Below are 144,179 nucleotides of genomic sequence, written 5' to 3'. Positions count from 1 at the left end.
GCTTCGTACATATTCTTCGGGCTAGAACATGTTGTAACGACTCCTCAATTAGACTTCGGCTTGCGGGGGAAATAAAGCTTGTAGGCGACTTCACTGGGGAATCTTCAAATTGAGCCTTAGGCTGGCTTACTGGAACACGATTCTCAGGCTGAATCTTCGAAATGAACCTCAGGCCGGATCACTGGAACACGATTCTCAGGCTGAATCTTCGAAATGACCCTCAGGCTGGATCACTGGAACACGATTCTCAGGCTGAATCTTCGAAATGACCCTCAGGCTGGATCACTGGAAAACGATTCTCAGGATGAATCTTCGAAATGACCCTCAGGCTGGATCACTGGAAAACGATTCTCAGGCTGAATCTTCAAAACGACCCTCAGGCTGGATCACTCACGCTTGATCCTCTGGCTGGATCTCATGACCTTGGTTGTAAAGTAATTCTTCAGTCTGCTTGGAAGAATCTGTTTATCAGCTTATGTGTATGCTTGATATGATATGCATGCAAATGCAAATGTTATGCATGGTGTAAAAAGAAATCTGCTTGGGGAAGCAAACTCCGGTAGGGAACAGATCGCTGTATCAATCCTTGAATGCTCTGTAGGGAATGATCTGTCTGCCGAGACCAATGAGCCACCAAAAATAAATTGGCTGCTTGAAAAGTTGACCTTGCGGGGGGAGTATCAACTATGGAAACTTTGTTCGGCGAGGCTCTGTGAGGAGAGTCTGTGGGGAAAACACTTCCTGGGGAAATGTCGTAGGAAACGACCTTTGCTGGGGATATGAACTTGCTAATCGCCCTCAAGTTGGGGATTAACAAATCTGTTAAAAATAATCTGCTGGGGAATGAGATGAACACTGGGAACACCACCCTCTCATCTGTTGGTTATGCAACCACTCCGCTGTTGCTAGGAAGATACAGTCTGACACTGTCAACTCCGCTAGGGATATATAGTCTGGATACTGTCAACTCTGCTGGGGAACATGCTCTGCTGAGGAGAGACTTTGTCAACCGCTTGGGGATGAGGATTCATGACTTGGCATCCGGTTCCTGTGACCTGCAACCAAAAATACACGTATGCCTCGGGGGAATTACTCGGTTTGAATTCACCGTCCGGGATTAAGCACATTCAAAGCAATTTTAAATGTTTTCCTGTGCAAATCATCTGCAAAAGCCACCTTATGTTCATATGCAATATGTTTTATCAAAAATTCGGACATTTTTGCAAACAAACTGATAAATGAAAAATAAAGAGGCTCTTTAACTGAATTATTCGACTCTTACTGGGGAGAAAATTTGTGCCAGGAATAGGCGAGGGTATTAGGAAGCTGATCCCTGAAAAGAGGTAATCGCTATAAAAAGAGAACTATCCTAATGGCAATGGGGATACGGGGTCCCACCGAGTTTCGACTCTACTATGGCTCGTATGTCCTCAAGACGCTCTGCTCATCTTGCTTTCTGAAGTGGATGATTAGTCGATCTTTAACCTTCGAAGATTGTCGGATTGAATGAAACGGTGATATAACACTGATGAACTCAGGTCACAGTCATTCGCTTATTCCCTAACGTTTGCCTGGATCGCCCCCTTTTCGGGTTTTCAATCCACCGGGATACCCATTTTTGCCTGAGCCGCCCTTTTGGGTTTTCGACTCACCGGGTGTACTCTTTTTTTATATCCCTAATTTTTGCCCGAACCTCTTTATTCTTTTTTTTTTGGTTCGTCGGGATGCCCTTTTTTTGCCTGGACTATTCTTTTTATCGTCCAGCGGGTCTATTTTATGCAAAGTAATTTTTTTTAACTGCGTCTGAGTTAATAGGGGACGGGAATCCTTCACCATCCATGGTTGTTAGCATCAAAGCTCCGCCATAGAAAATCCTTTTAACCACGTACGGACCCTCATAGTTCGGTGTCCATTTGCCCCTGTGATCTGTGTTGGGAGGAAGAAATCTTTTGAGTACCAATTCACCGACTTGATACCCCCGGGGGCGCACTTTCTGACCAAATGCTTTCTTCATTCGTCTCTGACCGAGATACGTCAATTCTGGGTACGTAGTTCCAGCATAGCACCTTAATCATCGAAGACAAGGTAAGCAAAGCATCAGCAAATTGGTTTTCTTCAAAATAAAGTCAACAATCTTCTCATGTAGTCTCTGTAAGGAGCCAGATGAGGCTGAGGTGTATACCATTTCCCGTTGGTTTGATTGATGACCAAAGCTGAATCCCCGTATACATCACGGGTTTTAATCTGTATATTGACGGCTTCCTCAAGTCTTAGGATACAAGCTTCGTATTCGGCTTCATTGTTGGTGCAGGGAAAAGTTATTCTGGCACCAAATGGCATATGAACCCCCTTCCGGTGTGATCAACACTACACCAACTCCGCGACCATTGACGTGGACCGCCCCATCAAACATCATAACCCATTTGGATTCAGGGTCAGGCCCCTCCTCCGGGAGTGGTTCCTCTCAATCTTTCGATTTGAGAAACATGATGTCCTCATCAGGAAAGTCAAACCTCATAGGTTGGTAATCATCAATCGGTTGCTCTGCAAGATAGTCTGACAAGACACTTCCCTTGATGGCTTTCTGTGAAGTGTATTGGATGTCATACTCTGTCAGTATCATTTGTCACCTAGTAACCTTTCCGGTAAGTGCTGGCTTTTCAAAAATATACTTGACTGGATCCATTTTTGATATCAATAGAGTCGTGTGAGTCAACATATACTGTCTTAGTCGGCGAGCAGCCCATGCCAAAGCGCGGCAAGTTTTCTCGAGCAATGAGTATCTTTGTTCAGAGTCGGTAAACTTTTGCTAAGGGAGTATATTGCATGCTCTTTTCGACCTGACTCGTCATGCTGACCGAGCACACAACCCATTGACCTTTCTAACACAGTCAAGTACATGATCAACGGTTTTTCCTCTCGGCCTGTAGACTTGCCCCGATCTTGATCTCTTTCTTGTCGTCTGCGGTACCGATGTTGACGGTCTCAATCACCTCCTGATAAGGTGTAATAGCTCGGTCCTCCTGTTTCAACAATCTGGCTAACCCTTCAGGCAATTCACAATCTTCCTCAACCCCTTCTTCGGCTTAATAGATAGGATTGTCGAAGTCATACTTGGCCATAGCAGTGTCGTTAGTAGTGAGATCCGGGTGGTCCGCTCTGCATGATGGAGGATCATGCTTTACCTTAGAATGAGAGATTTTTTTTTTGGAAAGAAAGAAAAAATGAAAAAAGAAACATTGCCATTTTTTTTGTAAAAGTAAAAAAACTGAAAGAAAGAGAACACAAAATTGTTTGCAAAAGCCGTCCTTTATTGATGATAAAAATAATTGCGAAATGTAACTAAATGGATGGCCCTACAAATGAGCCGTTACACCTTGGGCAAAGTGTAAGACTTTATTATGCATGTAATAAAGGAAAACAATAAAAATCACTCTTTCAATAGAGTAACCCGGACGGTTTTTTTCAGACGACCAATTGTCGAGCTTTTCTCCCGGGACACACGGGCGAATCCAGCTATCTAAGTCACAGTCGCTGTCAGCCTTGTCTTTATCTGCCGCATTGACGATGTGGGGAGAAACCAAACCCCCACTGGAGAGAGTACCGGTTTCATTCTTCTGAGATCCCGGAGCATACCCCAATCCAAACTTGTCTTCTTTGATGACTGGCTCCACAAATTTGCCCCAGCCTTGGGCATTACCAGTTTTAACCACTTCGATAGCTTGCTTGTATGAAGAGATAGAAGTCCCGACCTTCTCAAACTCAGGTGAAAAGACAGCTTCGGGCGCGACCTCATTGATGTTTATGGCTTCGAAGCCCTGACACAGCATCTCGTGCATCTTGCCGTCTATCTCTACATACTTAAATGTAGACAGGTGGCTAACAAAAATATCCTCTTCACCACAGACAGTGACGACCTGACCTTCTAGTTCATATTTGAGCTTCTGGTGGAGAGTAGAAGTAACAGCACCGGCAACATGAATCCAAGGTCGACCTAGCAGACAGCTATAGGCAGGCTGGATATCCATCACATAAAAGGTACTCTTGAATACCTGCGGTTCAATCTTAACTGGCAACTCAACTTCTCCAAAGACAACTCTCTTAGAGCCATCAAAAGCCCTCACAACTAAGTTACTTGGCCTCAGGATGGTGTCATCGCAATCCAACTTCGTTAAGGCTTTCTTTGGAAGAACATTCAGAGAAGAGCCTGTATCAACCAAAACATGGGAAAACATCACCCCTTTGCACTCCATTGTGATATGCAAGGCTTTGTTGTGATTCCTGCCCTCAGATGTCAGGTCATTATCGGTGAAACCTAGCCCCCGGCTAGCGTTTACATTGGTAACTACCGACTCCAGCTGGTTAACAGTTATCTCCGGTGGAACATAGGCCGTATTCAGTACTTTCAACAAGGCTGCTCTGTGTGCCTCAGAGCACAGCAATAGTGAGAGAATGGAGATCTTTGAGGGTGTCTGATTTAGCTGGTCGACTACCTTGTATTCACTTTTCTTGATAATCCTCATAAACTCATCCACTTCTTTCTCGAATGCGGTCTTAGGAGGATCTTCCTCAGTAGTAACCTCTTCGGCGGCCATCTGTTTCCCTTTAGCCTTGGCAGTTGCCTCGGCTTCAGTATTCGCGCGTAATGTTGATGGTGCAAATAGGCGTCCACTGCGAGTGAAGCCACCAACCCCTCCAACATTGTCTACAGCGGAGCTACCAATGTCAATGTCTTCTTCGTTAACTTTCTGCCCCTGGCAGTAGATATCAGCCCCATAGTGCCACAGGATAGCACTGTCTTTCTCATACGGAACGGGTCCTGGTATTGTGATGGTGATTGGACCAACCAAAGTCGGTTGAGGGCTGTCAGAGTAAATTGCAACTGGTGCTGAACTTTCGATGTTCACCGCTGCTGGTTCTGTACTTTCTAGGAAATATATTGTTGTCGGAGCGAGTCTCTCGGGAACATATATTTCTTCAGGAGTGAAATAAAACGTCACCGTTGATACATCATTCTTCATTGGACGGGCCTGATCGAACTGAAGACAACCTTCATCTATCAGTTGCTGAATACGCCTTTTCAAACTGTCACATCCGTTTTTGGTAGCTTGACAATTTCTGCATTCTTCCCCACAGCCCGGGAAAATCTGTCCTTTCAGAAGTCGGTCTTTAACCACCGATAGCGAAGTCTTCACCTTAGTCACATCAGAAACTAAATTCAAAGTTTCCCCACTATCAACAGCATTAATCCTCTGCCCGCCGTGAGCCGGCATGGGGTTCTGGATAACATTAGGCACCGGAGCAAAATTGATAGCCTGGGCATCTCTCAAATCTTGTACCTTTAACTAGAGAGCCTTGCAATTATTTGTAGTATGGCCAGGTGCGTTGGAGTGAAAATCACATCTGGCGTTGACATCATAACCTCTAGGCAAATTATTGGGATCGATTGGTGGGGCCAGAGTTCTCAACGTAACCAGATTCATGTTAATCAGCTTGGGAAGTAATACTGAATAAGGCATTGGGATTGGTTCGATGACCCGGTCCGTCTGCCTTGGACGTTGTTGATAGTGTCTCTGCTGACCCGGATTACCTCCTTGTTGTTGATTGTTGTACCTGGGTTGTTGTTGCGGATGATATTGCGGTTGAGGAACAGGTGTTGGAATAGTGACTGCGGCCACTTGATCTTGATAATAATTAGGGCGTCCTCTACCCCTGCCTCTGCCGGCATACACAACGCTTGCCTCGCCTTCTTTTCTTCGCTGACCGTTACCAGCAAACGGTCTCTTGGGACCTGATGAGTTGGAAGCACTATTGTCTTGAATTCGGCCCATCTTCAACAGACTCTCGATTCTTTCTCCAGCAATTACTATCTCTGCAAAGCTGATTGACGGGAAAGCAGCCAATCTCTCAATATAATTGCCTTGAAGAGTGTTCATGAACATGTCCTCCATCTCCCTTTCAGACATAGGGGGTTGGACGGACGCAGCAATCTGTCTCCAACGCTGAGCATACTCTCTAAAGGTTTCCTTGGCAGTCTGAGACATACCTTGCAACAAGGTCCGATTTGGAGCCATGTCCAAGTTGTATTGATATTGCTTGACAAAAGCCTCTGCCAAGTCTTTCCAGCTCTTGATGGTAGTACGAGACAAATGAGAATACCATTCACGAGAAGCTCCAGTTAGGTTGTCTTCAAAATAGTACATCCACAGCTTTTCATCTTCCGTGTGAGCTCCCAACCTTCCCAGATAAGATTGGAGATGAGTGCGTGGGCAAGAAGCCCCGTTGTATTTCTCAAAAGTAGGGGGTTTGAACTTGTGAGGAATCCTTACTCCCTGAACCAGACCAAGATTTGTGACATCAAAGCCTAAGGAATTTTGAGACTCCAAAGATTTGAGCTTCTCAGCAAGCTCATCCATACGGCGAGTGGTCTCGAGGGCCTCGTCGTGCAAAGAAAATTGATCATACTGATAATCTTCAGTAACGGGGCGCCCGTTAATCCGAATTCCTTGATTCACATTGCACCTTCCGCCAATACCATTTCCAACATTCCCTGTGTTGCCAACATTACCCGGGTTTCCATCAGCATTTGCGTTACCCGCGTTACCAGTGTTCACAGGGTTATCAGTGTTCCCAGGGTTACCAGGGTTTCGCTCAGCATTTGGTATCTCCATCTCCGGATCGGGTCTCGGTTGCTCAACCAATTCCCTCAGCTTTTCCTGGCCTTCTGCCATACCAGTCATCAATGTCATGAACTGATCCATCCTTTCACGCATATCAGCCAGCTCTTTCTGTACTTGGTCCATCGCTAGCTGTGGACGATTTTCCTTTGTCGGGTACCTATGGACTCGCTTGGGACCAATAACTGCCTGATACAGGGAACAAACATTAGACACTGCGGTGACACCTGCAAAACAGACAATGGTTAATATGCATGGTATGCGATGCACTGTTTGTTCAATTTTAAGGCATCCCTGTTTTGAAAGGGAATACCCTGCAAATGAATAAGCATGAGATGTTGGATGCAAATATGCAGATGATGTTATGTAATGCAAAGGCATGTCAATCAGAATTGATGGATCCGCTTGAACATTTGTCAGGTTGCACTGCCTGGAGAGAAATTCACTGAGGAATATAATACAAGACCAAAACTCTGCTCCAGAAAACCGGGTTGGTTGGAGGTTAAGGTTTCCTGAATTTAGCCCGCCCCTCACTGGTAGGTTCTAAGAACAGAAGTTCGTCAGCTTCAACCCTTCAGTCGCGAATAATACGTTTACCACTGAAGGTTTGGTATTATTACGGGACAAAAGACCTCCATTGACTCCCCTCAACAGGACATCCTAATAGCAAGTTCCCAGTCTCGGGATCCTCGGATTGAGCAGCGAGAATGCGCCCACCAGAGCTAACATAATCACGTCTTGGAGGAGAGGCTTCGACTGAGTTCTCGGGAAATGGTCACCAGAGTCGACGATTTCTAGAGGAACATCCTGTCGTTACGGAACACCCGTAAGACATAATATATCCAAAAGAAACCTCGTCTGGGTGTGGTTCTTCACGAACGACTTAACGTAGCAACACGCCACGCAAGCCTCATGATTATCCACTCTAAAACCTGTGTGTACACTCAAGCCTGGGTAATGGGCTTATCTCTCATAGAACACCCCATCCCAACAAACAAACAAACAGATCCAACAGATACAACAGATGCATGCAAGCAGATAAGCAAATAAAGGTACAAAAGCATGAACACCCAATAAACCAGAAATCACACAAGCTAGGAGGGACTCGCTTAGGGAAGATGGACCAGCAAGAGGTCAACTTCTTTCAATCCCCAGCAGAGTCGCCAGCTATCGCAACCTGAAAAATACAGTGTGCGGAAAAACAACCGGAGAAAGAAAATGACAGAAGAGTCGCCACCGTGCGTTATTCATCCCAAAGGAGGGAAAGGAAACGCTCGAAGTAAACCTGAAAAAGGAAAGGACAAGACGGGGTCTTGCAACCAAATCTTGGGTTCGGGAGTCGGTTATGCGAAGGGAAGATATTAGCACCCCTACACATCCGTAGTACTCTACGGGATCCACTTTTGTAGTTCTTGTATAAAGGGTGTGGGTTTATCTAATGTGTTATTTACTAAAAAAAAGGGGGTTAAATGAAAATGACTCGCGCGGATGTCGCATCCACTACATACGTATCTCATCTGAATATGAGAATCAGAGTCTTCGTAGCTCGGCTGACCTATGGGTTGGGGGGAATTGTGCTCGCTAAGACACCGCGTCTTATGCCTACGTATCTCATATGGCCTAAGAATCAGAGCAAAACGTAGTTCGGCTAACTATGGGGTTATGGATTGGGTTTTGGATGAACGACGTCACTACGCAATCTACCGGATGCTCGACCTTTGGAGACTTACTCGCCTGTAGTAGAAGGAGTTAACGTGTTGCTTTGGGTTTTAGGGTTTGGGATGCTCAAGGGCAAAAAGGCAGTCCTTGACGAAGGAACCGCGCTACCTGCAGGGATCCGAACACATACAAAATAAACATGTATAAAGTAAATGTGCCAACAAGGGGCTCAGAAGTAAATAAACAAAAGAAAACAAATGCCTCCTATCGAGGTCTTCCAGCTAAGAAAGCGATAAAATGCGGAAAAGAGGTAAAAGTACCACACGGATAAAGATCCGAAGTAACAGCAATTAAAGGAGTAAGAAACCCAGGGATCTCCCAAGCTAATGCCATCAAAGAAAGGTGAGTCAGTACAGGTAATCGGAATGAAACCTCCAGGGGGTATCCCACAAATAAAGTGGGAAACCACGCAAGTTATCCCTGCAAAAGTCATGTGAGCCCTCACAAAAACTCAACAAACAGGTTAGAGACAAAAAAAATAGGGTAATCAAGGGTTGCCCCCAAATCAAAATGTAACCACATGAATCATGCCATTAAAATTCACAAAAAAGACATGCATCAACAGGGTATCAAATTCACCCATAATACCTCATACATTTAGAGTATTCAAATTAAAGGCATAAAGATGATGGGTATAGGGCAAACCTAATAGGAGAGCTTGATTGAAATTGAGTTGCACCCGTGAGGTTTACAAAATAATCTTTAGGGTTTATGTGAGGCAGAGGTGATTCTGTGCAGTTGAGTTCCCTTAAGGGTTTGGAGGCTGCTCTGAACTCTGTTAGCTCTTCTCTCCAGGTTTTGTCAAGGGTTTTGTTTCAAGGAAACCTCAGAGTATTTTTGCTTCTCCTCCTTTTTCTCAAGTGAAGCCTTGGTATTTATAGACTGAATTTCATGGCTTTGTGGGCTCAAATGAGAGAGGTCCAAGTCTAAGTTTTTTCTATTTTATTTTATTTATTTTTTTATTATTATTTTTATTTATTTATTTATTTATTTCGTTTTTTTTCTTCGTTTTTTTTCGTTTTTTTTTTTCGTTTTTTTTTTTTATTATTTTTTTTAATTTTTTTTTAAGTTTCTTGGATCTAATTCTGATTGACATGATGAAATGCTAAATGAATGCATGAATGAGGAGGGCAAATTTTGGGGTGTTACACTTCCCATGCAAAAGGTAGGGGGAAACTTACAAAAGGTGAGCTGAAACAAATATTTCACTCGCAAAAGGCAAAGGATAAAACTTTCAAAATATGGCTACGACTCTGGGACTCACCAAACCCATGTCATGTGTTTCAAAGCAATCAAGAATGGAGTAGGTTCTTCTCCCTGTCTCTTATCTTGTACTCAAGCTGGAAAGTTTGTCAAGAATAACTTTCTCATGCAAAAAGTAACGAGGACTTACAAAAGGTAAGTGCAGAGACATGAATTCGTACAAAAGGCAACAAGCTCTTTTCCATGCAAAAGGTAGTGAAAAACTTGCAAAAGGAAAAAGGATACTCATAAAAGGTAAGCAACTGACGAAGGGTCACATATGTTTCCAAAAGGAAAAACAACAGGTTCGAATATTATTTGCTAGGTGAAACCTAGACTTTGAAAGTATTTTCCAGACGAGATTTAGGATTTGGCACGCTCTGTCACATGGGGACTTTGAAATAGGAACGAAAACCTCATAGCGTCCCTCAGGAACAATGACGGGGATGAAGTTCTTAAACAATGGTTACCAAAACCCCAAGACTCACCAAACCTACATCAAGTGTTTTAAAATAAAACGTAATGAAAAGTAAGAATGAAAATGGATCAATATGGACAATTAATCATAAATTTACCACAAGCTCATGATGAAAGAAAGTGACATATACAAGGCATAAATCCTTCAAATTGAAATAACATTTTAAATACAAGCTAATCAACAAATCAATGGGAAATTAAATGGAATTAATCCTAGGCTAAAAATCATCTAATCATGGATTATGGTTCAAATCATACTTTACCATATCCTAAACATGTCCATGGAAATTAGCTTAATCATATAAAAATAGACCACAAATCATCAATTATAGTAAACATGCAAAATGAGAAAATGTTCAATTAAAATGGATTAAAATTCAACAAAACTTATAAATGATAATTAACAAATAAGTGCCAAATTTTATCGCATTTCTCATCCATAATTGAAATACATGCACACAAAGATCAAAAAGACTTTTATTTGGTTGTAACGTGGTTAAGGTAAGGGTGAGATAAATCCTAAGGGGTACTAGGCTAAAATTCAAATATATAAAAGAGACTTGAAAGAAACTACGGGAGTTGAATTTAAAAAAGATTTCATTCACTTCAACAACTATATAGCAATTGTTTTCTCTTCTCCTTTTTTTTTCTTTTTCATAAGGAGTATGTTGACATCCTTCTATTTTTTCATTCATTTTTTTTTCTTTTCTATTTTATTTTTCTATTTTTCTTTTCTTTTTCTGCCAACTTCCGAACTATTACAAATATATTTATTCAACTCCACACAACTCCAAACAAGACTCTTCCAACCCTTTGAATAGCGTGATAACATTGTTTTTCACTTCTCGGCTTGTAATGAGTTTTAAACAAAAAAAAAGATAATAGGCTCAAGGGGGTTTCAAACAAGGGATGAAATTATTTCAGGGTTGGCTTTTTGGCTAACTCGCTAAAAAAATAAACAAAAACAAGTTGCCTTTATCATATCAATGTGTATAAGTAAACAAAAAGTTTCAACAAGAGTCAATTCAAGTTCTAGAGACTAATAAACATGAGTGTAATCACACAAGAAAGAAAGAGATGGATTTTTGTATGTTATCCATATAAGGCTCAAAATCTCACAAGGTTAATTGATCTACCACAAATGATATACAATTTAGAGTTTAGTCCTACCTATCATACTAAAAATGCACAACAAATTTTTCACATCACACCATAAGACTTTAGTCAAGACAACTAAGAAAAATACTCATAATTGTAACTCAAAAACCAAAGGAAAAATCATGCAATTTTTTTAAGAAAGCAAACAAAAATCAAAACAGAGAAAAACTGAAAACAAAACATAGAAAACAAAACAAATAAATGGTTCCTTCCCCCACACTTAAAATATACATTGTCCTCAATGAAACAACATAAATATAAAATAAAAGTGAGCGAAAGGAAAGAACACACCCGAGGAGTCAAGACGGATAAATGATTGCATAAGCAGCCTTTCCCAAAGAGAGCTCTTCTATAGTCTCTTCTTCCAAAGTCGGGTTCTCATGGAGTAACTTTGGGTAGTGTCCATTGATCTTGAAATTTTGATTAGTGCATTTGTCTTGTATTCCAGGATCAAAGAAGAATCTTCGATAGGTGAAAGTATCAAATGGACAAATGAAAGTGGTCTTCTTTTTATCCTCTGGTATAATATAGATCTCATTTTTCACAACATGCAAGATCAAGGGGTTAAACCGCCTTTGGGGCTGCCTCACTACTTTGGCTCCATCTTCAAGTAAGACCTGATTCATGCATATTGATGAGCTAATACCAAGAATCTCAGCCAAGGTCCATCCAATTGCCTTCTTATGTTCCTGCTCAAGTTGAACATTTGATGAACAATATAAATCTTCAGGAAATGGTTTAGGCTCTAAAGAAGGTGGTTTTTCAATGGACTGTATGTTTGGCGCAACCAGAATGTCAAGAGCTTCAGCTACATAAACAACTTCATTTACACTGTCACCATTAGAGCATTTTGGATTAACTACTGTTTGGGCATGTAGTTGGTTTGATCCTTGAGCTTGTTGCATGGCATTCATTGAAGTGGCAAGTTATCCAATTTGTGTTTGCAAAGTCTGAATACTATAATTTGTCCGCTGCTGAAATTAGAGACTATTTACAACCATTTGTTTGACAAGTTCCTCTAGTGAAGGTTCAGAAGGTGAAGAGGTGGTTACTTGTGGAGGGTTATATGGTGGTGGTGGTGGTGGTGGAATGGGTAGCATCAGTTGTTTCACTAAATAGGTAAGTTCATCAATTCTGGTTTCTAGAGATTTGTTGGAAGAAGAAACTTGAACCTCATTCACATCTTTTGCTTGGACCCTAAAATTATCCCTTGTTGTGAACTGTTGGAAGTTAAGTGACATCTTCTCAATCAAGGATTTGGCAGCAGCTGGAGTCTTATCAACAAGTGCTTCACCACTAGCAGCATCTAAAATATTTCTTTCCATTGGTAGCAATCCCTCATAAAGGTATTGTATTAGCAATTGTTCAAAAATCTGGTGGTGAGGACAACTCGACACTAACTGTTTGAATCTCTCCCAATATTCAGCCAATGATTCCATGTCAACCTGTCTAAGACCACATATTTCTTTTCTGATTGAAGAAGCTCTTGAAGTAGGGAAAAATCTTTCTAAGAAGATTTTCTTCATATTATTCCAACTTGTAATAGAATCTCAAGATAATATAACCAATCTTTTGCAGCACCTTGTAGTGAGAATGGAAATCCTCTAAGATTAACATGATCTTTAGTAATTCCTTGAGGCCTCAATGATGTAGAACACACAATTTGAAATTCTTTTAGATGCCTATGCGGATCCTCACCTGCAAAACCATTAAACCTTGGCAACAAGTGTATTAAACTATATTTCAATTTGAAAGGTACAACAACAACAGGAAATTCAATACATAAAGCATTATAATCAACATCAGGGGCAACGAGTTCTCTCGGAGTTTTTTGATCAGCCATGTTAAACTCAATATAAAAGAAAAAAAATCAACAAAAAATGAGAAAACACAACTAATTCAGCAATGCAGCAACAAATAGGAAAATATCGACAATGTCCCTATTAAGTAAAAACAATTGAAATACAAAAAAACTATTAAAATAAAATACAAAAAATACAAAAACACGAAAATTAATCTAATAACGTCAATTCAGAATTTTGAGAATTTTTACGGAATTTTCTGAAACTACCAAAACAGAAAATAAATCATAAAAAATAGAAAAATAGGGAATTTTGATTTTTGAGGGCGGCGTCCACTATTTAGTCTCTAAATAGAGGCTTTCGATCCTTGGTTTTTTCCTAATGAATCGACAAAGAATCGGAATAATCCGAGACGATTTTCTTAAAAACAGAATTTATTTTATCCTAAACCGCAAAAAGACCAGAACGCAAGAAAGTTAAGGCAAAACAAAATGCTAAAAAAACAACACATATGACTATAATAATGGTTATAATCTACAAAAGTCCCCGACAACGACGCCAATTTGATCCGCTATCGCACACGGGTCAAAAACGAGTTTAAAAGTGTAGTAAAACGGAAGCGACACTCGAATATCGTATCACAAGGACTCTTGAATGCTATAACCAAACGAATAGAAAGAAGGGGTTTTTAAGGTTCAAAACTTAAATCGAATATGATTAAAGGTAAAAGCAAAATTGATAAATAAGCTAATCTATTGTATCGATTTCCGACTTATCACCGATTCTTATAATTTTAATTCCCTAGCGGATTCAATCCCATTCGATTACAATACCCACTGACAAGCGCAAATTGGTATTATATGATGTATGTTCCTAATTTCTGAATTAAGCAAATGGATTTAAGTAGACGCGAATTAAGCAAACACGACTTAATTAAACATGATAACGAAAAAGCTACGCTAACGTGATTATAGTTAAGGATCATACAAACAATCAAATTTAATCAACTCTATCCTATAAGAAACAATCGAATTAAGTAAACGAAAGTAATCGAATTAAACAAACGAGTTTATAGAAAGAATTGAAAAGAAATTGAAATTAAATTGAAATTAATAAAAACCTCAAAGTGGAATTCGAATACAACAAATCAACTCTTTGGGAATTAACTCTCTATGAAATCTTCTAAGCAATATTGTATCATCAAAATTCAGAATTAAGATTTTTATAGTAGTGAAATACCTAATATAATAAAAGGTAAATTCGGGCCCTTATAGGATTCGACCCGAAAATAACAAAAACTGACCCAAACTAACTATTTTAATTAAGTCTGGAACTTCAACAAATTATTCGACCCTCCTTCACTTAGAATCATCTTTTAACTTCAACATGATACTTTTAGCTTACCCTCTCAGCTTTCCAACGCATATTAGAAATCATTAATCCGATCCTCGTAGCTCAAGTTGTGATTTGCATAGTAACAAGGTATGAAATAACTATTTATGCTGAAAATAAAGTACGAAAATAAAATAAAAGCAAAAATAAACTTAAATGTAAAAACAAACTAAAATAATAGAATAAACTATAAAAATTTCTAAGTAAAATTATAGAAGAATGTGCATCAAAATGCACTAATCACATATCTTTTTGTAAATTTTAAAGAATATGATTATTTAAATATATTTTTGTTTCAAAAATGATCATAAAAAATAAATGAAATTTCATAAACTGAAACAAAATAAGAGTAACGAACAAATGGACAAAAGGTTCAATTTTTATTGATATAATTGTAGTCCGCAAATGACGTTGTAGCGGGGTATTGGTTACCATTAGAGATATTGACTAAATCCAAGGTAAACCATACAAGTCAAGTCGCCACCACACTTCTATTTATCCAAAGGAATGGTTAGAAAGCGAACAAAAACCTAAAAGTTTTATCGAATCAAAAACTAGTAAAAATGTCAGAGATCTAGGTAAAGGGTTTGGTTATGCAATGGGAAGGTTTTAAGCACCCAAAACATCCTAGGCAATCCTAGGGAGCCCTTTTCACATTTGTTGTAAGGTTGTTATTTTGTGAAAATTTGTTTGTGCAAACATGATTGAAGAGATGAGAAAAGAATATACAAGTTATTTACATTTTGTGTTTGGATGGATAAACCCATTGCCTACGTACCATCTTAAAAAAGATTAGGATCAAAACCTCATAGTTCGGTGTAAAAATCTCAAAATGAATTGGTGAATTGATTGGTCCAAAAGCCTTAAGGTCTTTTGTTATCCAAGGGAGAAAACTCAACCTAAAAACCACAAATCCACCATGTGCGGATAGCTTCAACATGCTAGTGAGGGGTTAACCCTATAATAAGCATGGAAGACTCATTGTCCATCACTAAGGATATAGGTGAGTATTACATCTACCTCAAGGATAACTCAAACCTAATAGCTAAAGGTTATGAAAAGTTTTGATTAAGAAAGTGACCATTGAAACCACAAAAGTATTTGAATGAGTTATATTTACCAATGAAAAGTATTTACAAAATATGGTCAAAGTTGATTTAAAGTTCAATTCAAAATAAGTGTTATGAAAAGAAAATTTGAAAATCCAAAGCATAAGGCTTAGGTTTCTAATGTTTGAAGAGAAGTGTTAAATGTTTGCACAAAAGTTTTGGCTTGGGTTAGAGTGGAGGGAAGAAGAAGAATGGCTAAGTCCTAAGTAATACAAGAGATAAAGGATAAGAAACAAGACCATACATGGAGTTCCTCTCTTGAGATCATATTGATGATCCAAGTAGCTCCCATCCTTTGGAATATGCAAGCAAAATAATAGTAAGCTCAAGCAATCAACATAATCAAACAAGCTTCTTAGAAGATCCCCAAGGTCTCTTGTATCTTTCAACTTTGGATGAACATGGCAATGGTCCTTCAATTTGAGCTCTCATAGGATTCCCTAGCACAAGAGCACACACATCAAAGAGTTTTATGAAGCAAATCAAGAATGGACAAGAGTGAGTTTAGAGGTTTTGGTCCTTCTAATCCATCTTCAACATTAAGGTCCTCTTACTCCAATTTGCATAGGGAATATCCTAGAAACTAAGTCCATTTGTCCATTTCTTTGCATTTGGTCCACAACAATCAAAACAAAAACACAAGCACAATAATATATACACAATTATGTGCTCAAGTGAGCAAAGGGCAAATTGCATTAACATAAACATGTGCTCAAGTGAGCAAAGAGCAAAACAAATGAATAATATGTACAAGAATAGTAAATTGCATAAATGTAAAGTGAAAGAAGTAAATGTTAATAGTTAATAGTTAGTGTTAGTAGTTAGTGTTCCATAAGGCAAATTTAGCGCTATGTTAAGCAATCGGAATTGGACTTATGTAGAAGTCACAACTATCTGAGGTTGATCAATAATAATGTAGGCAACAACACAAGTTAGAGGTCTTGATTAGTGAATCAAACTCCAACAACTTGCCATGCCAAAAAAAAATGATCTTGTATTGATTTAGGTTCTTTGCATGATTTAGAAAGCAATCTATCCTTAATGCAAAGCCATTCACTTGATCTTGTATTGAGAGAGGTATGGATTTTAGAAAATGAAATGGAATTAAAAAATAAAATGGAAATTAAAATCAGAATTAAAAAAGATGGAAAAGCGTGAGCCATTGGATTTGAGCTCATTAATTGAGCTAGCAGATCCAAGAGTCCATAAACGCGCGCCCAATGTGTTCCTCAGTCAACTGAATCACATGGCGTATTAAAATAAGTCATAAGATTGGACAGCCATGATTAAATCTGGAAAAGGAAATCCACGGTCACAATTCAATCTGGAGACCAGACGGTGGCCAACGCCACCGTCTTCTCCGGCCAACCTCCGACCAAACCAGAATTTGCAGAAATTAAAACATCAACCAAAATGCACGATCTAGGTATCTTCCGAAAGGTGGAGTGATGTACATCACTCCTATGCCACTCAATTCCAATCTAGATCTCTAGATTGAGAGAAATCAGAGATGGAAGTTTTGTGGTGTTCAAGTGAACTCAATGATTTTCAAAAATTGAAAGCACAATGATGTTGCCTCTATGCGGAGGACTTCATATCACACAATAACAAGGCAAATGGAACAACATATGAGCTGATTCGAAGCAAAATGCAGTTGAGGAAAGCCTTTGAATTGTGAGGAATTGAGTCAAGCTCCTTGAGTTCTTTTGCAAACAGAAAGCTCTATGGAACAAGTAAAGAAGGTTTAGGAACTTATAGATCTAGAAAATCAATCAATGCAATTGAAATCCAGATCTGAAATTTTTGAAAGAAAGAGAAAAGTTCCTTTGGTGAGGGTGTGGATTCAATTCAGCAGAGGCTCAGGCGCCTTCAGGTTGAAGAAATGAAGCTCCAATGCAATGTATTTATAGGCAAGGCAATGCTGAATGTGTGATTTCAAATTTGCATGAATGGAAAGGGCCTCCATGCATGGGCCTTTACAGGCGCATGGAGGGCCCAATTACACTTGATTTTGAAAGCTGAGATCATAATTGAATGAAACGGACGTGCAAAATAGATGTAATCAGCTCATGCAATGTGTTTTCAATTGGTTTCCAAAAATGCACCTAATATTTCCTTTCTTCGAAAATGATGCTTCCAAACATAAAACATGGCCTTATGGGTAATGGTTGCAAAGCTTATTGCATAAGGAACAAATGTAATGTTGATCAAAACTTCATTTGGGCCTTGGAAATTAATGAAAATTGAGCTTGAAGTGTAAGGTGCAAAACATGCATATGTGAAATTTCCAAAATTGGCCAATGTTCAAGCCCTTCTGTCTCAATGATGCAAGCTCCAAATGACAAAACCTTCAACATAAAAGTTGTAGATATTTTCAAGGAAATAAATTTGGAAATAAATGTTGCATCATTTGGATTTTTGATGAAGAAGTTATGGGCACTTGAAGTTGGACTTTTTCACATTTCAATGCATTTGGTCCAAAGTGACCTATCATGTTTTGCATTATCACATGTATTTCTTTTGAGATTTTGCAATTTTTCTAAACATAACTTTTGAAGTAGACACATTAAGATTTCCAATTAATTAAGTCTCACCTCAAAATCATGAAAAATGAAAGAGTTATGTCCTTGGGAAGTTGACCTAAAATTAGGGTTTCAGTCAAAATGACCTATAATGTCTTGGAATGGATGATGACCTTACAAGCTTCAAATAAATTTTTGATGAACATGAAAGTTGTTAATATTGTCCTTAAGAATATTTTTCTCTAACGGTCATCTCCATTTGACCAACACATAAAAAGTTAGGTCTCAGTGCATTTCAAAATAGTCAGATGAATTGACTTATCAACTTCTCAAGTCCAAAACTCATATCTTGGTGAATTGATGATTGAGAACACTCAAATAAGTTCAAATATGCATGAAATGATTAATTAAAGAACTTCCCTTGATTGTATTTGACCATGGGCTAAGGTTGCTTCATGAGCAAGGCATAGTTGATGAACAGATGAATTAGGGTTTCCTTGGGAATAAACCTCAAACCCTTTGATTTGCTTTGATCAAAATGATGAATTAAGATACTTGGGAGGAATATTTGATGAATGATAGCTTTGGGAACCATTACCATGCTTGCTTACATCTTCTCTTGACCATATCATTGCACATAGGATCTCTTAGAAGCTTTTGACTTTGTGATTGCTCAAGCTACAAACAAGAGATGTTAGTGACATATTTTTGTGCTTTTGGTTAGTGAATAAAATGAGAAAAGCAATAATATACGATTCAAGCATGCTTGGTGATCTCAAACCACTTACAAGAGATCCCACCCAAAGGTAAGGAGCCAAGATGCTTATGATCCTTAAGGCAATGTAAATGCAATGTTATGATACCATGAGGGATCTTAGGGTCAAAATTGGGGTCTTACAGATGCCCCTATTTAAGGTCATTCTAGCCGGAGAAGTGAAGGTTAAAATCTTCGTCTCGACGAGGTAGAATGGGCTTAAATAATAACAAAGAGACGAATTTTGGTCCCTAAGAGACCTCGTGATGCAAATGTATGTATGCAAAAAGGAAATACTCTGTGGGGATATATGTCCACAAAAAGAAAAGGAATCTGAAGAAACTGACAATCTATATGAGTGATTCATTCCATGGGACGGAGACTCTGGGGATAAGGAAGGGAATAAAATGCGTGAGCAGGTCACGACTTAGAACTTACTGAGAGACACGAGAGGAATTCCACTGAACAGTGCATTTTGATGCACATTCTTCTATATTTATACTTATGCATTTCCATGTTTTAGTTTGGTTATTTTTCCCTTTTACTGTATTTTTATAATTTATCTTATTTTTGGTTTTATTTTATTTTCGTACTTTATTTTCAGCATAAATAGTTATTTGATACCTTGTCACTATTTAGATCATAACTTAGGCTATAGGAGTCGGATTGACACGTTCTAATATGCGTTAGAAAGATAAGAGAAAGAAATACAAGTTTCATGTTGAAGTAAAAAGCATATTCAGAATGAAGAAGGGTCGAATAATTCGTTGAAGTTTCAGACTTAATTAAAATAGTTAGTTTGGGCCAGTTTTTGTAATTTTTGGGCCGAATCCTTTAAGAGCCCGAATTCGCCTTTTATTATATTAGGTCTTTCACTACTATAGTAATCCTAGTTCTGAATTTTGATGAGACAATATTGCTTAGAAGATTTCATGCAGAGCTAATTCTCAAAGAGTTGATCTGTTGTATTCGAATTCCACTTTGAGGTTTTTATTAATTTCAATTTAATTTCAATTTAATTTTAATTTCTTTTCAATTCTTCCTATAAACTCGTTTGCTTAATTCGCTTACTTTCGTTTGTTTAATTCGATTGTTTCTTATAGGATATAGTTGATTAAATTTGATTGTTTGTATGGTCCTTAACTATAATCACGTTAGCGTAGCTTTTTCGTTATCGTGTTTGATTAAGTCGCGTTTGCTTAATTCGCGTCTGCTTAAATCCGTTTGCTTAATTTGGAAATTAGGAACATACATCATATAATACCAATTTGCGCTTGTCAGTGGGTATTGTAATCGAATGGGATTGAATCCGCTAGTGAATTGAAATTATAAGAATCGATGATAAGTCGGAAATCGATACAATAGATTAGCTTATTTATCAATTTTGTTTTTACCTTTAATTATCTTCGATTTAAGTTTTGAACCTTTAAAACCCCTTTTTTCCATTTGTTTGGTTATAACATTCAAGAGTCCTTGTGATACGATAATCGAGGTGTCGCTTCCCGTTTACTATATTTTATTACTCGTTTTTGACCCGTGTGCGACAGCATATCAAATTGGCGTTGTTGCCGGGGACTCTTGTAGATGTTAACCATTAGTATAGTCTAATCATTATTATAGTTTTAGGTGTTATGTTGTAGCATTTTTTTTTGCCCTAATTTTTTTGCGTTTTGGTCGTTTTGTGTTTTAGGATAAAAAAAATCAGTTTTTAAAAAATAATCGTCTTCGATTATTCCTATTTTTTGTCGATTAATTAGGAAAAAATCAAGGATTAAAAACCTCTTTTTAGAAACTAAATAGTGGAAACTGTTCTAAAAATCCAAAATTCCTTATTTTTCTATTTTTTATGATTTATTTTCTGTTTTGATTGTTTCAGAAAATTCCGCAAAAATTCTCAAAATTCTTAATTGACGGTATTAGATTAATTTTCATGTTTTTGTATTTTTTTCCTTTTATGTTAATAGTTTTTTTTTCGTATTTCAATTGTTTTTTTTAATAGGGACATTGTCGGTATATTTCTATTTGTTGCTGCATTGCTGAATTAGTTGTGTTTTCTCATTGTTTGTTGATTTTTTTTTCTTTTCTATTGAGTTTAACATGGTTGACCAAATAACTCTGAGAGAACTTGTTGCCCCTGATGTTGATTATAATGATTTGTGTATTGATAAGACTCCAGCTGCTGCCAAATCCTTGATTGAGAAGATGTCACTTAACTCCCAACAGTTCATAACAAGAGATAATTTTTTGGTCCAAGCAAAAGGTGTGAATGAGATTCAGGTTTCTTCTTCCAACAAAGCTCTAGAAACCAGAATCGATGAACTTACCTCTTTAGTGAAACAATTGATGCTACCCATTCCACCACCACCACCATATAACCCTCCACAAGTAACCACCTCTTCACCTTCTGAACCTTCACTTGAGGATCTTGTCAAGCAAATGGCTGTAAATAATCTTCAGTTTCAACAACGAACAGATTCTAGTATTCAGACTTTACAAACACAAATTGGACAGCTTTCCACTTCAATGAATGTAATGCAACAAGCTCAATGGTCAAACCAACTACATGCTCAAACAGTAGTTAATCCAAAAGGCTCTAATGTGAGTGAAATTTCCTTGAGATCCAAAAAAGTTGCAGAACCAGCCCCAGAAAAAAATAAAAACATTGTTAGTGTAACACTTGAAAATAAACCTGAACCTTCTATTGTTATTGAGGTTGAAAAAAAGTATGTATCACCAATCCCTTTCCCACAAGGAGTATTGAAAAATAAGAAGATTGACGAGGAAGAGCATTCTGTTTTTCAAATAGAGTTGGTTTCTGAAGTTGTTGATGAAGCTTATTCTAATTTGTTTTCAGCTGATTTTCCAACTTTATCTGATTTTGATGATATTTACTCATGTGATGATTGTACTAACACTAACCTTTATGTTGTTTATGTTGAGATTGATGTTGCCTTACAGGGTGACAGTGTAAATGAAGTTATTTATGTAGCTGAAGCTCTTGACATTCCGGCTGCCCCAAACATACCATCCATTGAACAACCACATTTTGTAGAGCCTAAACCACTTCCCGAGGATTCATATTATTCATCAAAGCTTCAACTTAAGCAGAAACATAAGAAGGGAATTGGATGGACCTTGGCTGACACTCGTGATATTAGCCATTCCATATGTATGCATATGATATCACTTAAATATGAAATAAAAGTAGTGAGGCAGCGCCATAATCCTTTGATTCTTGATATTATGAAAAAGGAGATCACTTTCACGTGCCCATTCAACACTTTTACTTATCAAAGATTCTTCTTTGATCCTGGAATACAAGGCAAGTGCACTAATCAAAATTTCAAGGTCAATGGACACTATCCAAAGCTACTACATGAGAACCTAACTTTGGAAGAAGAGATTGTAGAAGAACTCTCTTTGGGAAAGGCTGCTTATGCAATCACTTATCCGCCTTGACTCATCGGGTGTGTTCTTTCCTTTCTCTCACTCTTAATTTATATTTATGCTCTTTCATTGAGGACAATGTATGTTTTAAGTGTGGGGGAGGGAACCATTTATTTGTTTTATTTTCTTTGTTTTTTCTCTGTTTTGGTTTTGGCTTGCTTTCTTAAAAAAATAAAAAAAATGCATCTTCTTGAAAGTTTTAGGCTATAGACTAACTAATTTGAGATTAGTTTGCGGAGACTTGGGAAAAATTCACAAGATCGGTATCGTCTTAACACCGTAAGTCTCTTGCATATAGAAATTGATTCGAATTCTTATAATGTTTTAGCCTTAAATTCTCATTCTCTGACAGCTCTTGAGTAGTTTATTTCAGCAGTCAGCACCATCTCACACACACTCTACGCAGGGAAGCCGATGAATATAAGTGAGTGTTCCGAAAAAGAAAAAAAAAGAGAAAGAAAAGGGAATGCACCTTCTAAGTTTGGTGACCCTCACCCGGTCACTTAACCCAACGGATGTAGAACCTTCAAAAAAATTTGAAAATAAGACTCGTTATCAGTTGGTTCAGCGGTTTCTGGTGCTGAACTTGGTAGGGTGGATTACGGTCCGATCCCCCGCAACTACAACTGAGTAAGCAAAGGGTTATGCCACATAAGTACTAGAATCCCGTGCAAAAAGGATCAGAGTCACTAACCGGTTGCCTTGCTATGGGTGTGTGGAGATAACGGGCTTAATGTGATTGCGCCTGAATGAAAAAGAGCAAAAAGAAGGATGAGTAAGTTAGGCTTTAACATAATAACATGATTCGAGTTTATTTGTGTATTCAAGAGGTTTATGACTGCACAATTGTGGATTAGTGTTCCTACAATATCCTTAGTGTGCAAGATTAGTACCTATCGATGCAAACTTAACCGAAGAAGACTTGTAGCCTAGGATGAGTAATTAATTATGTGTTTGTGTTTTCTTTGTTTTATTTTAAATTTTGCTTGGAGTGCAAAAGTTCAAGTGTGGGGGAATTTGATCAGTGCATTTTGATGCACATTCTTCTATATTTATACTTATGCATTTCCATGTTTTAGTTTGGTTATTTTTCCCTTTTACTGTATTTTTATAATTTATCTTATTTTTGGCTTTATTTTATTTTCGTACTTTATTTTCAGCATAAATATTTATTTGATACCTTGTCACTATTTAGATCATAACTTGGGCTTTAGGAGTCAGATTGACACGTTCTAATATGCGTTAGAAAGATAAGAGAAAGAACTACAAGTTTCATATTGAAGTAAAAAGCATATTCAGAATGAAGAAGGGTCTAATAACTCGTTGAAGTTCCAGACTTAATTAAATAGTTAGTTTGGGCCAGTTTTTGTAATTTTTGGGCCGAATCCTATAAGAGCCCGAATTTGCCTTTTATTATATTAGGTCTTTCACTACTATAGTAATCCTAGTTCTGAATTTTGATGAGACAATATTGCTTAGAAGATTTCATGCAGAGCTAATTCTTAAAGAGTTGATCTGTTGTATTCGAATTCCACTTTGAGGTTTTTATTAATTTCAATTTCTTTTCAATTCTTCCTATAAACTCGTTTGCTTAATTCGATTACTTTCGTTTGCTTAATTCGATTGTTTCTTATAGGATATAGTTGATTAAATTTGATTTTTTGTATAGATCCTTAACTATAATCACGTTAGCGTAGCTTTTTCGTTATCGTGTTTGATTAAGTCGTGTTTGCTTAATTCGCGTCTGCTTAAATCCGTTTGCTTAATTTGGAAATTAGGAACATACATCATATAATACGAATTTGCGCCTGTCAGTGGGTATTGTAATTGAATGGGATTGAATCCGCTAGGGAATTGAAATTATAAGAATCGATGATAAGTCGGAAATCGATACAATAAATTAGCTTATTTATCAATTTTGTTTCTACCTTTAATTATCTTCGATTTAAGTTTTGAACCTTTAAAACCCCTTTTTTCCATTTGTTTGGTTATAACATTCAAGAGTCATTGTGATACGATACTCGAGGTGTCGCTTCCCGTTTACTATATTTTATTACTCGTTTTTGACCCGTGTGCGACAGCAGATCAAATTGGGGATATATGTCCACAAAAAGAAAAGGAATCTGAAGAAACTGACAATCCATATGAGTGATTCATTCCATGGGACGGAGACTCTGGGGATAAGAAAGGGAATAAAATGTGTGAGCAGGTCACGACTTAGAACTTACAGAGAGACACAAGAGAAATTCCACGGAAATAAATCAATGAAAGGACTCAAGCTGACTCAAAGATGCATGTATTGGGGAATATGCCAATACAGCGGAATTATCCACAAAGGATACTTTGGATGAAAATTCGGATTCAGATGGGGAAAATCCACTAAGGGACTCCACTAAGGAAACGTCCAAACAGGACTCCTCTGGGGAAACACCAAGGTGAGGTACTACCGGTTACTGGGTAATAAGCTCAAGGAGACATGTGATTGAAACACCGGTATGAGGGTGAAAGAACAACACGCTCGGGGAGAATGAATATCTAAGATCGGTATAAGGGTGAGAGATATCAAACATCCAAAATCATCTGAGGAAAACCTAAAAAGGTATATTTCAACTCAGGAAATCTGACTCCACAGGGGACAAAAGGTCATAATAGGGAGCAGAAGGGAAGGAACACCAGGGATACTGGTTACTGGGTATATAATAGGTGACCGACCAAGGCGTGAATTGGGGAATATTTCCAAGACACTCCTCATCCAAAAGAGGGCTAAAAAGCAGACTCGATTACAGGATGGGCATTCGATTCCACAAAAGGGATACGAATCTTACTCGATTGGGGAAGAACAAAAGACTTCGACCAAAGAGCGCATGAGATATATTACCTATTGACGTATCCGCGAAAAACAACCGGCGGGCTGAAACAAAAACAACACAGAGCCGCCACCGTGCGTTATTTATCCCAAAAGAGGGAAAGGAAACGCTCAGAGTAAACCTGGAAAAAGCATGGTCTCGCGACCAAAGAGAAAGGGTACGGGAGTCGGTTACGCAAGGGGAAGATATTAGCACCCCTCACGTCCGTCGTACTCGACGGGATCCACGCTCTAAAAGAAAGAAAAGGTTGCTAAACAAACATCACACACACACACCGAAGACAACACAGGTGGGAAAAGGGGGAAGAGGGCTCGCTAGGATATCGCATCCTATGCCTACGTATCTCGTCTGGAACGAGAATCAGAGCTGCCGTAGTTCGGCTCACGCACGCCAAACAAGACACACACAAACACAGGCAAACCTGGAACCCGAACGCCAATCGCTGGACTTACATCGGCTTCCGAACCAAACAAACACACTCAGGATACGGACAGCCAATCGCTGGGCTTACATCCATATCCTGACACACAAGAAGAAACAAACAACAAGTTGCTAAGGAGTCAGGCATTCGAGCCTAGCAACTGTCAAGCAAACACACACAAAAAGAAAAAAAAGTGCCCGGAGAGACCTCGCACGGTCTCCTGCCTACGTACCTCATCTGGTATGAGGATCAGGGCGACGTAGTTCCCCTGAACGGGAAAGAAATTCTAACCACATACAAAGGGAGACACACTACTAGGGAGCTGGACTCGAGCCTAGGTGTTATCATGCATCATTGCCCTATGTTATGGTTTCTATCTACTTGCACAACAGCAAGCTAATCCTAACCAGGAAAAGCAAAACACACATGCTCAATCAAAATAAAGCAAACATTCACAAGTAGCACACACTATATCCAGTCAAGTGAGGCTCAAACAAGGGTGGACTGCCGAGGCAAGTCAACTGTACAGGGTAGTGTTCGCTCTTAACCCTGACATTGAGAGTCAGGGTGAAGCAGATGAAAGGTGAGTGAAGATGAGACTTCACAGCTCTTATCCCTGGCCAGGGAGAGCTTCAGACAAAGGAGCGTGGGTTCAGGAAGTAGGAACCCTTCTACACTCAAGACTCGGACTCAACTGATCTTGGGTTAATGTCCCAATGCATCAACACAGTGGTGTGAGCAGAGGGACGACTCAACAGAATAGCGGGGGATGGATTGCACATCCCTTGGGTTCCGCCAATTGCCTCATAGAGGTCTTTACCTGCTTGGGGACAAAGTTTAAACAATCACAAACATCGCCTCTTAAGGAGGACTTCAGACAGTTGCCTGGCTAAATAACAAGCCAGGTCTTCCAGACTACATGGAGACAAGAGAGTCTACCTCAACTGGTTTATACAACCAAGCAGCAGCACAGCAAGTTCTTAAAGAACTAAAGCGACTATGGTACCTGAAATCAATCAAGTACAGTCAGTATACCAATCACACAGTCAAAACAGACAAGTTAAGAATCAACAGACAATACAATCAACCAATGCAATGTGCAGAGCACAATCAACTCAAGTGAGCCAAGCATCCTACAAAACACACAAGTTAGTTTACAACAAGCAACCAAACTCAATTTAATCAACTTGCATTTTTCTCCTTAAAGCATTTGCATCTCAACCTGAAACACAATTCAAAAGTGAGAAACAAGACCACTAGGACAAGCCTAGGGTCAAAAGGAGATGAAAAATCCAAAACAGCAAGTGAAAATTAATCAAAATCACAATCAAACAAATTAGAAACAAATCCCATTGGTCCCCTGCTCATATCATTCATCATCATCATTTCATGAAAGAAAAGGCACCAACCATGCAATTTGCAACCTCAAAGGACCAAACAGAATGATCACCATCAAATCAATATCAAAACAGCTCAATAAATTCCACAAATATTCAAGTCTAAACAGAACCCATTCAATGAGTAGCATATCAATTTTCATGCAATTTGGACAAGTGGAAGTAGGGAAATTAAATTCATAAAGTTCAGACAAGTTCAAGCAAGCCAACACAAGGCCTCAAAACAAGCATCAACTTCCAATAATCATAAAACAGAAATGAAATATGATAAATGAATGGGATCAAAACCACAATGACCTATAATGTGTCTACAATGCTCATACCAAATTTCACACTCATACAATCAATAACCAGAATTTCACAAATCAAATACAAACATGTGTCACAAAAAATCAACAAATGACCAAACAGGAGATAAAATCCCAATCAAATAGGAAATGCCATCAATAAACAGAAGGTGAATCCCAATGATGATTATAGAAGGTGAATCCAATCAAATTGCAAAACAGTTCCTCAATGATGATTATAGAAGGTGAATCCAACAAGCACGAGCAAGATTGATAAAGAAATCAATGAGAAATGATGAAAAAAGTGTGTGAAAATTTTGGAGAATTGAGAGGTTTTTGGAGGGAAAAGTAGTTAGATCCAGAGAAATGTGAATGTGATTATGATTTCTGTTATGATTAATGTTATATACCAATGCCTAATCCATCTCTTAATCACAATTAGCAAAAATCAAGTGTATTAGTGAAAATGCAATTTCAAGTGTTATGTCCAAAAGGTCCTTTTCCAAATTAAGCAATGTAACAGTGCAATGACAGTTCAAGCAAGTTCTAATTGTCATTTGTGAAGTGTTGGAATGAGCTTTGTGTGCAAAAACCTTGTATTTTGAAATTTCACCTATTTCCCCACCAATTTTCAAATAATCCACTTGAAAAATGACTTTTTGTCATGATTATTTTTGATGAAATTTGATGATGCATCATGAAAGTACATGTGAAATGGGGTTTGCTCAAAGAAAGATCATCCATTTTGGCCATTCCATGTGAAAGTTATGCCACTTTGAATTTAGGCATTTTTGGAAAATGATTGGACTACAACTTGCCAACCATACATGAGAAATTCATGTTCTTGGACTTCTTGGAAAGGTGAGAGCAATATCTACAACTTTCATGTTGGACAAAATTTCATTTGAAGCATTTTTGGACATGTAATTTTGAGATGAAAAACTTTCCATTTTTGGAAACTTTCATTACAAGTCACTTTCCATTTTTGGAAAGTTTTCTCCTGACTTTATTTTCTTCATTCTTGATGTTTGAAATGTCAAATGAAACTTGTTTCAACATGAATGAAGTGTATCTAACCCTCTCCCACCTCCAAATCCATCATTTCAGGCACAGTTGACCACAGTTGACTTTTCTGATTGATAGATGAATTTGGCTATGCACTGATCAAGTTGAGCCTCAAACTCCTGATGAAATGGCTCAATGATGAAACCCTAGCTTCCATAAGCTCCATACAATCATGTGATGATCCCCATATCCATTGTAGACCCCATATCCATGTCATGCCCTGATTGGCCCAATACAACTGATTAAACTGATTAGGGTTGACCAGAGGTCAAAACCCTAATCCCAAGGTGTCTGATCAATCTCTTGAATCTCTTGGATGATAACAAGACCATGATGATGACGATGTATCATAACAACCAAGATCAAGCTCAATCCCCTTGAGAAATCATGAAACCCTAATTTGAAACACACATCCTCAGATGATCAGTGATCAGTCCATAAACCCTCAGGCTTGAATCCCAACCTCTTATCTTCATTCCAAGACCTAGGAGGAGGACTTGCTCCATGTTACCACTTGATATGCAATTATGCAATGCCTAATGACCTAAGAAATGCAATGCAATATGTTAAGCTAGTCCCAAGAGAGGAGGGCAAATTTTGAGGTGTTACAGCAGCCCCTATTCAATCCACTATGAACCTGTCGATATGAATAGCCTCGGCTTTCAGATGATCAGGGTGAAGAGTGATTGAATACCAAGAACAGACGAACAATTTGCACTCTGATGGGAAAATAATTAACAGTGCCTGTCAGCATCGGCAAAGAAACAACCTCGAAAGAAAAATCCGTCGGGTACGGAGAAAGTCGGCCTGATCACCGAAACAGCAACGTCGACCTGGATACCAAAATAAATGGTAACGCAGGGATAAACATGGCCTGAACACCACACATCCGCTGGGGATTATTATTTCTTTTTTTTTTTTTACTTTTCTTGAACCCCGAAATTTCTTTTCTAACTGATAATCTTTTCCATTTTCTTGAACCCCAAAATTTTTCTTCGCACAAATGATCCTGGATCATTGCATTTGAACCCCGACATCTCATTTGCCAAAATAATGAACCCCATTCTCCATTTGAACCCCAGTCGCCTGACGATAACCTGTGATCGCCATTGTGAACCCCGTTCTCCAGAAAACACCTCGTGTCTCCTTTTCTCCATTTGAACCCCACTCTCCAGAAAATGTCTCGACATTTCCCTTTCTCCATTTGAACCCCGTTCTCCGCTTTCTTGTGATAACTCCGCTGGCAACGTCGGAAATAACACCCAACACCACTCTGAGGGCGACATATCAGAGGGTACACCTTCACAAAAGGAAGGTAACATGTGCATCTCTTCTTCAGAAGATACCCATAACGACTTCCATTGGCCTCAGCCAAAGTCTTAGGTGACACATGAACAGAAGATAATCCTGAGGACCTCATCCTGGATATAATCTTCAACTCCAATCTCCATTTGAACCCCGATCTCCAGAAAATGTCTCAACATTTCCCTTTCTCCAATTGAACCCCGATAGTCGCGCTGATCGCGTAACATTCCCATCTCTGTCCGACGGAAAAAATTCCTCCAGTATCGCACTACTGGGGAAGTACGGTCGATAAAAACACGGTGCCAAACTCCTCGGAGCAACACCTTCACCCTCAGGCAACCACTTCTCAAACGGTAACCACGGTCTGAGACTAGCTCATGCTTGCAATATGTTGCATGATTGATTTTTCTGCGTAATGTTCCATAATTATGGAAATGCTACGCGATTCTTTATGCAATATGCTATGCTATTTTTTCATGATGCATGTATAAAAAGCATCCCCCTCAAGGGACTCTTCTGAGGAGCTCGAGACACTCCGCTGAGGAACTTGCCATCGCTCCTATTCCGCCCTGCTGGGGAGTATCGCTGCTGCTGGGAATAGGCATCCCTTGCTGGGGAAAAACCTCCTTCGCACCCGATCCGCTTGGGAATTTGCTGGGGATAGAACCACCAATGCTCTGTGGGGATACACCAGTCTCGACTAGCTGGGGATATCAATCCCGACTCTGCTTGAGACACTACCGCACACAGATACTTCCACTGGGGAAATTGTCACCTTCAGGCCTGGCGACTGGGGAAGCATCAATCTCGAACCTGCTGGGGATAACCATCCCGACCCTGCTAGGGAGACCTTGAATCTGCTGTGGAATTAGTCCTCACGACTCTGCTTGGGGAGATGAGGCAATTCTGGTACTGAACACCCTCTGACTCGTCGAACCCTGGCATTCACCATCTAACTCCACTATCAGCTTTCCACTCTTGAGAACTCCCAGACTCGTCTGGACTTTTTCTGCTCCATCATCTTGTATTCCAAACGGCTCCGTACTCGACGGAAAGCGAACTCCTGGGACTTATACAGACTTTTCAATCTTCCGAATTTGAAGAGTCTTCTTGATTAATTCCAAGGATCGTCGTACGCCTCGTCGTCTTTTCACCGTTCTTCCATTCATCCGTCCCTGATTGGACTCCATGGGGATTTGTTTTGTCAAAAGCTTCCACATCACAACCTGCAAGTGAGTGAAAAAAAATACCTAACAGTTCCTGCAAAACAGATCGTTAGATAAAACCGTGCCCCAGGCGTGTCAAGATTTCAACACTTGGGTCACTCAACCTTCCGAATAAGATTTCAAGTTTTCAATCTTATAAGCATGCATTGGAAGGGACCTGTATGTCTTAAAATGCAAAGATTCGTTATCAAAATAATCGGATGTTTTTGCAATCAAAGCGGTAATGAAAAACAAAAACAAAATTATTTGACTGAATATGCATTTTATTGATTGGAAAAGTGTGGCTCAAATGAGCAATACAAAGGAAGCAATTCCTGAAAAGAGGTAATTGCGCACAAAAGGAAAAATCTATCCTAATGGCAATGTGAAATCGGTGATCTCATCGAGTTCCAACTCGGTTACACCCCATATGTCCTCAGACTCTCCGTGTTTTCTGCCTTCTGAACAAGACGTTTCCGACTGATCCCTACCGGGTATTATCCATGATGCTTTAACCAAAGCAAAAAACGATCATGCCAGACGCAGTTGTTCGTTTCAATCCCTCTTTTGCCTGGACCTCCCTTTCGGGTTTTCAGTCCACCGGGATACCCTTTTTTGCCCAAGTCGCCTTTTCAGGTTTTCGACTTGTCGGGTGTACATTTTTTCTTTTTATCCCTAATTTTTGCCCGAACCTTTTCTTTCTGTTTTTTGGTTCGCCGGGATGCCCTTTTTTGCCTGGACTATTTTGTTCTTTTCGTCCAGCGGGTCTCTTTATACGAAGTATTTTTTTACTGCGTCCGCATTCACAGGGGATGGAAAATCCTCGCCATCCATGGTCGTTAACAACAAGGCTCCGCCAGAGAAGACCTTCTTGACCACGAATGGACCTTCATAATTGGGTGTCCATTTGCCCCTTCGATCGTTTTGAGGAGGAAGGATCCTTTTCAGCACTATATCACCCACGTGATATACCCGAGGTCGTACCTTTCTGTCAAAAGCACGCTTCATCCTTTGCTGGTACAACTGCCCATGACAGATGGCCGCCAGCCTCTTTTCCTCAATCAAGCTCAACTCTTCGTACCGGGTCCTTACCCATTCAGCCTCTTGCAATTTTACATCCATCAGGACTCTCAAAGAGGGAATCTGAACCTCAACCGGTAGCACCGCTTCCATTCCATATACCAATGAGAAAGGCGTTGCCCCAGTAGATGTGCGCACCGACGTTCGATACCCATGCAATGCAAACGGCAACATCTCATGCCAGTCCTTGTAGGTCACCACCATCTTTTGCACAATCTTCTTAATATTCTTGTTGGCTGCTTCAACCGCCCCATTCATCTTCGGACGATAGGGAGAAGAATTGTGATGTTCAATCTTGAATTCCCGGCACAATTCTGCCATCATCTTGTTATTCAAATTAGAACCATTATCAGTAATGATTCTCTCGGGAACCCCGTATCTGCAAATGATGTCTCTCTTGAGAAATCTGGCAACGACCTACTTCGTCACGTTCGTATAAGAGGCTGCTTCTACCCACTTGGTGAAGTAATCAATAGCCACTAATATGAACCTGTGCCCATTCGAAGCCGTAGGCTCAATCTTCCCAATCATATCAATGCCCCACATAGCAAACGGCCATGGAGACGACATTAAACTCAACGGGTTAGGAGGCACGTGCACCTTGTCAGCATAAATCTGGCATTTATGACACTTCCGCACGAAATTGAAACATTGGGCCTCCATTGTCATCCAATAATAACCTGCCCTCAGCAGCTTCTTCACCATTGCATTCCCACTAGCATGGGTACCAAACGATCCTTCGTGAACCTCTTTCATCAATTGGCTTGCTTCTTTGTCATCGACACATCTGAGCAAGACCCAATCAAAATTCCTCTTATACAAAACCCCATCCTTATTCAGGTAGAACACCATGGCCAACCTCCGCAGAGTCTTTCGGTCTTTCCTAGATGCTCCCTCAGGATACTCTTGAGTCTCTAGATAGCGCTTGATATCGTAATACCACGGCTTCTCATCATCAGGCACTGTGTCAACAGCAAACACATAAGCCGGTCTATCCAGACGACCTACCTCAACACTGGGGAACTGATTCCACCATTGCACCTTAATCAAGGCAGCCAGAGTAGCCAAAGCATCTGCCAAAGGATTCTCTTCTCTAGGCACATGACGCATCTTCACCTTGGTGAAAAACGTCAACAATCTCCTCGTATAATCCCGGTATGGAACTAAATGAGATTGATGCGTATACCATTTTCCGTTAACTTGATTTACAACCAGAGCTGAATCTCCATATATGACAAGGTTCTTGATCCGCAAATCAATCGCCTCTTCAATCCCCAAGATACAAGCTTCGTATTCAGCCACGTTGTTGGTGCACTCAAATGTTAGCCGAGCAGCAAAAGGAATATGGGATCCTTTCGGCGTAACCAAAACAGCACCAACACCGCTACCATTCACGTTAACGGCCCCATCAAACATCAGAATCCATTCGGATTCAGGGCCAGGCCCCTCCTCCGGGATTGGTTCCTCACAATCTTTCAATTTGAGAAACATGATGTCCTCATCAGGGAATTCAAACTTCATCGGTTGATAATCCTCAATGGGTTGCTGGGCGAGGTAATCAGACAATACACTCCCCTTGATTGCTTTCTGAGAAGTATATTGTATATCATATTCAGTCAAAATCATTTGCCACCTCGCAACCCGTCCGGTCAATGCTGGCTTCTCAAAAATGTACTTGATTGGATCCATCTTGGAAATCAATAAAGTGGTATGAACCAGCATATACTGCCTTAGTCGGCGAGCAGCCCAGACCAAAGCACAGCAAGTTTTCTCGAGTAGTGAATATCTTGTTTCACAGTCGGTAAACTTTTTGCTAAGGTAGTATATGGCATGCTCTTTTCGACCAGACTCGTCATGCTGCCCCAATACACACCCCATAGACCCCTCGAGGACTGTTAGGTACAGAATTAACGGTCTTCCCTCCACAGGAGGCATCAGAATCGGAGGCTCTTGCAAATACTCTCTTATTTTTTCAAATGCCGCTTGGCAATCATTATTTCACCTGACCGTTTGATCTTTTCTCAACAACTTAAAAATCGGTTCACACGTGGCTGTTAGGTGGGATATGAACCGTGAAATGTAGTTCAATCTACCTAAGAAACCACGAACCTCCTTCTCTGTTCTCGGTTCAGGCATTTCTCTTATTGCTTTTACTTTCGCAGGATCAACCTCTATTCCTTTCTCGCTTACAATGAACCCCAGCAATTTACCGGACCGCACTCCGAACGTGCACTTGTTCGGATTCAACCTCAGTCTGAACTGTCTCAGCCGGTCGAACAACTTGGCCAGATCTACCAAATGCCCCTCTTCTATTTGGGACTTTGCTATCATGTCATCAACATAGCATTCAATTTCATGATGAATCATATCATGAAACAAAGTCACCATGGCCCTCTGATAAGTAGCACCGGCGTTCTTGAGACCGAATGGCATCACCTTGTAACAAAAGGTACCCCATGGTGTAATGAACGTTGTTTTCTCCATATCATCTAGCGACATTTTGATTTGATTATAGCCAGAAAAGCCATCCATGAAGGAAAACACCGAGAATTGAGCCGTATTGTCTACCAACACATCAATGTGAGGTAATGGAAAATCATCCTTCGGACTAGCTCTGTTCAGATCTCGGTAGTCCACACACATTCTCACCTTCCCATCTTTCTTCGGGACTGGCACAATGTTCGCGACCCAAGGCGGATAATTAGTGACAACAAGGAAACCAGCATCCCACTGCTTTTGCACTTCCTCTTTAATTTTCATCGCCATGTCAGGTCGAGTTCTGCGCAACTTCTGCTTCACTGGAGGACAATCTGCTCTCAACGGTAGCTTGTGCACAACGATATCGGTATCCAACCCTGGCATATCTTGATAAGACCAGGCAAAGATGTCGACATACTCTCTCAACAGCGCCACCATTCTGCTCTTGACACTTTCCTCCAAAGCAGCCCCGATTTTCACCTCTTTCTTGACCTCGTCGGTACCCAAATTCACAATCTCAATATGCTCTTCATGCGGCTGAATCACCTTCTCCTCTTGTTTTAACAACCTGGCTAATTCCCCTGGCAGTTCACAATCTTCTTCGCCTTCTTCTTCGGCTTGATAGATCGGATTGTCGAAGTCATACAAGGGTGTAACAGGATTGTTATCAATGAGATCCGGAGAGATATCGCATCTGCATGAATGTGGATTCATGCATTGCTTAGAACCGGAACGAGACAAATTGAAAAAGAAAAATGAAAACATTGCCATTTTTATTTTGTTTTTATCTTTAAACTGCAAAAATAAATGAAAAACAAGGAACACCGCTTTTAACTGAAAAACATCCTTTTATTAATGATGCGAACTTGCAAAATTAAACATGAGGTGGCCCTTACAATGAACCATTACGTGTCGGGCAACACGTATGGCTTTCATGCATATAAAATCAAAACAGGAAAAATATTACTCTTCCAGCAGAGTGACCCTGATGATCTTTTCAGCCTTCCAGTTCTGGATTCCCATCCCTGGTGCGCACGGCTTTATCCATTGGTCAATTTCGCAGTCACTATCAGCTTCCTCACTCATCATGCAGATATGATCCGGATCCAGCATTCCGGCACTAGTGAAGGTTACCGACGGACGACGTCCTCTGCCTTGTCCCGAGCCTCTGTTCGGCTGATACCCCACTCCGAAGCGGTCTTTCTTTGCAGAGACATCCATCATCCTGCCCCAACCAGGAGCCTCTCCATTCTTCACCACCTCGGCGGCCTGTTTGTACGAAGCAATGGACGGTTTCTCCTCCTCTTTGGCAAACAGAGCATTCTCTACCTTAACGGTTTCAAATGCTTGACCGGGCGTCTCCCATATTTCGCCGTCCATTTCAACGTACTTGAATGAGGACAAGTGGCTGACAAAGATGTCCTCTTCTCCGCACACAGTGACAACCTGTCCCTCCCAGATATATTTCAGCTTTTGGTGCAAAGTCGAGGTTACTGCCCCAGCAGCATGAATCCACGGGCGACCCAACAGGCAACTGTATGCCGACTGAATATCCATGACGTAGAAAGTCGACTTGAACACCTCTGGGCCTATCTTCACCGGCAGCTCAACTTCTCCGAATACGGCCCGCTTTGACCTATCAAATGCCCGCACTATCAGATCAGTCGGAGTCAGAATCAGCCCGTCACAATTCAACTTTGCCAGAGCCTTCTTCGGCAATACATTCAATGAGGAGCCGGTATCAACCAGCACATGCGAAAGCACGACTCCTTTACATTCCATCGCGATGTGTAATGCCCGGTTATGATTTCTCCCATCCACAGTCAGATCCATGTCTGTAAAGCCTAACCCATGGCTGGCATGCACATTAGACACGACCGTCTCCAACTGGTTGATTGTAATCTCTTGAGGAACATAGGCTTTCTTCAAAATTTTCAACAAAGCCTCTCTATGCCCCTCAGAGCTTAACAGCAACGACATAATCGATATTTTGGAGGGAGTCTGCTGCAGATGGTCCACAAGCTTGTACTCAGACTTCTTGATGATCCTCAAGAATTCCTCTGCATCATCATCAAGTTTTTCTCCCGACCCCACAGGCGCCGGTGTCACTACTGGAGTACTATCACCAACCACTGCCTTCCCTTTCGCCCTGGCTAAAGCCTCGACCTTTTCTTTTTTCTCTTTTTCTCCTTCTCCTCCCCTCAAGGCATCCGGTGCAAACAGTCTGCCACTGCGAGTGAAACCACTGGTACCGGCATTATCCACCTTTGACACGGTGGTTTCACTAGCAGTCTGGTCTTCCACCTTCTCACCATTGCAATAAACCTCTCCACCGTAATGCCATGGCACGGCATCATCTTTGTCATACGGAATTGGCTCAGGTACCGTGATGGTAACTGGAGCCGCCTCAGCAAGAGTAGACAAATCCACCGGGTCAAAGTAAATCGTTATGGTGGAGACCTCATCTTTTCTCATATCAGCCTTCTCGATCAAGATAGTCCCATCGTCCATCAAACCCTGGACAGTCTTCCTCAATAATTCACACCCGTTCCGAACAACAGTGCACTCAGCACAATCAATACCGCAGCCCGGATAGACCTCATTCAACAACAACTGCCGTTTGACCTCAGCCAACAGAGTCTTCAATTGATCAACAGACAACAACCCGATTCGGCCCTCCTCAGAGATAGCATTCACCCCCCTTTGACCATGCGCGGGCATGGGATTAGCATTGACGTTGGGAGATGGTGCAAAGTTGATAGCTTTCGAATCCACCAGGTCTTGAACTATGTGCTTAAAAGCTTTACAATTCTCTATATTGTGTCCGGGCGCACCTGAATGGAATTCGCATTTTGCATTCTCATCATAATTGGCTGGCCTCTGATCAGGTCTCAAAGGTGCCAGAGTCCTTAACTGTACCAACCCCAGATCCTGTAATTTCTTGAACAAGAAAGAGTAAGTCACAGGTGGCCCGTCGAACTGACGGTCATTCATTCTTCCCCGCACCTGATAACCAGCCCTCTGAGGCCTCTGCTGAAATGGTTGTCTTTGCTGTTGAGGTTGTTGATGTTGTTGTTGCTGTTGTTGTTGCTGTGCAGGCTGATTGTCAGCAGGAATAGTTACTGCAGCAGTGTGCTGGAAGTAACGATCCCTACTGGGTCCTCTCTGAGCATAGATCGCACTGGTATCACCCTCTTTCTTCCTCTGGCCGTTACTGAAAGGCTTCTTTGACCCTGACGAAGAAGCATTACCCCCCTGAATCTTTCCGAGCTTCAGCCAGCTCTCAATCCTCTCACCAGCCACAACTATGTCTGAAAAGTTGGTCACCGGACAACCAACCATCCTCTCGGCGAACGCCCCTTGCAAAGTACCCATAAAGAGATCAGACATCTCTCTGTCCACTAGTGGAGGTTGCACTCTGGCAGCCAATTCCCTCCACCTTTGGGCATATTCTTTAAACCCCTCGCTATTCTTCTGAGACATACCCTGCAGCTGGGTACGACTCGGAGCCATATCAGCATTGAACTAATACTGTTTAAAGAAAGCGTCCCCAAGATCTTGCCAATTCTTGATATCTGAGGACTTGAGCTTGGTGTACCATTCCAGTGAGCCTCCGGACAGACTGTCCTGGAAGAAGTACATCCACAGCTTTTGGTCCATGGTGTAAGCAGAGATCTTACGGACAAACGCCTGCAGATGGGTCTCAGGGCAGGAACTCCCATTATACCGATCAAATATGGGCGCTTTAAATTTCTGCGGGATCACAATCCCCTCCACTAACCCCATGTTTGACATGTTGACCACCCCAGGAGTGGCATAACTCTCCAAAGCTCGGATCTTCTCAGCCAGCAGCTGAATCTCTTTGTTCTGTGGCGGGGCACCATATTGACCAAAAGGTTCGTTGTGCATCGAGAACTGATCGGCCTCTCTGTCTTCCTCTCTGTCATCATCAACCCCGAAGAACGGCGGGAACAAACTGTCTTTCATGTTCTGACCCGGTTGACCACCCGCAGCACCGAAACCAGCAGCATTGTTCACTATACCCACTGTTGTCCTCTTACCACCGTCTCGAGAACCACCCAGCCCCTGGTTGGAGACACCATCCAGGTTCACACCGCTGTTTGCCGCTGAAGCCCGCTCGAGCTTCTCAACTTTATCAGCTAGAGCCTTCTGACCAACTGCAAAACCTTGCATGATGTTGATCAGCTCGGTCATCTTATTCTTCAACTCGAGGATATCTGAATTTGGGAGATCCATTAGTCTGGGAGTATTACGCCGCGTGAAGTATCTGTGAGGACGGGTTGAGTGCAAAGGTACAGTTCTGCGAGCACGAGCAATGATTCCTGAAACAATCAAGCACGTTAGAACTGATACCTGCAAAATAAAAACACAAGTTATTATGATCATGCATGAATGCAGTGTTTATCCATATGAGGAACACTTTGTCTCTCGATCCTGGCTTCATCGAGACAAATGATAATCCGGCAGCAATATTCTGATATTCAGCATTTGATTTCATCATACAGATCAGAGATATATGATTTAGCAAAATACCCCCAACCATGTGTGTGCTTGTGTGAGTGTATACGGGAAAGCAAATAAAGCTTGAAGATCAATCACTAAATGAAAATAACCATCACATAGCAAAATGCACAATAAGTGCCATAGTCATACATCAAATCAGATATAAACCTCCAGAATCGGGAAAGAAATACAAGCAAAATGAATTCCGTCAACAAGCCTGACGATAATCCAACACAAACAAGAAAAGCTAGCCTGATGAGGGTCCCACAGATGGCCCTATCTCATCAACCATCTTCGCGAACTCTGCGATGATCTTTGCTTTCTCCGCTTCCCACTCTGCAGCAAGGATTCTGGCTCTATCGTCTCGTTGGGTCTTCACAAGGATCTGCCTCCGCTTCTGATCTTCAATGACTTCTGAAGCTCTAGCCAATCTCTCCTTAGTGATATCATGCTCCTTTGTTGAAGATGCCAAAGCCTGACTGACCTTCCCATAGTAGGCAGTATCCATCTCAAAGCGCTTTGCTTCCAGGGCATGTCGCTTGTCTTGATCTTCCATCTTTGCTCTGATCTCCTGGTTAGCCATCTGAACCCGAGCGACACTCATCTCCAATTCCGTTTTCTCTGCAAGCAGCTGATCTCTCTCTCGCTTCATCTCCAGGAACTCTTCCATACTAACGGAAGAAGGAGATTCCTCAACCAACGGATACCAAGGATCGACCATAGGAAATGGTAGACAAGTAAGCTCCACTCTCTTACTGAGCCAGTCATCGAACGGAGGAAAAGATCTGTTATTAGCTCTACCCCAAGAAACCTTGCCTTTCCTTTGAATGCTGCGCCATGCCTCAGATACCTGCTTCAACCTGGCCTGATTGCCCTCAACCGGGAAGTACAAAGTCTCCTGAACCTCACTCTTGAACGGAGGAAGCTCCATAGCGAATCCCATCTGTCTCTTAAGAAGTGTCGGGTTATAATTAATGCAATCCTGCACTCCTATAAGCGGCACATTGGGAAAGCCCCCACAACTGCAGATGAAATCCTGTCCAACCCCACTATTGTGAGTCCAAGCTATGTCTTTGGCCCTCAAACCCATCAGCTTGGTTGCCCAATTAACATTCTGGCCAAGCAGAACAAAAGCACCTTTGGAAGGCAAATAACCCATAAACCACTTGTATAGCAACTGAGCGCAACATCGAATCAGCCCCCCACGCCTCTTCTCGTTTCGATTGTGGACCGAGTAATAGACATCTCCGATCAAGGTAGGGATAGGATTCCTTTGAACAAACAGGCGAATGGCATTAATATCCACGAAGCTCTTCTGATTAGGAAACAGAACGATCCCATAAATGCCCGCAGCAATCAAAGCACAGACTGTGTTCCAATTACCCAACTCAGCCTGCTCCTTAGCCTTAGCTTCTAGGAAACTCAGATGAAAACCAGGCAACTTTCCCTTCTCTTTCAGACTTCCCTTCACCACCTCCGGACTCAAATAAAGAGCACGGGAAATCCCTCCAATATCGGGCTCTTCCTTAGTAGCATAGAAAGGAACCTGATTTCTGATCTGGATGCCCAACATATCAGCATAATCCTCCATCAAAGGTCCCAGTAAGTAATCGGGGAAGACAAAACACCTCAAACCAGGATCATAGAACTGGAGAAGAGTATGAATGGCGCTCCTGTCTCTGTCAGTGAGTCTGAAAACCATCTTCAGAATACCCCCATACATCTCACGAAACAACCCCACATGGTCGGGTGCAATCAATGCTATCATATCCTTTAGCCCACCGATCTCTGGGTCAAAGAAACTGTAAGCGACATCATCCTTCAAACCGGGCCTTCTCATATCTGAGCAGAAAGTCTCTCAACCAGGGTCTCGATCAAAAATGTCCCTACATATGGATAAACATGTGTTAGATGCAGGTAAATGCAAGATGTAATGATGCTGATGAATGAATGCAATGCATTGCCATCCTCCAAGTCATCTGATCATCTGTTGCTCTGAGTCACAACCCTGATCTCTGAACTGATCACCACCATCTGAAGGAATATGTAACCATAAATCCAACTCAAGGGTTCCGAAATAAACGGAAGATACATCACCATCATCATCAGACAAACTCTGAGCAGATAAGCATAATCCTCTGAATCGGCCCGGGGAATCCTGAAATAAACGGATCCCCACTGATAAATAACTCGGACAACACTCCGGCGTCCCAGAAATAAATGGCCATAAATCCGACTTATAAATAGGACTCTGATCCGCGGAACCAATAGCCACCATCAAAGTCACCAACAGAACAATGCATCTGTAAGAATCACCCCTCCCCTCACAGGTAAATTCTAATCAGGTCATCCTAAGGCGGATAATAGTCTCGACAATCGGGCAGAGATACTCAATGGGTTTGCCCTTTCGGGTGTGCCATTGTAGCTCCCTTAAGACCGTCTAAACCAAAGATCCGGAAAATGATCGGTCACCAGAGTCAATAGTTCAAAAGAGGTAACCCAACCAGAGTGGAAAACCCCACTGAGGAAGAGCACTCTCAGATGAACCTCGTCCGACTTGTGGTATGTCACGTCGCAACAGCATGCCCAACCAGCATGTGAGGAACGTGAGACCACACTAATCCTAGGTGTATACTCGGGCCTGGGTTTTAGCCCCACTCAGAACACCCACCCCAACAGAGGAACCACCTGCACGGAGGACAACAACATGATAGTATGATGCATGCAGACATATATGCAAATATATACACAATCGGAATAATAAATGCAATAAATAGAGCACAAGCAACCTAAACTATCCTAGAACGCTAGGAGAGACTCGCTTAGGGAAGATGGACCAGTACAGGTCAACATCTTATAGAGTCCCCAGCAGAGTTGCCAGCTGACGCATCCGCGAAAAACAACCGGCGGGCTGAAACAAAAACAACACAGAGCCGCCACCGTGCGTTATTTATCCCAAAAGAGGGAAAGGAAACGCTCAGAGTAAACCTGGAAAAAGCATGGTCTCGCGACCAAAGAGAAAGGGTACGGGAGTCGGTTACGCAAGGGGAAGGTATTAGCACCCCTCACGTCCGTCGTACTCGACGGGATCCACGCTCTAAAAGATAGAAAAGGTTGCTAAACAAACATCACACACACACACCGAAGACAACACAGGTGGGAAAAGGGGGAAGAGGGCTCGCTAAGATATCGCATCCTATGCCTACGTATCTCGTCTGGAACGAGAATCAGAGCTGCCGTAGTTCGGCTCACGCACGCCAAACAAGACACACACAAACACAGGCAAACCTGGAACCCGAACGCCAATCGCTGGACTTACATCGGCTTCCAAACCAAACAAACACACTCAGGATACAGACAACCAATCGCTGGGCTTACATCCATATCCTGACACACAAGAAGAAACAAACAACAAGTTGCTAAGGAGTCAGGCATTCGAGCCTAGCAACTGTCAAGCAAACACACACAAAAAGAAAAAAAGTGCCCGGAGAGACCTCGCACGGTCTCCTGCCTACGTACCTCATCTGGTATGAGGATCAGGGCGACGTAGTTCCCCTGAACGGGAAAGAAATTCTAACCAGATACAAAGGGAGACACACTACTAGGGAGCTGGACTCGAGCCTAGGTGTTATCATGCATCATTGCCCTATGTTATGGTTTCTATCTACTTGCACAACAGCAAGCTAATCCTAACCAGGAAAAGCAAAACACACATGCTCAATCAAAATAAAGCAAACATTCACAAGTAGCACACACTATATCCAGTCAAGTGAGGCTCAAACAAGGGTGGACTGCCGAGGCAAGTCAACTGTACAGGGTAGTGTTCGCTCTTAACCCTGACATTGAGAGTCAGGGTGAAGCAGATGAAAGGTGAGTGAAGATGAGACTTCACAGCTCTTATCCCTGGCCAGGGAGAGCTTCAGACAAAGGAGCGTGGGTTCAGGAAGTAGGAACCCTTCTACACTCAAGACTCGGACTCAACTGATCTTGGGTTAATGTCCCAATGCATCAACACAGTGGTGTGAGCAGAGGGACGACTCAACAGAATAGCGGGGGATGGATTGCACATCCCTTGGGTTCCGCCAATTGCCTCATAGAGGTCTTTACCTGCTTGGGGACAAAGTTTAAACAATCACAAACATCGCCTCTTAAGGAGGACTTCAGACAGTTGCCTGGCTAAATAACAAGCCAGGTCTTCCAGACTACATGGAGACAAGAGAGTCTACCTCAACTGGTTTATACAACCAAGCAGCAGCACAGCAAGTTCTTAAAGAACTAAAGCGACTATGGTACCTGAAATCAATCAAGTACAGTCAGTATACCAATCACACAGTCAAAACAGACAAGTTAAGAATCAACAGACAATACAATCAACCAATGCAATGTGCAGAGCACAATCAACTCAAGTGAGCCAAGCATCCTACAAAACACACAAGTTAGTTTACAACAAGCAACCAAACTCAATTTAATCAACTTGCATTTTTCTCCTTAAAGCATTTGCATCTCAACCTGAAACACAATTCAAAAGTGAGAAACAAGACCACTAGGACAAGCCTAGGGTCAAAAGGAGATGAAAAATCCAAAACAGCAAGTGAAAATTAATCAAAATCACAATCAAACAAATTAGAAACAAATCCCATTGGTCCCCTGCTCATATCATTCATCATCATCATTTCATAAAAGAAAAGGCACCAACCATGCAATTTGCAACCTCAAAGGACCAAACAGAATGATCACCATCAAATCAATATCAAAACAGCTCAATAAATTCCACAAAAATTCAAGTCTAAACAGAACCCATTCAATGAGTAGCATATTAATTTTCATGCAATTTGGACAAGTGGAAGTAGGGAAATTAAATTCATAAAGTTCAGACAAGTTCAAGCAAGCCAACACAAGGCCTCAAAACAAGCATCAACTTCCAATAATCATAAAACAGAAATGAAATATGATAAATGAATGGGATCAAAACCACAATGACCTATAATGTGTCTACAATGCTCATACCAAATTTCACACTCATACAATCAATAACCAGAATTTCACAAATCAAATACAAACATGTGTCACAAAAAATCAACAAATGACCAAACAGGAGATAAAATCCCAATCAAATAGGAAATGCCATCAATAAACCCAGAAAAATTCCCATGAATTCTCAACATCCATATTCTCAATCATGCAAAAATTTGGCTCAATCCAATGTTCACAAGCACATCAAATAAAATCATGAAATTCACCAAGCATGGTGTGACACAAATTGTCACACCTCTAATAAAAAATTCATATCTCATCAACCAGGGATCCAAAAATTGCAAACTATACATCAAAATCACCAGCAAAGAGTCCAGAACATGCACAAACAATTTCAAGCATTTCTATGGAAGCATCATCATTTTATGAGTGAAATGGCAAAACATATACACATGGAACACATCCAAACAATCCCTAGACAATTTTAAAATTCACATGTGCACAAAAATATTAAAAATCACCATTAAAAACTACACATCACAAGGAGAATAATGCAAAAAACCTCACAAAATTTGGACAGAAAATGAATCACTTATGAATTTTTGAAGTTCATGGATGAAAATGAAATGGAACTGAAAAAAGAATAAGAAATAATGAAATGAATTAATCTGAAAATGGCAGTTTTGTAATTCTTAAGCACGAGAGCAAAACGACGCCGTATTCATTAATGCAGTGGCGCGTTCTCATTGGCCAGATCCGGAGGGAAACACGAATTTGAAATGGAAATGGACAAATCCGGATCAAACACGTATTCTTCATCATCTTCAACAAACACCACAACAGAATTTTTCAGAAAATGCACATGAACGAAACTCAACCAAAATAATCATGCTATACATCAATGGATTCGTCTGAACACATACATCATGGATATGGCAAGCATTTAACCTAACTCTCAACGTATCAACGTGATCGATCGATTTAAGTTTCCTATCCAAACGTTCAAATCACGATAACTCACTCGATACTCAACCAAAATCAAAATCACAAGTTGCATGCTACTCTACGTTGAAAGATCTACACAAACCACATCTCAATTCAAGCAATTAAGGAATTCGAAATCTGACCTTATGGAGATGGCAAATGTTGAATCGCGCTTTTCCAGGTGTAAAATGTGAAAACAGATGAAGCTTGTTGATGTAGGAGTTGAATGACACGAATAGCTCAGCTCAAAACAGCACTAGATGCAAGAATCTTCACTTTGCCATGGAAGTGTGAGGTTATGACAGTCCAAATTCTTCTATGTTCTGGCCTTGATTTTGCAAAACAGTTCCTCAAGGATGATTATAGAAGGTGAATCCAACAAGCACGAGCAAGATTGATAAAGAAATCAATGAGAAATGATGAAAAAAGTGTGTGAAAATTTTGGAGAATTGAGAGGTTTTTGGAGGGAAAAGTAGTTAGATCCAGAGAAATGTGAATGTGATTATGATTTCTGTTATGATTAATGTTATATACCAATGCCTAATCCATCTCTTAATCACAATTAGCAAAAATCAAGTGTATTAGTGAAAATGCAATTTCAAGTGTTATGTCCAAAAGGTCCTTTTCCAAATTAAGCAATGTAACAGTGCAATGACAGTTCAAGCAAGTTCTAATTGTCATTTGTGAAGTGTCGGAATGAGCTTTGTGTGCAAAAACCTTGTATTTTGAAATTTCACCTATTTCCCCACCAATTTTCAAATAATCCACTTGAAAAATGACTTTTTGCCATGATTATTTTTGATGAAATTTGATGATGCATCATGAAAGTAAATGTGAAATGGGGTTTGCTCAAAGAAAGATCATCCATTTTGGCCATTCCATGTGAAAGTTATGCCACTTTGAATTTAGGCATTTTTGGAAAATGATTGGACCACAACTTGCCAACCATACATGAGAAATTCATGTTCTTGGACTTCTTGGAAAGGTGAGAGCAGGATCTACAACTTTCATGTTGGACAAAATTTCATTTGAAGCATTTTTGGACATGTAATTTTGAGATGAAAAACTTTCCATTTTTGGAAACTTTCATTACAAGTCACTTTCCATTTTTGGAAAGTTTTCTCCTGACTTTATTTTCTTCATTCTTGATGTTTGAAATGTCAAATGAAACTTGTTTCAACATGAATGAAGTGTATCTAACCCTCTCCCACCTCCAAATCCATCATTTCAGGCACAGTTGACCACAGTTGACTTTTTTGATTGATAGATGAATTTGGCTATGCACTGATCAAGTTGAGCCTCAAACTCCTGATGAAATGGCTCAATGATGAAACCCTAGCTTCCATAAGCTCCATACAATCATGTGATGATCCCCATATCCATTGTAGACCCCATATCCATGTCATGCCCTGATTGGCCCAATACAACTGATTAAACTGATTAGGGTTGACCAGAGGTCAAAACCCTAATCCCAAGGTGTCTGATCAATCTCTTGAATCTCTTGGATGATAACAAGACCATGATGATGACGATGTATCATAACAACCAAGATCAAGCTCAATCCCCTTGAGAAATCATGAAACCCTAATTTGAGACACACATCCTCAGATGATCAGTGATCAGTCCATAAACCCTCAGGCTTGAATCCCAACCTCTTATCTTCATTCCAAGACCTAGGAGGAGGACTTGCTCCATGTTACCAAATGATATGCAATTATGCAATGCCTAATGACCTAAGAAATGCAATGCAATATGTTAAGCTAGTCCCAAGAGAGGAGGGCAAATTTTGAGGTGTTACACCTATTACTGTCAGAACTTAGATAACATACTCGCATGGAAGATTATCCACAACCGGTTACTAGGTTAATAAAGGATAAATCAATAGAAAAGAAAAGACATCGGGATACCGAATACTAGGTATAAAATGATGACCGACCAAAAGGGGAGAAGCAATCATTACCAACAAAAGGTAAATGACAAAGGCAAAGATCCAAGAGATATATCACCGGTTACTGGGAGATATACTCAAAAAGGGTGAAGGACTATCAGTACCAAATATTGGATAAAGATAACCGTAAAGGAGGGGATTACATCTACCGGATACTGGGTAGAAAACCGCGGAAGAGTTACCGTCAACGGTTAGGAGGAACAAAAGTAAGGTTAACTCTGCAAAGGGATAAAAATAGGGTTTACAACTACCGGTATAAGGGTAGAAAACCACAGACTCTGTCGGGGAAAAGATGGATAATTACTAGTTACTGAGCAATCATTCATCTAAACTACGGGGAAGTGCGGGAAAAACTCAAGAAGCCAATCTAGGAACAAACTAGAGAGGCACGATGAAACAAGACTCATCCCTATGAGGATATAACTCAAGGGGAATTCCATCCTAATATATATATTCTGGGAGGAAACTGAAATAACAATCATCCACGAGGACATAACTCAGTGGGCAATATGGAAGAAAGGATAAGCACTTTCTGCTTATGGGGCTGACTCTTCATGGGGAGATCAGACACAAACATCTGCTTGGGAAATATATTACCAACTAGCAGGAGATATCAAACAAAGATATATGGCAAAGAATGCAACATGAATATCTGAATGTTTAAAATCATATGCATATATGTGTGGTTTATGTATGATGAATGCTGACAAAAAAGACATATCTAACACAAAGAGGTCCACTGATCGACGAACAAACATTCGGTACTACATCTCGAGAGAGAAAGCCAGGCTCACTGGAGAACATCCAATCTGGTGGGGGCAAGAGATACCAGGAAACACAGATCTCGGCAGGGGAATGGACATCAGTCATTCCAGCTGGGGACAGGATTATCACACAGATAAAATCTGCCACAGAAGCAACTTTACTGGGGAAATTATCAGAGGGGAGGATGGATCTCTGTGGGGAATAACCACCAAATCAGAAGCTTCCAAGGTCATCACCAAATACTGCACTACCAAATAGATCACATTTGCCGAGGAGGAAGGATCACTACTCTACTGAAGGAAAGAGGGATGAATATCTTTACCAAACTCTCTACTCGGGAGAAAAACCACAAAAGGCTCCAGAGGAAGAGGATACAAGCATGCCAGGAATATGAACAAATGTCTTACCCTGTTGGGAATCATACCATCTTCGGGAGAGCACTAAAGACATCCCAAGTATCTTTTTATCATTGTGAATGTTCACTTTGTTTAAAACAAGTTATGAAAGTTTATTTGTTTAAAACAATGATATTTCTCAATTAAAACGTGCAAAACATTTGTTGAACAAATAAGAGTGCAAATAATTGGATAAAGGCTCAAATTTATTTGATGGAATGGTGGTCTGCAAATGGCAAGACTCCATAAATCTTTACAAATTTGAAATTGGGGATATATATTGGAAAAGGGATACATTGAACATAATGACCATTTCTCCACCAACTCTGAATCCGATGTATTTGAAGCTTCAGTTGACAATGACTGAGTGAGAATCTCTGACAAATGACAGCTTGTAGAACAAAGTCTTGTCAGGATGCAGTTACTTGCCAAATCCCTAACTTTTGCCTAGATTGCCCCAGGGTGAGGTACTCAATCTAGAGGGATACATACTCATTTTTTATATGTCTCTAACTTTTGCCTGGATCGCCCTTTCGGGTTTTCAATCCATCGAGACGCTCATTTTTTGCCTAAGCCGCCATTTCGGGTATTCAACTTAGCGAGCTATTCTGTTTTTATTTTTTAGGCGAAGTATTTCTTGACTGCATCTGAATTCACAGGACGAGTGAAATCCTCCCCATCCATAGTTGTAAGTACTAAAGCACCGCCTGAAAAGGCTCTCTTAACAACATATGGTCCTTCATAGTTTGGATTCCACTTGCCCCTGGAATCGGGCGCGAAAGACAAAACTTTCTTGAGCACAAGGTCACCGTCTCGGAACACACGAGGTTTGACCTTCTTATAAAAGGCTTTCTTCATCCTTTGTTGATATAATTGACCATGGCACATGGCAGTCAATCTCTTCTCTTCTATCAAATTCAGTTGGTCATAATGATTCTGAACCCATTCAGCATCAGTCAACTTGACTTCCATCAAGACTCTCATTGATGGGATCTCCATCTCTACTGGGAGCACAACCTCCATGCCGTAAACAAGAGAGAAAGGGGTTGCCCCTATTGAAGTGCGGACAGATGTACGATACCCATGCAAGGCAAATGGCAGCATCTCGTGCCAATCCTTGTATGTAACAACCATCTTCTGGATAATCTTCTTGATATTCTTATTAGTAGCTTCAACAACCCCATTCATCTTGGGTCTATAAGGAGAAGAATTATGCTGTGCAATCTTGAACTCGCTACACAGCTCTTTCATCATCTTGTTGTTCAAGTTAGATCCATTATCAGTAATGATCTTGTCTGGCACACCATAACAGCATATGAGTTGATTCTTGATAAACTTCACAACCACCTTCCTGGTCACGTTTGCATATGACGCCGCTTCAACCCACTCGGTGAAGTAATCAATTGCTACGAGAATAAATTTGTGTCCGTTGGACGCTTTCGGCTCTATCATGCCAATCATGTCAATTCCCCACATGGAGAAAGGCCATGGAGATGAAATCACATTCAGAAGTGTCGGGGGAATATGAATCTTATCCGCATAAATCTGACACTTGTGGCATTTCTTCACATATTTGCAGCAATCAGACTCCATTGTCAGCCAATAGTAGCCTGCTCTCAACATCTTTCTAGCCATGGCATGTCCATTGGAATGAGTACCAAATGAATCCTCATGGACCTCAGTCATTAACAGGTCTGCTTCGTGTCTATCCATGCATCTGAGCAGAACCATGTCAAAATTCCTCTTATAAAGCACATCGCCATTGAGGTAGAAACTGTCTGATAATCTCCTCAAAGTCTTTCTGTCTTTTACAGATGCCCCGAGCGGGTAAATCTGGATATGAAGAAAACACTTGATATCATAATACCATGGCTTATCATCTTGCACCTCCTCTACTGCAAATACATGAGCTGGTCTGTCCAAGCGCATTATAGTGATATTGGGAACTTCATTCCAAAGTCTAACCACGATGATCGAAGCAAGTGTAGCAAGAGCATCTGCCATCTGGTTCTCATCTCGAGGAATATGATGGAAGTCAACCTTAGTAAAGAATGTTGAAATCCTCCTCGCATAATCTCTATATGGGATGAGGCCAGGCTGATTCGTCTCTCATTCACCCTTAATCTGATTAACAACAAGGGCCGAATCACCATAAACATCAAGATGCTTGATCCTAAGATCAATACATTCTTCCAATCCCATAATACAGGCCTCATACTCAGCCATATTATTCGTGCATTTGAAAGTTAGCCTTGTTGTAAAAGGAAAATGTGTGCCCTGAGGAGTAATAATCGCTGCCCCAATACCATTTCCATATTGATTTACAGCGCCATCAAACACCATGCTCCATCTGGAACCAAGCTCTGGCCCTTCATCAAGCGTAGGCTCATTGCAATCTTTCATTTTCAAATACAGAATTTCCTCATCTGGGAAGTCATACTGAACAGATTGGTAATCTTCAATTGGTTGATGTGCCAAATGGTCAGCCAAGATACTACCTTTTTTAGCTTTCAGAGCTCGATACTCAATATCATACTTAGACAACAACATCTGCCAACGGGCAATTCTCCTAGTTAAAGCAGGCTTCTCAAAGATATACTTGATTTGATCCATTTTGGATATCAACCAAGTCGTATGATTCAACATATACTGGCGTAAGCGCTTAGCAGCCCAAGCCAAAGCACATCATGTCTTCTCAAGCATCGAGTATCGAGACTCACAATCAGTGAACTTTTTACTCAGGTAGTAGATAGCATATTCTTTCTTCCCTGATTCGTCTTGCTAACCTAGAACACAACCCATTGAATCTTTAAGAACTGTCAGATACATAATCAACGGTCTCCCTTCCACAGGTGGAGACAGAATCGGAGGCTCAGACAAATACTCCTTAATACTGTCAAAGGCCTTTTGGCAATCCTCGGTCCAATCATGAGACTGATCTTTCCGGAGGAGCTTGAATATTGGTGCACATGTGGCAGTCATGTGGGATATGAATCTGGAAATATAATTCAAGTGGCCAAGAAAACCTCGGACTTACTTATCAGTCTTGGGCACAGACATATCTTGTATTGCCTTGACCTTTGCAGGATTAACCTCCATACCTCTTTCGTTGACAATAACGCCCAATAACTTGCCGGAACGGACCCCAAATATACACTTGTTAGGATTCAGACGAAGCTTATACTTCCTCAAACGTTGAAAAAGCTTCAACAAGTGTTCTACATGTTCAACTTCCGTTATGGACTTTGCAATCATGTCATCAACATATACCTCGATCTCCTTGTGCATCATATCGTGAAACAAGGTAGTCATAGCTCGTTGATACGTGGCTCCAGCGTTCTTCAAACCGAAGGGCATCACTCGATAACAGAATGTTCCCCAAGGTGTGATGAATGTTGTCTTCTCCATATCCTCAGATGCCATTTTAATCTGATTATATCCGGAAAATCCATCCATAAACGAGAAGACATTGAATTTAGTTGTATTATCTACCAACATATCAATATGTGGTAGAGGGAAATCATCTTTCGGGCTAGCTTTATTCAAGTCTCTATAGTCCACACACATTCGGACTTTTCCATCTTTCTTAGGCACGAGCACAATATTGGCCACCCATTGAGGATATGTAGAAGTCACTAGAAACCCCGCATCAATTTGCTTCTGAACTTCCTCTTTGATCTTTACTGCCATATCAGGATGAGTTCTCCTGAGCTTCTGCTTCACAGGCACGCACTCAGGCTTCAAAGGCAAGAAATGTTGCACAATATCTGTATCTAGACCAGGCATGTCTTCATGTGACCAGGCAAAGACGTTGACGTATTCTCGTAGCAACTCAATCAACCCCTTCTTAACAGACTCTTCCAGGAGTGCCCCAATCTTTACTTCTCGCACACATTCTTTAGACCCCAGGTTGATTGTTTCCAGATTCTCAAGATGCGGCTGTCGCTCCCCGGATTTCCCGAATCCAATTACAAACGCGAAAAGAGTGGCGCGGAAAAAGAGTAGAGTCGTCAGCTATGTACTTTTTGTAAGGGAAAACTGTCTTACAACATACGATCATAGGTTTCGATGATGACAAATTACCACCATGGATGAATCGACATTGTCGATTCCACCTCTAAAAAACAAATGCAACATATCACCTATCATATCCTTTTCTATGCTCATCTAAACTGTTATATTTCATACAACATATGTGGATAAAATATGGTCATGACAAAATGCATGAAAACCACAAAAATCTGAATTTTTGCAGATTTGCAGGGTTTGAGTCGACCGTAGGGTCGGCGCATAACTTAGTGCATTTCCTCACAGGTCAGCGCACAAAATGCTTGAGTCGACCGCAGGGGTCAGCGCATGAACCACGGGTCAGCACACAAAATCCTTGAGTCGACCGCAGGGGTCAGCGCATGAACCACGGGTCAGCGCACGCCGACCTATGGTCGACGCATACTGTTGTGTTTTTCAAATTGTCCAAAATTGCAGGCTATGCATCGACGCATAGACCTGCTATGGTCGATCATTCGTGCACAAATTCAGTTTTTTAGGCAATTCCCTCTGTGTTTGAAAAGTTGTTAAGTGGGTTGGTTGGTTTGTTACTATAAATAGAAGTTTAGTTATTTGTATCAACTAACATTTGACAAATTGATTCAAGTCTACAAAGAACAAGAAAAAGTGAAATAGGTGTCCAAGATTCATCATCTTCATCTTCAACATCTCACAACACATCAATTACACACAACCATTTTTGAAGTGCTTTGTGATTGGTTAAAGGTGATAACGTTCGAAGCCGAGATTGGGGAATCCGGTTCGGGTTGAAGCTTGCGACAGATTTTTTCTTGAATAAAACCTTTAGGGTTTTGGCCTCCAAGACTGGTTTGATTTTGGGGGTTTTTGGACGAATTCTTCATCAATTTTCAGCTGAGCGAAGGTGATTGACAAGAGGAAGTCTTCGTCAATCTAGTATCGGATTCAGCGATATTGAAGGGAAGATTTCAGGTTCGATTTGTTGTAGTTGAGATCAGTCGGGCTGAGGGTTTGAAGAACTGAGGGTTATTCAACAAAGGGGCTGGAATCGGAGGTCTATCAACAACAATCGAAGGACTTGATTCACCTTGAATCAAGGAACAAGGAGTGGAAGCAACATTCAACGTCTTGAGAATTCTGTTGTATATTTGCTTTGCAATCCTTGTATAAATTGTTATACTCAACAGGTGATATCTATTAAAGCAATCTCAATTCTAGTTTTAGAATTGAGGGCAGACGTACCCCGAAGCGAGGACGGCGGGGGAACTGCCTCATCAAATCTTTGTCTTCTCTAATTTTTCAGCATATTTGTTTTGGCTTAAAAATAAGTGATTTTTGTATAAGCACTTTTATCAAACCTTGATATTAATTGAGTAAGAAGTGAAAACTCTGTTTTTGAATCCAAAGTACAATAAGATATTGTACTAGACTAATTGGAATCACTTACTCAACATAAATATCACTTGGAGTGTTTTTACACACCAAGTGTTTAATAATTTGCCTAAACCAAAATTATCTTAGTTGTGTATCTAGTTTGGTTTGCTCTTTGAATCATTGGAACTAGGAATCCTAGCAAGTGAAATAAATCATTGATAGTGTGACAAGTGTAGTGATTCTCTTTCTACATTATCTCTAATCCATAGGCTAGACGCATATCCGGTTTTCCATTAACTGTTCGTTTTGGACTATATTTTCCTCAGCCGCTTCCGCACTTAAAACCAAATTTTAATTGGTAGCGCCGACTCAATTTTAATTAGGATCTATTCAACCCCCCCCCCCTTCTAGATCCGTGCCATAGTCTAACAAGTGGTATCAGGAGCACCGGTTCACTCCGTGCTTCAAAATATAACTTTGATAGAAAATGGCTAACGAACCTAAAGGGGCTTATAATAGAGCTCCCGTTTTCAATGGTTAAAATTATAGTTATTGGAAAGACTATATGCAGGAGCACATAAATTCCATAGATAGAAAAATATGGAACGTTATGCTCAATGGTCCAATTGAAATAACCATGACCAATGAGAATGATGAATTAGTGCCAAAGCCCGAAGCACAATGGACCGATGATGATGAAAAGAAATACAATTATGATTGGAAAGCCAAAAATATCCTAATCTCCTCATTAGGTGTAGATGAATACTATCGTGTATCCCATTGTCCTACTGCTAAGGCCATGTGGGATTCACTACAAATCGCCCATGAGGGGACGAACGATGTTAAGTTGGCAAGAATCAACACACTAACACAGGAGTTTGATCTCTTTTTCATGGAGCAAGGGGAAACCATTGCTGACATGCAAAAGAGATTTACTTATCTCATCAATCGATTACATTCACTAGGTAGGCCGGTTTCCAATGATGTTGCTACTAATAAGATCTTGAGATGTCTTAATAGGGAATGGCAGCCGAAAGTGACCGCCATCAAAGAAGCAAATGATCTTACCGTATTAGACTTGACAACATTATTTGGAAAACTACAAGAGCACGAACAAGTACTTTTGAGCCTAGAACAACACGAAAAGAAAGAAAAGAAGGACAAAACAAAGGTGAGTGAAAAGAAATATATAGCTCTTAAGACTTCCTCCTCGAAGTCTCAAGCAAAAGAGCAAAGTGATTATTCCTCGAGCGACGAAGAAGAAGAGGACAAGAGCGAAGATATGGGGTTGTTCGTTAAACGTTACAATCGTTACGTGAGAAAGAACGACATCCAACATTCCGAGAAGAACTTGGTAAACTTCCGGAAACAATCGAGGTACTCTAAAGATGATGACTCAAAAGGCAAAAAGACTAGAGGGTCGTGCTACACTTGTGGGATGCCCGGTCATTACAAACTGGACTGTCCGATGAACAAGAAGACAAAGGAAAAGGAATCATACAAATCACACAAGAAATCATCAAAGCCAAGGAGAGCATACATAGCTTGGGAAAGCGATAGCGACTCCTCCGATGATGAAAGTTCTAGTGATGAAGATGAAGCTGCAAACCTATACCTCTCTGCTCATCAAAAGAACAAAAAGAAACAGGTACGACATGCTAAATATGAAAAATCCTCTAGTATGTCTCATCATGAATTATAAGCTGCATTTGATACTTTACACTGTGAAGCTAAAGAGGCCTTTAATAGGCTTGCCTCAAATAACCAAATTTTTATCCATTTGGAACAAAAAATTCGAGAATCCGAAAGGAAACTTGAGGCACTCAAAGCTTCTATGGTAGAAAGCACAAAAGCAGGTTGTGAGGACCTTAGAAATAGAATAATCAACTTTGAGTGTGATACTTGTTATATTTGGCAAGGTGAAGTAAGAAACCTAAAGACCAAACTTAACAAAGCTCTTGAGCCCAAGATTACCTTTGCAATCGATAAATCAAACTTTCGCAAAAGTATGGTTAATCCATATCAAAAATATAAATATGTTATAAAGGATGAAGATAGCAAAGGCAATCAAAATGCTAATTTCTCTTGTCTTTATTGTTGCAAGAAAGGCCACTCCATTGCTAAATGCAGGTTTAAGAGATTCTTAGTTCCTAAAGGCATTTATCAATGACTTCCCAAATGCAACCATTTCGTTACTCACCATTTAGGACCCAATAAGCCATTGGGTACCTTCTCGTGTTAATTGCATTTCCATAGGTACAATGCCTCGAGACCACCGAGAGAAGATGGGTTCTCGACAGTGGATGCTCAAGGCACATGTCAGGAGACATATCACTCTTCATTGACTTCGTGGCTAAGAAGAAAGGATATGTAACCTATGGTGACAACAACCGCGGAGCAATACTAGGTAAAGGTAGTGTAGGTAACCCTTTTTCCACTACTATTTCTGATATATTGCTTGTCGAAGGTCTTAAACACAATCTACTCAGCATCAGTCAATTATGTGACAAAGGATATAATGTATCTTTTTCAAAAGATTGTTGCAAAATTATACATAATGATGATAAGAAGAGTATGTTTAATGGCCTGCGAGTGAATAATGTCTATATGTTAGACTTGAACGAAGTATCGTTAACAAGTGACAAATGCCTTATAACAATGAGTGAAGATTCATGGTTATGGCATAGGCGTTTAGCACATGTTAACTTTGACTTACTAAATAAAGTAGTCTCAAAAGATCTAGTCTTAGGTCTCCCCAAAATAAAGTTCACCAAGGATCACCTTTGTGATGCTTGTCAAAAAGGGAAGCAAACGAGAATCTCATTTAAATCCAAAAATATCGTTTCAACAACGAGACCTCTCGAACTTCTACATATGGACTTATTTGGGCCGTCTAGGATTAAAAGTCTAGGAGGAAATTATTACGGTTTCGTAATAGTGAACGATTTTTCTAGATTTTGTTGGACTATCTTTTTAGTAAGCAAGAGCGATACGTTCGCCGCCTTTGAAAGGTTTGCTAAGCTTTCTCAAAATAAATTAAATACAAACATTGTTTCAATTAGAAGCGACCATGGGGGTGAGTTCGAAAACCATTTATTTGAAGAATATTGCGGTAACCATGGTATCAATCATAACTTCTCCGCTCCACGTACTCCTCAACAAAATGGGGTTGTGGAGCGTAAAAATCGAATTTTGGAAGAATTGGGAAGAACAATGATTAACGAAAGTGGTTTACCAAAATATTTTTGGGTCGACGCCATTAGTACGGCGTGTTATGTTTTGAATAGGGTGCTCATTCGCCCCATTTTAAATAAAACACCGTATGAGCTTTTAAAAGGGCGAAAGCCAAATGTTTCTCACTTACATGTTTTCGGTTGCAAATGTTTTGTATTAAATAACGGAAAGGAAAACTTGGGCAAATTCGATTCCAAGGCCGACGAAGGTATCTTCCTCGGATACTCTCAATCGAGTAAAGCATATAGAATATATAATAAACGATTACTTGCTGTGGAAGAGTTTGTACATGTCACTTTTGACGAATCCTATCCGAGAAACGTCGGAAAGGGTAGTGTTGTTCATGGTGCAGGTACATCTACGGAAGACATACTCAAGGGTGGCGAGCCGGGGATTGATCAACCCGACAGAGTCAAAGTTGAGGAGGATAAAGATGGACATCATGAGGAAACCGAGGTAGCTCATCCGCCTTCAAACGATGATCTCCCTCAAGCTTGGAAGTCTCCCAAAGACCATCCAATTGACAACATTCTCGGAGATATCTCAAAGGGTGTTACAACTCGATCGAAGCTAAGTAATTTCTGTTATCACTTCGCTTTTGTTTCACAAATGGAACCTAAAAACCCTAAAGAAGCCCTACTCGATGAACACTGGTTTTTGTCAATGCAGGAGGAACTAAATCAGTTCACTAGAAATGAGGTTTGGGACCTTGCCCTCCTCCGCGAGGTCATTGAGTAATCGGTACCCGATGGGTGTTTAGGAACAAGTTGGACGAAAACGGGGTAATAACCCGTAACAAGGCGCGTTCAGTCGCGCAAGGGTATAACCAAGAGGAAGGCATCGACTATGAGGAAACTTATGTGCCGGTTGCCCGACTCGAGGCTATACGCCTTCTCCTTGCCTTCGCTTGTGCGAAAGACTTTAAACTTTTCCAAATGGATGTTAAGAGTGCGTTCCTTAACGGTTACATAAATGAAGAGGTCTACGTCACACAACCTCCGGGTTTTGAATCTCATGAGTATCCCGATCATGTTTACAAACTAAAAAGGGCTTTATATGGTCTCAAACAAGCTCCTAGAGCTTGGTATGAGCGACTAAGTAAATTTTTACTTGATCAAGGTTACTCAAGAGGAAAGGTTGACACAACCCTCTTTATTAAACGTTAAGGAAAGCACTTGATATTAGTACAAATTTACGTTGACGATATTATATTTGGGTCTACTAACATGATCTCGTGAGAGAGTTTTCAGATCTTATGCAGGGTGAATTCGAGATGAGTATGATGGGGGAGCTCACATACTTTCCCGGTTTGCAAATTAAACAACTCAATGAAGGAACATTCGTGAGTCAAACAAAGTATTGTTTGGACCTTATCAAGAGATTTGACATGGCAAAAGCCAAGGCCATTGACACCCCCATGCCAACATGTGCAAACTTGAATAAAGATGAAAACGGCAAGGACGTAGAGGTAAAAATGTATAGAGGTATGATTGGATCACTTCTCTATCTTACGGCTTCTTGTCCCGACATTATGTTTATCGTGTGTATGTGCACAAGATATCAATCATGTCCCAAGGAATCCCATCTAAAAGCTGTCAAACGAATACTTCGATACCTATCCGGTACTCCAAAGTATGGACTATGGTATTCCAAAGGTAATGATTGCTCATTGGTAGGTTTCTCCGATTCCGATTTTGCCGGTTGCAAATCAGATAGGAAAAGCACTAGTGGTACTTGTCATCTATTTTCAAATTCCTAGGTCAGTTGGCATAGCAAGAAACAAGTTTCAGTTGCTTTGTCAACCGCCGAAGCAGAATACATTGCCGCCGGTAGTTGTTGTGCTCAAATCCTATGGGTTAAGCAACAATTATTGGATTTTAATCTCAAACTCGAACGTATTCCCATTTTCTGTGACAATACAAGTGCCATTAATCTTACCAAAAATCCTGTGTTGCATTCTCGCACCAAACATATCGAAATTCGACACCACTTTCTTCGGGATCATGTAGAGAAAGGTGATGTTGTATTTGAACATGTTAACACTAAAAATCAACTAGCGGACATTTTCACAAAGCCGCTAGCTACTGAGCCTTTCTTTCATATTCGCCGAGAACTTGGTATTCTCGACATTTCGGAACGGGCGTTATAAATTTCTTGCTTTATCTTATTTCATTTAAAACTATAATCTTGTACTTCTAACAAGTTAATGTTGTTGCAAGCACAAGTATATTATTCATCAAGTTATTCCGGCATCGAGGTGATATTGTTCCTTTACCCATCTCTCTCTCCCAACCTTCATGGCTAAATAGTTATATTACATGATAATATTGTATATATATGACTTGTTTCGCATACCATATCTGTCTGGTTGTTTATTGTTGTGTGGCATTCTATTTATGCATCAAACATGTGAGCATATGTGCATAACAGTGAAAAACTGCAAAATTTGCCTGCATGAGTCGACCATAATAGGCCAATGGTCGACGCACACCTTAAATTTTTTCTTTTTTTACAAAATTCAAACAGTACGCGTCGACGCATGCAAAGGGTATGGTCGACACATCACATGAAAAATCAGTTTTTCTCTACAGAAAACGTTCAAACTTCCCATGCATTTACATTTCAAATTCTCATTAAGTGTGCATTCAACCCACTACATTGTGAGTTGCATCTACCTAGTGCCTATTGTCTCCTAGCCTCTCCTCTTCCCAAAACCCTAAATCTTCATCTATAAAAAGGGCAAACCTCCTTCTTGCAAATCATTCTCAAAATCTTACACCAACCTTCTTGCAAATCATTCTCTCTCTACTTTCACAAAAAGCTTCAGAATCACTACCCATGGCTTCCTCATCCCGCAAACCTACCAGTAAGAGATCAACGGAATCATCCTCTGCCTCCTTACCCATTACCGCTGTATCATTAGTTCCACCGGCTCTTGTCAACACCTTCAACAAAGACATTGGTAAAAGAGGAGTTGTGAGGCAACATGCATTCTACAAACTCACAGCAGAACACACGCATCTCGTAGAAATCCTGAATCTGCTACAGTATCACGATATTGTTAAATTCCTGGAATGCAATGCTAAATATAGCGAAGACCTGGTCCATGTGTTCTACAGTTGCCTTCATGACAAATTTCGTGGTCAAAAGTTTCACTCCAGGATCGGCACAAGAAAGGTATCTTTAAGTCTGTTGTTTGGAATAAATATTTTGATCAGACATTGGCTGCTGATGAAAATCCTCTTGCTGAGGTAACTGATTCTCACACAATAGAAGGATATGAGTTTAAGAGTGCTTTGAACGCTATGCTGAAACGACCCTACCTAGACCACATTGTGAACAGTGATGCGTTCCCACGAACTGTCACTGCCGGCAAGCTGAAAACAGGTGATCGCATTCTCCAGTGGATTGTGTCACGCATCCTGCGGCCTAAGAAGGGTGGCCTTTCTCGAGTTGAACAGGCTGAGGTTCATCTCATATATATTCTGAAAAATCAGCGTAAAATAAACTGGCCCTACTACATTGCTAGTAGGATGTTCAGTTTACGAGACTCCAGACGAGGAACGACTCTTGCTTATGGATCTTTTATTCAAGAGATTCTTACTGCAGCCGATGTTGATTATCCGTCCTTTCCGTATACCTCCATTTCCTCAGATAAAGAATTCAGCCCAAAAACTTTGTCTATGATGGGATACTTTTGGTGTGATGAGCGGAGAACATACAAATTTGTTCGCAGGGGGTATGTTCCTACGAGTGTTGAAGAATATGATGAAAGTGATGAAAGTGAAGAAGAAGACCAAGAGGAAAACAAAGAAGAAGGAGCAGGACAAGCATTTGAGCAGCATGATAGTCCTCCACAAGAAGACACACACGACTATACAAACACCGCTTGGGTTCAGAATACCCATTAGACTAAAGAAGATGCCCCCAACCGTGGTGGTTGGGGTGAATGGCAACATATGGGTTGGTCAACACAACGACAATTCTATCAGCCGTATCAATATGGTGCTGAAGAATCTCAACCGTCTCCTCCGCAGCAAGACAATTCTTCTGAACTCTTAGATATGATGCGAGATATGCAGTTGGCTCAACAATCATTCATACAAACTCAGCATGAGCGCTATGCTCATATATGTAGCCAACTTCAAGCACAAAATGAGAGGCTCGATAACCTCTCTACCAGCATGAATGAACGGTATGCAGCATTCACCGAAACATTTGAACGACAAGAGCGGCCCGTCGATGTGGGCCTCAAGTATCTAGGTGGTGTTGCTGACCAAATATCGTCTTTGGCAGACCCTAACAGAAACCCGAATATTTGTTACCATCGAGGACGAGACCATTAGGGCATAAAACTGCATGTGCATCTGTACTTTTGTTGTTTGACTGAACTTATTATCTGTTATGTTTGTTTGTTAATTTAGTTTAATGTTATCTCCTTTTTCAATTTAATCAGTAATAATATTTGGTATGGTATTGTTATATGATTCACTATCTCCTGTTGAATATCATGTTATGTTGAATAATAGTTCTCTTTCTCTTTTTGATGTTGTCAAAGGGGGAGAAGAGCATAGCATGTACCAAAGCCAAGCCAAGATATTCACAATAATTAACAGTTTGTTTTGCAGCCAACCTTAGATTACAAAAGAAAGGGGGAGTGTGTGTAATGTGTTTAAATATTGCATGTTGTTTTTTCTTTGGTTTCACACAGGTTGTCATCATCAAAAAGGGGGAGTATGTAAGGGCAAACTGTCTTACAACATACGATCATAGGTTTCGATGATGACAAATTACCACCATGGATGAATCGGCATTGTCGATTCCACCTCTACAAAACAAATGCAACATATCATCTATCATATCCTTTTCTATGCTCATCTAAACTGTTATATTTCATACAACATATGTGGATAAAATGTGGTCATGACAAAATGCATGAAAACCACAAAAATCTGAAATTTTGGAGATTTACAGGGTTTGAGTCGACCGTAGGGTCGGCGCAAAACTCAGTGCATTTCCTCACGGGTCAGCGCACAAAATGCTTGAGTCGACCGCAGGGGTCAGCGCATGAACCACGGGTCAGCGCACAAAATGCTTGAGTTGACCGCAGGGGTCAGCGCATGAACCACGGGTCAGTGCACGCCGACCTATGGCCGACGCATACTGTTGTGTTTTTCAAATTGTCCAAAATTGCAGGCTATGCATCGACGCATATACCTGCTATGGTCGACCGTTCGTGCACAAATTCAGTTTTTTAGGCAATTCCCTCTGTGTTTGAAAAGCTGTTAAGTGGGTTGGTTGGTTTGTTACTATAAATAGAATTTTAGTTATTTGTATCAACTAACATTTGACAAATTGATTCAAGTCTACAAAGAACAAGAAAAAGTGAAATAGGTGTCCAAGATTCATCATCTTCATCTTCAACATCTCACAACACATCAATTACACACAACCATTTTTGAAGTGCTTTGTGATTGGTTAAAGGTGATAACGTTCGAAGCCGAGATTGGGGAATCCGGTACGGGTTGTAGCTTGCGACAAGTTTTTTCTTGAATAAAACCTTTAGGGTTTTGTCCTCCAAGACTGGTTTGATTTTGGGGGTTTTTGGACGAATTCTTCATCAATTTTCAGCTGAGCAAAGGTGATTGAGAAGAGGAAGTCTTCGTCAATCTAGTAGCGGATTCAGCGATATTGAAGGGAAGATTTCGGGTTCGATTTGTTGTAGTTGAGATCAGCCGGGCCGAGGGTTTGAAGAACTGAGGGTTATTCAACAAAGGGGCTGGAATCGGAGGTCTATCAACAACAATCGAAGGACTTGATTCACCTTGAATCAAGGAACAAGGAGTGGAAGCAACATTCAACGTCTTGAGAATTCGGTTGTATATTTGCTTTGCAATCCTTGTATAAATTGTTATACTCAACAGGTGATATCTATTAAAGCAATCTCAATTCTAGTTTTAGAATTGAGGGCAGACGTACCCCGAAGCGAGGACGGCGGGGGAACTGCCTCATCAAATCTTTGTCTTCTCTAATTTTTCAGCATATTTGTTTTGGCTTAAAAATAAGTGATTTTTGTATAAGCACTTTTATCAAACCTTGATATTAATTGAGTAAGAAGTTAAAACTCTGTTTTTGAATCCAAAGTACGATAAGATATTGTACTAGACTAATTGGAATCACTTACCCAACATAAATATCACTTGGAGTGTTTTTACACACCAAGTGTTTGATAATTTGCCTAAGCCAAAATTATCTTAGTTGTGTATCTAGTTTGGTTTGCTCTTTGAATCATTGGAACTAGGAATCCTAGCAAGTGAAATAAATCATTGATAGTGTGATAAGTGTAGTGATTCTCTTTCTACATTATCTCTAATCCATAGGCTAGACGCATATCCGATTTTCCAATAACTGTTTGTTTTACACTATATTTTCCTCGGCCGCTTCCGCACTTAAAACAAATTTTCAAAACCAATTTTTAATTGGTAGCGCCAACTCAATTTTAATTGGGATCTATTCAACCCCTCCCCCCCCCTTCTAGATCCGTGCCATAGTCTAACACTTTTATCCCAAGAGAAAGGAAAGGTAGTACTGCATAACCAAGAGGGAACGGATAAAACAAAGTCTCGAACCAAAGAAAACTGAGTAAGGGGGCCGGTTACGTGAAGGGAAGGTTATCGCACCCCTTCACGTCTGTGGTACTCCACAGGATCCACGATTGCTATTTATGTCTAAAGTGTGTGTATAAAAAGTCCTATAGGCGATGCGAAAGAGAGAAAACCAAAGTAGGGAAAAGAAAGATTTATTGCTCGCACAGGCCCTACCCTGCTGCATACGTATCTCAAGAAGGATTGAGAATCAGAGCACTGTAGCTCGGCTAACCTATTTTTGTTTGTTTTGTGTTTTTAGATGAACGACGTTACTACGCAATCTACCGGATGCTCGACCTTTGGAGACTTACTCGCCTGTAGTAGAAGGAGTTAACGTGTTCTTAGGAGAAGAAAAATCAATGAGTTTGATTGTGTTTTAGGAATGCTCATGCAAAAAGGAAGTCCTAGACGAAGGAACCGTGCTACCTTAATTGACATGCAAACGAGAGATTATATGAAGCCTAGCAATCCTATGGGGAAACGATCACACCATACAAAATAAACATGCATAAAATAAACACGCCAACAAGGGGGCTCAAACATACATGGGTAGGGCTTTAGTCAAGAGGGGTCATATCAACCTCGACAAACCAGCCATGGAAAGGTAATCAAAGGGGCTCTTAACCACTGACATTGAACGTCAGGGTGAGCAGATCAAGCGGGTAATGAGGATAAGACCTCATAGCTCTTAACCCTGGACAGGGTGAGCTCATGACAAAAAGTGGGGATTCAGAAAGGTGGAACCCTCTCCACTGACTGACCGGACAAAAGATCTTGGGCTTTTGTTCTGAAGCGTCGACACGTAGTGTGAGCATAAAGAACGACACACTGAATAACGGGGGATTGATTACTAATCCCTTTTATCCGTCAATTGCCTCTTAATGGAGGTCTTTAGCACTTGTTCCTCTTCTTGGAGGTCTTTAGGCACAAAAGTAAACAAACAAAAGAAAACATTGCCTCCTATCGAGGTCTTCCAGCTAAGAAAGCGGTAAAATGCTGCAAAAAGATGTAAAAGGGATCAAGAGATCTACCACACGGATAAAGATCCGAAGTAACAGCAACTAAAGAAATAGGAAACCCAGAGATCTCTCAGGCCAGCATCATCAAAGAAAACAAGTCAGCAAAGCAATCAGAATAAATCTCCAAATGGTATCCCACAAATAAAGTGGAATACCAAGCAAGCTATCTCTTCAAGAGTCATGTGAGCCCTCACAAAAAAACTCAACAAACAGGTTAGAATAACAAGACGGGGTGCAATCAAAAGTTACACCAAACCAGAATCACTTGAATCATGCCATTAAAGTTCACAAAAAGCTCACAAAAAGCAACTAAGGGTAGGAGGCCTAAACCTCTTGTCAAACAAATGCATTAAAAGGGTATCAAAACCCAAAGTCAGGGGGCAAGGATCCACACATCAAGACATGACATACATACTAAAACAGGTGCCCACATGTAAAACCTAACGATACCCACTCTTCCAAATTCACCCATAATACCTCATACATTCAGAAATTTCAGGTTGAAAGTATAAAGTAGTGGAAATAGGGCATACCTGATTGGGGAGGATCGATTGAAATTGAATTGCACCGTTGGCTTTGCAGAAAAATCTTAGGGTTTATATGAGAGGGAATTGGTTCTTTGAAGATGAGTTCCCTTCAGTCTCTAGAGGTTGCTCTGAATTAGTTAGAATCTCTCTAGGGTTTTTTCCACTGATTTTTTTTTGAATTTATAACTTGATTTTCGTGGCTTTGTGGGCTCAAATGAGAGAGGTCCAAGTCCAAGATTTTTCTGTTATATTTTATTTATTTATTTATTAATTTTTTTTTATTTTTTTTCTTTTTCAAAACGCGTGGGCTTCGCCTAGCGAGCATGACAGTTCAGGAAATTCCTCTAAGCGTAGGTGATTCTGGTGGCTTTTATTGGGACTCGCTAGGCGACCCATTCTGCTCGCCTTGCGAGCATGACAACTCATGAACAAACTTTTGCTCCTTCAAGATTAACGTTTTGAATGATGAATAGACCCTATTTGAACATGTTGGAAGTAACTCAAGTCATTCCCTGGCCATTTCACCTTCAGTTGACCAACAATTGACTTTTGGCTTCATAGTTGAATTTTGAACTGTACTGAGCCCATTAAGCTTGATCCTTCAGATAGAATCCACAAAGTGACTTGGATGACATCCTCTTGGATCTAATTCTGATTGACATGATGAAATGCAATATGAAATGTTAAATGACCTAAAAAATGAATGCATGAATGAGGAAGGCAAATTTGAGGTGCTACAGCTGCCCCTATTCAATCAACTGTGAACCTGAACGGATGAAGGCAGCGGCTATCAGACTTTCAAGGTAAACGGGGATTGAATACCAAAAGAACCAGAGAATTTGCACTCTGTAAGTGACGAAGCGAGGAAAGCGAGGCCATTTACCGATGGCGGCTTCAAAACAAAATTTGATATTTACCGATATCAAAGAAAGCGAGGCCATTTACCGATGGTGGCTTCACAATAAAATTTGATATTTACCGATATCAAGGAAAGAGAGGCCATTTACCGATGGCGGCTTCACTAGGGAGGAGCAAGTGAAACAAGACCAGACATTTACCGATGACTGGGACGAAACTCGATGTTTACCGACATCGAACAAGGATGTTTATAAGTGAAACAAGACAAGACATTTACCGATGTCAAAGAAAGCGCTACACGACCAGACATTTACTGATGACTGGGAAGGAAATCGATGTTTACCAACATCGAACAATGATGTTTACCGACACCGAACAATGATGTTTACCGACACCAAAGAAAGAATACGCTTATGAAACGAAACCATTTACCGATGGCGAAAATGAAACACTCGATATTTACGGATAGCGAATCTGCTGGGGAATCTTAAACGACCAAACCATTTACCAATGGTTAACAAGCGGCTGATGTTTACTGACATCGAATCAATGATGTTTACCGACACCAAAAAGGGAAAGGACACACATGGCTGTTGACAGAACGATATTTTGTAGACACCATGAAAGACATGCCATTTATTGGTCGCCAGCGATTGGAATTCGACGTTTACCGACATCGAAAGATGATGTTTGCCGACATCAAAGAAAAGCATAGACATTTACGGGGATCAACATGAAACTTACCGGTATCGCAAGGATGACATCTACATATGTCAAAGTAAGGAAGACACTTACTGGTGACTAAATCGGAAGAGAATCAAGCTTTCCTTTCACGGACTGGTGAGAAAATAAATCTCACTGGGGTTATTGATTCTGAATGTTGCCCAGAGCAACTACTGCAAATGTGCTACACTGATGTTGAAAAATTATCCGTCTCTTTCGGAGATATGATCCAATCTGGTTTAATACATGTATGCATATGTTTGAGTTTTCTATGGCGTAATGCTCCATACTGAATGGAAATGCTACGCGATTTGAGAATGCGAACGTAAATGACGATTACTATATGCAAGATGCAAAGGGAGGAAAACTCCTGCTGGGAAAGCAAATGATCACTTTACTGAGCACACAATTTCTGATTCGATCTTCCAACTCTGTGGGGACATACAACAATTCTGCTGAGGATACTTACTGATCTGACATTCTCGGAACGACAGAGAAACCAACTCAACTGGGGAGTCACTTGTTGGGAAAACACCAACCTCTCGACCATGCTGGGGAAACAAATTCTGAACTCGACTTAGACGACCCAACTTCTTACACGACTGGACAGTGTTGAAATGACAGGGTCTTCCTTCGAACAAACTTTGGCTCATCTGCTTTAGCCATCAATCAAAGATAGTAACCTGCAAAACGGCAGGACATACATGCCCCAGGGGATCGTATGGACAAAATATACTCAAGTGTACTCAACATTCAAAATGATTTTCAGATGTTTTATCTTTCCTTACGTCATTGTCTAGCCTTCATGTTTTTAGATGCAATGTTTATAAAAAATTCGGACGTTTTTTGCAAACAAAACAGTAGAAATAAAAAAACAAAAGAGCAATTTGACTGAATAACGATTTTTATTGATTGAAAATGGCCTAAAAAGGCACATACATCAGGAAGCAATTCCTAGGAAGAGGTAATTGCGCCAAAAGAGAAAATAAACTATCCTATTGGCAATGTGAACACGGCATTCCACTATTTTCCAATTCTGTTATGACTCATAGATCTTCACTTTCCCCCAAATTCTTCGCTTTCTGAGAAGAGTGATTGGACCGATCATATCCTTCAAGATGGTAGATACTGAAACGCGATGAAGTACAGATAACTCAGACTGTAGTCTTCGCTTTAATCCCTCTTTTGCCTGGACCGCCTTTTCAAATTTTCAATCCACCGGGATACCCATTTTTGCCTAAGTCGCCTTTGCAGGTTTTCGACTTACCGGGTGTACATATTATTTTTATTCTTTATCCCTAACTTTTGCCTGAACCTTTTTCTTTTCTTTTTCTCTTGGTTCGCCGGGATGCCCTTTTTTGCCTGGACTTTTTTCTTTTTTGTCCAGCGGGTCAGTTTATGCGAAGTATTTTTAGACTACATCTGAATTCACAGGAGACGGAAAATCTTCACCATCCATAGTTGTAAGCATCAAGGCTCCACCAGAAAATACCTTTTTAACAACATATGGACCTTCATAATTCGGAGTCCACTTGCCCCTGTTATCTGTACCGGGAGGAAGGATCTTCTTCAAAACTAAGTCACCTATCTGATAGCTTCGAGGACGCACTTTCTGATCAAAGGCCTTCTTCATCCTTCTCTGATATAGTTGTCCATGGCACACAGCTGTTAACCGCTTTTCCTCAATTAAATTTAACTCATCAAACCTGGCTTGAACCCACTCAGCCTCGTCAAGTTTTACATCAATCATCACCCTCAAAGAAGGGATTTCAACTTCTACTGGCAAGACTGCCTCCATGCCATACACAAGTGAAAACAGAGTTGCCCCGGTTGACGTACGCACTGAGGTACGATACCCAAGCAAAGAGAAAGGCAACATCTCATGCCAATCCTTGTACGTCACAACCATCTTTTGCACAATCTTCTTAATATTCTTGTTTGCCGCCTCTACAGCACCATTCATCTTTGGTCTGTAAGGAGAAGAATTGTGGTGTTCGATCTTAAAGTCTTTGCAAAGCTCTTTCATCATCTTGTTATTGAGATTCGAACCATTATCAGTGATGATTTTCTCAGGAACCCCATAACGACATATAATTTCTTTCTTAATGAATCGAGCAACCACTTGTCTGGTAACATTGGCATAGGAAGCTGCTTCCACCCACTTGGTAAAGTAATCAATCCCGACTAGGATGAAGCGATGTCCATTAGAAGCAGTAGGTTCAATCTTTCCAATCATATCGATGCCCTACATCGCGAATGGCCAAGGAGAATTCATAATATTTAGAGGGTTTGGCGGTACATGCACTTTATCTGCATAGATCTGACATTTGTGGCACTTCCGAGCGTATTTGAAACAATCAGATTCCATGGTTATCCAGTAATAACCCGCTCTCAACAACTTCTTGGCCATTGCATGACCACCAACATGGGTACCGAAAGATCCCTCGTGTACTTCCTGCATTAACATGTCTGCTTCGTATCTAACCACGCATCTGAGCAGAACCATGTCAAAGTTTCTCTTGTACAACACATCATCCTTGTTCAAGTAAAAGCTTCCAGCTAGCCTTCTCAATGTCTTCTTGTCATTCTTTGACGCTCCTTTAGGATACTCTTGGCTTTTGAGGAAATTCTTAATATCATAAAACCACGGCTTCTCATCAATAACAGACTCTGCTGCAAACACATACGCAGGCCTCTCGAGTCGATTCACAGCAACGTGTGGCACATGATTCTGCCAATGGAATTTAATCATGGAAGACAATGTGGCTAAGGAATCAGCCATTTGATTTTCATCTCGGGGTACATGATACAACTTTACTGTCTTGAAGAAAGTCAGGATCCTTCTGGTGTAATCTCTATAAGGAATCAAATGCGGCTGATGAGTATTCCAGTCTCCATTGACTTGTTTAATCACTAGAGCAAAATCTCCATAAATGTCCATAGTTTTGATCCTTAGGTCGATGGCTTCCTCAATCCCCATGATACAGGCTTCGTACTCAGCTTCATTGTTGGTTACTTCAAAAGTCAATCTGGCGGAAAAAGGTATGTGTGCACCTTTAGGATTAATGAGTACTGCCCCAACACCATTTCCATTCACATTTACCGCCCCATCAAACATCAGTGTCCACTTGTCATCGGGATCCGGTCCTTCCTCGACAAGAGGCTCTTCACAATCTTTCATCTTTAAGTACATGATATCTTCATCGGGGAATTCAAACATCATCAGCTGATAGTCATCAATTGGTTGCTCGGCAAGGTAATCAGACAGAATACTACCCTTGATGGCCTTTTGCAATGTGTACTGGATATCATACTCTGTCAAAATCATCTGCCAACGAGCCACTCGTCCGGTAAGAGCCGGCTTTTCAAAGATATACTTTACTGGGTCCATCTTAGAAATCAACAAGGTAGTATGGTTCAACATATATTGTCTTAGTCAGCGAGCAGCCCATGCCAAAGCGCAACAAGTTTTCTCGAGCAGCGAATATCTTATTTCACAGTCGGTAAACTTTTTGCTAAGGTAGTATATTGCATGCTCTTTTCAGCCAGACTCGTCATGCTGTCCCAATACACACCCCATCGAATTCTCTGTTACTGAAAGGTACATTATCAGGGGCCTCCCAGGAACTGGAGGTATGAGAATTGGAGGTTTCTGCAAATATTCTTTTATCTTATCAAAAGCTCTTTGACAATCATCGTTCCACCTGATTGCTTGATCTTTTCTTAGCAATTTAAATATCGGTTCGCACGTAGCTGTTAGGTGAGATATGAACCGCGCAATGTAGTTCAGCCTTCCTAAAAACCCACGAACCTGCGTTTCCGTTCTTGGTTCAGGCATTTCTTGAATAGCTTTTACTTTCGCTGGATCAACCTCAATCCCTTTCTCACTGACAATGAAACCCAACAGCTTTCCAGATCTCACTCCAAACGTACACTTGTTTGGATTCAGCCTCAGTTTGAACTTTCTCAATCTTTCGAACAACTTTTGCAAGTTTACCAAGTGCTTCACTTCTGTCTGAGACTTCGCAATCATATCATCCACGTACACTTCAATTTCTTTGTGCATCATGTCATGAAAGAGAGTCGTCATAGCTCTTTGGTAGGTAGCACCGGCGTTCTTCAACCCAAATGGCATTACCTTATAACAGAACGTGCCCCAAGGTGTAATGAATGTCGTCTTCTCCATGTCTTATGGCGCCATCTTGATCTGATTATAACCCGAAAATCCATCCATGAAAGAGAAAACCGAGGACTGAGCAGTGTTATCGACCAATACATCAATGTGGGGTAATGGGAAGTCATCTTTCGGACTGGCTTTGTTTAAATCTCGGTAATCGACACACATCCTGACTTTACCATCCTTCTTCGGCACGGGTACGATGTTGGCCACCCAAGGGGGATAATTGGTAACTGCTAGAAAACCTGCATCCAACTGTTTCTGAACCTCCTCTTTGATCTTGACAGCCATATCAGGACTAGTTCTGCGAAGCTTCTGCTTTACCGAAGGACAATCTTCTCTGAGAGGTAGCCTGTGCACCACAATATTTGTATCAAAACCAGGCATATCTTGATACGACCATGCGAATACATCCACACATTCTTGCAGCATTTCAATCAGCCCTCTTTTGACCTTTTCCTCTAAAGCAGCCCCTATCTTGATCTCTTTCTTTGTGTCCTCAGTACCAAGGTTAATGACTTCCAACTCTTCCCGATGAGGTAGAATGACCATTTCCTCCTGTTTCAATAGTCTGGCCAATTCTTGGGGGAGTTCACAATCTTCTTCACTCTCCTCTTCGGCTTGGTAAATGGGATTATCAAAGTCATACTGAGCCATAACATAACTGTTTTTAATGGAATCCGCAAGATCAATTCTGCACGAACGATGTTTCATGCTTTATTTTAGAAAAGAGTTCAAGGAAGTCACAGAAAACAAAAAAACATTGCCATTTTTATTGTTTTGAAAATGAAAGTAAAAACAGAAAGACAGTGAGCACAAATTTGATTGCAAACCGTCCTTTATTGATGATAATCATTGAAAATTCAAAACATGATGTGGCCCTACAATGAACCACTACGCCCTGGGCAGAGCGTAGGGCTTTCATGCAAAATGAAAAACAATAGAAAATTACTCTGTCTGAAGAGTAACTTGGACTATTTCTTCAGCAGTCCAGTTGTTGATCTTCTCCCCTGGAGCACACGGGCGCACCCAATTATCCATATCACAATCATTGTCACCGTCTTCAATGCCTGTTGCAAAGACATCCCCGTGATTCATCAATCCAGCACTAGTGAAAGTACACGACCCTTTCTGGTTCTGGACACCCTGCTCTGATAATTGACAAGGCTGATAACCAATGCCAAACAAGTCTTCTTTTACGGGCACATCAATCACCTTGCCCCAGCCTTCCGCGTTACCTGAATGAATGACCTCCAGAGCTTGTTTATAGGGCGCAATCGAGGTACCTGGTTTCTTCTGTTCAACAAAAGCCACCTTCTCAATACTGACAGTCTCAAAAGCTTGACATAGAGTTTCATGAATTTCGCCATCCATCTCCACATATTTGAAGGAGGATAAATGGCTCACAAAGATGTCCTTTTCGCCACACACGGTCACAACTTGACCATCCCACACATATTTTAGCTTTTGGTGGAGAGTCGAAGAAACTACTCCGGCTCCATGTATCCAGGGACGCCCCAACAGACAACTATATGCTGGTTGAATATCCATCACATAGAAGACAATATTAAACATTTTCGGGCCGATCTTCACAGGCAACGTAACTTCACCACAAATTGATTGCTTGGATCCATCAAAAGCACGGACAACAAGATCACTTGGTGTGAGAACAACCCCTTCGACATCAAGCTTACTCAGAGCCTTTTTGGGCAGCACATTCAAAGAAGAACCGGTATCAACCAAAACATGCGATAAAACCGCGCCTTTGCATTCCATCGTGATATGCAGAGCTCTATTGTGATTGTGACCCTCAGGTGTCAAGTCTAGATTCGTGGATCCCAAACCATGTCTCGTGTTAACATTTGCAATAACACCTTCGAGCTGGTTAACAGAAATCTCTTGCGGCACATAAGCCATATTCAACATTTTCAACAGGGCGTTACGATGCGCCTCGGAACACATTAACAGAGAGAGAATAGAGATTTTTGACGGTGTCTGGTTCAACTGATCCACGATCTTGTAATCACTTTTCTTGATAATTCTCATAAATTCCTCCACGTCCTTCTCAAAAGAATTCTCGGGCACTTCCTTTCGCACTGGTTCTTCTTCAACCACAACTTGTTTTCCTTTTGTTCTAGCAAGAGCCTCAGCATTGTTATCCTTCGGAACCTGTGGTGCGAACAACTGACCACTTCTCGTAAATCCTCTGGGTCCTCCCACATTACCCACAACCGAACCAACTGTTACTGGAGTCTGATTTACTGATCTGGTCTGATTCTCAGGTCTTCTATTTCTGCAAGAAGCATTGTCATATTGCCACAGAATTGCTCTACTATTCTCAAAAAGTCTTCCACTAGAAGCAGCAATGGTGGTAGGAGTACTGATAGTTACTGGAGTATTAACAATCACGGGAACACCAACAATCACCGGAGCATATATGGTCATGGGCGCAACTACGGTCACATGAGTACCAATAGTCACAGGCACACTAATAGTTCTCGGAGCACATACATGACCTTCTGACGGTGTAAAGTAAATGGTAACAGTCGATACCTCTTTACTGTCTTTCACTACCCGATCAAACTGTAAACATCCTTCATTCATCAATTCCTGGATACCTTCTTTCAATTTCACACAGCCGTTTTCATGATTACCACAATCTAAACAATTCTCGTCACATCCCGGGAATACTCCCCCTCTAAGTAGACGTTCCTTCACCACAAACAACGAAGTCTGAACATCATTAACATCGACTACCAAGTTCAAATTTTCCCCATCTTCCACACTGTTTACTCTGGGCCCTCCATGCTGAGGCATAGGATTATTCACCACATTCGGAGTAGGAGCAAAGATAATTTTCTTGGCATCGATCAAGTCTTGAACTTTATGGTGAAAAGCCCGACAATTCTCGATGTGGTGCCCTGGCGCACCAAAATGAAAATCACAACAGACATTAGCATCATAACCAGTGGGAATCCTTGTTAATGGAGCCATAGTGCGGAGTTCAACAAACTTTAACCTGAGCAGTTCAGGGAGTAATTCAACATAAGTCATTGGCAACGGATCAAAATGACGATCTGGCATTCTTTGTCTTGGTTGGAATTGGCGTTGCTGTTGTTGTTGTGGTTGTCCTCTTTGTTGTTGTTGAGGTGGGGTTGTTGGAATAGTCACAGCAGCAACTTGACGGTATTGTTGTCCTCTGTTTCCATTTCTCTGATTAAATATAGCATTTGTCTCACCCTCTCTCCTTCTAGGTGCCCCTGAAAATGGTCTCTTAGCACTTGAAGAACCAGGGTCTTGGATTTTTCCTGCTTTGATAAGACTTTCAGTTCTTTCTCCGCAAATCACAACATCCGAAAAACTACCAAATGGGCAACTTCCCATACGATCCATGAATACACCTTGCAGGGTTCCAATGAACATATAAGTCAATTCTCTCTCCAACATCGGAGGTTGTACTCTCGCAGCTAGTTCACGCCACCTCTGGGCGTATTCCTTGAAACTCTCACCGGTCTTTTGAAACAAACTCTGCAACTGGGTTCTGCTCGGAGCCATGTCCATGTTATGCTTGTACTGCCTCAGAAAAGCTTCACCTAACTCTCTCCAGCTTCTGACAGATTCTTTTCTCAAGTCCATGTACCAATCCAAAGATGCTCCAGATAAGCTGTCTTGGAAAAAGTACATCCACATTTTTTCATCATCAGTATAAGCGGATATCTTCCAGTAGTAAGCTTGCACATGGGTTCGGGGACAAGAAGTGTCATTGTACTTGTCGAAAGATGGCGCTTTGAACTTGTACGGGATCCTCAACCCATCAACTAAACCCATGTTAGTAACATCAAAGCCCAAAGAATTCTAGCACTACATGGTGCGAATCTTTTCAGCAAGGGCGTCAACCTTTCTATCTCTCTCTTCCGCCTTTCCAAATTCATCATCATCACTGGGAATAGTGAACATATCTTCTTGCTTGTCAACCAAATGAGAAGGATGGTGAACTGGGGCACGTGTCGCTCGAGCATTAGCAGCCTCTGTAATGATGGGTTGTCCATTGATTCTAATACCACGCAGTTCGTCACCAGTAGTATGGTTGTTGACAGGGTTGGTAACAGCAGCGTCATCGACAGGGGCTCCTTCTGGAGGATTCTGACCGAAAGGGGGAATCACAGTTTCTTGTCTCTAGGCCAAGGCTCGGAGTTCCTCTTGCCCTTGCACTACCCCTTGCATCATATTCATGAATTGGGCCATGTTGGTCCTCATCTCTGCTAGTTCTGCTTGAACTTGATCCATGATCTTTTGTTGATTCTACCTTGTTGCGTAACGGTGCGGACGATGCTCAGCAATCCTGCCTGAAACGGGAACCAGAATGAGAAATCCTCTTCCAGAACACCTGTAATGATGCAATAATGATATGTGTATGATGCGTATGATGCATATGCTATGTTTTATCATTTCTCAGGTATTCAAGAGTCTCCTCCACCTTTGAAAAATGGCAACCTGTACTCGTAAGCGGAACATAAACAACAAAGAAGCAACATACACTAGACGGCAAGCAAAAGTGAGACATCAATAATCTCATCCCTAAGCATAAGAAATAAGATTCATACAAATGTAGTTCAAGCAAAGATTCAGTTCATCAGTGTAGAACAAGGAATCCCATCCAACAATCCTGGAGGTGATCTTCAAAATAAACAACAAGACAAACTAGGGAAGTCGTCCTTCAGGAATGAGAGTCTTCAAATACTGGCACTGATCCATCAATCGGTCACACTCTGAACACTCAGGTAGAGGGGTGAGCTTCTCTTCCAGTTGCACCCTGCGTTCAACAACTTCCTCTAGGAAATGAGATGCACGGATGTCACTTCCTCGGAGCTGGCTCTCTGCTGCATGCCTCAGATCTACCTCTTTCTTCAACTTAGTATCTTTGTCCTTAAGCTGTCTTTCCAAGTCTCGTATCTTCTTTTTGTAATTGGCTTCCGCTTTTTGTAATCTCAAGCGTTCAAGGTGTTCTTCATCCAACATTGTTTCTATCTCATCATAGGACCTCTTTTTGTTTCCTGATCTACTAGCACTTTCACCTTGCATTCCTTTGAGTTTATGAGCCAAATTCAGCCTATCAGCTTTTGCTTTGTAAAGCTCCATTTGGATCTCTTGTTCATTTTCTTTCAACTGGCGATTCTCCGTTAAGGCTTGTTTGTAATACTCAGCAGGCACACTCTCAGAAAGGATCAAAGGCGGTTGCTCCTGTAATGGTTCCATCCGGTCATATGGTAGCAACAAAGTTCCAACTCTTTCCTTGACCCACTCAGTGTAAGCAGGCATAGCAATTGCAAATTTCCTCCCTAAACCAGATCCATCTTTTATACCAATATTCTCCCAAGCTCTTCCCACTTGCTCCAATCTTGCTGGATCGCTCCGTTTCTCAAAGTACACACTTTCAACTATATCGACATCTTGCGGCCTTTCGTTCATGACAAAACCCAACTGACGGAGAGAAAGAACCGGGTTGTAGTTGATGCAACCCCTAGTTCCTATGAGTGGAACATTGCGAAACTCTCCACAACTCATAATGACGTTGCGCACATTAATCCTATAAGCTTGCCACTTGATATCATAAGATGTAAGCGACATGATCCTCTAAGTCCATTTGTGAGTATTCTGAGTATCCACAAACGGTCCATTGGTTGGTAGAAAAGACAAGAACCACTTGAGTAGCAACGGGAGACAACACCTGATAGCTCCACACTTACCATGCCTGCTGTGTATCGCATAATAGGTGTCAGCTAACAAGGTAGGCACCGGGTTTCCTCCAATGAAAATAGTGATTGCTGCCAGGTCCACGAAACTAGGCATACTAGGGAACAAAATAACTCCATAAATCATGACAGCCAACTGAGCGTTGAAAGCTACCCAATTTCCTTTCTTCGCTTCTTCCTTAGCCATTCTTACCAAGAACTTCAAGGATAAGCCCACAACATCACCGCCTGGTTTCCAATTATCGCTCACTTCCTTGATGCTCAAGTAAAGAGCCTTAGCAACAACTTTGAAATCCACCTCTTTTGGCACATCCAGGAAAGGTACTCGATTTTTGATTCGGACATTCATAAGGATGGAATACTCTTCAAGAGTGGGCGCTAACTGGTAGTCCTGAAAAGTAAAGCAACGAAGCTCCGGATCATAGAACTGTAAGAGACTTTGCAGAGGCACCGAATCAACTACCATCTTCAACAATGCCAAGATACCCCCATACTGATCATCAAAAACTTTTTGATTACGGTCGGTCACGAGATTACCCAATTCTTCCAAAGATGTCAACGGCTCACGGTAAAAACTGTAGGTGCAAGTCTTCCTCTTCAACTCTGGAATGGCAGCCATCTCTCGGTGTGAACAGACTCCTGAATAAACCTAAAAAATGATATGCATATGCGGGTTAACTTTTTTTTTATGCATTATTTTTTGAAAATAAACATGCTATGATGCAAAATAATGAAACAATGGCTGGTTGGCTGTGTATCACAAGGCACAGGATCAGAACTTCAGCATGAATTCGGAACAGGGAACCATAGTCATCAACTTAGAACCCATACTTCAGAACCAACGGTCACCAACAAGAACCAAACAAAAGTCACCAACGGAACAAGTCACCAACAGAACAAGTCACCATCAAAACAAGTCACCATCAGTACCTGTAAATGATTCATTCACGCCCCACTCACGGGTGTAATCTAGGCCAGGGTAAGGTCAAGAGAAACACAGGATAAACAATCCTTTCAAGAATATCATCATATGCACACCAGGTGTATGCAACGATAATACCCCATCAGAATCTGTACTGCTCGTGATACCATGTTTCGCTAAGTGGCGCCATACCACCCGCTTCCCATGAATCACTTTATTCCTAGGTGTCCTAAAGTTCACTCATAGCCTGTGTATTGGGCCTTTTACCTCTTGTGACTCCCACCCAACAGCGAAACAGATACACAGGTAGCATTGTATGCATGAAACAGTAAAGCGCACATAGGATGCAATGCAAGCAGATAAGTATGCAAAGCAATAAATAAATAACACACAATAGACAATAAATAAACAAACGCTAGGAAAGGCCCACTAGGGAAAATAAGTCCCCAGTGGAGTCGCCAGCTGTCGCTCCCCGGATTTCCCGAATCCAAGTACAAACACGAAAAGAGTGGCGCGGAAAAAGAGTAGAGTCTCCAGCTATGTACTTTTATCCCAAGAGAAAGGAAAGGTAGTACTGCATAACCAAGAGGGAACGGAAAAAACAAAGTCTCGAACCAAAGAAAACTGAGTAAGGGGGCCGGTTACATGAAGGGAAGGTTATCGCACCCTTTCACGTCTGTGGTACTCCACAGGATCCACGATTGCTATTTATGTCTAAAGTTTGTGTATAAAAAGTCCTATATGCGATGCGAAAGAGAGAAAATCAAAGTATGGAAAAGAAAGAGTTATTGCTCGCACAGGCCCTACCCTGCTGCATACGTATCTCAAGAAGGATTGAGAATCAGAGCACCGTAGCTCGACTAACCTATTTTTGTTTGTTTTGCGTTTTTTAGATGAACGACGTTACTACACAATCTACCGGATACTCGACCTTTGGAGACTTACTCGCCTGTAGTAGAAGGAGTTAACGTGTTCTTAGGAGAAGAAAAATCAATGAGTTTGTTTGTGTTTTAGGAATGCTCATGCAAAAAGGAAGTCCTAGACGAAGGAACCGTGCTACCTTAATTGACATGCAAACGAGAGACTATACGAAGCCTAGCAATCCTATGGGGAGACGATCACACCATATAAAACAAACATGCATAAAATAAACACGCCAACAAAGGGGCTCAAACATACGTGGGTAGGGCTTTAGTCAAGAGGGGTCATATCAACCTCGACAAACAAGCCATGGAAAGGTAATCAAAGGGGCTCTTAACCACTGACATTGAACGTCAGGGTGAGCAAATCAAGCGGGTAATGAGGATAAGACCTCATAGCTCTTAACCCTGGACAGGGTGAGCTCATGACAAAAAGTGGGGATTCAGAAAGGTGGAACCCTTTCCACTGACTGACCAGACAAAAGATCTTGGGCTTTTGTTCTGAAGCGTCGACATGTAGTGTGAGTATAAAGAACGACACACTGAATAATGGGGGATTGACTATTAATCCCTTTTATCCGTCAATTGCCTCTTCATGGAGGTATTTAGCACTGATGCCTCTTCTTGGAGGTCTTTAGGCACAAAAGTAATCAAACAAAAGAAAACATTGCCTCCTATCGACGTCTTCCAGCTAAGAAAGCGGTAAAATGCTGAAAAAAGATGTAAAAGGGATCAAGAGATCTACCACACGGTTAAAGATCCGAAGTAACAGCAACTAAAGAAATAGGAAACCCAGAGAGCTCTCAGGCTAACACCATCAAAGAAAACAAGTCAGCAAAGCAATCAAAATAAATCTCCAAATGGTATCCCACAAATAAAGTGGAATACCAAGAAAGCTATCTCTTCAAGAGTCATGTGAGCCCTCATAGAAAAACTCAACAAACAGGTTAGAATAACAAGACGGGGTGCAATCAAGAGTTACACCAAACCAGAATCACATGTATCATGTCATTAAAGTTCACAAAAAGCTCACAAAAAGCAACCAAGGGTAGGAGGCCTAAACCTCTTGTCAAACAAATGCATTAAAAGGGTATCAAAACCCAAAGTCAGGGGGCAAGGATCCACACATCAAGACATGACATACATACTAAAACATGTTCCCACATGCAAAACCTAACGATACCCACTCTTCAAAATTCACCCATAATACCTCATACATTCAGAAATTTCAGGTTGAAAGTATAAAGTAGTGGAAATAGGGCATACCTGATTGGGGAGGATCGATTGAAATTGAATTGCACCGTTGGCTTTGCAGAATAATCTTAGGGTTTATATGAGAGGGAATTGGTTCTTTGCAGATGAGTTCCCTTCAGTCTCTGGAGGTTGCTCTGAATTAGTTAGAATCTCTCTAGGGTTTTTTCCACTGAACTTTTTTTGAATTTATAACCTGATTTTCGTGGCTTTGTGGGCTCAAATGAGAGAGGTTCAAGTCCAAGATATTTTTGTTATATTTTATTTATTTATTTATTTATTTATTATTATTATTATTATTATTATTTATTTATTTTCGTTTTTTATTTTTGTTTTTATTTTTCGTTTTTTGTTTTTTTTTGTTTTTTTTTTCAAAACGCGTGGGCTTCGCCTAGCGAGCATGACAGTTCAGGAAATTCCTCTGAGCATAGGTGATTCTGGTGGCTTTTCTTGGGACTCGCTAGGCGACCCATTCTGCTCGCTTAGCGAGCATGACAACTCATGATTAAACTTTTGCTCCTTCAAGATTAACATTTTGAATGATGAATAGACCCTATTTGAACATGTTGGAATAACTCAAGTCATTCCCTGGCCATTTCACCTTCAGTTGACCAACAATTGACTTTTGGCTTCATAGTTGAATTTTGAACTGTACTGAGCCCATTAAGCTTGATCCTTCAGATAGAACCCACAAAGTGACTTGGATGACATCCTCTTGGAGCTAATTCTGATTGACATGATGAAATGCAATATGAAATGTTAAATGACCTAAAAAATGAATGCATGAATGAGGAGGGCAAATTTGAGGTGCTACAGCGGCTGAATGATCTTCTCTTCATGCTCAAGTAGATGGGTAATCTCGTCAGGAATCTCTTCAGCATCATCTTCTTCTGCCTCAAATACAGGGAATTCAAAGTTGGGAGATGGTGTTGGATCATTATGTTCAATGGGTTTGATCAACCTGCATAATGATTTTGGATATAAAAGAGATTTTAGAATTCAAACATGGAAAATCATTATGCAGATGAAAAGATTAATTTTATTTTTATTTTTTAAGGTTTTATGTGATCACCGATTTCATGCAAAAGCGAAAAGGGAAAATAAGTGGAAAAACAAACATTTAACATGAATTTATTGAATGAAAATATCATTGTACTTATGAGCCAACAATGTCATCACTTCTCCTTTTGGCATGGGAGAAGGGTTTTTAAACACAATGAACATTACTTTGACTTATGGATAACTGTTGGAACATCAACAGTGACCCAATTATTGCAGACCCCTCCAGGGATGATGAGGTTGCCAGAATCCTCTTCATCCTCTTCCAAAATGGCAGCAACCTCTTCATCTTGACCAGTGTGGATGAATCCACCACTTTTGAACAACCCTTGCTTGTTGAAGACACCAGAAGAATACCCTATGTCAGCCCGGGATTTGTTGTCTTCCAGCTTAATCGTTTTCCCCAATCCAGCAGTTGCACCATGCTCAATGGCCAACTTCACATCTTTATAGGACGCAAATGAAGAAGTTCCTTTCTTAACAGGTTCAACAATATATAAAGCTTGGAACGGCGTTCCAACTTCATCTTCAGCGTCTATATAAGAGAAAGAAGACAAATGGCTTACCAGGAGAGCCTTTTCTCCCCCTACCACCACCAGCTTCTTGTTTTTGACAAACTTCAATTTCTGGTGTAGGGTGGATGTCACGGCGCCTGCCTCGTGAATCCATGGTCTGCCCAATAGACAGCTATACGATGGGTGAATGTCCATGACCTGGAAGGTGATCTAGAAATCACTTGGTCCAATTTTGACTGGGAGCTCAACCTCTCCAATCACAATTTTACGGGACCCATCGAAAGCTTTCACCACCACTCCACTATGTCTCATGGGAGGCCCCTAATATGATAACTTTGCAAGAGTGGACTTTGGCAACACATTCAACGATGACCCAGTGTCCACCAGCACATTGGACATGGCATTATCTTTGCAGCTCATGGATATGTGTAAGGCCAAGTTGTGGTCTCTTCCCTCCTCAGGGAGATCAGCATCACAAAAACTTAAATTGTTACAAGCGATGATGTTTGCAACAATACTGTCAAATTGTTCAATTGTGACATCGTGATCCACATAGGCCACATCCAACACCTTCTGCAGAGCTTCTCGGTGTGGTTCTGAATTCATTAGTAAGGATAGTACAAAGATTTTGGATGGCGTCTGTAGAAGCTGATCTACCACGTTGTACTCACTTCTCTTGATGAGCCTCAGCATCTCATCACAGTCTTCTTTGCCACTCTGGCCAACAGAGGCAGGAGCTCTCAACATAGAGGCAGGTTTGGCGACAAGTGCCGGATTCAGAGCATTCACAACATTCCCAACTGGGCGTTCAACATAATCAGCAGTATCATTTCTTCGAACATCAGCTTGAGGTTTCGGCGGAACCGAGAAAACACGACCGCTACGGGTCAGGCCGCTGATGTCGGCAATATTAACAACAGATGAAGAGGGCGGGGCACCTCTTTCCCATCCTCTAATGCTACAACATTGTAGCGATAAGGGACCTCCTTCTCAGAAGAATATGGCACAGGACCAACTGGTTTAATGATCAAATTAGGAGAAGCCTTCTGCTTGCTACCATAATAGTGGATAATAACAGGCCTAGGGATCCGGAATACTGGAGAAATTACATTGACTTCATCAACATCTTCGTCAACATTTCTGTTTTGAAGTATCTCAATAATTCCTTCATCCAGCATTTCTTGAACATCTTTGCACACCTGGCGACATCCTCTTTGGTTGACAGAACAAATCCGCATCTGTCGTGGTCGTGCTCATAATGACTATAATCACACAGTAGTCTATGCATCTCGACCAGAGATTGTCGAATATGGCTAACATATTTGACTTTGTACTTCCCAGGACAGCCCTGGACCATGTTGACAGATTTCCCATGCTCAAGCAATGGGTTCTTCTTTACATTAGTACCTACGTCCTCGAAACACAGAACACCACATCTCACAAGGTCTTGAACCTTGGTCTTCAGCGGGTAGCAATTTTCCACGTTGTGTCCGGGAGCACCGAAATGATAAACATAATGCAATTCGGGCTTATACCACCACTGAGGGTTGGTAGGTATAGTCGGTGGGTCTTGTGGAGTAATCAACTTCCTCTCTATCAATGAGGGATATAATTCTGCGTACGTCATCGGAATAGGATCGAAGGTGACCCTTTTCCTCTCGTAACTTGTACTGGCTTGATTACTGTTTCGAGGCTGGTAGGTTTGCTATTGCGGAGGATGCTGTTGTTGTTGATATTGCGGATGTGACTGTTGCTGATTATTGTTGTGATGTTGATACTGTTGATTATCTCTGAAAACAGGTGCTACGTGAGCCACCTGGTGCTGGTTACCGACAGGACGCACGGTCTTCCTTCTCACAGAGGGTCTTCTAGACTTCACATGGGAGGTCACAACATGTGCCTCACCATCTTTCTTCTTTCCAAACGTCCCATAGCGTTTGGCAGAAGAGCCTTTCTTCTCTGGTCAGGTGCCCTTCCCTGACTCCTTCCTCCAAACGCATCCCCATATTCACCATCTCGGTGAAGTCAGAAGGAGCGCTGGCAATCATCCGCTCGTAATAAAAAGAACTCAAGGTCTTCAAAAAGATCTTGGTCATTTCTTTCTCCTCCAGCGGGGGCACAATCTGTGCTGCTACCTATCGCCACCCCTGGGCGTACTCTTTGAAAGTTTCCTTATCCTTCTGGGACATGACCCTCAATTGATCCCTATCGGGAGCCATATCTATGTTGTATTTGTATTGCTTGATGAAGGCCTCGCCAAGGTCGTTGAAGGATCAGATGTTCGCACTATCCAAGCCCATATACCAACGTAGGGCAGCACCAGACAAACTGTCCTGAAAGTAGTGGATGAGTAGTTGGTCGTTGTCAGTCTGAGTCTACATTTTCCTGGCATACATGACCAGGTGGCTGAGAGGGCAAGTATTTCCTTTGTACTTTTCAAAGTCAGGGACCTTGAACTTCACAGGGATTTTTACATTTGGAACCAGACAGAGTTCAGCAGCAGACTTGCCGAACAAGTCTTTTCCTATGAGAGTTTTCAATTCCTTGCGGAGCTCAAGAAACTGATCATTCATAGCGTCCATCTTTTCATAGACATATGGGCCCTCAGATGGCTCAGAATGATAGATGGTGTCGTCTACTCTGGGCATAATATGCACGATAGGAGGAGGAACAGCAAGGACCGGGCTAGATGCCGGCAGAGAAGCAAAACTGGGTGCAGGACCCTCAGGCATGAAGTTAGGAGGCATCCCCCACGGAAACCCGGTTGGCATGGCCGTTGGAGCAAAGTGTGCGCTGGCCGCAGGCACAGTTGAAGAGACAATCTCAGAGATGATTGTCCTCTAGGGAGGAGTTGAAGGTGTCAGAGATGACTGGCTCTGGGCAACCATGAATGACTCCACCAGGGCAGTCAATCTAGCTACGTCCTCCTTAAGCTCACGGTTCTCTTGTTCCAAATGATCCATCAGTCTTAATGCGTTGGCTCGGGTGTAGTACTAGTGAGTCAGCTTGTCTTTGAAATAAATGAAGAACACAAAGTTAGACCATAGAACAAGGAGCCTGGAGCAAAACCTACTTATGCACATGATGCATGCAATGCATATGATTTATTTTTTATATCAGAGGAACTTTAGAGTCCTATTTGCAAATATTTGAAGTATTAATCATTTATCACATATGGAAATATCACATCAAATAATATTTGGAAAATATTTTTACACCAAAGAAGTACAGTCTTGGTAACCAAATACAATACAAGAGAGAAGGAAAATGAACATCCTATGGGTCCCTAGAAGCAATCATTTAAGGCTCTGGAGCTTGGAAGATAAGATGCACGAAGTCTCTTCACCTCCTCCTCATAGGCTGCCTCCATGTCTGCCTTCTCCTTGGCGAGTTGATCGTACTTCCTCTTCCAAAACTTGGAAGACTGAGGAAGTAGAGAAGTCCATGCATCATCAGGATCATCTATAACCTGGTGCTCGAAGAACTCTATCAAAGCATCCTTCTCTCTGATCTGCTGAAGCAACTTCTCTCGTTTACGGATCTAAGCACGTGAACGGTCTTCGTCTCTCAAGTCTTCTACTCCTTAGTCAAGAAGGGTTGAAGGCCCAACCACTACCAAAGGTGTAGGTCTTGTACACTCGTAAGGCATGAGGTACTCGAAAGCTCTCCTCCTAACCCAAGAGGTATAGGGTTCCAAAGCGATACAGTTCTTCGGACCTAGCTCCTTCCTTCCTTTCCTATGGATCTTGCGCCAAGCGCGGACCATCCTTCCTTTCAAGCCTTGGGGATCTTTACCCTCTTGAAAGAACACAACCTCTAACAGAATGTTATTAGGTGTATCCTTTAGGGGGAACCCAAGCTAACGACGTGCCAAAATAGGGTTGTAGTTAATCCCACCACATGTACCAAGAAGAGGCACATTGGAGAATTCACCACAAGAGTCAATGATCTGCACACCATCGTATATACGGTTGTACCAAAAGATATCATCATTAGTGAGAGACATAAGTCTCGTGGACCACCGTAGACATCCTTTGTTCTCTTTGAAGGCGACCGTCTGTGGCAAGTGCGAAATAAACCACTTGTACAACAGAGGTAAACAGCACACAATGGTATCACCACCCTTTGCATTCCTCTTATGCAAAGAAAAGTAAGTGTCATCCAACAGATTCGGAACGGGATTAAGAGTAGAGAAAATCCTAATAGCGTTCACATCCACAAACTTGTCGATGTTGGGAAATAACACTAGCCCATAAATGAGAAGTACAAATATGGCCTCAAAGGCATCCTCACTCATGGCCTTCCCATACATAGTAGCTTGAGCAAAGCGGAACTCAGAAGGGAGACCTTGAATTCCACCTTTGGTAGTCATATGAGCACCAACCAGAGATTCATCTATATGCAACACATCAGCTATCTCTTGAGAAGTAGGAACACTCTCTAAGCCACTGAACAGCAACTGGTCTAGAATAGGTATACCCACAAGGTAGGCATACTCCTTAAGCGTGGGCAAAAGCTGGAAATCCGGAAATGTGAAGCAACGGTACAAGGGATCATAGAATTGCACCAATACACTCATCAATCCTTCGTCCACTTGAGTAGTCAGAATAGATAGAAGCTTCCCAAAACGAGCCTTGAAACCCAAGGGATTTAATACATAGGATGTCAAATTCCTTAGCTCTTTTAAGTCGGGTTGTCTAAAACTGTACTTCTTTGTATTCCTTCTTTGTCTTTCCATGTCTGAAAATTTTGCAAATAGACCTCTTAAATTCCTTGAAAATTTTCTCATTGATGATATGGATGCAAATGGGTGCATGAATGCAACAATCACACTCAAGGATCAAGCAAAGCACACCAAGCAAAGGCCATGGGATGGATCATGTCATCCTTAATATCAATCATCCATTTTGGTGGATTATGGTTTTCACCTTATCAACACCCAAGTTCCACTGATATTAAGGATACAAGAACGGATCAACCATGAATCAAGGGTTTGTTGCATGTCACGAGCATGGAGTCTCGGTTTAGAACCACCCAAAGGGAGTGTACTAGGGTTTAAACCTGCCAAACATGTTCTACAAGAGGTTCCCGCAGTCATCATCCCATCTTTCGGATATTATCGGAGAAACGACTACTCGTAATCCAAAAATATTCTCAAGAGAGACTCTTATGAGTGTAGTATCGCGTAACAATCGTATCAAATCTTACACTTGAACGACTTTCGCACTACATCCTAAGAATAGGCCAAGATGGGCTTGGTAAACTAAGGTCCTTGGCTTCTAAGGTCTATATTGGAAAGAGTAATGTCTAACCACAACTACTTGTGTGACATTATTGATCCCAACATGGCCTCCACCAAGTGAATGGGCTTGCAAGTCAACTTGCTAAGGAATAACTCCACACAAGTCAACAAGAATATGCCATTCTCCTATCCTAAGTGCACTCGAGTTCGGGTATAGAACTCATCTCACAAAGATCACCAAGCATACAAGGAATTAATATTCAAGCAATTCAATCATTACATACAATACAGTAATCCCAAATTGCACAAAAAATATGTCACAAAATAATATACAATACAATACAACAAATATGAAAAGTAGGCAAAACCCACTAGGAAAATCTTGTAACACCCTTCTAAAATACCCCAAATATTTAATTAAAATAATAAAAATATCAATCAGAGTAATTATGCCCTGAAGGGTGTCACACAATCATTTCACACCAATCATCAAAATATCCTGTCATGCTCATTTATTTAATCAAAATAAGTCACTTTTTGCATAATTCGCAGCGGATACAAAATAACAACATTCAAATCATGTACTACATTACATGTAAAGTTGTTCAACAACCAAAAGAAAACATAGTAAAACATCCCATCCCGATGTTACATCTACCAGAGCATGACCCACTAAGGACTACACTAGACTCCCAGGACTAGCTTCTATTCAATCACTGCTCGTTACCTGAAAACATAGTTGTAAGGGTGAGTCCTTCAATCGATATAATAAGCATTATAAAATATCATGTAATGCTAAGTAATATAACACATATCATCACCCTAATCAGATTACACATATTCAGCAACGGCAATATCAACTCATAATCATCACCATCATCATACTCAAACTCAACAACCATAAAACACACGTATAATATTGGAATACATCCATTCATATTATACGCCATACATTCATATATTATGCAATGAGACTCCATGCATGCGGTACCGACTATTCGTGAACATATAGTTCAACCTCACCGACCAAATCCAGGTACGGCTACCAAGCTCACTAGTCCCACTCATTTGAGACCTAGTGACTCACATCACTAATTCCTCACCATGGGAATTAGCTACCACCCCAAGGGCTATGCTATGCACGCTAAATCACCTAGCATGCAAACATCAACAACAATCGACAATAACTCATCACTAATTCCTCACCATGGGAATTAGCTACCACCATAAAGGCCACAACATGCATGCTAATCACCTAGCAATGCTACATCATCAACAACAATTCAAGAATAGATATATGCTCACACTCTAAGCCATAAAACAGTCTATTCACCAATGCACACATAACTGATACATTCACAGCATCACGCATACTATCACACATCAGCAGTATTTTATCACATAAGCATATCATATCATGCCAAATAATAACCACAGTATTAGCACACTCTACTAATACCTATACTACTCAAAACAACGGGAAATGATCCCTAATATATCATACATCATCTGCATTACGTTACTCAGCTGAACAGTTAAAAACTGCACAACAACAGCTCAGGAAAATCACAATCCTGCCCATACGCGTATTGCCTAACCCCATACGCGTATGGCCCATCTCCTGACCAAATCCCATACGCGTAACACCATCTCATACGCGTATGCTACGCGTACCACTTCTCCATACGCGTACCAACAGAGACCAATCTACGTTCAAAACATCATCTTCCTCATCCATACGCGTATTGCCTAGTGCCATACGCGTACCATGCCATCTCATACGCGTATTGCCTAGTGCCATACGCGTATGACCAGAAACCAGACTTCCAGATCTGCTATGGCTTTCTCTGCTACGAGATCTATCCAATTCAACCTTCCACAGTCCAATTTTTCACAATAATTGTTCATATCATCTAACACGAATCATACCCTATTCGATTTCACAAAAATCTAACATTTTTACATCTAATTCCTACGAATTCCTCTCAATCATAACCCAATTTCGTTCATCCAATATTTCACAATTTCATCATAATCATCCAATTCAGAGATCAATCAATGGTTTATCACTACCCATGACATATTATCCCATAATACCCATTAAACGATGATAAACCCCCTTACCTGAGTTAATCCGGCAAATCTCTGAGCTTCAAGCTTTTCCTTCCTTCAACCCTTGTTCTCTGGCTTTCTTTGCCCTTTCCACTTTTCTGCCTCTTTTCCCTTTTCACGTGAAAATAACTCTTTTTACCAAATGGAGCCTTTTTACTGATTTCTACTTTTATTCCAATAATAACAATAAAATAATCCAATAATAATAATCCCAATAATATTCCAATAATTATTATTCCAATAATAATAAAAATTCCAATTATTTAATTAAATTAATAAATATATTATTAACTCAATTTAAATAATTATCTTATTTTATCGGGGTGTTACAACTCTCCCCCACTAAAAGAGTTTTCGTCCTCGAAAACATACCTCAAGTGAATAACTCAGGATAAGACTCCTTCATCTGACTCTCAAGTTCCCAAGTTACATTGCCACCTGCTGGTCCTCCCCAAGCTACCTTTACCAAAGCAATCTCTTTACCCCGCAACTGCTTCAACTCTCGATCCTCAATCCTCGTAGGTGATGTTTCAACAGTCAGGTTATCTCTCACCTGGGCATCATCTACTTGGACCACATGCGACGGATCAGGAATGTACCTCCTCAACTGAGACACATGAAAAACCTCATGCAAATTCGCAAGTGACGGCGGTAAAGCGATACGATAGGCTACCTCTCCTATCCTCTCCAAAATCTGATAAGGACCAATAAATCGAGGTGTCAACTTCTTCGACTTCAAAGCTCGACCAACCCCAGTTATCGGAGTAACACGAAGAAACACATGATCTCCCTCTTGGAACTCAAGTGACTTCCTCCTCTTGTCGTGATAACTCTTCTGACGACTCTGAGCAATTCTCATCTTCTCCTGATTCATCTTAATCTTTTCCGTAGTTTGTTGAACAATCTCCGGTCCAACCACAGCACTCTCACCGGATTCATACCAACATAAAGGCGTCCGACATCTCCTACCATACAAAGCTTCAAACGGTGCCATACCAATGCTCGAATGAAAACTATTGTTGTAGGTAAACTCAATCAAAGGTAAGTAACAATCCCAAGCACCTCCTTTTTCTAAAACACAAGCTCTCAAAAGATCCTCTAGTGACTGAATCGTCCTCTCAGTCTGACCATCCGTCTGCGGATGATATGCAGAACTCAATCTCAGCTTAGTTCCCAAAGCCCTCTGCAAACCTTCCCAGAACTTCGATGTAAATCTAGGATCTCTGTCCGAAACAATACTAGACGGAATACCATGCAAACTTACAATCTTCTCAATATACAACTCGGCTAATCTCTCTAATGGATAATCCATTCTGATCGGAATGAAATGAGCCGATTTCGTCAATCTATCAACAATCACCCAAATGGCTTCAAAATTCTTATTTGTCCTCGGCAAACCAGACACAAAATCCATACTGATACTATCCCACTTCCACTCTGGAATAGTCAACGGTTGCATTAGCCCAGACGGCTTCTGATGCTCAATCTTTGACTTCTGACAAGTCAAACAAGAATAAACAAAACTCGCAATTTCTCTTTTCATTCCCGGCCACCAAAATAACTTTTTCAAATCATGATACATCTTCGTAGCTCTAGGATGAATACTCAAGCCACTACGATGTCCTTCCTCCAGGATACTCTTCTTAAGTTCGGTAACATCCGGAATACATACCCGATTACCAAATTTCAAAACACCACTCTCATCAACTCTGAATTCACCACCTTGACCTTGATTCACTAGAGTCAACTTATCAACCAAAAGCACATCGGATTTCTGACCCTCTCTAATCTCATCCAGAATACCACTCGTTAACTTCAACATTCCCAATTTAACACTATTGTGAGTACTCTCACACACCAAACTCAAGTCTCTAAACTGCTCAATTAAATCCAATTCCTTAACCATTAACATAGACATATGCAATGATTTCCGACTCAATGCATCAGCCACCACGTTTGCTTTACCCGGATGGTAATTCAAACCAAAGTCATAATCCTTCAGAAACTCTAACCATCTCCTCTGTCTCATATTCAGCTCTTTCTGATCAAACAAATACTTTAAACTTTTATGGTCACTGAAAACCTCAAATCTTGACCCATATAAGTAATGCCTCCATAACTTCAGAACAAATACCACAGCTGCCAATTCTAAATCGTGTGTCGGGTAGTTCCTCTCATGAACCCTCAGCTGTCTCGAAGCATAGGCTATAACCTGCTTATTCTGCATCAACACACCACCCAAACCCAACAATGAAGCATCACAGAAAACCTCAAATAGTTCTGACGGACTTGGTAATATCAAAATAGGAGCAGTAGTTAACCTTCTCTTTAACTCTTGGAAACCTTCTTCACATTTTGAGTCCCAAACAAACGCTTGCCCCTTTCTGGTCAACATCGTCAACGGTAACGCCAACTTAGAAAATCCCTCAATGAACTTCCTATAATAACCAGCCAAACCAAGAAAACTTCGAATCTCAGCAACTGACTTCGGAGCTTCCCACTTAGATACCGCTTCTATCTTAGAAGGATCAACAACAACACCACCTCTTGAAATCACATGACCAAGAAAGCTAATTTCTTCTAACCAAAATTCACACTTAGACAGTTTAGCAAACAACTTCTTTTCTCGTAGAACTCCTAAAACCACTCTCAAATGCTCAGCATGCTCTTCTTCAGATTTCGAATACACCAAAATGTCATCAATAAACACCATAACAAACTTGTCTAGGTACGGATGGAAAATCCTATTCATATACTCCATAAATACTCCAGGCGCATTAGTCACACCAAAGGGCATTACAGAATACTCATAATGTCCATACCTTGTTCTGAAAGCAGTCTTCTGAATATCCTCAGTTTTCACACGTATCTGATGATATCCCGATCTCAAATCTATCTTGCTGAACACACTCGCACCAACCAACTGATCCATCAAATCATCAATCCTCGGCAAAGGATACCGATTCTTGATCGTCACTTTATTCAGTTGCCTGTAGTCCACACACAACCTCATAGTACCTTCTTTCTTCTTAACCAATAACACTGGTGCACCCCACGGTGACACACTCGGACGAATAAATTTCTTATCCAACAGATCCTCTAACTGACTCTTCAATTCAGTTAACTCCACATCAGACATACGGTACGGAGCCATCGATATCGTCCTAGTACCAGGTACCAAATCAATCGAGAACTCAACCTCACGCTCTGGCGGTAATTCATTCACTTCTTCCGGAAACACATCAGGAAAATCACACACCACAGCTAGATCGCAAATCACCAGTTTATCTTTAGCCTCCAAAGTCGCTAACAGCATAAACAACTCTGCCCCATCTGCTACTGCCTCATTCACCTGCCTCGCTGATAGAAACAAACTCTTTCCTTCCTCAATCTCAGGAAAGATCACAGTCTTATCAAAACAGTTGATAGAAACTCGGTTAAACACCAACCAGTTCATACCCAAGATAACATCGATCTGCACTAGTGGAAGACACACTAGGTCCACTCCAAAGTCTCTACCAAAAATACTCAAAGGGCAATCCAAACAAACCGAAGTAGTAGTCACTGAACCCTTCGCAGGAGTATCAATCACCATACTGCCATACATCTCAGACATCTCTAAATTAAGTTTCACAGCACAATCCAAAGATATAAAGGAATGAGTAGCACCGGTGTCAATAATAGCTACAAGAGGAAAGCCATTAATATAACACGTACCTCGAATCAAACGATCATCTGCAAAAGTCTCAGAACCCGATAAAGCAAAGACCTTGCCTCCCGACTGATTCTCCTTCTTCGGCTTAGGACACTGCGGACTGATATGACCCACCTCTCCACAGTTGAAACAAGTCATAGTCTTCAACCGGCACTCTGCAGCCAAGTGACCACCCTTGCCACACTTGAAACACTTCTTCTCAGCACTGGTACACTCATGGAAACGATGTCCAGCCTGACCACATCTGTAACACTTGGCAGGGGCACTGGAGTCTCCCCCACTAGGCCTCTTCATCCCACTCTGTCTCTGGAAACCTTTGCCAGCTGCATACGGTTTCCCACGATCATTCTGATTCTTGCCTTTCCTATCAACCCTTTGCTGATAGCTCTCTGCTCTAGCCTTGGAATCCTGTTCAAAAATCCTGCAACAGTCAACCAAATTAGAAAACACTCTGATCCGCTGATACCCAATAGCCTGCTTGATCTCGGGACGCAACCCGTTCTCAAACTTTACACATTTCGAAAATTCCCCAGTAGCCTCGTTATAGGGAGTATAATACTTTGACAGCTCTGTGAACTTAGCAGCATACTCAGTAACAGACCTGTTACCCTGTTTCAATTCCAAGAATTCTATCTCTTTCTTTCCTCTGACATCCTCTGGAAAATACTTCCTCAGGAATCTCTCTCTGAACACCGCCCAAGTAATCTCAGCATTCCCAGCAGATTCCAACTCAGTGCGGGTAGCAACCCACCAATCATCTGCTTCCTCTGACAGCATATGCGTACCGAACCTGACCTTCTGGTTATTGGCACACTCAGTCACTCGGAAGATCCTCTCGATCTCCTTCAACCACTTCTGAGCACCATCTGGATCGTATGCTCCCTTGAACATTGGAGGATTGTTCTTCTGGAACTCACTCAGTTGACGAGCAGCTCCCATTCCCACAACATTCGGATTCCCTCCAAGTACTCCAACTAGCATACCCAGAGCCTCAGCAATCGCAGCATCATCTCTACCTCTTCCAGCCATCTCTATTCTGAAAACCCAACAAGCTAAAACAATAAGTACTTATAGGGTTACACAACACCTATCACGTACAGGGGAACAAAATAATTACGACTCGACTCGACCGACTATGCTCTGATACCACTAATGTAACACCCTTCTAAAATACCCCAAATATTTAATTAAAATAATAAAAATATCAATCAGAGTAATTATGCCCTGAAGGGTGTCACACAATCATTTCACACCAATCATCAAAATATCCTGTCATGCTCATTTATTTAATCAAAATAAGTCACTTTTTGCATAATTCGCAGCGGATACAAAATAACAACATTCAAATCATGTACTACATTACATGTAAAGTTGTTCAACAACCAAAAGAAAACATAGTAAAACATCCCATCCCGATGTTACATCTACCAGAGCATGACCCACTAAGGACTACACTAGACTCCCAGGACTAGCTTCTATTCAATCACTGCTCGTTACCTGAAAACATAGTTGTAAGGGTGAGTCCTTCAATCGATATAATAAGCATTATAAAATATCATGTAATGCTAAGTAATATAACACATATCATCACCCTAATCAGATTACACATATTCAGCAACGGCAATATCAACTCATAATCATCACCATCATCATACTCAAACTCAACAACCATAAAACACACGTATAATATTGGAATACATCCATTCATATTATACGCCATACATTCATATATTATGCAATGAGACTCCATGCATGCGGTACCGACTATTCGTGAACATATAGTTCAACCTCACCGACCAAATCCAGGTACGGCTACCAAGCTCACTAGTCCCACTCATTTGAGACCTAGTGACTCACATCACTAATTCCTCACCATGGGAATTAGCTACCACCCCAAGGGCTATGCTATGCACGCTAAATCACCTAGCATGCAAACATCAACAACAATCCACAATAACTCATCACTAATTCCTCACCATGGGAATTAGCTACCACCATAAAGGCCACAACATGCATGCTAATCACCTAGCAATGCTACATCATCAACAACAATTCAAGAATAGATATATGCTCACACTCTAAGCCATAAAACAGTCTATTCACCAATGCACACATAACTGATACATTCACAGCATCACGCATACTATCACACATCAGCAGTATTTTATCATATAAGCATATCATATCATGCCAAATAACAACCACAGTATTAGCACACTCTACTAATACCTATACTACTCAAAACAACGGGAAATGATCCCTAATATATCATACATCATCTGCATTACGTTACTCAGCTGAACAGTTAAAAACTGCACAACAACAGCTCAGGAAAATCACAATCCTGCCCATACGCGTATTGCCTAACCCCATACGCGTATGGCCTATCTCCTGACCAAATCCCATACGCGTAACACCATCTCATACGCGTATGCTACGCGTACCACTTCTCCATACGCGTACCAACAGAGACCAATCTACGTTCAAAACATCATCTTCCTCATCCATACGCGTATTGCCTAGTGCCATACGCGTACCATGCCATCTCATACGCGTATTGCCTAGTGCCATACGCGTATGACCAGAAACCAGACTTCCAGATCTGCTATGGCTTTCTCTGCTACGAGATCTATCCAATTCAACCTTCCACAGTCCAATTTTTCACAATAATTGTTCATATCATCTAACACGAATCATACCCTATTCGATTTCACAAAAATCTAACATTTTTACATCTAATTCCTACGAATTCCTCTCAATCATAACCCAATTTCGTTCATCCAATATTTCACAATTTCATCATAATCATCCAATTCAGAGATCAATCAATGGTTTATCACTACCCATGACATATTATCCCATAATACCCATTAAACGATGATAAACCCCCCTTACCTGAGTTAATCCGGCAAATCTCTGAGCTTCAAGCTTTTCCTTCCTTCAACCCTTGTTCTCTGGCTTTCTTTGCCCTTTTCCACTTTTCTGCCTCTTTTCCCTTTTCACGTGAAAATAACTCTTTTTACCAAATGGAACCTTTTTACTGATTTCTACTTTTATTCCAATAATAACAATAAAAATAATCCAATAATAATAATCCCAATAATATTCCAATAATTATTATTCCAATAATAATAAAAATTCCAATTATTTAATTAAATTAATAAATATATTATTAACTCAATTTAAATAATTATCTTATTTTATCGGGGTGTTACAAATCTCCCCAGCAGAGTCGCCACTTTTCTGTAGCGGGGTATTCATTACCATTAGAGATATTGACTAAATCCAAGGTAAACCATACAAGTCGAGTCGCCACCTCACTTCTATTTATCCAAAGGAATGGTTAGAAAGCGAACAAAAACCTAAAAGTTTTATCGAATCAAAAACTAGTAAAAATGTCAGAGGTCTGGGTAAGGGGGTTGGTTATGCAATGGGAAGGTTTTAAGCACCCAAAACATCCTAGGTACTCCTAGGGAGCCCTTTTCACATTTGTTGTAAGGTTGGTATTTTGTGAAAAATTGTTTGTGCAAACATGATTGAAGAGATGAGAAAAGAATATACAAGTTATTTACATTTTGCGTTTGGATGGATAAACTCATTGCCTACGTACCATCTTAAAAAAGATTAGGATCAAAACCTCGTAGTTCGGGGTAAAAATCTCAAAATGAATTGGTGAATTGATTGGTCCAAAAGCCTTAAGGTCTTTTGTTATCCAAGTGAGAAAACTCAACCTAAAAACCACAAATCCACCATGTGAGGATAGCTTCAACATGCTAGAGAGGGGTTAACCCTATAATAAGCATGGAAGACTCATTGTCCATCACTAAGGATATAGGTGAGTATTACATCTACCTCAAGGATAACTCAAACCTAATAGCTAAAGGTTATGAAAAGTTTTGATTAAGAAAGTGGCCATTGAAACCACAAAAGTATTTGAATGAGTTATATTTACCAATGAAAAGTATTTTCAAAATATGGTCAAAGTTGATTTAAAGTTCAATTCAAAATAAGTGTTATGAAAAGAAAATTTGAAAATCCAAAGCATAAGGCTTAGGTTTCTAATGTTTGAAGAGAAGTGTTAAATGTTTGCACAAAAGTTTTAGCTTGGGTTAGAGTGGAGGGAAGAAGAAGAATGGCTAAGTCCTAAGTAATACAAGAGATAATGGATAAGAAACAAGACCACACATGGAGTTCCTCTCTTGAGATCATATTCATGATCCAAGTAGCTCCCATCCTTTGGAATATGCAAGCAAAATAATAGTAAGCTCAAGCAATCAATATAATCAAACAAGCTTCTTAGAAGATCCCCAAGGTCTCTTGTATCTTTCAACTTTGGATGAACATGGCAATGGTCCTTCAATTTGAGCTCTCATAGGATTCCCTAGCACAAGAGCACACACATCAAAGAGTTTTATGAAGCAAATCAAGAATGGACAAGAGTGAGTTTAGAGGTTTTGGTCCTTCTAATCCATCTTCAACATTAAGGTCCTCTTACTCCAATTTGCATAGGGAATGTCCTAAAAATTTAGTCCATTTATCCATTTCTTTGCATTTGGTCCACAACAATCAAAACAAAAACACAAGCACAATAATATATACACAATTATGTGCTCAAGTGAGAAAAAGGCAAATTGCATTAACATAAACATGTGCTCAAGTGAGCAAAGAGCAAAGCAAATGAATAATATGTACAAGAATAGTAAATTGTATAAATGTAAAGTGCAAGAAGTAAATGTTAATAGTTAATAGTTAGTGTTAGTAGTTAGTGTGCCATAAGGCAAATTTAGCGCTATGTTAAGCAATCGTAATCGGACTTATGTAGAAGTCACAACTATCTGAGGCCGGTCAATAATAATGTAGGCAACAACACAAGTTATAGGTCTTGATTAGTGAATCAAACTCCAACAACTTGCCATGCCAAAAAAGAAGAAGAGAAATGATCTTGTATTGATTTAGGTTCTTTGCATGATTTAGAAAGCAATCTATCCTTAATGCAAAGCCATTCACTTGATCCATGATCAAGATGAATTAGATTTGAACCAAGGAAGATTAAACTTCCCTAATCAATGCTAACCACCATTGATAAAAAAAAAAGAAAGAGAAGAAGGAGAAGAAGAAGATGAAGAATATTAAAGTGCATTAAATGAAATAGAATGTATTAACCAACAAGCATTGACCAAAGATAGAGAAGATCAAGGTCAAACAATAGAAAACAGAAGCAAAAAATGAAAATTAGAAGTCAAGAAACAAATAAAATATTTTTGGCATTTTTAATATTTAAAATAAAACTTGAATTAAAATAATAAAGAAAGGTCAAACTTCAAACTCACTTCAAATCAACTTTGAAAAGTCCAAGTGAATTATCCCAAGTTCAACAAGGTCAAACAAAGTTTGACAAAAAGTTTCAGGATTTTTAAAAGTCAGAAACTATTTTAAATCAATTAAAAATGCATAAAAATAACCTAATTGAACTAAAATCTCAAATAAATCTCAAATTAATTAATAAATTATGAGAATATTTTTCATAGATCTATCATCATTCAAAGAGGTTGAAAAAATATTTTTGTATTTTTTGAATATGAAAAACTATTTAAAATGAATTAAAAATAACCAGAAAAGAGAAAATTACTAAAAAATAGCAAATGATGAAATAAAAAATATTAAAAATCATTTTTAGAAACTAGAAATTAAAAGAGAAATAATGCAATTGGTCCCATAATTTTTGGACCAATAATGAGAGAGATATGAATTTTAGAAAATGAAATGGAATTAAAAAATAAAATGGAAATTAAAATCAGAATTAAAAAAGATGGAAAAGCGTGAGCCATTGGATCTGAGCTCATTAATTGAGCTAGCAGATCCAAGAGTCCACAAGCGCGCGCCCAACGTGTTCCTCAGTCAACTGAATCACATGGCGTATTAAAATAAGTCATAAGATTGGACAACAATGATTAAATCTGGAAAAGGAAATCCACGGTCACAATTCAATCTAGAGACCAGACGGTGGCCAGCGCCACCGTCTTCTCCGGCCAAACCAGAATTTGCAGAAATTAAAACATCAACCAAAATGCACGATCTAGGTACCGTCCGAAAGGTGGAGTGATGTACATCACTCTTATGCCACTCAAGATCTCTAGATTGAGAGAAATCAGAGATGGAAGTTTTGTGGTGTTCAAGTGAACTCAATGATTTTCAAAAATTGAAAGCACAATGATGTTGCCTCTATGCAGAGGACTTCAGATCACACAATAACAAGGCAAATGGAACAATATATGAGCTGATTCGAAGCAAAATGCAGTTGAGGAAAACCTTTGAATTATGAGGAATTGAGTCAAGCTCCTTAGTTCTTTTGCAAACAGAAAGCTCTATGGAACAAGTAAAGAAGGTTTAGGAACTTATAGATCTAGAAAATCAATCAATGCAATTGAAATCCAGATCTGAAATTTTTGAAAGAAAGAGAAAAGTTCCTTTGGTGAGGGTGTGGATTCAATTCGGCAGAGGTTCAGGCGCCTTCAGGTTGAAGAAATGATGCTCCAATGCAATGTATTTATAGGCAAGGCAATGCTGAATGTGTGATTTCAAATTTGCATGAATGGAAAGGGCCTCCATGCATGGGCCTGTACAGGCGCATGGAGGGCCCAATTCCACTTGATTTGGCAAGCTGAGATCATAATTGAATGAAATGGACGTGCAAAATAGATGTAATCAGCTCATGCAATGTGTTTTCAATTGGTTTCCAAAAATGCACCTAATCTTTCCTTTCTTCGAAAATGATGCTTCCAAACATAAAACATGGCCTTATGGGTAATGGTTGGAAATCTTATTGCATAAGGAACAAATGTCATGTTGATCAAAACTTCATTTGGGCCTTGGAAATTAATGAAAATTGAGCTTGAAGTATAAGGTGCAAAACATGCATATGTGAAATTTCCAAAATTGGCCAATGTTCAAGCCCTTCTGTCTCAATGATGCAAGCTCCAAATGTCAAAACCTTCAACATGAAAGTTGTAGATATTTTCAAGGAAATAAATTTAGACTTAAATTTTGCATCATTCAGGTTTTGGATGAAGACGTTATAGGCACTTGAAGTTGGACTTTTTCACATTTCAATGCATTTGGTCCAAAGTGACCTATAATGTTTTGCATTATCACATGTATTTCGTTTGAGATTTTTCAATTTTGCTAAACATAACATTTGAAGTAGACACATTAAGCTTTCCAATTCATTAAGTCTCACCTCAAAATCATGAAAAATGAAAGAGTTATGTCCTTGGGAAGTTGACCAAAAATTAGGGTTTCAGTCAAAATGACCTATAATGTCTTGGAATGGATGATGACCTTCCAAGCTTCAAATAAATTTTTTATGAACATGAAATTTGTTCATATTCAGTGCATTTCAAAATAGTCAGATGAATTGACTGATCAACTTCTCAAGTCCAAAACTCATATCTTGATGAATTGATGATTGAGAACACTCAAATAAGTTCAAATATGCATGAAATGATGAATTAAAGAACTTCCCTTGATTGTATTTTACCATGGGCTGAGGTTGCTTCATGAGCAAGGCACAGTTGATGAATAGATGAATTAGGGTTTCCTTGGGAACAAACCTCAAACCCTTTGATTTGCTTTGATCAAAATGTTGAATTGAGATACTTGGGAGGCATATTTGATGAATGATAGCTTTGGAAACCATTACCATGCTCGCTTACATCTTCTCTTGACCATATCATTGCACATAGGATCTCTTAGAAGCTTTTGACTTTGTGACTGCTCAAGCTACAAACAGGAGATGTTAGTGACATATTTTTGTGCTTTTGGTTAGTGAATAAAAATGAGAAAAGCAATAATATACAATTCAAGCATGCTTGGTGATCTCAAACCACTTACAAGAGATCCCACCCAAAGGTAAGAAGCCAAGATGCTTATGATCATTGAGGCAATGTAAATGCAATGTTATGATACCATGAGGGATCTTAGGGTCAAAATTGGGGTCTTACAGACGTGACTCCATGGATCATTACAAAGTTAGAAAAATGGTAAATTCATGGAAATAGCTACATTGAGATACAATGACTGTTATTCTCCCTAACAACTTTGACTTCCACTATGCTCTGGACTTTGGTCGAGGATGACGGAAAAGGAACCTGTGATAGGCATTATCACTTCAAATGATCAAGTCTGGCCTCATGTAGTTACTTGCATTAATCCCTAACTTTTGCCTAGATTGCTCTTTCGGGGTCAATCTACCATGACGATTATTTTCTATTTCATGTCTCCAAATTTTGCCTAGACCGCCCTTTCGATTTTTCAATCCACCGAGACGCTCATTTTTTCCTAAACTTCCCTTTTGGGTTTTCAACTTAGCGAGCTGTTCTTTTATTTTCTTATGCGAAGTATTTCTTGACTGCATCAACATTCAAAGGACGAGGGAAATCCTCATTATCCATAGTTGTAAGAATCAATGCACCACCAGAGAAAATTCTTTTAACAACATATGGGCCTTCATAATTAGGAGTCGACTTTCCCCTAGAATCAGTGTTGAAAGACAAGATCTTCTTCAGCACAAGGTCACCTTCTCTGAATACACGAGGTTTAACCTTCTTGTCAAACGCTTTCTTCATTCTCTTTTGATATAACTAACCATGACACAAGGTTGTCATTCTCTTTTCTTCAATCAAATTCAACTGATCATGTCTGCTTTGACACCATTCGGCCTCAGACAAACATGCTTCAATCAGGACTCGCATTGATGGGATCTCAACCTCCACAGGGAGAACTGCTTCCATGCCATACACAAGAGAGAAAGGGGTTGCCCCTAGTTTAAGTGCGGACAAATGTATGATACTCATGCAAAGCAAACAACAACATCTCATGTCAATCTTTATACGTCACAACTATCTTCTGAATCATCTTCTTAATGTTCTTATTTGCGGCTTCAACAACCCCATTCATCTTAGGCCTATAAGGAGAAAAGTTATGATGTTCAATCTTAAAATCACCAAAAAGTTCTTTCATCATCATGTTATTCCAGTTCGACCCATTATGAGTAATGATCTTACTTGGAACATCGTATCGGCAAATAGTTAGATTCTTGATAAATCAGACCACAACCTGCCTTTTCACGTTAGAATAAGATGTTGCTTCAACCCATTTGGTGAAGTAATCAATAGCTACCAGGATGAAATGATTTCCATTCAAAGATTTAGGCTCAATCATAGGAATCATATCAATTCCCCACATAGAGAAAGGCCATGGGGATGAAATAACATTGAGAAGCGTCAGAGGCACATGAATCTTATAAACATAAATTTGACATTTATGGCACTTCTTCACATATTTACATCAATCAGATTCCATTTTCAGCCAATAATAACTTCCCCTTAACATCTTTTTAGCCATTGCATGTCCATTGGCATGAGTACCAAAGTATCCTTCATAAACTTCTTGCATTAACATGTCTGCTTCGTGTCTATCAACGCATTTGATAAAAACCTTGTCAAAGTTTCTCTTGTACAACATATCTTCATTGAGAAAGAAATTGACAGTCAGTCTTCTCAAAGTTTTCTTATCTTTGCTGGATACCCCAAGAGGGTACTCCTAGTTCTGGAGGAAACACTTAATATCATAATATAAGGGCTTATCATCTCTAACTTCTTCTTCTGCAAACACATGAGAAGGTCTATCAAGGCGCATAATTATGATATTGGGGGCGTCGTTCTAATGATTTACTTTATACATAGAAGACATAGTAGTCAAAGCGTCTACCATCTGATTCTCTTCACAAGGTATATGATGAAACTCTATTTTGTTGAAGAAGGTTGACAACCTCCTTGCATAATATTTGTAAGGAATCAAGCGAGGATGACGTGTCTCCCATTCTCCTTTAATCTGATTAACCACCAAGGCTGAATCTCCATACAAGTTTAGGATTTTAATTCTAAAGTCAATGGCTTCTTCAAGACCCATGATACAAGCTTCATATTCTGCCATATTATTCATACAATGAAACATCAATCTTGCAGTAAAAGGGATATGAGAACCCTTATGATTAATAATGATTCCCCCAATTCCATTACCATAAGCATTAACAGCTCCATCAAACGCTAAACCCCACCGGGATCCAGGCTTTGGTCCTTTTCCAGGCAACTGTTCATTGCAATCTTTAGCTTTTCAGTACATAACATCTTCATCAAGGAAATCAAACTTGATGGATTGATAATCATCGGTCGGAAGGTGAGCCAAAATATCTGCAAGGATACTTCCTTTAATTTCTTTCTAAGTTCAATACTCAATATCATATTCAGACAATAACATCTTCCAACGAGCTATCCTTCTAGACAAAGTAGGCTTTTCAATGATATACTTGATTGGATCCATTTTGGATATCAACCAAGTGGTATGATTGATCATATACTGGCGCAAACATTCGGCATCCTAAGATAAACCATAATAAGTCTTCTCAATCATGGAGTACCGAGACTCATAATCTGTAAACTTCTTAATCAGATGGCATGCTCTTTTCTACCAGTTTCATCTTGTTGTCCTAGCACACAGCCCGTGGACGCTTCTAACATAGTCAAATACATAATCAAAGGTCTTTCTTCTACTAGAGGAGACAAGATAAGAGGTTCAAGCAAATACTCCTTGATGTTGTAAAAATCTTTTTGGCAGTCCTATGTCTAAACACAACCTTGATCTTTACGGAGAAGCTTGAAGATTGGACCACATGTGGCAATCTTGTGAGACATGAATCTGGATATGTAATTCAAATGCCTAATGAACCCTCTGACTTGCTTTTATGTCTTCGGCGCGGGCATTTCTTGAATAGCTCTGACTTTATCAAGATTTACTTCAATACCTTTCTGGTTGACAATGAAACCTAACATCTTTCCTGAACGAACATCAAAAGTACATTTATTAGGATTCAATAGAAGTTTAAACTTTCTCAATCGCTGAAACCGCTTCAACAAATACTCAACATGATTTTCTTCAGTCCTTGACTTAGAAATCATACCATCATCATAGAATTCTATCTCTTTATGCATAATGTAAGGGAAAAGAGTAGTCATGGCTCTTTGGGTACGTTGCATCATCATTCATTAAACCGAAAGGCATCACTCTATAGCATAATGTTCCCCAAGGTGTAATAAATGTTATTTTTTTTCCATATCTTTGGGTGCCATCTTAATCTTATTATAATCGGAGAATCCATCCATAAAGGAGAAGACATTGAACTTAGTTGTATTATCTACCACATCTCAATGTGTGGCAGAGGAAAATCATCCTTTGGGATAGCTTTATTCAAATCTTTATAATCAACACACATCTGAACTTTACCATCTTTCTTTGGAACGGGTACAATGTTAACCACCCATTGAGGATACTCAGCAATAACAAGGAATCCAACATCAATCTGCTTTTGCACTTATTTTTTAATCTTGATAGCCATATCAGGGTGAGTTCTTCTCAACTTTTGTTTCACCGGCAGACACTCTGACTTCAACGGTAATTGATGCTCCACTATATCAGTATCAAGACCTGGCATATCTTGATAAGACCAAGTGAACACATCCACATAATTTTTAAGAAGCTCTATTATCCTCTTCTTAACATCTAGACAAAGCATTGCCCCAATCTTGACTTCTTTCTTGTTATCTTCGGTACCCAAATTAATCACTTCCAATGGCTCTTTATGAGGCTGAATGATCTTCGCTTCATGCTCAAGCAACTAAGAAATCTCATCAAGAGTCTCTTTGTCATCCCCTTCTTCCATTTCTAACACAAGAAATTCAAAGTTGGGAGAAGGCATATGGTTATTGTTTTCAATGACTTTAACAATTAATTTGCACAATGATTTTATGCTTGATTTTAGAATATGAACAAATAGACGCACATTGTGATGCAAGTATAAAAGTGATTATTATTTTGTTTTTTATGTTACCATTTTTCCAGAATAAGCAAAAAATGAAAAACATAACATGGATAAATGAAATAACATTTTATTAATGATAATGAAATTTGAAACAAAGCCCACATATATTCACTTTCACCTAGGGCATAGTGAAAGGATTTTGAAAATAACAAAAACAAACATATTACTTTCACAAGTGAATAACAAAGGGAACATCGACAACAATCCAATTTTGGAACATTGATCCACGTGTCACAAAGTCTGGCATTTGTTGTTCTTCACTGTCTTCAAAGATTGTGTCCGCAGACTGATCCTTAGAATGAATAAAACCATCACTGTGAAACACATCTTGAATTCACTTCAGTTCTCTTCAGGTTGCACCAAGTGAAAAACCCAAACCAGCTCTGTTCTTGTTCTCGGCAAGCTCAACAATCTTCCCCCAACTAGCAGATTAACCATTCTCCACCATAAAGTGGGCATCTATGTACAAAAATGAAGAGCAATGACTCACCAACATGGCCTGTTTGCCACCCACGATCACTAACTTCCCACTCTTCATAAACTTCACCTTCTAGTGTAGAGTTGATGTAACTGTCCCATCCTCATAAATCCACGGACCTCCTAAGAGACAACTGTAGGCGGGATGAATATCCACCACTTGAAAAGTGATCTAAAATAAGCACAGACTTATCTTTATTGGGAGATCAACCTCTCCAATTACAATCTTCCTCGAGCCATCAAAGACCTTCACAACAACTCCATTGAATCTCTTCGGAGCACCTTGGTAAGCAAGTTTAGACATAGTAGAGTTAGGCAGAACATTCAAAGATGATCCAGTATCCACCAGCATATTGGGCAAGGCATCTTCTTAACAATTCATAGAGATATGCAGGGCCAAATTGTGATTCCTCCCCTGCTCGAGTAGCTCTTCATCACTGAAGTTTAAATTGTTACATGCGGTAATATTGGCCACAATGCCATCAAATTAATCAGTTGTCACGTCATGGTTCACATATGCCTTCTCTAGGACTTTCTACAAAGCTTATGGGTGTGCTTCCGAACTCATCAGTAGGGATAACATGGATATCTTGGACGGAGTGTGCAACAATTGGTCCACCATATTGAAATCACTCTTCTTGATCAATTTCAGCACCTCATCTTGATCAACATTTTGATTCACAATACTGGATTGGTCGGCTTGAACAACATGAGTTTTCTCTAAACTTGATTTCTCTATCACCACATCTTCAGTCCTCTTAGGAGCTGCATCAGTAAATATCCGACAACTTCGGGTCACACCACTCACATTGATGATGTTCACAACAGACGAAAAATTCGGAATAGGCATTTATTTATTGTCTTCTACCATAGTAGCATTATACTTATAAGGAATAAATTTATCGGACTCGTAAGATGTATGGCTCGTCAAACAAATAACCAACAGAGAAACAACAGTCTTCTGATCATCATATGCAATCAGAACCGGTTCTGGGAGATTAAAACGGGGAAATATGATGTTCACCTCATACTCGTCTTCATTTCTATCCCTCGTGAATTGAATAAGATTCTGATCCAGCATCTCTTGCAAGTCTTTTTTCACAATAGCACATCCTCGGGTATCTCCGGAACAAACTTGACAAGAAGCATGGTCATGCTCAGAATAGCTCAATTCACATAAAGTAGCGTGCATTTCAACCAAGGATCTCCTGATTAGATTGACGTTGAAAACTCGTTACTTTCCAAGACATCCTTCGACCATATTCATCGTTGCATTGCCATGTTTGGGAAGCAGATTAGCTTGTACATTGGGATTAGAATCTTCAAATGAAAAAAATACCACTTTGCATTAACCTTCTCACCTCAGCTTTCAAAGCAAAACAATTCTCAATATCATGGCTTGGTGCTCCTTGGTGGAATGCACAATGTTGATTAGTTTTATACCATCATGGAAGCTCTTTCGGAAGAGCCGGTGGAGTTCTTGTTTGCACCAGATTCTTCTAAATTAAAGCAGAAACGACTCTGTATAGGTCATTGGAATTGGGTCAAATTTTATAGGCCTCTGGGCACGATTCTGTTGATTCTTTTGATTTGTGCATTGCTGGAAACGCAAGTGATAACTCGGTCCTGTTTGAGAAATCAGAGCAGAATTAATCACTGGAGTTACATACGCCACATGTTAATGACATTGATTGTCCCTTGGAAGCATTATACATCTCTCTTGAGAGATAGCATTTTCATCGTGTTCCTTCTTCTTGAGTAAACCATTCCCATATTTTCCGGAACCATTAGATAAACCATATTCTTTCAACCGTCCTTCAAGGACACCTTCTTCTAACCTCAAACCCATATTCACCATTTCAATAAAGTCATTAGGCGCATTCGTGACCATCCGATCATAATATAATGGACTCAACGTCTTTAAAAACAACTTTGTCATTTCCTTTTCCTCAAATGGAGGACTAACCCGTGCAGCAATCTCACGCCACCTCTACGTGTATTCCTTGAAGGTTTCCCTTTCCATGCAGGGTATAGCACAAAGTTGATCCTTATCCAGTGCCATGTTGACATTATATTTGTACTGACTAAGAAAAGTCTCACCCAGGTCATTGAATGTTTGGATTTGAGTACTGTCAAGCCCCATATACCACTTCAGAGCAGCCCCAATTAAACTCTCTTGAAAGTAGTAGATCAGCAATTGATGGTTGTCAGTCTGAGTCGATATCTTACGAGCGCACATCACCAGAAGACTCAGAGGATAGGAGTTGGCTTTGTACTTTTCAAAATCCGAAACTTTGAACTTGTGCGGAATCTTCACATTAGGAACCTGTAATACCCCAAAATTTACCCTTCATCTTTCCTGGGAGCATGGGATTATGTTTTACCCCTCATTCATGCATTCATTTTACATTTCATATTGCATTTCATCATGTCAATCAGAATTAGATCCAAGAAGTTTGAATATCATCCAAGACACGTTGTGGGTTCTATCTGGGCGATCAGTCAACACAAGGGAATGACTTGAGTTACTTCCAACATGTTCAAATGGGGTGTATTCATCATTCAAAACGCTAATCTTGAAGGAGCAAGAGTCTGTTCCTGAGCTGTCATGCTCGCTAGGCGAGCAGCGTGGTTCGCTTAGCGAATCTGAACTGTCATGCTCGCTGGGCGAGCAAATTCTTCACTAGGTGAAGCCCACGCATTTTAAAATATAACAGAAAAAATCTTGGACTTGGACCTCTCTCATTTGAGCCCACAAAGCCACGAAAATCAGGTTATAAATTCTAAAAGTTCAGTGGAAAAACCCTAGAAGAGAAATAGCTAGAGAAAAAGCTAACAGAATTCAGAGTAGCCTCCGGACACTGAAGGAAAAGCTCATTTGCACGGAATCACCTCTATCGATCCTCTCTCATACAAAGACTCTAAGATTGCTCTGCAAACCCAACCGTGCAATTCAATTTCAATCGATCTTTCCAATCAGGTTTGCCCTATTTTCACTACTTTATGCTTTCAATTTGAAATTTCTGAATGTATGAGGCATCATGGGTGAATTTGGAAGAGTGAGTATCGTTAGGTTTCACATGTGGGTTTAAATATGCATGAATGTATAGAACAATGCCTTGAATGTTTGATCACTTAATTTCTGAAATGGATGCCATAGGGTTTGGGGTTTCTGAAATCGGACTATTATCAAGGAAGAACCCAAAACCCGCAGGCATTCGCTAGCACCTCGCTAAACGAAGTAGTAGCGATCGTGACAGTACTTGTTTTTTTTTCTGTTTGCTCTCTAATATGTTTTGTGTGACATGTTTTCTATTGCATCCGTGCACTGGTTACCTGACGCAGTTGTTGTTATGGTTCTTCTGTCTGGTGCAACTCTTGATTGCACCCCATCTTGTTATCCTAACTTGTTTGTTGAGTTTTTTGTGAGGGTTCACATGACTCCTGAAGAGACAGCTTCCTTGGTATTCCACTTTATTTGTGGGATACCATTTGGAGATTTATTCTGATTGATTTGCTGACTTGTTTTCCTTGATAGTGCTAGCTTGAGAGATCTCTGGGTTTCTCGTTCCTTTAGTTGCTGTTACTTCAGATCTTTATCCGTGGGGTAGATCTCTTGATCCCTTTATCTTTCCCGCATTTTACCGCTCTCTTAGCTGGAAGACCTCAATAGGATGCGATGTTTTCTTTTGTTTATTTACTTTTGTGCCCAAAGACCTCCGAGAAGAGGCATCAGTGCTAAAGACCTCCATAAAGAGGCAATTGACGGATAAAAGGGATTAGTAGTCAATCCCCCGTCATTCAGTGTGTTGTTCTTTATGCTCGCACTACGTGTCGATGCTTTAGAACAAAAGCCCAAGATCTTTTGTCCGGTCGTCAGTGGAGAGGGTTCCACCTTTCTGAATCCCCACTTTTTGTCATGAACTCACCCCGTCCAGGGTTAAGAGCTATGAGGTCTTATCCTCATTACCCTTTTGATCTTCTCACCCTGACGTTCAATGTCAGTGGTTAAGAGCCCATTTGATTACCTTTCCATGGCTTGTTTATCGAGGTTGATATGACCCCTCTTGACTAAAGCCCTACCCATGTATGTTTGAGCCCCCTTGTTGGCTGTTTACTTGTTGCATGTTTGTTTTGTATAGTGTGGTCGTCTCCCCATAGGGTTGCTGGGCTTTGTATAGTCTCTCGTTTGCATGTCAATTAAGGTAGCACGGTTCCTTCGTCTAGGACTTCCTTTTTGCATGAGCATTCCTAAAACACAAACAAACTCATTGATTTTTTTTCTCCTAAGAACACGTTAACTCCTTCTACTACAAGCGAGTAAGTCTCCAAAGGTCGAGCATCCGGTAGATTGCGTAGTAACGTCCTTCACCTAAAAAACACAAAACACAAATAGTTAGCCGAACTACTTTTTGCTCTGATTCTCATTCCAGATGAGATACGTAGGCATAAGACGCGATGTCTTAGCGAGTACACTCCTCTTTAACCCCTAGGTAGCCGAGCTACGAAGACTCTGATTCTCATATTCAAATGAGATACGTATGCAGTGGATGCGACATCCGTGCGAGTCATTTTCTTTTGACCCCTCTTTTAGTAAATAGTACATCAGATAAACCCACACCCTTTAGACAAGAACAACAAGAGTGGATCCCGTAGAGTACTACAGATGCGTAGGGGTGTTAATACCTTCCCTTCGCATAATCGACTCCCGAACCCAAGATTTGGTTGCGAGACCTTGTCTTTTCCTTCCCTTTTTCCGGGTTTACTTCGAGCGTTTCCTTTCCCTCCTTTGGGATAAATAACGCACGGTGGCGACTCTTCTGTCATTTTCTTTCTTTTTTCGCCGGTTGTTTTTTTTTCGCATACTATATTTTTTAGGTTGCGACAGCTGGCGACTCTGCTGGGGACCTGGTTTTCCTAAGCGAGTCCCTCCTAGCTTTTGTAGGTTTCTTTTGTTATGTGTTTATTTCTTTTGTACATTTATTTGTTTTTCAGCATTTACTTGCTTTACCTTATCGCATTGTGTACATATCATTACTGTGTCTGTTGGCTCTGTGGGGGTTGACTGTTTGTTGAGGTGGGATGTTTTATGAGAGATAAGCCCATTACCCAGGCTTGAGTGTACACACAGGTTTTAGAGTGGATGGTGTCACTCCCCGGATTTCCCGAATCCAAGTACAAACGCGAAAAAGAGTGGCGAGGAAAAAAGAGTAGAGTCGCCAGCTATGTACTTTTATCCTAAGAGGAGGGAAAGGTAGCACTGCATAACCAAAAGGGAACGGATAAAACAAAGTCTCGAACCAAAGAAAACTGAGTAGGGGGCCGGTTACATGAAGGGAAGGTTATCTCACCCCTTCACGTTTGTGGTACTCCACAGGATCCATGCTCGCTATTTATGTCTAAAGTGTGTGTATAAAAAGTCCTATATGCGATGCGAAAGAGAGAAAATCAAAGTAGCGAAAAGAAAGAGTTATTGCTCGCACAGGCCCTACCCTGCTGCATACGTATCTCAAGAACGATTGAGAATCAGAGCACCGTAGCTCGGCTAACCTATTTGTTTGTTTTTTGTGATGAATTGACGTTACTACACAATCTACCGGATGCTTGACCTTTGGAGACTTACTCACCTGTAGTAGAAGGAGTTAACGTGTTCTTAGGAGAAGAAAAATCAATGAGTTTGTTTGTTTTAGGAATGCTCATGCAAAAAGGAAGTCCTAGACGAAGGAACCGTGCTACCTTAATTGACATGCAAACGAGAGACTATACGAAGCCTAGCAATCCTATAGGGAGACGATCACACCATACAAAACAAACATGCATAAAATAAACACGCCAACAAGGGGGCTCAAACATATGTGGGTAGGGCTTTAGTCAAGAGGGGTCATATCAACCTTGACAAACAAGCCATGGAAAGGTAATCAAATGGGCTCTTAACCACTGACATTGAACGTCAGGGTGAGCAGATCAAAAGGATAATGAGGGTACGACCTCATAGCTCTTAACCCTGGACAGGGTGAGCTCATGACAAAAAGTGGGGATTCAGAAAGGTGGAACCCTCTCCACTGACTGACCGGACAAAAGATCTTGGGCTTTTGTTCTGAAGCGTCGACACGTAGTGTGAGCATAAAGAACGACACACTGAATAACGGGGGATTGACTACTAATCCCTTTTATCCGTCAATTGCCTCTTCATGGAGGTCTTTAGCACTGGTGCCTCTTCTTGGAAGTCTTTAGGCACAAAAGTAGACAAACAAAAAAAGACATTGCATCCTATCGAGGTCTTCCAGCTAAGAAAGCGGTAAAATGCTGAAAAAAGATGTAAAAGGGATCAAGAGATCTACCACACGGATAAAGATCCGAAGTAACAACAACTAAAGAAATAAGAAACCCTGAGATCTTTCAGGCTAGCACCGTCAAAGAAAACAAGTCAGCAAAGCAATCAGAATAAATCTCCAAATGGTATCCCACAAATAAACTGGAATGCCAAGCAAGCTATCTCTTCAAGCCCTCACAAAAAAAACTCAACAAACAGGTTAGAGAAACAAGATGGGGTGCAATCAAGAGTTGCACCAAATAATAGAATCACATGAATCATGCCATTGAAGTTCACAAAAAGCTCACAAAAAGCAACCAATGGTAGGAGGCCTAAACCTCTTGTCAAACAAATGCATTAAAAGGGTATCAAAACTCAAAGTCAGGGGGAAAGGATCCACACATCAAGACATGACATACATACTAAAACATGTGCCCACATGCAAAACCTAACGATACCCACTCTTCCAAATTCACCCATAATACCTCTTACATTCAGAAATTTCAGGTTGAAAGTATAAAGTAGTGGAAATAGGGCATACCTGATTGGGGAGGATCGATTGAAATTGAATTGCACCGTTGACTTTGCAGAACAATCTTAGGGTTTATATGAGAGGGAATTGGTTCTTTGCAGATGAGTTCCCTTCAGTCTCTGGAGGTTGCTCTGAATTAGTTAGAATCTCTCTAGGGTTTTTCCAAGGAAACTTCAGAGTGTTTTTAGCTTTCACCAATTCTCCTTTTTTTCTTTTTCTTTTACTGAAATTTCAGGATTTATAACTTGATTTTCATGGCTTTGTGGGCTCAAATTAGAGAGGTCCATGTCCAAGATTTTTCTGATATATTTTATTTATTTATTAATTTATTTATTTATTATTATTATTATTATTATTTGTTTTTTTTCATTTTTCGTTTCTTCTTTTTTTTGTTTTTTTTTCGTTTTTTTTTCAAAACGCGTGGGTGGTTCTGGTGGCTTTTCTTGGGATTCGCTAGGCGACCCATTCTGCTCGCCTAGCGAGCATGATAGCTCATGAACAAACTTTTGCTCCTTCAAGATTAACGTTTTGAATGATGAATAGACCCTATTTGAACATGTTGGAAGTAACTTAAGTCCTTCCCTGGCCATTTCACCTTCAGTCGACCAACAGTTGACTTTTGGTTTCATAATTGAATTTTGAACTGTACTGAGCCCATTAAGCTTGATCCTTCAGATAGAGCCCACAAAGTGACTTGGATGACATCCTCTTAGAGCTAATTCTGATTGACATGATGAAATGCAATATGAAATGTTAAATGACCTAAAAAATGAATGCATGAATGAGGAGGGCAAATTTGAGGTGCTACAGCTGCCCCTATTCAATCAACTGTGAACCTGAACGGATGAAAGCAGCGGCTATCAGACTTTCAAGGTAAACAGGGATTGAATACCAAAAGAACCGGAGAATTTGCACTCTGCAGGTGACGAATCACGGAAAGCGGGGCCATTTACCGATGGCGGCTTCAAAACAAATTTGATATTTACCGATATCAAGGAAAGCGAGGCCATTTACCGATGGCGGCTTCAAAACAAATTGATATTTACCGATATCAAAGAAACCGAGGCCATTTACCGATGGCGGCTTCACTGGGGAGGAGCAAGTGAAACAAGACCAGACATTTACCGATGACTGGGAAGAAACTTGATGTTTACCGACATCGAACAATGATGTTTAAAAGTGAGACAAGACCATACATTTACCGATTACTGGGAAGGAACTCGATGTTTACCGACATCGAACAATAATGTTTAAAACTGAAACAAGACCAGGCATTTACCGATGACTGGGAAGGAACTCGATGTTTACCGACATTGAACAATGATGTTTACCGACACCAAAGAAAGAAATACACTTATGAAACGAAACCATTTACCGATGGCGAAAATGAAATACTCGATATTTACGGATAGCGAATATGGTGGAGAATCTTAATGACAAAACCATTTACCGATGGTTAACAAGCAGCTGATGTTTACCGATATCGAACAATGATGTTTACCGACACCAAAGAAAGGAAAGGACACACACGGGTGTTGATAGAACGATTTTTTTGTAGACACCATGAGAGACATGCCATTTACTGATGGCCAACGATTGGGATTCGATGTTTACCGACACCGAAAGATGATGTTTACCGACATCAAAGAAAAGCACAAACATTTACGGGGATCAACGCGACACTTACCGGTATCGCAAGGATGACATCTACATATGTCAAAATAAGGCAGACACTTACTGGTGACTAATTCGGAAGAGAATCAAGCTTTACTTTCACGGACTGGTGAGAAAATAAATCTCACCGGGGTTATTGATTCTGAATGTTGCCCAGAGCAACTCTTGCAAATATGCTACACTGATGTTGAAAAATGATCCGTCTCTTCCGGAGATATGATCCAATCTGGTTTAATACATGTATGCATATGTTTGAGTTTTCTATGGCGTAATGCTCCACACTGAATGGAAATGCTACACGATTTGAGAATGCGAATGCAAATGATGATTACTACATGCAAGATGCAAAGGGAGGAAAACTCCTGCTGGGAAAGCAAATGATCACTTTACTGAGCACACAATTTCTGATACGATCTTCCAACTCTGTAGGGACATAAAACAATTCTGTTGAGGATAACATTCTCGGAACGGTAGAGAAACCAACTCAACTTGGGAGTCACTTGTTGGGAAAACACCAACCTCTCGACCATGCTGGGGAAACAAACTCTGAGCTCGACTTAGACGACCCAACTTCTTACACGACTGGACAGTGTTGAAACGACAGGGTCTTCCTTCGAACAAACTTTGGCTCATCTGCTTTAGCCATCAATCAAAGATAGTAACCTGCAAAACGACATGACATACATGCCCTAGGGGATCGTATGGACAAGATATACTCAAGTGTACTCAACATTCAAAATGATTTTCAGATGTTTTATCTTTTTGCACGTCATTGTCTAGCCTTCATGTTTTTAGATGCAATGTTTATCAAAAAATTCGGACGTTTTTTGCAAACAAAACAGTAAAAATAAAAAACAAGAGAGCAATTTGACTGAATAACGACTTTTATTGATTGAAAATGGCCTATAAAGACAAATACATCAGGAAGCAATTCCTAGGAAGAGGTAATTGCGCCAAAAGAGAAAATAAACTATCCTATTGGCAATGTGAACACGACATTCCACTATTTTCCAATTCTGTTATGACTCATAGATCTTCACTTTCCCCAAAATTCTTCGCTTTCTGAGAAGAGTGATTGGACCGATCATATCCTTCAAGATGGTAGACACTGAAACGCGATGAAGTACAGATAACTCAGACTGTAGTCTTCGCTTTAATCCCTCTTTTGCCTGGACCGCCTTTTCAGATTTTCAATCCACCGGGATACCCATTTTTGCCTAAGTCGCCTTTGCAGGTTTTCGACTTACCGGGTGTACATATTATTTTTATTCTTTATCCCTAACTTTTGCCCGAACCTTTTTCTTTTCTTTTTCTCTTGGTTCGCCGGGATGCCCTTTTTTGCCTGGACTTTTTTCTTTTTTGTCCAGCGGGTCAGTTTATGCGAAGTATTTTTTGACTACATCTGAATTCACAGGAGACGGAAAATCTTCACCATCCATAGTTGTAAGCATCAAGGCTCCACCAGAAAAGACCTTTTTAACAACATATGGACCTTCATAATTCGGAGTCCACTTGCCCCTGTTATCTGTACCGGGAGGAAGGATCTTCTTCAAAACTAAGTCACCTATCTGATAGCTTCGAGGAAGCACTTTCTGATCAAAGGCCTTCTTCATCCTTCTCTGATATAGTTGTCCATGGCACACAGCTGTTAACCGCTTTTCCTCAATTAAATTTAACTCATCAAACCTGGCTTGAACCCAGTCAGCCTCGTCAAGTTTTACATCAATCATCACCCTCAAAGAAGCGATTTCAACTTCTACTGGCAAGACTGCCTCCATGCCATACACATGTGAAAACAGAGTTTCCCCGGTTGACGTACGCACTGAGGTACGATACCCATGCAAAGCGAAAGGCAACATCTCATGCCAATCCTTGTACGTCACAACCATCTTTTGCACAATCTTCTTAATATTCTTGTTTTCCGCCTCTACAGCACCATTCATCTTTGGTCTGTAAGGAGAAGAATTGTGGTGTTCAATCTTAAAGTCTTTGCAAAGCTCTTTCATCATCTTGTTATTAAGATTCGAACCATTATCAGTGATGATTTTCTCAGGAACCCCATAACGACATATAATTTCTTTCTTAATGAATCGAGCAACCACTTGTCTAGTAACATTGGCATAGGAAGTTGCTTCCACCCACTTGGTAAAGTAATCAATCCCGACTAGGATGATGCGATGTCCATTAGAAGCAATAGGTTCAATCTTTCCAATCATATTGATGCCCCACATCGCGAATGGCCAAGGAGAATTCATAATATTCAGAGGGTTTGGCGGTACATGCACTTTATCTGCATAGATCTGACATTTGTGGCACTTCTGAGTGTATTTGAAACAATCAGATTCCATGGTTATCCAGTAATAACCCGCTCTCAACAACTTCTTGGCCATTGCATGACCACCAGCATGGGTACCGAAAGATCCCTCGTGTACTTCCTGCATTAACATGTCTGCTTCGTGTCTAACCACGCATCTGAGCAGAACCATGTCAAAGTTTCTCTTGTACAACACATCATCCTTGTTGAAGTAAAAGCTTCCAGCTAGCCTTCTCAATGTCTTCTTGTCATTCTTTAACGCTCCTTCAGGATACTCTTGGCTTTTGAGGAAATTCTTAATATCATAAAACCACGGCTACTTATCAATAACAGACTCGGCTGCAAACACATACGCAGGCCTCTCGAGTCGATTCACAGCAACGTGTGGCACATGATTCTGCCAATGAACTTTAATCATGGAAGACAATATGGCCAAGGCATCAGCCATTTGATTTTCATCTCGGGGTACATGATACAACTTTACTGTCTTGAAGAAAGTCAGGATACTTCTGGTGTAATCTCTATAAGGAATCAAATGCGGCTGATGAGTATTCCAGTCTCCATTGACTTGGTTAATCACTAGATCAGAATCTCCATAAATGTCCATAGTTTTGATCCTTAGGTCGATGGCTTCCTCAATCCCCATGATATAGGCCTCGTACTCAGCTTCATTGTTGGTTACTTCAAAAGTCAATCTGGCGGAAAAAGGTATGTGTGCACCTTTAGGATTAATGAGTACTGCCCCAACACCATTTCCATTCACATTTACCGCCCCATCAAACATCATTGTCCACTTGTCATCGGGATTCGGTCCTTCCTCGACAAGAGGCTCTTCACAATCTTTCAGCTTTAAGTACATGATATCTTCATCGGGGAATTCAAACATCATCGGCTGATAGTCATCAATTGGTTGCTCGGCAAGGTAATCAGACAGCATACTACCCTTGATGGCCTTTTGCAACGTGTACTGGATATCATACTCTGTCAAAATCATCTGCCAACGAGCCACTCGTCCGGTAAGAGCCGGCTTTTCAAAGATATACTTTACTGGGTCCATCTTAGAAATCAACAAGGTAGTATGGTTCAACATATACTGTCTTAGTCGGCGAGCAGCCCATGCCAAAGCGCAACAAGTTTTCTCGAGCAACGAATATCTTGTTTCACAGTCGGTAAACTTTTTGCTAAGGTAGTATATTGCATGCTCTTTTCGACCAGACTCGTCATGCTGTCCCAATACACACCCCATCGAATTCTCTGTTACTGAAAGGTACATTATCAGGGTCCTTCCAGGAACTGAAGGTATGAGAATTGGAGGTTTCTGCAAATATTCTTTTATCTTATCAAAAGCTCTTTGACAATCATCGTTCCACCTGATTGCTTGATCTTTGCTTAGCAATTTAAATATCGGTTCCCACGTAGCTGTTAGGTGAGATATGAACCGTGCAATGTAGTTCAGCCTTCCTAAAAACCCACGAACCTGCTTTTCCGTTCTTGGTTCAGGCATTTCTTGAATAGCTTTTACTTTCGCTGGATCAACCTCAATCCCTTTCTCACTGACAATGAAACCCAACAGCTTTCCAGATCTCACTCCAAACGTACACTTGTTTGGATTTAGCCTCAGTTTGAACTTTCTCAATCTTTCGAACAACTTTTGCAAGTTTACCAAGTGCTCCTCTTCTGTCTGAGACTTCGCAATCATATCATCCACGTACACTTCAATTTCTTTGTGCATCATGTCATGAAAGAGAGTCGTCATAGCTCTTTGGTAAGTAGCACCGGCGTTCTTCAACCCAAATGGCATTACCTTATAACAGAACGTGCCCCAAGGTGTAATGAATGTCGTCTTTTCCATGTCTTCTGGCGCCATCTTGATCTTATTATAGCCTGAAAATCCATCCATGAAAGAGAAAACCGAGGACTGAGCAGTGCTATCGACCAATACATCAATGTGAGGTAATGGGAAGTCATCTTTCGGACTGGCTCTGTTTAAATCTCGGTAATCGACACACATCCTGACTTTACCATCCTTCTTTGGCACGAGTACGATGTTGGCCACCAAAGGGGGATAGTTGGTAACTGCTAGAAAACTTGCATCCAACTGTTTCTGAACCTCCTCTTTGATCTTGACAGCCATATCAGGACTATTTCGCCGAAGCTTCTGCTTTACCGCATGACAATCTTCTCTGAGAGGTAGCCTATGCACCACAATATCTGTATCCAAACCAGGCAAATCTTGATACGACCATGCGAATACATCCACATATTCCTGCAGCATTTCAATCAGCCCTCTCTTGACCTTTTCCTCTAAAGCAGCCCCTATCTTGATTTCTTTCTTTGCGTCCTCAGTACCAAGGTTAATGACTTCCAACTCTTCCTGATGAGGTTGAATGGCCCTTTCCTCTTGTTTCAATAGTCTGGCCAATTCTTTGGGGAGTTCACAATCTTCTTCATTCTCCTCATCGGCTTGGTAAATGGGATTATCGAAGTCATACTGAGTCATATCATAACCGTTTTCAATGGAATCCGAAAGATCAATTCTGCACGAACGATGTTTCATGCTTTATTTTAGAAAAGAGTTCAAGGAAGTCACAGAAAACAAAAAAACATTGCCATTTTTATTGTTTTGAAAATGAAAGTAATAAAAACAGAAAGACAGTGAGCACAAATTTGATTGCAAAACGTCCTTTATTGGTGATAACCATTGAAAATTCAAAACATGATGTGGCCCTACAATGAACCACTACGCCTTGGGCAGAGCGTAGGGATTTCATGCAAAAATGAAAAACAAAAGAAAATTACTTTGTCTGAAGAGTAACTTGGACTATTTCCTCAGCAGTCCAGTTGTTGATCTTCTCCCTTGGAGCACACAGGCGCACCCAATTATCCATATCACAATCACTGTCACCATCTTCAATGTCTGTTGCAAAGACATCCATGTGATTCATCAATCCAGCACTAGTGAAAGTACACGGCCCTTTCTGATTTTGGACACCCTGCTCTGATGATTGAAAAGGCTGATAACCAACGCCAAACATGTCTTCTTATACGGGCACATCAATCACCTTGCCCCAACCTTCCACGTTACCTGAATGAGTAACCTCCAGAGCTTGTTTATAGGACGCAATCGAGGTACCTGGTTTCTTCTGTTCAACAAAAGCCACCTTCTCAATACTGACAGTCTCAAAAGCTTGACATAGAGTTTCATGAATTTCGCCATCCATCTCCGCATATTTGAAGGAGGATAAATGGATCACAAAGATGTCCTCTTCGCCACACACGGTCACAACTTGACTGTCCCACACATATTTTAGCTTTTGGTGGAGAGTCGAAGAAACTGCTCCGACTCCATGTATCCAGGGACGCCCCAACAGACAACTATATGCTGGTTGAATATCCATCACATAGAAGACAATATTAAACACTTCCGGGCCGACTTTCACAGGCAACGTGACTTCACCACAAACCGATCACTTGGATCCATCAAAAGCACGGACAACAAGGTCACTTGGTGTGAGAACAACCCCTTCAACATCAAGCTTACCCAGAGTCTTTTTAGGCAGCACATTTAAAGAAGAACCGGTATCAACCAAAACATGCGACAAAACCGCGCCTTTGCATTCCATCATGATATGTAGAGCTCTATTGTGATTGCGACCCTCAGGTGTCAAGTCTAGATCCGTGAATCCCAAACCATGTCTCGTGTTAACATTTGCAATAACACCTTCGAGCTGGTTAACAGAAATCTCTTTAGGCACATAAGCCATATTCAACATTTTCAACAGGGCGTTACGATGCGCCTCGGAACACATTAACAGAGAGAGAATAGAGATTTTTTACGGTGTCTGGTTCAACTGATCCACGATCTTGTAATCACTTTTCTTGATAATTCTCATAAATTCCTCCACGTCCTTCTCAAAAGAACCCTCGGGCACTTCCTTTCGCACTGGTTCGTCTTCAACTACAGCTTGTTTTCCTTTTGTTTTAGCAAGAGCCTCAGCATTGTTATCCTTCGGAACCTGTGGTGCAAATAAACGACCACTTCTCGTAAATCCTCCGGGTCCTCCCACATTACCCACGGCCAAACCAACTGTTATTGGAGCCTTATTTACTGATCTGGTCTGATTCTCTGGTCTTCTATTTCTGCAAAAAGCATTGTCATATTGACAAGGAATTTCTCTACTATTCTCATAAAGTCTTCCACTAGAAGCAACAATGGTGGTAGGGGTACTGATAGTTACTGGAGCATTAATAATCGCGGGAACACCAACAGTCACCGGAGCAGATATGGTCAAAGGTGCAGCTACGGTCACAGGAGTACCAATAGTCACAGGCGCACTAGTAGTTCTTGGAGCACGTACAGGACCATCTGACGGTGTAAAGTAAATGGTAAGAGTCGATACCTCTTCACGGTCTTTAACTACTCGGTCAAACTGTAAACAACCTTCATTGATCAATGCCTGGATACCTTCTTTCAATTTCACACAACCGTTTTCATGATTACCACAATCTAAACAATTCTCGTCACATCCCGGGAATACTCCCCCTCTAAGCAGACGTTCCTTCACTATAATCAACGAAGTCGGAACATCATTAACATTGACTACCAAGTTCAAATTTTCCCCATCTTCCACACTATTTACTCTGGGCCCTCCATGCTTAGGCATAGGATTATTCACCACATTCGGAGTAGGAGCAAAGTTAATCGTCTTGGCATCAATCAAATTCTGAACTTTATGGTGAAAAGCCCGACAATTCTCGATGTGGTGCCTGGCGCACCAGAATGAAAATCACAACGGACGTTAGCATCATAACTAGTGGGAATCCTTGTTAATGGAGCCATAGTGCGAAGTTCAACAAACTTTACCCTGAGCAGTTCAGGGAGTAATTCAGCATAAGTCATTGGCAACGGATCAAAATGACGATTTGGCATTCTTTGTCTTGGTTGGAATTGGCGTTGTTGTTGTTGTTGTTGTCCTCTTTGTGGTTGTTGAGGTTGGGTTGCTGGAATAGTCACAGCAGCAACTTGACGGTATTGTTGTCCTTTGTTTCCATTTCACTGATTATATATAGCATTTGTCTCACCCTCTCTCCTTCTGGGTGCCCCTGAAAATGGTTTCTTAGCACTTGAAGAACTTGAAGAACCAGGGTCTTGGATTTTTCCCGCTTTGATGAGACTTTCAGTTCTTTCTCCGTAAATCACAACATCCGAAAAACTACCAAATGGGCAACTTCCCATACGATCCATGAATACACCTTGCAGGGTTCCAATGAACATATTAGTCAATTCTCTCTCCAACATCGGAGGTTGTACTCTCGCAGCTAGTTCACGCCACCTCTGGGCGTATTCCTTGAAACTCTCACCGGTCTTTTGAAACAAACTCTGCAACTGGGTTCTGCTCAGAGCCATGTCCATGTTATGCTTGTACTGCCTCAGAAAAGCTTCACCTAACTCTCTCCAGCTTCTGACAGATTCTTTTCTCAAGTCCATGTACCAATCCAAAGATGCTCCAGACAAGCTGTCTTGGAAAAAGTACATCCATATTTTTCATCATCAGTATAAGCGGATATCTTCCTGTAGTAAGCTTGCACATGAGTTCGGGGATAAGAAGTGCCATTGTACTTGTCGAAAGATGGCGCTTTGAACTTGTACGGGATCCTCAACCCATCAACTAAACCCATGTTAGAAACATCAAAACCCAAAGAATTCTGGCACTCCATGGCGCGAATCTCTTCAGCAAGGGCGTCAACCTTTCTATCTCTCTCTTCCGCCTTTCCAAATTCATCATCATCACTGGGAATAGTGAACATATCTTCTTGCTTCTCAACCAAATGAGAAGGATGGTGAACTGGGGCACGTGTCGCTCGAGCATTAACAGCCTCTGTAATGATGGGTTGTCCATTGATTCTAATACCACGCAGTTCGTCACCAGTAGCATGGATGTTGACAGGGTTGGTAACAGCAGCGTCATCGACAGGGGCTCCTTCTGGAGGATTCTGACCGACAGGGGGAATCACAGTTTCTTGTCTTTGGGCCAAGGCTCGGAGTTCCTCTTTCCCTTGCACTACCCCTTGCATCATATTCATGAATTGGGCCATGTTGATCCTCATCTCTGCTAGTTCTGCTTGAACTTGATCCATGATCTTCTGTTGATTCTGCCTTGTTGCGTAACGGTGCGGACGATGCTCAGCAATCCTGCCTGAAACGGGAACCAGAATGAGAAATCCTCTTCTAGAACACCTGTAATGATGCAAGAATGATATGTGTATGATGTGTATGCTATGTTTTATCATTTCTCAGGTATTCAAGAGTCTCGTCCACCTTTGAAAAATGGCAACCTGTACTCGTAAGCGGAACTTAAACAACAAAGAAGCAACATACACTAGACGGCAAGCAAAAGTGAAATAATCTCATCCATAGGCATAAGAAATAAGATTCATACAAATGTAGTTCAAGCAAAGATTCAGTTCATCAGTGTAGAACAAGGAATCCCATCCAACAATCCTGGAGGTGATCTTCAAAATAAACAACAAGACAAATTAGGGAAGTCGTCCTTCCGGAATGAGAGTCTTCAAATACTGGCACTGATCCATTAATCGGTCACACTCTGAACACTCAGGTAGAGGGGTGAGCTTCTCTTTCAGTTGCACCCTGAGTTCAAAAACTTCCTCTAGGAAATAAGATGCACGGATGTCACTTCCTCGGAGCTGGCTCTCTGCTGCATGCCTCAGATCTACCTCTTTCTTCAACTTAGTATCTTTGTCCTTAAGCTGTTTTTCCAAGTCTCGTATCTTCTTTTTGTAATTGGCTTCCGCTTTTTGTAATCTCAGCGCTCAAGGTGTTCTTCATCCAACATTGTTTCTATCTCATCATAGGACCTCTTTTTGCTTCCTGATCTACTAGCACTTTCACCTTGCACTCCTTTGAGTTTGTGAGCCAAATTCAACCTATCAGCTTTTTCTTTGTAAAGCTCCATTTGGATCTCTTGTTCATTTTCTTTCAACTAGCGATTCTCCATTAAGGCTTGTTTGTAATACTCAGCAGGCACACTCTCAGAAAGGATCAAAGGCGGTTGCTCCTGTAATGGTTCCATCCGGTCATATGGTAGCAACAAAGTTCCAACTCTTTCCTTAACCCACTCAGTATAAGCAGGCATAGCAATTGCAAATTTCCTCCCTAAAACAGATCCATCTTTTATACCAATATTCTCCCAAGCTTTTCCCACTTGCTCCAATCTTGCTGGATCGCTCCGTTTCTCAAAGTACACACTTTCATCTATCTCGACATCTTGTGGCCTTTCATTCATGACAAAACCCAACTGACGGAGAGAAAGAACCGGGTTGTAGTTGATGCAACCCCTAGTCCCTATGAGTGGAACATTGCGAAACTCTCCACAACTCATAATGACGTTGCGCACATTAATCCTATAAGCTTGCCACTTGATATCATAAGATGTAAGCGACATGATCCTCTGGGTCCATTTGTGAGTATTCTGAGTATCCACAAACGGTCCATTGGTTGGTAGAAAAGACAAGAACCACTTGAGTAGCAACAGGAGACAACACCTGATAGCTCCACATTTACCATGCCTGCTATGTATCGCATAATAGGTGTTAGGTAACAAGGTAGGCATCGGGTTTCCTCCAATGAAAATAGTGATTGCTGCCAGGTCCACGAAACTAGGCATACTAGGGAACAAAATAACTCCATAAATCATGACAGCCAACTGAGCGTTGAAAGCTACCCAATTTCCTTTCTTCGCTTCTTCCTTAGCCATCCTTACCAAGAACTTCAAGGATAAGCCCACAACATCACCGCTGGGTTTCCAATTATCACTCGCTTCCTTGATGCTCAAGTAAAGAGCCTTAGCGACAACTTTGAAATCCACCTCCTTTGGCACATCCAGGAAAGGTACTCGATTTTTGATTCGGACATTCATAAGGATGGAATACTCTTCAAGAGTGGGTGCTAACTGGTAGTCTTGAAAAGTAAAGCAACGAAGCTCCGGATCATAGAACTGTAAGAGAGTCTGCAGAGGTACCGGATCAACCATCATCTTCAATAATGCCAAGATATCCCCATACTGATCATCAAAAACCTTCTGATTACGGTCGGTCACGAGATTACCCAATTCTTCCAAAGATGTCAACGGCTCACGGTAGAAGCTGTAGGTGCAAGTCTTCCTCTTCAACTCTGGAATGGCAGCCATCTCTCGGTGTGAACAGACTCCTGAATAAACCTGAAAAATGATATGCATATGCGGGTTAAATTTTTTTCTTTTTTATGCATTATTTTTTTGAAAGTAAACATGCTATGATGCAAAATGATGAAACAATGGCTGGTTGGTTGTGTATCACAAGGCACGGGATCAGAACTTCAGCATGAATTCGGAACCGGGAACCATAGAACACAGTCATCAACTTAGAACCCATACTTCAGAACCGACGGTCACCAACAAGAACCAAACAAAAGTCACCAACGAAACAAGTCACCATCAGAACAAGTCACCATCAGTACCTGTAAATGATTCATTCCCGCCCCACTCACGGGTGTAATCTAGGCCAGGGTAAGGTCAAGAGAAACGCAGGATAAACAATCCTTTCAAGAATATCACCATATGCACACCAGGTGTATGCAGCGATAATACCCCATCAGAATCTGAACTGCTCGTGATACCATGTTCTGCTAAGTGGCGTCATACCACCCGCTTCCCATGAATCACTCTATTCCTAGGTGTCCTAAAGTTCACTCATAGCCTGTGTATTGGGCCTTTTACCTCTTGTGACTCCCACCCAACAACGAAACAGATACACAGCCAGCACAGTATGCATGAAACAGTAAAGCGCACATAGGATGCAATGCAAGCATATAAGTATGCAAAGCAATAAATAAATAACACACAATAGACAATAAACAAACAAACGCTAGGAAAGGCCCACTAGGGAAAATAAGTCACCAGCAGGGTCGCCAGCTGTCGCTCCCCGGATTTCCCGAATCCAAGTACAAACGCGAAAAAGATGGCGAGGAAAAAAGAGTAGAGTCACCAGCTATGTACTTTTATCCCAAGAGGAGGGAAAGGTAGTACTGCATAACCAAGACGGAACGGATAAAACAAAGTCTCGAACCAAAGAAAACTGAGTAGGGGGGTCGGTTACATGAAGGGAAGGTTATCGCACCCCTTCACGTGTGTGGTACTCCACAGGATCCACGCTCTCTATTTATGTCTAAAGTGTGTGTATAAAAAGTCTTATATGCGATGCGAAAGAGAGATAATCAAAGTAGGGAAAAGAAAGAGTTATTGCTCGCACAGGCCCTACCCTGCTGCATACGTATCTAAAGAAGGATTGAGAATCAGAGCACCGTAGCTCGGCTAACCTATTTGTTTGTTTTTTGTGATGAATTGATGTTACTGCACAATCTACCGAATGCTCGACCTTTGGAGACTTACTCACCTGTAGTAGAAGAAGTTAACGTGTTCTTAGGAGAAGAAAAATCAATGAGTTTGTTTGTTTTAGGAATGCTCATGCAAAAAGGAAGTCCTAGACGAAGGAACCGTGCTACCTTAATTGACATGCAAACGAGAGACTATACGAAGCCTAACAATCCTATGGGGAGACGATCACACCATACAAAACAAACACGCATAAAATAAACACGCCAACAAGGGGGCTCAAACATACGTGGGTAGGGCTTTAGTTAAGAGGGGTCATATCAACCTCGACAAACAAGCCATAGAAAGGTAATCAAATGGGCTCTTAACCACTGACATTGAACGTCAGGGTGAGCAGATCAAAAGGGTAATGAGGGTACGACCTCATAGCTCTTAATCCTGGACAGGGTGAGCTCATGACAAAAAGTGGGGATTCAGAAAGGTGGAACCCTCTCCACTGACTGACCGGACAAAAGATCTTGGGCTTTTGTTCTGAAGCGTCGACAAGTAGTGTGAGCATAAAGAACGACACACTGAATAACGGGGGATTGACTACTAATCCCTTTTATCCATCAATTTCCTCTTCATGGAGGTATTTAGCACTGATGCCTCTTCTTGGAAGTCTTTAGGCACAAAAGTAAACAAACAAAAGAAAACATTGCCTCCTATCGAGGTCTTCCAGCTAAGAAAGCGGTAAAATGCTGAAAAAAGATGTAAAAGGGATCAAGAGATCTACCACACGGATAAAGATCCGAAGTAACAACAACTAAAGAAATAAGAAACCCTGAGATCTTTCAGGCTAGCACCGTCAAAGAAAACAAGTCAGCAAAGCAATCAGAATAAATCTCCAAATGGTATCCTATAAATAAACTGGAATGCCAAGCAAGCTATCTCTTCAAGCCCTCACAAAAAAAACTCAACAAACAGGTTAGAGAAACAAGATGGGGTGCAATCAAGAGTTGTACCAAATAAGAGAATCACATTATTCATGCCATTAAAGTTCACAAAAAGCTCACAAAAAGCATCCAAGGGTAGGAGGCCTAAACCTCTTGTCAAACAAATGCATTAAAAGGGTATCAAAACTCAAAGTCAGGGGGCAAGGATCCACACATCAAGACATGACATACATACTAAAACATGTGCCCACATGCAAAACCTAACGATACCCACTCTTCCAAATTCACCCATAATACCTCATACATTCAGAAATTTCAGGTTGAAAGTATAAAGTAGTGGAAATAGGGCATACCTGATTGGGGAGGATCGATTGAAATTGAATTGCACCGTTGGCTTTGCAGAATAATCTTAGGCTTTATATGTGAGGGAATTGGTTCTTTGCAGATGAGTTCCCTTCAGTCTCTGGAGGTTGCTCTGAATTAGTTAGAATCTCTCTAGGGTTTTTCCAAGGAAACTTCAGAGTGTTTTTAGCTTTCACCAATTCTCCTTTTTTTCTTTTTCTTTTACTGAAATTTCAGGATTTATAACTTGATTTTCATGGCTTTGTGGGCTCAAATGAGAGAGGTCCAAGTCCAAGATTTTTCTGTTATATTTTATTTATTTATTATTATTATTATTATTTTTTGTTTTTTGTTTTTTTTTTCGTTTTTTTTTTTAATTTTCAAAACGCGTGGGCTTCGCCTAGCGAGCATGACAGTTCAGGAAATTCCTCTGAGCGTAGGTGATTCTGGTGGCTTTTCTTGGGACTCGCTAGGCGACCCATTCTGCTCACCTAGCGAGAATGATAGCTCATGAACAAACTTTTGCTCCTTCAAGATTAACGTTTTGAATGATGAATAGACCCTATTTGAACATGTTGGAAGTAACTCAAGTCATTCCCTGGCCATTTTACCTTCAGTCTACCAACAATTGACTTTTGGCTTCATAGTTGAATTTTGAACTGTACTGAGCCCATTAAGTTTGATCCTTCAGATAGAGCCCACAAAGTGACTTGGATGACATCCTTTTGGAGCTAATTCTGATTGACATGATGAAATGCAATACGAAATGTTAAATGACCTAAAAAATGAATGCATGAATGAGGAGGGAAAATTTGAGGTGCTACAGATAGTCATGAGGCTTGCGTGGCATGTTGCTACGTTAAGTCGTTCATGAGACCCACATTCCAGACGAGGTTTCGTTTGGATATATTCTGTCCTATGGGTGTTCCATAACGACAGATAATCCTTTAGAAATCGTCGACTCTGGTGACTATTTCCCGAGAACTCAGTCGAGGCCTCTCCTCCGAGACGCGTTTATGTTAGCTCTGGTGGGCGCATTCTCACTGCTCAATCCGAGGACCCCGAGGCTGGGAACTTGCTTTAGGATGTCCTGTTGAGGGGAGTCAGTGGAGGTCTTTTGTCTCGTAATAATGCCAAACCTTCAGTGGTAAACGTATTATTCGACTAAAGGTCAAGAAACTGACAAACTTCTGTTCTTAGAACCTACCAGTGAGGGGCGGGCTAAATTCAGGAAACCTTAACCTCCAACCAACCCGGTTTTATGGAGCAGAGCTTTGATCTCCTATATTATTCCTCAGTGGTTTTCTCTTCAAACAGTGTGACCCAACAAATATTCAAGAAGATACAGCGGTCTTGATTCCTATGTCACTGCATTGCATCACATCATTTTGCATTCATATCACTTAACACATGTTTATCTATTCCCAGGGGTTCATACCTTCTTCTTGATTATAGTCGGGGTTTTCTTCTTACACTGTTTATCAAATGTGAGACTGGAATCAAGGGGGTAGAATGCCCTTTGGAATTGATAAACATGTCATTGCATTTGCATATCAAGCGAGTGCCTCTATCTCGTCCGTCAAGCAGGTAAAAGCCGTGGTGAATTCGGGTGTTGCCCCTGGTTGGGGACGTCTGTTGGAGTTACCAATGAAGGAAGATAAGTTCGGGATTGGGTATCAGCCAACTCTGACTTCTACAACTTCAGCGCCTCAGACTCGTCAGGGGCCGATTACTTTCTCTAGCGCTTGCGTCATTCAGTATGGCCAGATCTCTGCAATCGATGAAGAAGATGGGGATAGTGATTGCGATATCGACGACTGGGTGCGCCAGAGGATCCCGGGTGAAGTCATCAATAATTGGTCTTCTGAGGAGATTGTCCAAGTCAATTTTATGGAGGATTAATTTTTCTTTGTTTGTTCATGCATATCCAAGTCTTACGTTCCGCCCAGGGCGTGATGACTTATTGTAGGGCTCATCTATGCGAATACCTGCATTTTTATCATAAATAAAGGACGTTTTTTTGCATTCAAATATTTTGTTCACTGTCTTTCTATTTTTGCAGTTTTTAAAAAATAAAAAAAATATATTTGGCAATGTTTTGTTTAGCTTTCATTCCTTGTTCACACTCATAAGCACATACCATCACTCATGCAGATGCACGTCACCGGATCCTATTGATAACAGTTCTGCTATGGCTCGCTTCGACTTTGAAAATCCAATCTTCAAAGCTGAAGAAGAGGGTGATGAAGACTGTGAACTCCCTGAAGAACTTGCCAGGTAATTAAAACAGGAGGAAATGGTCATTCAACCGCATCAAGAGTCTACTGAAGTGATTAATCTTGGCACCGAGGACGTCAAGAAAGAAATCAAGATAGGGGCTGCTTTGGAAGATAATGTGAAGAAGGGGCTGATTGAATTGCTGCAAGAGTATGTTGACATCTTCGCCTGGTCTTATCAGGACATGCCAGGGCTTAACACAGCCATCGTGGTACACCGCTTGCCTCTCAAAGAAGGTTGTCCTCCGGTCAAGCAGAAGCTCAGAAGAACAAGCCCAGAGATGGCTGTCAAAATAAAGGAAGAAGTGCAAAAACAGTTGGATGCAGGGTTTCTAGCAGTCACCAAATAATCCGCCATGGGTTGCAAACATCGTTCCAGTACCTAAGAAGGATGGAAAGGTACGGATATGTGTCGGCTACCGGGATCTGAGAAGAGCTAGCCCTAAGGATGATTTCCCATTAACTCACATCGACATTTTGGTGGAGAACACGACTCAATTCTCGGTATTCTCCTTCATGCATGGCTTTTCTGGCTATAATCAAATCAAGATGGCACCGGAAGACATGGAGAAGAAAACATTCATAACCCCGTGGGGCACCTTCTGCTACAAGGTGATGCCGTTTGGTCTGAAAAATGATGGGGCAACATATCAACGAGCGATGGTGACTCTTTTCTATAATATGATTCATCATGAAATCGAGGTTTATGTTGACAATATGATTGCCAAATCTCAGACAGAAGAAGAACATTTGGTGAATCTGCAGAAACTGTTTGAGCGTTTGAGAAAATTCAAGCTGAGGCTTAATCCGAACAAGTGTACTTTCGGGGTGAGATCTGGAAAACTGCTGGGTTTTATTGTTAGTGAAAAAGGGATTGAGGTGGATCCTGACAAAGTAAAAGCAATACAGGAAATGCCTGAGCCAAGAACAGAAAAACAAGTCTGTGGTTTCTTAGGAAGGTTGAACTACATTGCAAGGTTCATCTCTCACCTAACTGCCACATGTGAGACAATTTTCAAGTTGCTGAGAAAAGATCAGGCTATCAGGTGGAACGATGATTGTCAAAGGGCTTTCGAAAAAATAAAAGAGTATTTGTAGAATCCTCCTATCCTCATGCCTCCAGTCCCAGGGAGACCGCTGATTATGTACTTGACACTACTAGACAATTCCATGAGTTGTGTTCTCGTAAACACGATGAGACAGGTAGGAAAGAGCATGCCATCTAGTACCTGAGTAAGAAATTCACAGACTGCGAGTCGAGATACTCAATGCTTGAAAAGACATGTTGTGCACTTGCATGGGCTGCTAAGCGATTGAGACAATACATGCTGACTCACACAACCTTATTGATCTCCAAGATGGATCCAGTCAAGTATATATTCGAGAAGCCAACTCTCACCGTAAGGGTTGCTCGTTGGCAAATGGTACTGACAGAGTACGATATCTAGTATACATCCCAGAAAGCCATCAAGGGGAGTATTATGTCAGACTATCTTGCTCAACAGCCGGTTGAAGATTATGAGCCGATGAAGTTTGATTTTCCAGATGAAGACATCATGTTCCTCAAGATGAAAGACTGTGAAGAGCCAGTCGTTGAGGAGGGACCTGATCCAGATGAAAAGTGGACTTTAATGTTTGATGGGGCTGTTAATGCCAGAGGAAGTGGAATTGGTGTTGTCATTACTACCCCGAAAGGTGCCCACATGCCTTTCACCGCTCGTCTGACTTTTGAGTGCACCAATAATGAAGCTGAGTATGAAGCCTGTATTTTGGGTGTTAAGCAAGCCATTGATTTGAGAATCAAGACTCTGGACGTCTTCAGAGATTCAGCTCTAGTAATCAATCAAGTGAATGGTGATTGGAATACTCTCCACCCTAATCTAGTCCCCTACAGAGATTACACGAGAAGATTGTTGACTTTCTTCACAACAGTAAGGCTGTATCATATACCTCGTGATGAGAACCAGATGGCAGATGCTCTTACTACTCTATCCTCCATGATCAAAGTGACTCGGTGGAACTGTGCTCCCAGGATCGATGTTATGCGCCTTGATAGGGCCGCGTATGTGTTTGCTGCTGAACTGGTAGTTGATGACAAGCCCTGGTACCACGACATCAAGTGCTTTCTGAAGAATCAAGAGTACCCTGCAGGGGCATCCAACAATGATAGAAAGACTTTGAGAAGATTGGCAGGCAGTTTCTTCTTGAACAAAGACAATGTTCTGTATAAGAGGAACTTCGACATGGTTTTGCTCAGATGCGTGGATAGACACGAAGCAGACATGTTAATGCAGGAAGTTCATGAAGGCTCCTTGGTTACTCATGCCGGCGGACATGCAATGACTAAGAAATTGTTGAGAGCGGGTTATTACTGGATGACCATGGAATCTGATTGTTTCAAATATGCTTGGAAGTGTCATAAATGCCAGACTTATGCTGATAAGGTACATGTGCCGCCAAATCCTTTGAATGTGATGTTTTCGCCGTGGCCTTTTGCTATGTGGGGCATTGATATGATTGGAAAGATTGAGCCGACCGCCTCCAATGGGCATCGCTTCATCCTTGTTGCCATTGACTATTTCACCAAGTGGGTCAAAGCAGCGTCATTCGCGAATGTCACCAGACATGTGGTTGCCCGATTCATTAAGAAAGAAATCATTTGTCGTTATGGGATTCCCGAAAGAATCATTACTGATAATGGTTCTAATCTCAATAACAAAATGATGAAGGAGTTGTTCCAGAAATTCAACATTCAGCATCACAATTCTTCCCCTTATCGCCCTAAGATGAACGACACCATTGAGGCAGCAAATAAGAACATAAAGAAGATTATGCAGAAGATGGTCGTCACGTACAGAGATTGGCATGAGATGTTACCCTTCGCCTTGCATGGGTACCGTACTTCATTGCGTACATCGACCGGGGCAACCCCTTACTCCTTGGTGTATGGTATGGAAGCAGTCCTACCTGTTGAAGTGGAGATTCCTTCTCTAAGAGTCCTGTTGGATGTCAAGTTAGACGAAGCTGAATGGATTCGGAAAAGGTTCAATGAGTTGAGTCTTATCGAAGAGAAGCGAATGGCAGCCATTTGTCATGGGCAGTTGTATCAGAGTCGGATGAAGAGGGCCTTTAATCGGAGAGTGCGTCCGCGATGTTTCCAAGTTGGAGATTTAGTGTTGAAAAGGATCCTTCCTCCTCAAACAGATCACAGGGGCAAGTGGACTCCTAACTATGATGGATCATACATTATCACCAAGGTTTTCGATGGTGGGGCCTTAATGCTTGCAACTATGGATGGTGAAAACTTCACTTCCCAAGTGAACTCAGATGCAGTTAAAAAATACTTCGCATAAAATAGACCCGCTGGACAATAAAAAGAATAGTCCAGGCAAAAAATGGGCATCCCGAAGAACCAAGAAAATGAAAAGGTTCGGGCAAAAATTAGGGATTAAAAATGAAAAGATTGTACACCCGGTAAGTTGAAAACCTGAAAGGGCAACTTAGGCAAAAATGGGTATCCCGGTGGATTGAAAACCCGAAAGGGCGATCCAGGAAAAAGTTAGGGATTAAGCGAATGACTGTGTTCTGAGTAGTTCTGAATCTCATCCCATGTCGATAATTGGAAACTTTCGAAAGGTAGGAAACATTCCAATCACTCTTTTTAGAAAGTCGGACATCTGGAGGATCTTGAAGACGAGCGAGTCATAGCAGGATTGGAACCCGATAGAAATCCATTTCACGTTGCCATTAGATTAATTTCTGTTTTTATCTTTTATGCAATTACCTCTTTCCAGGGATTGCTTCCTGATGTAAATGCCTATTCAGAGGCCACTCAATCAATAAAATCATGTTATTCAGTACGTCTCTGTGTTCATTTTCTTTTTACTGTTTTGTTTGCAAAAATGACGTCCGAATTTTTGATAAATATTGCATCATGAAACATAAGAGCTTTACAGGTACATGCTTAATAAACATTTAAAATTGCTGTAAATTTTAAGTGCTTTGGATCTTCTATTCAGAACAGGTACACTCGGGGCATTTTTTTAAGGTCCCCATCAAATGATCGCGGATGTTTTTCCTCAACAGTTGGAATTTGGTATCTTATCCCTGCAGAGCTGGTCCGAGCATTGGATTCTTCAATCCCCAGCAGGCTCTCACTGTTGTACTTTCCCAAGCATTTGTTTCAGACTATACACTCCCCAGTAGAGTTGACAGTGCCAGACAGTATATCCCCAACGGAGTTGACAGTGACAGACTGTATCTTCCCAGCAGAAGCGGCTGCTCCTCAGAGTTCGATGCTAGATCGATGATCCCGACGCTAGGTCCATGGTCTCCTTCCTTGAAGTAGAGTCTCGGTACCGTATCGGTGTTTGCTTCCCCTGCTGAGTCGTCCCTCTCACAGATTATGGTTGCCAGAACCACTGTCGCTTTCCTCAACAGCAGGTTTTCAGTGCCATTCTCTCCCTAGTCAGAGCCTCGGTATTTTGCTATTTGCCAGAACACTGTGTGGCGGGTCATTTCCCCACAGAGTCCTTTGTGCTGTGTATCTCCAACAGCATTGCCAGGGTCCAGAAGATTGTGATAGTTTCCCCAGCAGAATTCCTCGCCTCAGCTTGGCGTTCTCTCTAATCAAGCATTTCGCATCCATGCATGTAGAATCATATTACATTGCATCCTCCCAAATTGCGTAGCATTTCCATTTTCATGGAGCATTACGCCATTGAAAAATTCAAACATACGCATGTAAAGCATAAGGAATTCTCGGTATCCCATGTGATGAGCCAGAAGTTGATTCCAGTACTCAGACTGAAGATTGTTCATGACTTCTTATCCCCAACATAGGTCGTTAGCCCACGTGCCGCCTCACTTATCATTTTTCTTATTTCTGCTGATGCTGACAGGCACGAAGGTTTTCCGGTATTCAGGCCGAAGTGGCATTCAGGCCAGTTTTCCGGTATTCAAACCGAAGAAGTTTCCGACATTCAGGTCGACGCAACTTGTGGCATTCAGGCCAGGTTTCCCGGTATTCAGACCAAAGTGGCATTCAGGCCAGTTTTCCGATGTTCAGATCGAAGAAGTTTCCGACATTCAGGTCGACGCAACTTGTGGCATTCAGGCCAAGTTTCCGGTATTCAGACCGAAGTAGCATTCAGGCCAGTCTCTCGGTGTTTATACCGATATTAATAATCTCATATCTTCCGATGCTCAGATCGAAGTCATTTCCAGTATTCAGACTGATGAGCGACATTCAGGCCATGGTTATTTCTGTGTTACCATTATTTTGGTATCCAGATTAACATTCTTTTTCGGTATTCAGACCGACTCTCACCGTACCAGACGGATTCTTCTTTCAAAGACCACCTCTTTGCCGATTCTGACAGGCATTGTTGCTTCACTTCACTTTAGTGTAAATTTTCAGGCTTTTATTGTATTCAATCCCTTGATACCTCGAAAGGGCGAAAGCCACTGCTATCTTCTTTTCGGGTTTCCAGTTGATTGAATAGGGGCAGCTGTAATACCCCAAAATTTACCCTTCATCTTTCCTGGGAGCATGGGATTATGTTTTACCCCTCATTCATGCATTCATTTTACATTTCATATTGCATTTCATCATGTCAATCAGAATTAGATCCAAGAAGTTTGAATATCATCCAAGACACGTTGTGGGTTCTATCTGGGCGATCAGTCAACACAAGAGAATGACTTGAGTTACTTCCAACATGTTCAAATGGGGTCTATTCATCATTCAAAACGCTAATCTTGAAGGAGCAAGAGTCTGTTCCTGAGCTGTCATGCTTGCTAGGCGAGCAGCGTGGTTCGCTTAGCGAATCTGAACTGTCATGCTTGCTGGGTGAGCAAATTCTTCGTTAGGCGAAGCCCACGCATTTTAAAATATAACAGAAAAAATCTTGGACTTGGACCTCTCTCATTTGAGCCCATAAAGCCACGAAAATCAGGTTATAAATTCTAAAAGTTCAGTGGAAAAACCCTAGAAGAGAAATAGCTAGAGAAAAAGCTAACAAAATTCAGAGCAGCCTCCGGACACTGAAGGAAAAGCTCATTTGCACGGAATCACCTCTATCGATCCTCTCTCATACAAAGACTCTAAGATTGCTCTGCAAACCCAACCGTGCAATTCAATTTCAATCGATCTCTCCAATCAGGTTTGCCTTATTTTCACTACTTTATGCTTTCAATTTGAAATTTCTGAATGTATGAGGCATCATGGGTGAATTTGGAAGAGTGGGTATCGTTAGGTTTCACATGTGGGTTTAAATATGCATGAATGTATAGAATAATGCCTTGAATGTTTGATCACTTAATTTCTGAAATGGATACCATAGGGTTTGGGGTTTCTGAAACCGGATTGTTATCAAGGGAGAACCCAAAACCCGCAGGCATTCGCTAGCACCTCGCTAAGCGAACATGTAGCGAAGCTTCGCTAGCACCTCTCTGAGCGAAGCAGTAGCGATCGTGACAGTACTTGTTTTTTTCTGTTTGCTCTCTAATCTGTTTTGTGTGACATGTTTTCTATTGCATCCATGCACTGGTTACCTGACGTAGTTGTTGTTATGGTTCTTCTGTCTGGTGCAACTCTTGATTGCACCCCATCTTGTTATCCTAACTTGTTTGTTGAGTTTTTTGTGAGGGCTCACATGACTCCTGAAGAGACAGCTTGCTTGGTATTCCACTTTATTTGTCGGTTACCATTTGGAGATTTATTCTGATTGCTTTGCTGACTTGTTTTCCTTGATAGTGCTAGCTTGAGAGATCTCCGGGTTTCTCGTTCCTTTAGTTGCTGTTACTTCGGATCTTTATCCGTGGGGTAGATCTCTTGATCCCTTTATCTTTCCCGTATTTTACCGCTCTCTTAGCTGGAAGACCTTAATAGGAGGCGATGTTTCCCTTTGTTTATTTACTTTTGTGCCCAAAGACCTCCGAGAAGAGGCATCAGTGCTAAAGACCTCCATAAAGAGGCAATTGACGGATAAAAGGGATTAGTAGTCAATCCCCCGTTATTCAGTGTGTCGTTCTTTATGCTCGCACTACGTGTCGAGGCTTCAGAACAAAAGCCCAAGATCTTTTGTCCGGTCAGTCAGTGGAGAGGGTTCCACCTTTCTGAATCCCCACTTTTTGTCATGAACTTACCCTGTCTAGGGTTAAGAGCTATGAGGTCTTATCCTCATTACCCTTTTGATCTGCTCACCCTGATGTTCAATGTCAGTGGTTAAGAGCCCATTTGATTACCTTTCCATGGCTTGTTTGTCGAGGTTGATATGACCCCTCTTGACTAAAGCCCTACCCATGTATGTTTGAGCCCCCTTGTTGGCTATTTACTTTATGCGTGTTTGTTTTGTATAGTGTGATCGTCTCCCCATAGGGTTGCTAGGCGTTGTATAGTCTCTCGTTTGCATGTCAATTAAGGTAGCACGGTTCCTCCGTCTAGAACTTCCATTTTGCATGAGCATTCCTAAAACACAAACAAACTCATTGATTTTTTTCTCCTAAGAACATGTTAACTCCTTCTACTACAGGAGAGTAAGTCTCCAAAGGTCGAGCATCCGGTAGATTGCGTAGTAACGTTGTTCACCTAAAAAACACAAAACACAAATAGTTAGTCGAACTACGTTTTGCTCTAATTCTCATTCCAGATGAGATACGTAGGCATAACACGCGATGTCTTAGCGAGCACACTCCTCTTTAACCCCTAGGTAGCCGAGCTACGAAGACTCTGATTCTCATATTCAGATGAGATACGTATGCAGTGGATGCGACATCCGTGCGAGTCATTTTCTTTTGACCCCTCTTTTAGTAAATAGTACATCAGATAAACCCACACCCTTTAGACAAGAACAACAAGAGTGGATCCCGTAGAGTACTACGGATGCGTAGGGGTGCTAATACCTTCCCTTCGCATAATCGACTCCCGAACCCAAGATTTGGTTGCGAGACCTTGTCTTTTCCTTCCCTTGTTCCAGGTTTACTTCGAGTGTTTCCTTTCCCTCATTTGGGATAAATAACGCACGGTGGCGACTCTTCTGTCATTTTCTTTCTTTTTAGGTCGGTTGTTTTTTTTCGCATACTATATTTTTTAGGTTGCGACAGAACCAAACATAGATCATGAGCATTTTTCCCAAACAAATCTTTCCCCCTCAAAGCCTAAATCTCTTTTTGCATAGCCTGAAACTGATTTTGGAACTCGTCCATTCATTCATAAACACCAACAATTTCACTTTGGTCAGCGTGAAAAATAGGTTCTTCGACATAAGGAAAACATGAACCACGAGAGGTGGTACTGACATCACAAGTTGAGCCACTGGAACTTCAGGTTGGTACCCCCTCGGGCAAAAAGTTTGGAGGCATGCCCCAAGGGAAATCAGAAGGCATGTGGTGTTATGGAGCACTGATGAGAGACACTGAGATGGGCGTAGAGACAATCTCGGAAATCATGATCCTCTAAAGCCGAGTCTGAGGAGCAGAAGATGGACGTTGATTCTTAGTAGCCGCCATAGCTTCCATCATAGCAGTAGGCCTTTCATAATCGTCCCTCAAAGTTGTCACCTCTTCACGAAGTTCACGATTCTCTTGCTCTAGGAGGTCCATCTTTTTGAAGTGATTAGCTCGAGTATTATACCGGTGAGACAACTTGTCTGAATGAAGACCAAGAAAGAAATAAGACCCCTGGCGAACTTGCTCAAAGCAAGACCAAGATGCAACATGATGCATGATATGCAAATGCAAATGGGAATATTATTGTTATTTTTCAAGGAGCTTTAAGACATAAGTTGCAAACATAATAATAATACATTTTAAGGTACTAAAAATCTCATTTTATTAATAATATAAAGGATTACAATCAGAAATACAATTTCAATGATCACAAGCGGAAGACACTAGATCTATGGAATCATGTCCGATGACAACCCAACTCCAAGCTGACACTTCTTGTGAAGCCTTTTGATCTCTCTTTCGTAGCTACTTTTCATAGCATCCTTCTCTATCATGAGATGGTCTACAATGCCTTTCCAATGCCTCTCGATCTCTTTATAGCACGTTGCTCGAGCAATTATATCAAGTCGTCCTTTTCCTTTAGCTGTTTCTATAATTCTGGTTTCTCAAAGTGTGAGGTGTGAAATTTATCTTCCCAATCGTCCCTCTTTTGCTTCATCCTATCCAAAGCCTCTCGCAACTCTTCTATACCTTTAATAGTGAGAGATTTGACCATTACTAAGGACATATGTCTTTCGTAGCGTATGACATCTTGAACTCTTTTGCTCTCTTCTTCACCAAACTAGTGTAAGGTTCCAAAGCTACAAAATTCCTCAATCCAAGCTCACCTTTCCCTTTTCCTATGAATATTGTGCCAAGCATGCGCTATCCTAGATTTCAACCCTTGATTGTACTTCCCTTCTTGAAAAAATAAACCTTCTAACAAAGTGTTATTAGGTTTGTTCTTCATAGCAAACCCAAGTTGACATCTTGCCAAAGTCGGATTGTAGTTGATCCCCCCTTGTGTACCCAAGAAGAGGCACATTAGATAACTCCCCACAACTATGAATAATCTTGGCGTCGTCTTAAACAGAAGAGTACCAAGTAATTTCGTCATTGGTGAGAGCCGTGAGTCTTTGAGACCACCTTAAACAATCCTTATTTTCTGTGAAGATATGAGACTGCGGCAAGTGAGAAATAAACCACTTGTACAGTAAAGGCACACAACATACAATAGTACCACCTCCTTTACAAGTCCTATGATGAATGGAGAAATAAGTATTGCCAAGCAGATTTGGAATCAGATTCCTAATCAAGAAGATCCTCATAGCATTAACATCAACAAAATTGTCAATGTTTGGGAACAAGACCAAACCGTAGATGAGTAAGGAAAGAAAAGTCTCGAATTCCACCATGTTATTAGCATTAGCAAAATAAAAATATGTTTCCAATAGAAACTTCAAAGTCAACCCTTTGATACCTCCTTTGACAGTGAGATTGGCATCTATGTCAGAATTCCTCAGATGAATGGCTTCGACAATAACCCGAGATTCAAGAATTCCTTCCACCCCACTAAAAGGAACTCTATCAGAAACTGGTATACCCAAAAGATAAGCATACTCCTCTATGGTAGGCAACACTTGATAATCAGGGAAAGTGAAGCACCGGTAGACAGGATCATAGAACTGAACCAAAGTACAAAGAAGACCATCCTCAACATCAGTAGATAACACAGATAAAAATCTTCCAAAATGATCTCTGAAACCCTTAGGATCATATACAATAGATACTAACCTCCTTAATTCTGTCGCAACGCGAAAAACAACCGGCGGAAAAAAAACATTTTTACAGAGCCGCCATCGACGCTATTCATCCAATGACGGAAAGGAAGCGCATGACTAACCTAAGAAAGGGAAAGGAACGGTCTTACGACCAGAGATTACAAGGTACGGGAGTCGGTTACGCAAGGGGAAGGTATTAACACCCCTCACGTCCGTCGTACTCGACGGGATCCACGCTCAAAATAATAGGAAAAGGTTGCTAATAAACTGCTCAAAGAAATGCACACACTGGAATAATAAAATAGGTGAAAGAAGATGAAGGAAGGGGACTCGGCAGGATGTCGCATCCTAGGCCTACGTAGTTTGTCAGAAACAAACATCAGAGTCAACGTAGTTCGGGGAAGTGGGGAACATGCTCGCTAGGATATCGCATCCTATGCCTACGTATCTTCTCTATCCAGAGGAAGAATCAGAGCACTCGTAGCTCGGCTAACGCACGCCGAAACAAAACACCGAAAAGAGACGCTGAGACGTCAAAAGAAACACTCAACAGGAAACGGAATGCCAATACATGGACTTACATCCAACTCCTGACAACAAAAAGGAAACAGAATGCCAATACGTGGACTTACATCCGACTCCAAACAAAAGCAAACAAGGAAACAGAATGCCAATATATGGACTTACATCCGACTCCAAACAATGGCACACGCTAACCAGCGAACACCAACGAAAACAGTTATCAGATTGACAAACTAATAGGGAGTCTGGAACTTGAGCCTAATAGTTGTCACACAAACACAAAGAGACGCTGAGACGTCAAAAGAAACAAAAAGCTTGAAAAATAAAAAAGGGTGAACACAAAAAAAAGGGTGGAAAAAGAAAAAAGGTTGCCCGGAGAGATCTCGCTCGATCTCCTGCCTATGTATCTCATCTGGTATGAGAATCAGGGCGACGTAGTTCCCCTTAACAGGGGAGAAACTCTCTCCTAACCAGAGACCAGGGGAAGAACAAACTAAAAGGGAGACTAACTCGAGCCTAAAAGTTGTCATACAAACAAATCCCTAAGTTAAGGTCTCTAATCATGCACCTAACTCACACAGGCAGCAAGTCAAAACGAACAGCGAATAAACATCAACACAAATGAACAAGCATCACACACTATATACAAACAAGAGGCTCAGACAAATGGTTAGGCTTTAGTCAAGGGGTCATATCAACCTCGACAAACAAGCCAAAACTGTAGGGGTGTTCTGAAGCTCTTAACCACTAACATTGAGAGTTAGGGTGAAGCTGATGAAATGTGGTAATGAGGATTAGACCTCATGCTCTTAACCCCGACCTGGGTGAGCTCAAATCAAAGAAAGCATGGGGATCCAGAAAGAGGGACCCTATTCCACTTGACTGACTCTATACAGAGATCTTGGGTACATGGTTCAAGAGCATCAGCACGTAGTGCGAGCATAATGAACGACTCACTGAATAACAGGGGATTGATTGCTAATCCCTTCTATCTGTCAATTGCCTCTTCACTTAGGAGGACTTATCAAGTAACATGCCTCATTTAGAGGTCTTTGGCACAAATATAAACATACACAGTCAGAGCCTCTTAAGGAGGACTTCAGCCAAAACGCCTGCCAAAAAGGTGGCAGGACTTCCAGACTACATGGAGTAAGAAGGCTAAACTACCTCAGTGGTGTATCAACCACACTCCAAAGCAAAGCTCAAGCAAGAGCTAAAAGCGACTAATGTACCTGTACAAAAGCCAACCAGTTAGTATCTCAGACAACCAATCAGAAAATAGACAAAGAAACCAATACAATTGTACACAATTCAATGAGTAATGGTCAAGCAATCAAATAAAGCAATGAGCTCAACTCATCAACTTAGAATCCTACAAAACACAAAGAAGTCAGAACACAATCCAACTTGCATCTCAAAAGGTGATCAACTCAACCATTAATTGCTAAGTGTCCAAACCTGAAACACAAATCAATGTTAGTATGTACATAAACCACTAGTACAAAGACTAGGTTCAAAAGCAAGTTAAATGACCAAAACAGAAGTCAATATTTCACATGAAGCATATTCAATCAAACAAGAAAGAGTCCTCAAAAGGATCAAAACCAATTCATAAGACAAAGCCATCAAATGATCAAGGTAAAGTAAAGGCAAGCAATGTGATCAAAGTTGGACATCAAAAATAGAAAATCCGAATCAAAACAGAAAAGCATCCAATGATCATGAAATTTTTATACAGGTTTATCATGTTATGAACAAGCATCATACCAAAAATTAGATCCAGAAGAACTCAAATGATATGTAAATGAAAATGCATAAATGCAACATCAAATATGTGACACAAATTGTCACACCACATGTTCATGTGTCCAAAACAGTGATATCAAATGATAAAAATCTCAAGCCAAAGCCAAAAAATCACATCACATGTAAGGATCAAGCATGTCAAATTTCAAGTCAATTGGATAAACCATGAGCATTTTACAATCAAATGAATGCAACATATCAACATGGCATCATGTTCAAACAACAATTCCCAATTAAAAATCCAGCCACAAGCAAATCATGCAAATAACATCAAAAAATAATAGACATTAACACAAGCATGTGAAAAAAAGTTTGGATCAAATTGGATTAATCTACTAATTTTTATGATTTTTTGAAAGTTGAATGAAATAATGGAATGAAATGAAAATAATATGGAAAATAAAATTTGAATGAAACTCAGAAAATGCATCAGCCAGGTATTGAACACGCGTGCTGAAGGATAAAACAAATGAAAATAAAAAACGCACGAGCCAGGAATCGAGCTCATGCAAGCAATGTCAATGAGAAAATCAACTGAAATTTGAAGAAATGCATGGCGAGGAATCGAACCAGCGCGCTGAAGGATCAAGCGCTTATTGAAACGCAGCGTTTCAAAGGAAAAAGGGAAATCAAATGGAATTTTAAAAACAGCATGGCGAAGGTTCGAACTCGCGCCTGGAAGGATCATAAGCGCCTGAAGCCAAACCCTAAGGTCTGAACCAGACGGCCGGAACAGTGTTTCCGGTTGTCTTCTCCGGTTACACTCCGGTGGACACGCATGTGAAATTTTCCAGAAACGCATAAAAGTGGTACCGTTCGAAAGGTCTCTCATCACACATCTCAAAAATCATATTCATTCATCCTAATTCGTCCTAACATGCACGAATCGATCAAAAACATTATGAACATTAAAACTTTAATTCCACATATCTCACTCATTTCTCATCCATTTCAATATCTAATTATATCAGTATCATCAGTGCAACAAGATCTACCTAATCATGGCAAGAAAAAGGCAAAACGAGAGGTTCGAATTTTCACTCACGTGAACTGCAGTGATCAAGAATCGTGTCCTTAAGCTTCCTCCAACTCCAGATCTACTTCTTTATGCGTGCCTTGAAGCTTTGTACAAGAATTGGCAATGGAAATAGCTTGAATTCTCTTCAATTTCAGAAATCCATGGATATGAGATTGCACTTGTGGAGCTCGAATTTGCACTATATTCTTCAACCAGATGATGATTCTTCATCAATGATGCATGATAAACATGATTATGCAAAGAAATTGATGAATTGTGTGAAGAAAATTGAAGTTTGAAGTGAGAGAAAAAATGGAGGGAACCTTGAATTTTCAGATCTAGAATTGTTGTTCTTATGGCAAATTCTGTTATGATTAGGCTTATATATGATGTGCTAATGATGCTGTAATCAAAATTAGGCAATGGTTAATTAGGATTAGTGAGTTATGAAGTGAATTGCCAAAAATGAAAAATGAGCTTATGCATGGACATGTGCACGTGAACAGTGCCATGTTGAGGTGCAAATCCACTTAAAATCATCTAATAAACACAATGGAAATGGTATTTTGTTTGTAGCATCAACCAAATTTGAATTCTTGAATTTCCCTCCAAAATATACATGAATGAACAAGTTATCACATGAGCTTTTTCCATGCAAGGCAATGGTTGATTTGGAAAGTATTGGTCAAAACAAGCATTTTGCAAAAAGAGTGGACCAATTTGGAGTTTTGAACCAAAAGTTATGCCATGTTGAACTTCCATGTACACTTTGTGATCATTTGGCCATAACTTCTCAACCAATCATCCGATGACTATGATCTTGGACTTTTTGAAAAGGGGAGAGAAAGATCTTCAACTTTCATGTTCACCAAAAATCCATTTGAAGCTTCTTTGATGTTGAAAAGTCAAGTTGAATGTGGACCAAAAACTTGCCATTTTTGGAAACTTTCAATTACAGGTCACTTTCCATTTTTGGAAACTTTTGCCCTGACTTCAAAATCTTCAAGATAGATGTTTGAAATGACAAATGGACCTCTTTTGAACATGATTGAGGTGTCTCAACTCATTTCTCCACCTCATTGCCCTTCGTTGACTGCACAGTTGACTTTTTGGTCCTTAGATGACCTTGACATGCTCTGATCAGCTTGAGCCTCCACCACTTGAGGAAGTTGCTCAGAAGTGAAACCCTAGCTCATACAAGCCCAATATAATGACCATGTGATCCTCATCACCAGAAAATACCTCATCTCTTTGAGAAACCCTGACTGGAAGACTGGCATTGATTAGGGTTGACCAGAGGTCAAAACCCTAATCCAAGGGAACTTGAGCATGAATCATGAAACCCTGGGTGATGATAGAACCATGATGATGATAATATATCCTTGCAAACAAGATAATTCTCAACCTTTGAGGAATCAAGAAACCCTGACTGAAGCACAAACCCTCAGATGGTTGATCATCAATTCATAGAAACCCTCAGGCTTGAATCATGCAACTTCCCATCTTCTGAAAAGACTTTGGAGGATGACTTTTCTTATTTTCATATGATATGCAAAAATGCAATTCCTAATGCTCTAAAATATGAAATTCAATGTGTCAAACTAGTCCCAAGAAGAGGAGGGAAAATTTTGAGGTGTTACAAATTCCATGAGATCATGACATCTGGAAATATATTTCTGAGTGTTCCTCCTTCCAATATCCATGATCAAAATATTTTCGATGTTTGCAACAAGAGTCTCTATGTTCCTTGAAAATTGAGTAAATTTCTTATGAATTCCATGAGTGCGTGATGCAACAACCACAAACAAGATCACACAAAGCACACAAACAAGGTTTAAAGGTCCGGAGTCACGAGCATGGAGCCAAGGGTAAGAACCAACCCATAATGTATGTAATAAGGGTATAATCACCTGTAGAACAAGGTTCTAAAAGGTTCCCAGATTCGTAATTCCATCCTTTAGATATTATTGATTTATACGACTAATTCAAGTCTACACCTGAATAGCCACTGCACTACGTCCTAAAAGGCCAAAGATGGGTTAAAGGTTCTAAGGTCATCAGTTTCTCGGGAAACCATGTCGAAAAAAGTAATGCCAATTACGACTACTCATGTGACGTCAGTAATTCAAAAGGTGCCTCCATTGAGCGGGGGATCTCAAGTCATCTTATTAAGGATTAACTCCATGTAAGCTAAACATGACTATGCCACCCTCTTATCATAAGAGCTCTCAAGTCTAGGTATATGACTTATCTCACCACACAGAGATCACCAAGCACTAGACAGAACAAGCAATAACAAACAACAGC

Source organism: Lathyrus oleraceus, chromosome 1 (genome assembly GCF_024323335.1).
Source record: "Lathyrus oleraceus cultivar Zhongwan6 chromosome 1, CAAS_Psat_ZW6_1.0, whole genome shotgun sequence".
In the NCBI taxonomy this organism is placed as follows: Eukaryota; Viridiplantae; Streptophyta; class Magnoliopsida; order Fabales; family Fabaceae; genus Lathyrus; species Lathyrus oleraceus.
Note: the sequence above shows the minus strand (reverse complement) of the source record.